The sequence below is a fragment of the Oryx dammah genome, unplaced genomic scaffold (genome assembly GCF_014754425.2).
Source record: "Oryx dammah isolate SB20612 unplaced genomic scaffold, SCBI_Odam_1.1 HiC_scaffold_18, whole genome shotgun sequence".
NCBI lineage: Eukaryota > Metazoa > Chordata > Mammalia > Artiodactyla > Bovidae > Oryx > Oryx dammah.
The window spans coordinates 112,017,958-112,132,387 of record NW_024070202.1 but is presented as its reverse complement, the minus strand read 5'-3'; the positions used below and the strand labels follow the sequence as shown (position 1 = coordinate 112,132,387).

General features: G+C 49.7%; 3 protein-coding genes and 8 non-coding genes across 17 annotated transcripts in view; 3 read left to right on the top strand and 8 right to left on the bottom strand.

The window, feature by feature from the left end:
• The first annotated feature begins 1,820 nt into the window (after nt 1-1,820).
• ZNF467 (zinc finger protein 467) lies at nt 1,821-8,833 on the top strand. Of its 3 annotated transcripts, XM_040260355.1 has the most exons (4): nt 1,821-2,160; nt 2,972-3,088; nt 4,082-4,195; nt 6,954-8,833. In XM_040260355.1, the coding sequence occupies exons 1-4, from the start codon at nt 2,127-2,129 to the stop codon at nt 8,459-8,461; spliced, it is 1,773 nt and encodes a 590-aa protein (XP_040116289.1). In that variant the 5' UTR covers nt 1,821-2,126; the 3' UTR covers nt 8,462-8,833. The 3 variants fall into 3 exon arrangements, with proteins under 3 accessions (XP_040116289.1, XP_040116290.1, XP_040116292.1); XM_040260356.1 differs by lacking the exon at nt 4,082-4,195; XM_040260358.1 differs by lacking the exon at nt 1,821-2,160 and having other exon boundaries at nt 2,999-3,088; nt 4,053-4,195.
• A 29,896-nt stretch (nt 8,834-38,729) lies between these two features.
• On the bottom strand, nt 38,730-59,807 carry KRBA1 (KRAB-A domain containing 1). 5 transcript variants are annotated; one of them, XM_040260309.1, is made up of 18 exons: nt 59,596-59,807; nt 55,249-55,375; nt 54,137-54,256; nt 53,324-53,461; nt 52,582-52,731; nt 51,530-51,664; nt 51,190-51,375; nt 50,204-50,359; nt 49,390-49,611; nt 48,567-48,740; nt 47,941-48,114; nt 45,979-46,131; nt 45,357-45,539; nt 44,338-44,532; nt 44,122-44,253; nt 43,348-43,452; nt 42,666-42,911; nt 38,730-41,004 (listed from the first exon to the last, which is right to left on the bottom strand). In XM_040260309.1, exons 1-18 carry the CDS (start codon nt 59,605-59,607, stop codon nt 40,112-40,114), a joined length of 3,501 nt encoding a protein of 1,166 aa, XP_040116243.1. In that variant the 5' UTR covers nt 59,608-59,807; the 3' UTR covers nt 38,730-40,111. The 5 variants fall into 5 exon arrangements, with proteins under 5 accessions (XP_040116243.1, XP_040116244.1, XP_040116247.1 ...); XM_040260310.1 differs by having other exon boundaries at nt 43,348-43,449; XM_040260313.1 differs by having other exon boundaries at nt 52,582-52,680.
• A 5,507-nt stretch (nt 59,808-65,314) lies between these two features.
• Nucleotides 65,315-65,386, bottom strand: TRNAC-GCA. The gene has a single exon. It is a non-coding gene; the product is annotated as a tRNA-Cys (tRNA).
• Nucleotides 65,387-69,748: 4,362 nt separating this feature from the next.
• On the top strand, nt 69,749-69,820 carry TRNAC-GCA. Its single transcript has one exon. It is a non-coding gene; the product is annotated as a tRNA-Cys (tRNA).
• Nucleotides 69,821-74,623: 4,803 nt separating this feature from the next.
• TRNAC-GCA lies at nt 74,624-74,695 on the top strand. Its single transcript has one exon. It is a non-coding gene; the product is annotated as a tRNA-Cys (tRNA).
• A 12,773-nt stretch (nt 74,696-87,468) lies between these two features.
• TRNAC-GCA lies at nt 87,469-87,540 on the bottom strand. The gene has a single exon. It is a non-coding gene; the product is annotated as a tRNA-Cys (tRNA).
• A 4,041-nt stretch (nt 87,541-91,581) lies between these two features.
• TRNAC-GCA lies at nt 91,582-91,653 on the bottom strand. Its single transcript has one exon. It is a non-coding gene; the product is annotated as a tRNA-Cys (tRNA).
• An 8,595-nt stretch (nt 91,654-100,248) lies between these two features.
• Nucleotides 100,249-100,320, bottom strand: TRNAC-GCA. The gene has a single exon. It is a non-coding gene; the product is annotated as a tRNA-Cys (tRNA).
• A 2,516-nt stretch (nt 100,321-102,836) lies between these two features.
• On the bottom strand, nt 102,837-102,908 carry TRNAC-GCA. The gene has a single exon. It is a non-coding gene; the product is annotated as a tRNA-Cys (tRNA).
• A 1,870-nt stretch (nt 102,909-104,778) lies between these two features.
• Nucleotides 104,779-104,850, bottom strand: TRNAC-GCA. The gene has a single exon. It is a non-coding gene; the product is annotated as a tRNA-Cys (tRNA).
• An 8,825-nt stretch (nt 104,851-113,675) lies between these two features.
• The window catches only part of LOC120877589 (extensin-like), a 1,187-nt gene continuing 432 nt past the window's right edge, over nt 113,676-114,430 (bottom strand). The window contains exon 2 of the mRNA XM_040259924.1: nt 113,676-114,408. Within this exon, the coding sequence (XP_040115858.1) occupies nt 113,676-114,408 (733 nt within the window). The remainder of the gene's footprint in view (nt 114,409-114,430) is intronic.

Genomic DNA, 114,430 nt, shown 5'->3' with positions numbered 1-114,430 from the left:
GCGTCTTCTCCTCTCCCCCTCCCCGCGAAGTTTCGGGGCTGTCAGTCTGTCAAGTCTCCGGAGCCGTCCGCACCCGAGCTGCAGAGCCCGCGAGAGGGAGCAGGAGAACCGGGCACCCGGGTCGGGGCCGCGTCGGGGCCGGTTCCCGCCGCACCCACAGCCGCCGCCCGCGCCGCACAGGTGACAGCCCCCGGGGTGCGGGCGCCGAGAGCGCGGGGTGGGGGGGCGGCTGGGAAAGCGGGGTCCCGAAGGCACAGGAGGGGAGCGGGCTGGAGGAGAGCTGGGTGTTGGGACGGGGAGGAGGAGGGCCTGGCTGGGGTCGGGGGATCAGGGTTCCGGGGAGAGCGGAGAGACCGACCCGGAGGGCTGGGCTGGCGCAGGGGACCAGGGGCCGCGTGTGGGTCCAGAGTGGCGGACGGGTGGGAGGCCCTCGAGGAGAGGAGGGGGAAGGCTCAGGGGAGGGGGCCCGGGGGAAGGCGAGGAAGGGGAGGCGCGGGGACCCGGTGTTCGGGAGGGGCGCGAGAAGGGCGCTGACAGGTGAGCCCGGGAGCCCGGAGCGGCGGGAGCGAGGGCCGGGGCGGGGGGCCACACGGGGGCGGGGAGGTGGGAGGGATCCCTGTACTGGGGTGGGGGGGAGCTTGAGACGTCGGCAGCGAGAAAAAAAATGGGGCGGGGGGCCACCGAGTGGGAGGGGAGGGGACGCGGAGGTGGGCTGGGAGGCCGGGCCGGGGAGGGGGCGCAGGGCCGGGCACAGGGGCCAGAGAGAGCGGCCCAGCCGCAGACCCCGAGGTTTGGGTGGGGGGCGGCTAGAGAAGGAGGGGGGGCGCTCGGGGAGCGGACGGGGAGGGGGCGGGGGCCGTTCTGGGGAGTGGGGCTCCGGAGGGAAGAGAATCGAGAGGCTGCCGGGGAGGCGGAGGGGGAAGGGAGACGGGGCCTCGGAGGAGGAGGGAACCGAGGTGAAGAGAGGAGAGGAGAAGGAAGGGAAGCCGGGGTGGGGGAGGAGAGGGCCGGGGAGGGGAGGAAGGAAAAGAGGAGGGGGAAGGAAGGGAGGGAGTGTGCGATCGGGAGGGGTGAGGAGGCGGGGGACAGGCAGGGAGAGCCCGGAGCGGCGGGGAAGGCGGCCCCGGCCCCGGGGAGGGGGAGGGGAGCGCCGCCGCGGAGGCTGCCCCGGCGGAGGGTCAGGGGGGCGGTGGCCGCGGAGCGCAGACCCGAGCCCGGCCGGGAGGGGTGGAGCCGGCGGGCTGAGGGCAGGGGCGGGGCCGGGGGCGGAGCTGGGGAGCCAGCCAGCTCCCGTGGGGAGAGAGGGCGGAAGGCGGAGGGCGAGGGAGAGGGGAGGGGTGCAGGGACGGCTGCCAGGGAGGCTGTCGGGGATGGGGTGGAGGTGGGGAGGGGAGTCTGCTGGGGGATGGGCAGGGGAGCCGCAGGAGCCGGAGCCGCCGTGGAGGCTTTGAGGGTCGGGTGTCCGGGCCTCGGAAAGCCCCGCGGGGGAGGGACGATGGTCTTGAGGTCGGGTTCTGGGCTAATGCTGTCAAGAGCTCTTTCCTGCCTCCGGGGAGGACCCTCCTCCAAGGGCCTCCCCAGCTCGTGGCCCCAAGCAGTGATACCTCCGGCCCGCCCCCTACCCCCACCCCAGGCTGGCTCCTGTTTCACCAGCTCCTGCGATGACAGCTGGAGGCCAAGGAGACGAAGTTCCCTGCTCCCCACCGCAGGTCTCCCACCCTCCACCCTCTCCCCAGAGAGTCGGTTGATTCCTGACACCCCCAGGCAAGGGCCCTGGGGAGGAGGGGGTGGTGGGGGGGATCGCTGATGGGCTGGTGCTGGACCCCAGTGACCTGCAGGTGGGGGTGAGAAGCTGATTTCCAGAGCTGACCCCGAGCTTAGCTTGTAGAAATGGCTTCAGCGCTTCTCCTCACCTTCAAAGGCATCTGCTTTCTGAAATGCACGGTCCCTCAACTCCCTCACCGTCCCTGAGGACATCCCCTTCGGAGCCCCTGGGGCTAGCTGATGGGAAGAGGTTGGGCAGAGCCAGGGCCCAGGTGGAAGCTGCAGAGGAGAATCTGAACAAGGATGTATGTTCTCCTTAGGGTCGGTGGCCGGATCCCCAGGAGAAGTCACCCTGGGTTGCCATGAGAGAGACCTTGGAGGCCCTCAGCTCCCTGGGTGAGCTGGCAGAACTGGAGGAGCTTGGGTGGGGGGCAGGGGAGTAGGAGGCTTCAAGGGCATACCATGCCTGTTGTTGTTCAGTCGCCCAGTCGGATCTGACTCTGTGACCCCATGAACTGCAGCATACCAGGCCTCCCTGTTCCTCACCATCTCCCGGAAGTTTGCCTAAGTTCATGTCCATTGCATCAGAGATGGCCCTTCACGGATCACTGCCTTGTCGTGGCAAAGGGGCTTGCATAACACAATGAAGCTATTAGCCATGCCCTGCAGGGCCACCCAAGACGGGTGGGTCATAATGGAGAGTTCTGACAAAACATGATCCACTGGAGGAGGAAATGGCAAACCACCCCAGTATACTCGCCATGAGAACCTCATGAACTGTATAAAAAAGTTACCAGGCCTGCTGCTTCCCTAATTCAGACTGGAGAGCATCCCCAGGAGGCTGCGACCCTGATTACGGGCTCTGGGGGGCTTTAGGGCAGCATCCTTTCTGGTTTCATCACAAAGAATGCCTGCCTGGTCCATGCTGGAGGTTGTGCTAGTACTAACAGAACACCAGGACAGTTAAATCTATTCTCTCTCTAAATCTATTCATCTCTGTCCTTGATTCGATGTAAAGCAGCTAAGGCTGATATTTGGTGAGGCTGCTGGGGAAGCTGGTTGTCCCTTGTCCGTGATGGTTAGAGACCTCACTTTCCTTAACCCCCAGGGAAAACTCTTTTAGGCTGGGAAGGGGAAAAGCCACCGTCTTGGATCACCTCTTCTGTATGACATGCTTGACTTGCACCCATCCTTTTGTTTTTAACAGGACTCTCTGTGGGACAGCCAGAGATGACCCCTCAAAGTGAGCCTGGGGAACAGTCCCATGATGCCCAGGAGCGGATGTCTCCTCCCCGGGAAGAGAGAGTGCTGGGTACATGCTCAGGTAAGTGGGGACCACGGAAGCTGGCTCAGCATGGAGTCTTCTTCCTGTGTTCGTCAAATATTTATTGAGCACCTACAAAGTGTCCCACGCTATTCTAGATACTGAGATACCTCAGTGACCAAGGAGAGAAGAGATACCTGCCTTCTAGGAGCTTAATCCTAGTGAGGGCAGAGGACTGCTAGTGCTGCTGCTGCTAAGTCACTTCAGTCGTGTCCGACTCTGTGCGACCCCATAGACGGCAGCCCACCAGGCTCCCCTGTCCCTGGGATTCTCCAGGCAAGAACACTGGAGTGGGTTGCCATTTCCTTCTCCAATGCATAAAAATGAAAAGTGAAAGTGAAGTCGCTCAGTCGTGTCTGACTCTTCGAGACCCCACGGACCGCAGCCTACCAGGCTCCTCCATCCATGGGATTTTCCAGGCAAGAGGACTGGAGTGGGGTGCCATTGCAGAGGACTAGCAGAAAACAAATGTAGGGATAAATGCACTTATAACTGGGGTTGAAAGAGGCTCTGTGGGTGGGGCAGGCGGGAGGATTGAATAGAGGGGTGAGAGTTGGCCTCATCAGAAAAGTAAGATTGAAAGAGGTGGCTAAGCAGATACAGGGAGAAGAAGCCTAAAGCAGGTGTGGACCTGGCCTTCTGACATCCCCATCTTCTCCAGTGATTTGCCTGGAAACCAGATGACCCACCCATCTGGTAGCTAGGAAGTTCCCCATCTCTCCTCCTAGGGCCTCTTGGAAGCCTCAAGACAGGGACCATTCTTGCTTCCACTCTCTTACACACACGTTTCAGAAGCCCCTCACACCTGTGGCTCTTGCAACCTGCACAGCCTGGGGCAGCTGGGAATTCAGCCCCTGCAGGTTTGATATGGGACCACTCCTGCCTATGGGGCCGGGGCCAGAGTTTCAGAAGCCCCTGCCTCCTGGCACCAGAGGGGACCTCTCTCCATCTCTGGTGTCTGCAGCATCCTTGAGGTAGCCTGTTCTCTGCCAGGGCGCGAAGCCCCCAGACCGGAGAAAGGTGCCTCCACGGAACAAGCTGAAGCTCCCTGCAGAGGAGGCCAGGTGTGTGCACCACGCAAGCCTGAGCCCACAGGCTCCTGCCCAGGTGAGTCTTCCCAGCAGTCCATCCCACCAGGGGGCCAGGTAGAGGGAACAGGGGGGTGCAGGCATCGTGTAAAAAGAAAGCCACTCCAGGGCCTTCCAACCCAAGATGAATCAGGCCCTGCCACCTTTCTGCTGTAGAGCTTCAGCACCCAGCAGGAATTCTGCATCCACAGACAACAGGAATCAGAGAGGCTAGTCACCAAAGAGAAATACACTCTCACTTCCACGTCTTCCGGAAGTCTTTCTTTCCCATTCTCTCCCCCCAGTCGATGTTCACACCTGTTGACAGCTTGAATCACCGATTTCCACGAAGACACGTGGTGTCGGTGTCGATCAACCTTTTCATTGTCCCCAGACCTGCTCCCTCCCCCAAGTCTCCACTGACCTTGGTGCTCAGAAGAACGGTTGTATCTGATGCATCTTCCCCATATCCACAGTGATCAAACAGTTGGTTCTCTCTCCACAACCCTACCCATCACTTCCTTCCACCACCACCAGCCTTATCACCTCTTGCCTGAGTGATGTCACCTATTCCACAAGGGCTTATTTGGTGCCCATTCAGGCTAGGCTGTTTCAGGTGGAGCAGAAAGAGATGGGCTGTAGAGTGATGTGGTCCTGGGTTCGAATTCCTGCTCCACGTTTTTATAGCTGATCTTGGATAGGCTACAGGAGCCTCAGTTTGTTCACAAGGAAGAAGGGTAACTTCTGCTCAGGGGTTTGGGTGAAGGTTTGTGAGAGTGTACACACAGTGCCTTATCTCCAGTTGGCTCTCAGTACATGGTGGGAATCCTCAAGCTGTCTGCCCTCCAGAGACTGAAATCTGACACAAATATGAGCTAGAAGAAAGAATGAAAAGAACAAATAATGACAAAGTCATGTCACAAGGAAGTGTAGAAGAGTCAACCGTGTTTATATGAGACCCTCACGCACTGGATTTGTCAAAGCTTTTGTTGGTTTGTGCACCATGTTGAGAGAGGTGTAGACTTCAACTCGGATGAGGCTGGAGGATGGGAAGACATCCTTGGCTGACTTAGAAGTAGGCAAGTTGACATATTAATAACTGGGGTTATAGGAGACCAGCTTGCCTGAAGTGAGGGGTTTATGCCTGGGAGTATTAAGAGAGTTGGACTGGGTTGGGGTGAGTCTCAGATGCAGCTAGAGCAGACTTTGTACTCTAAATAATGGGGAGCTATTGATGGTTCTTTGGTAGCAAAGTTGCACAAAGAAAATGAAAGTGATAGCACAGTATGATAAAGAGCTGTTTGAAAAGGATGGATCAGTAAAAGAAACTGGAAGGAAATCTAATTGGGATAGTTTAAGCCCCAGGCTATTACAGACTTTTAGAGCCAGACAGGAAGGAAGTCCAATCAGCTGGTTCCAAGGCTCTCAAACAAGAGTCACTTTGGGAGCTTGAAAGAAAGGGAACAGATTCATAGGCCTGGGTTCCCTAGATGCACTTAAAAATTTCCCCAGGAGATTATGACATGGCACCAGATTTAGGCAACATGAACTGGTCCATTGCTTACGCCAAGGCAAGCTAACAAACTCAACTCAAAGAAAACTCAATTCAAAGAGATTAAGTGACTCAACCGTGGTCACACTGCTGCTTAGTGGCAAAGAAAAACCCAAATGGACCCTCCCAGTTTGGGTCCTGAACTCCTTCCTCTTGGCTGGGTCATCTCAGTGCTCAAGAAGGGCAGAGCGCCAGGGGAACCTGTATCAAACCTGCTTCCCCCAGAGGGCCCTCCCTGCGTCTCCAGAGGCTGGCACCATCCATTGGTTCCCCACATCCTATAAGCTCAATCGTCTTCTTAAACCGGGATTTCCCACCTGGCCCTAGCAGTGAAGGGAGTAGGAGCAGGTGGGGGGAGCCTTTGAGAAACCACAGGAAGGGATGCAAAGGCCTCTGGTCACTGGCAAGGAGTTGGAAGACCCCCTGGAGAAGGGAATGGCAACCCAGTATAGTAATCTTGTCTGGAGAATCCCACGGACAGAGGGGCCTGGCGGACTGTACAGTCTCCGGGGTCGCAAAGAGTTGGACACAACTGAGTGAATAACACAGAAACAAGGTGAGTGTCGAGGCCAGCCCACAGGAGGAGGCTGTATACCTTCTACTGAGGGCAGCGGAGTAGATCCAGGAAGGTGGGGTGTTTGCCGATAAGCCTGCCGAGCTGCAGTCGATTCACTGGGCACAAAGGGGAGTTGCTCGTCTGCAGATGGGAGACTGTGGTTCCAGAAAGGACTGGGCTGGACAGCAAGATGGGGGTGCCCCCCCTTCCCAGGGGCCTCTGAGCCCTCAGAGTGAAAGCTGAAGACTGAACCCTGAGTGAGGGTAAGGGGTGCCCACCATAGAGGCAGGGTCTCCTTAAGGAGGCAGGCAAGCCAAGGAGAAAGCACCCCCCTGGCTTGGAGAGACTGGGAGGAGGACTTGGGTGATCCTCCGATTTGGACATTCCCAGGAACTTTCCAGTGGAAGGAGCAGGAGCTAGGCTTAGGGACTTCAGGAAGTGGTGGTCCTATTGGCAAACAAAAGGATCAGGTGAAAGTCAGTCAGTCCACTCTTTGTGACCCCCATGGACTGTACAGTCCGTGGAATTCTCCAGGCTAGAATACTGGAGTGGGTAGCCTTTCCCTTCTCCAGGGGATCTTCCCAACCCAGGGATTGAACCCAGGTGTCCTGCATTGCGGACGGGCTCATTCTTTACCAGCTGAGCCACAAACGTGGGGTTTAACAGACTCGCCTTGTTTTGCCCTTTCAGGGGATGAGTGGATGATTCGGAAGGTGAAGGTAGAGGAGGAGGAGGATCGGGAGGCCCACGAGGAGGCGGAATGGCCCCAGCATCTGGCATTACGCCCCAGCCCGTTTCCCCCGTCTGACCTGGGGTCTCTGCCCGCCGCGTATAAGCTGGAGCCGGGGGCCCCAGGAACACTGGGTGGGCTCGCGCTGACCGGCTGGGGCCCGACCGCCTCGGAGAAGCCCTATGGCTGCGGGGAGTGTGAGCGCCGGTTCCGGGACCAGCTGACCCTGCGGCTACACCAGCGGCTGCACCGCGGCGAGGGCCCGTGCGCCTGCCCCGACTGCGGCCGCAGCTTCACGCAGCGCGCGCACCTGCTGCTGCACCAACGCAGCCACCGCGGCGAGCGGCCCTTCCCCTGCTCCGAGTGCGACAAGCGCTTCAGCAAGAAGGCACACCTGACCCGCCACCTGCGCACGCACACGGGCGAGCGGCCCTACCCGTGTGCCGAGTGCGGCAAGCGCTTCAGCCAGAAGATCCACCTGGGCTCGCACCAGAAGACGCACACCGGCGAGCGGCCCTTCCCCTGCCCCGAGTGCGAGAAGTGCTTTCGCAAAAAGACGCACCTGATCCGCCACCAGCGCATCCACACGGGCGAGAGGCCCTACCAGTGCGCGCAGTGCGCCCGCAGTTTCACGCACAAGCAGCACTTGGTGCGGCACCAGAGGGTGCACGCAGCGGCCGGCCGCACCCCGCCCTCTCCCGACGCGCCGGCCTCGCCCACGTCCCCTGCCCCGTCCCCCACCGCCTCCTCTCCCGGACCCAAGCCTTTCTCCTGCTCCCACTGCGGCCTGAGCTTCGGCTGGAAGAAGAACCTCGCCACGCACCAGCGCCTGCACAGCGGCGAGGAGCGCCCTTTCGGGTGCGACGAGTGCGCGCTGGGCGCCCCTGTGGACCCCGCGGCCCCCGAGCCCTTGGCCTGCGCGCCCCGAGGCACTCCGGCGCTCCCGGGCATTCCGGCCGGCGAGCGGTCCTTCCTCTGCCCCGAGTGCGGGCGCAGCTTCGCCCACGGGCAGCACCTGGCGCGACACCGGAGGGTGCACACGGGCGAGCGGCCCTTCGCCTGCGCGCAGTGTGGCCGCTGCTTCGGCTCGCGGCCCAACCTGGTGGCCCACTCCAGAGCCCACAGCGGCGCCAGGCCTTTTGCTTGCGCGCAGTGCGGCCGCCGCTTCAGCCGCAAGTCGCACCTGGGTCGCCACCAGGCGGTGCACACGGGCAGTCGGCCCCACGCCTGCGCCGTGTGCGCCCGCAGCTTCAGTTCCAAGACCAACCTGGTCCGCCACCAGGCGGTGCACACCGGCTCCCGTCCCTTTCCCTGCCCGCAGTGCGGCAAGAGCTTCAGCCGCAAGACTCACTTGGTGCGACACCAGCGCATCCATGCAGGAGCCACCCACCCGGCCTCCGGATCTGACCTCTCGAGCCCAGCCTGGCCCACGCCCACCGACGTGACCGCACCCGCGCTCTTCTTCTGAGCTTCGTTCTAGACCGGACCCGGCCTTTCCCTTCTTTTGCTCCCTGGTTCCAGAGACCCATGCCGGACATCTCCTGGGCACCGTGGCCTGGATTGCTCGTGGCCATTTTCCTCTCTTCTCCATCCTGCTGGGGAAAAGTCTGGAAAGGATACCTGGCTTTGACCTGTGTCAGAGAAAGGGCTAAGAGTAAACCCTTGATGGGAACAGTTTAGGCCTGAGTCCTTGGAAATCTCCCACTAAGAGACCCCATGGGAAAGATGATGTTTCCTGGACGACTCCTGACCAACGACTGAGTCAGGAACCTCTACAGGGGCAGGGAAAGAATGGTGATCTGTGTACTGAAAGTTTCATTAAAATTACAATCCGAAGGTTCTGGGGCTGTGGAATGAGTTGGGGATGGAACCCCTGACTTTTCTCACCCACCCTTGTCTACCTTAGTCCACACACAGACACTCCTTCCCATCCTATCTGGGTGAGTTCAATTTAGCCAGCTGCCAATAATGGGCTTTCTCAAATCAAAATATGATACAGCTAATTGCTGAATCACTCTCTTGCTCCCTGACCTTAGCTCAAATCTGACAAGGAAGAAGCATCGGTATACATTTCTCATCCCAGGGGTTGAAGGCTAAACCGTAGGGAAGACAAAAAGAGGAAGCAGGGTGCCCCTGGCCATTCCCATGGAGACAGGGTGCCACCGAAGTCTCTGGAGCTCCAGGGCTCTGCCTGGGTTTGCAGCTTTCCCAAGGGGATCTCAGAACAGCAGCCCCACCTGCCACTCTGCCTGGCAGCAGGGGGAAGGATGTAAGTGACAGATGAAGGTTCCTGTAAGTTCTCTTTATGATGGTGGCTTGATCCAGACATCTCTAGCTGAGCTGCCCCAGCCGAGGCCAACAGGAGAGTTGAGTGACCCGGAGGGGTAGGATGATGGGGCAACGTGTTGAACTTGGAGTGAGAAGTCTTACACTTGACCTTTCCTTAGTCTCTTTAGGACTTGGAGCAGAGCCCTTCATTTTCCTGGGTCTCTGCTTTCTCATTATAATAAGATTGTTGATGTTGATGAGGGCTGAGGCTCTTTTCCAATTCTAATGTCACGATCAGCAAGGTAGCACTAGTGGTAAAGAATCTGCCTGCCAATGCAGGAGACATGAAACATGGGTTCGATTCTTGCCTAGGGAAGATTCCCCTGGAGGAGGAAATGGCAACCCACTCCAGTATTCTTGCCTGGAGAATCCCATGGAAAGAGGGGTCTGGTGGGCTACAGTCTATAGGGTCACAAAGAAGCAACTTAGCACAAAGGTTTCAGAATAACCCTAGCAAATATTTACTGGGTGCCAACATTGTGCTAGAGGATGAGATGGTTGGATGGCATCACCAACTTGGTGGATGTGAGTTTGAGCAAGCTCTGGGAGTTGGGGATGGACAGAGAAGCCTGGCATGCTGCAGTCCATGGGGTCGCAAAGAGTCAGACACGACTGAAGTGAACTACTTTGTGCCAGGTCCTGCACTAGGCATGGGCAACAATAGTAAGCAAGACAGACAGGCCCCTGCCCTCAGAGCTTACAGGAAACACGAGGACTGTGAGGCTAGGGCCGGCTCAGAGGGCTTTGCAAATGGTGCCGAAAATCTAGGAAAAGTCAAGGGAGGTTCACAGGTTGAAGACACCTCTAGAGGGAGCCCTGAGGATGGGCGCACAACTTTTCCTCCCGGTCCTTTTCTAGGGTTCCCACCTCCTTCCTATCCTGGTCTTGTAACTCCAGTTGTTTTATTATTATTTTTTAACTTTACAATATTGTATTGGTTTTGCCATACATCAACATGAATTTGCCACGGTATACATGTGTTCCCCATCCTGAACCCCCCTCCCACCTCCCTCCCCATACCATCCCTCTGGGTCATCCCAGTGCACCAACCCCAAGCATCCTGTATCATGCATCAAACCTGGACTGGCGACTCGTTTCATATATGATATTATACATGTTTCAATGCCATTCTCCCAAATCATCCCACCCTCTCCCTCTCCCACAGAGTCCAAAAGACTGTTGTATACATCTGTGTCTCTTTTGCTGTCTCGCATACAGGGTTATCATTACCATCTTTCTAAATTCCATATATATGCGTTAGTATACTGTATTGGTGTTTTTCTTTCTGGCTTACTTCACTGTGTATAATAGGCTTCAGTTTCATCTACCTCATTAGAACTGATTCAAATGTATTCTTTTTGATGGCTGAGTAATACTCCATTGTGTATATGTACCACAGCTTTCTTATCCATTCATCTGCTCATGGACATCTAGGTTGCTTCCATGTCCTGGCTATTATAAACAGTGCTGTGATGAACACTGGGGTACACGTGTCTCTTTCAATTCTGGTTTCCTCAGTGTGTATGCCCAGCAGTGGGATTGCTGGGTCATAAGGCAGTTCTATTTCCAGTTTTTTAAGGAATCTCCACACTGTTCTCCATAGTGGCTGTACTAATTTGCATTCCCACCAACAGTGTAAGAGGGTTCCCTTTTTTCCACACCCTCTCCAGCATTTATTGCTTGTAGACTTTTGGATAGCAGCCATTCTGACTGGTGTGAAATGGTACCTCATTGTGGTTTTGATTTGCATTTCTCTGATAATGAGTGATGTTGAGCATCTTTTCATGTGTTTGTTAGCCATCTGTACATCTTCCTTGGAGAAATGTCTGTTTAGTTCTTTGGCCCATTTTTTGATTGGGTCATTTATTTTTCTGGAGTTGAGCTACAGGAGTTGCTTGTATATTTTTGAGATTAGTTGTTTGTCAGTTGCTTCATTTGCTATTATTTTCTCCCATTCTGAAGGCTGTCTTTTCACCTTGCTTAGAGTTTCCTTTGTTGTGCAGAAGCTTTTAATTTTATTTAGGCCCCATTTGTTTATTTTTGCTTTTATTGCCAATATTCTGGGAGGTCGGTCATAGAGGATCTGGCTGTGATTTATGTTGGAGAGTGTTTTGCCTATGTTCTCCTCTAGGAGTTTTATAGTTTCTGGTCTTACATTTAGATCTTTAATCCATTTTGAGTTTATTTTTGTGTATGGTGTTAGAAAGTGTTCTAGTTTCATTCTTTTACAAGTGGTTGACCAGTTTTCCCAGCACCACTTGTTAAAGAGATTGTCTTTTCTCCATTGTATATTCTTGCCTCCTTTGTCAAAGATAAGGTGTCGATAGGTGCATGGATTTATCTCTGGGCTTTCTATTTTGTTCCATTGACCTATATTTCTGTCTTTGTGCCAGTACCATACTGTCTTGCTGACTGTGGCTTTGTAGTAGAGCCTGAAGTCAGGCAGGTTGATTCCTCCAGTTCCATTCTTCTTTCTCAAGATTGCTTTGGCTATTCAAGGTTTTTTGTATTTCCATACAAATTGTGAAATTATTTGTTCTAGCTCTATGAAAAATACCATTGGTAGCTTGATAGTGATTGCATTGAATCCATAGATTGCTTTGGGTAGTATATTCATTTTCACTATATTGATTCTTCTGATCCATGAACATGGTATATTTCTCTATCTATTAGTGTCCTCTTTGATTTCTTTCACCAGTGTTTTATAGTTTTCTATATATAGATCTTTAGTTTCTTTAGGTAGAATTATTCCTAAGTATTTTATTCTTTTCATTGCAATGGTGAATGGAATTGTTTCCCTAATTTCTCTTTCTGTTTTCTCATTATTAGTGTATAGGAATGCAAGGGATTTCTGTGTGTTGATTTTATATCCTGCAACTTTACTATATTCATTGATTAGCTCTAGTAATTTTCTGGTGGAGTCTTTAGGGTTTTCTATGTAGAGGATCATGTCATCTGCAAACATTGAGAGTTTTACTTCTTCTTTTCCAATTTGGATTCCTTTTATTTCTTGTTCTGCTCTGATTGCTGTGGCCAAAACTTCCAAAACTATGTTGAATAGTAGTGGTGAAAGTGGGCACCCTTGTCTTGTTCCTGACTTTAGGGGAAATGCTTTCAATTTTTCACCATTGAGGATAATGTTTGCTGTGGGTTTATCATATATAGCTTTTATTATGTTGAGGTATGTTCCTTCTATTCCTGCTTTCTGGAGAGTTTTTATCATAAATGGATGTTGAATTTTGTCAAAGGCTTTCTCTGCATCTATTAAGATAATCATATGGCTTTTATTTTTCAATTTGTTAATGTGGTGTATTACATTGATTAATTTGCAGATATTGAAGAATCCTTGCATCCCTGGGATAAAGCCCACTTGGTCATGGTGTATGATCTTTTTAATGTGTTGTTGGATTCTGAATGCTAGAATTTTGTTAAGGATTTTTGCATCTATGTTCATCAGTGATATTGGTCTGTAGTTTTCTTTTTTTGTGGCATCTTTGTCAGGTTTTGGTATTAAGGTGATGGTGGCCTCACAAGAGACCCACCTCAAAACAGGGGACACATACAGACTGAAAGTGAAGGGCTGGAAAAAGATATTCCACTCAAATAGAGACCAAAAGAAAGCAGGAGTAGCAAGACTCATATCAGATAAAATAGACTTTAAAACAAAGGCTGTGAAAAGAGACAAAGAAGGACACTACATAATGATCAAAGGATCAATCCAAGAAGAAGATATAACAATTATAAATATATATGCACCCAACATAAGACCACCACAATATGTAAGACAAATGCTAAGAAGTATGAAAGGGGAAATTAACAATAACACAATAATAGTGGGAGACTTTAATACCCCACTCACACCTATGGATAGATCAACTGAACAGAAAATTAACAAGGAAACACAAACTTTAAATGATACAATAGACCAGTTAGACCTAATTGATATGTATAGGACATTTCACCCCAAAACAATGAATTTCACCTTTTTCTCAAGTGCACACAGAAACTTCTCCAGGATAGATCACATCCTGGGCCATAAATCTAGCTTTAGTAAATTCAAAAAACATTGAAATCATTCCAAGCATCTTTTCTGACCACAATGCAGTAAGATTAGATCTCAATTACAGGAGAAAAACTATTAAAAATTCCAACATATGGAGGCTGAACAACACGCTGCTGAAAAACCAACAAATCACAGAAGAAGTAAAAGAAGAAATCAAAATATGCATAGAAGTGAATGAAAATGAAAACACAACAACCCAAAACCTGTGGGACACTGTAAAAGCAGTGCTAAGGGGAAAGTTCATAGCAATACAGGCATACCTCAAGAAACAAGAAAGAAGTCAAATAAATAACCTAACTCTACACCTAAAGCAACTAGAAAAGGAAGAAATGAAGAACCCCAGGGTTAGTAGAAGGAAAGAAATCTTAAGAATTAGGGAAGAAATAAATGCAAAAGAAACAAAAGATACCATAGCAAAAATCAACAAAGCAAAAAGCTGGTTCTTTGAAAGGATAAATAAAATTGACAAACCATTAGCCAGACTCATCAAGAAACAAAGGGAGAAAAATCAAATCAATAAAATTAGAAATGAAAATGAAGAGATCACAACAGACAACACAGAAATACAAGGGATCATAAGAGACTACTATCAGCAATTATATGCCAATAAAATGGACAATGTGGAAGAAATGGACAAATTCTTAGAAAAGTACAACTTTCCCAAACTGAATCAGGAAGAAATAGAAAATCTTAACAGACCCATCACAAGCACAGAAATTGAAACTGTAATCAGAAATCTTCCAGCAAACAAAAGCCAATGTCCAGATGGGTTCACAGCTGAATTCTACCAAAAATTTAGAGAAGAGCTAACACCTATCCTACTCAAACTCTTCCAGAAAATTGCAGAGGAAGGGAAACTTCCAGTTGTTTTAAATATGCAAGACCTGGGAGACCTTAGGTGGACGCTAGCCGCACAGACATTGATGACTGTTGTGCTGGGGAAGGTGGAGAAAGGTGAAGAGCCAGGCTGCCCTCCCGAGTCAGAGCACAGTGGTGAACAGAGCACAGCTCCTCATACCAGCCTGGGGCTTTGAGACCATCTCTATGGCTTAGCAGGCTCCTTCAAGCATCCACACCAGTGAAGAGGCATCCACCATTCCTAACTTGTTGCCTTCCCACTTTGGTCAGCGAAGGAGCCAACCTGCTGTGCTTTAAATATAGTTTCCTCCAGTATCTGAAAGTAGACCATTCCTATGAAATACAGCCAAAATTCACAATCACTACCACTATTATCTCCATTTTATAGATGTGGAAACTGAGTACAGAGCAATTAGGTCATTCGAACAAGGTCATTCCTTCCTTCGTTCATTCAGCAAACATGCATTGAGTACCTGCTTGTGTGTCCAGCATTGTGAGATGATGGGAATAGAAATACTCGTTATAAACTAAAATGTGTTTAATTCTTACTCTTTGCTAAGTACTCTCAAGTGTACTTAGTACACTCAGTAAAGCCCTAAGTGAATCAAGGGCTTTACAAGTGTTGGCCTGTTTTTCTTTCCACCACCCTGTGAGTGGGCATCCTTGTCCTTGGTCAAGGTTTTCTCATGAGGTAAAAGAAGCTCAGAAAGTCCAAGTAACTTGCACAAGCGACACAGAGTATGCGATGAAAGCAATGCAGTGGTTTGCTTTGAGAGCCTGTGCTTTAAAAAAAAAAAAAATTGCGGTGACTTCCCTGGTGGTCCAGGTGGCTCAGGAGGTAAAGAAAGAAAAAAATCTGCTTGCAGTGTGGGAACCCGAGGTTCGATCCCTGGATTGGGAAGATCCCCTGGAGAGGAAATGGCTACCCACTCCAGCATTCTTGCCTGGAGAAGCCCATGGGAGAGGAGCTTGGTGGGCTACAGTCCATGGGGGCAAAGAGACGGACATGAATGAATGACTAACACTGGTGGTCCAGTGGTTAAGACTTTGCCTTCCAGTGCAGGAGGTGTGGGTTTAATCCCTCTGGTCAGGGAGCTAAGCTCCCACATGCTTCAGGACCAAAAAAAAAATAAAAATAAAATAAATAGATAACATAAAATAGAAGTAATATTGTATTAATAACAAATTCGATAAAGACTTTAAAATGATCCACATTTTAAAAAGCTTTATAAAAAAGCAAATTTTATGCTCCCATCAACAGTGTATAAGGGCTCCAATTGTTCCTAGCCAACACTGACTGTTTTTTGCCATTCTAGCAAGTATGCAGTGACCTCTCAGTGGGGTTTTGACTTTCATTCCCGTATGTGTGTGTGTGTGTGTGTGTGTGTGTGATTTAGTTGCTAAGTCATGTCTGACTCTTGTGACTCCATGGACTGCAACCTGCCAGGCTCCTCTGTTCATGGGATTTTCCAGGCAAGAATACTGGAGTGGGTTGCCATTTCCTTCTCCAGAAGATCTTCCCATCCCAGGGATGGAACCTGGGTCTTCTGTGTTGCAAGCAGACACTTTACCAACTGAGCGACGAGGAAAGCCCTTCATTCCCCTAGAGCCTGTATTTTCCAGCACTAGACTCGGTCTCCTTGCAGAGAGGTCCCTCATGTTCCTGGTCTTCAGGGCGCTCAGTGGATGGGTCTGGTGATCAGCATGCAGGGGACTTTTACACGAAGGACCATGGGATGAAGGTGAAGAGCGACGAAGTACATGTGGAGGGTCAGGAGGGGTCTCTGCAAGGGGGGGCGGTGACTCGCTGAGACCTCACCTGCTTGGACCAGGCTCTCGGTGCCATAGTCACCTTCACCCCCCACAATAATGGGTGTTTGTCTCCTGGGAGAGGAGAAGGGGCTTCTGCCCAAGGCAGCAAACCACTTTCAGGGGCAAAGCCCTGCAAAAAAGCAGGAAGCAACTGAAAGCAAGCTCATGTATCAGTTGCAAAATGTCCCCTTTCCAGAAGTGATGGTGAATTATAGAGTACCCCTACGTGGGGATATGAAGGTCTGTTTAGAAGGGTGGCTGTCCGCTAGAACTGACTTGCAATTGGGACAAAAGCCTGTATCACACGGGCTTTAGTGACACCACCCAGCACAGCCCATCTCCCAGCCCGGGATCTGAGAACCGCCTGACAGTGGCCTGCTTGCTGCACACACAGAGGGGAACTTAAAAGCCAAGTCTGCGCTAGGGACTCCTTCACCAAAGACACTCTGTTTGTTTCCTGGGTCTCCTGGAACCAAGCCCCACACACTGAAGGATGGAAAACATTCCTCCTCTCAGCTCTGGAGGCCAAAGTCCACAGCCAAGGTGTGGGCAGGGCCCTGTTCCCTCCAAAGGTTCTGGGGTGGGTCTGTTCCAGGCCTCCCTCCAAGCTTCTGGAGTTGCTGGCAAGCCTCATTCTCCCTCGACTTGTGGCAGCATCTGTCCAGCCACCGCCTCCTGTTCTCACATGGCCTTCTTCCTCTCTGTCTGTGTGTCTGTGTGTGTGTCTCTTCTCCTCAGGACCTAGTCCTAGTGATTAGGGTCGCCCAACATCCTCACCTGAACTCAATCGCATCTGCAGAGACCCAGTTTCCAGATAAGGTCACGGTTACAGGCCCTAGGGGCAAGGGCTTCAGCCTCTCTCTAAGGGACACATTTCTGCCCATCGCAGGAACCTTCACACAGATACTGTGCCAACTGTGGAGGAGGCGAAACTGACACACAGGCTGGGAGGGGCTGGGCTGGCTCCACCGAGGCGGGAGGAGGGCAAGCACTGCATAGTTCAGATCAAACTCGACTGGTCCCCAGAGCTCTTGCCTCCGGGTGACAGGCTGGGGAACGAGCTTTGGGGACGTGCAGTGGAGCGTTCAAACAGGCTAAACAATGATAACAAAGATGTCACTTCGAGTTCCTTGACTCTACAAGTGATTTTTAAAATTTATATTTTCTTACTTTTCTAGCAGTAAAACAGCTTGACATGACTGTAAACGAAGAAAAAGCACAGTTGACTTTTAGGAGACTGCAGGAGGAGCTGAGATATGAGCGATCTTCCATCAAACGTGACTGTTTTGTTCAGTGTTTCTGTAAACTCTGTGTGTGTGTGCGGTGTATGTGTGCGTGTGGTGTGTGTGCGGTGTGTGTGCACGTGTGCATTCGCATGCATGCGCCTGTTCTACAGTTTATGTGTGGGGAGATATAAGATAGAGGAGTCCAATGGGGAGATGCCGCCTTGAGGGGTAAGTGGGTTTGAAGGCTAGGGGTGCAGGTCAGACAGATGGGCTGAGATGGGAAGGTGCTTCTGGACAGCATTTTGAGAGACAGAGGATGGGCAGACTGAAGTGGGATGACTGGTCTCCCACAGTGAACATTTTTTTCTGCCCCCTGAGAGTCAAGAACCCTCCTGGGAGCTGTGGTGGGGTGTGGCCTTTGGTCCCAGCATGGCAAACACTCTCCAGGAGGGAAGTGGTTCCCAAAGGCTGGTGGAGACCTTCACGCTGCCTCATAGTAGGGGAGACAGGTTGCTTTGCCTGAAGGGTATTTCCTTAACCAGAGACACATCTACATTCCACTATGCAAGACATCCTGTCCTTTCCTGGGGGTAGTAATTTGGGGAAATTTGTCGGCAGAGTGATGTACTATGGCCTCAGGCAGAGGAGAAGCAGGGCTCTCAGAGGAAGGGACCCTGGGTTCCTCACAACAAGGCATTGCCGTCAGAGGGGGCTTGACTGTAGGCTTTTAGGAAACACTTTCCCAACTGCTTGACAGAGAATAGACCTGTAGGCTAGGATGAGTGCAGCCTCCTAGCAGGGACGCTCTTGGTCAAGACCAGGAATTGCATTGACGTCATAGACTGACGACCCGCTCCAGTGTTCTCGCCTGGAGAATCCCAGGGACGGTGGAGCCTGATGGGCTGCCGTCTATGGGGTTGCACAGAGTTGAACACGACTGAAGCGACTTAGCAGCAGCAGCATAGACTGACGTAACGTACGTCCTTACGTAATGTCCTTGGGGCATCGCAGTCAGGCTCTCCAGATGCCTGACCTCACGGCCCTACAGCCCAGCCACGCAGTTCTGCGTAGCTCAGAGACCCTTTACCCTCGCTGGTCTTTCTCCACTCGCGGTTTCCCTGGACGGTTTTCAGGGCCCCCCAGAGATTGCCTTGTGGCCCAGCTTCCTCCCAGAAGGGCTGTATTTTGGTGGACAAGGCCAACTATCTCAGTAGCCGGCTCTGGGATCCTCTCCTCTGGGACACAGGCCCACGCATCCTGACATACTTGCGCTCCCCACGCCAACTGGTCCTCCTGCACATTTGCCCAAGCCCAGGCCACCCCCAAGCCCAGGCTTGCCGACCACCTGGACTACTGATTTGTCCACCCATCCGGTCTGGCCTCCAGCTATAGGCGAAGGTCTATCTAGTCAAAGTTATGGTTTTTCCAGTAGTCATGTATGGATGTGAATTGATGCTTTTGAATTGTAGAGCTGGGGAGGACTCTTGAAAGTCTTCTTGGACAGCAAGGAGATCGAACTAGTCAATCCTAAAGGAAATCAGTCCTGAATATTCATTGGAAGGATTGATGCTGAAGCTGAAGCTCCAGTACTTTGGCCACCTGATAGGAAGAACCGACTCACTGGAAAAGACCCTGGTGCTGGGAAAGACTGAAGGCAGGAGGAGAAGAGGGTGGCAGAGGATGAGATGGTTGGATGGCATCACCGACTCAATGGGCAGGAATTTGAGCAAGCTCCAGGAGACAGTGGAGGGCAGGGAGCCTGGTGTGCTGCTGTCCATGTGGTTGCAAAGAGTCAGACAAGACTGAGCTACTGAACAACAAAATGTTCTGAGTGCTTATTGTGACCTAGGCTCTTAGTTAATTCTCCAAAGTCCCCTTGGCTTATCCCCATCCCACAGGTAAGGAAACAGAGGTTTATCATGCTTGAGCATTTAGGGATGTGAGGCCTTGTCTCCCCAGAACAGCTGGGGCAGCTCCAGGGCAGGCCATCTTGTTTACTATCTGGATTCCCGGACCCACCTCACTGGGGGCTTGTTGAGCTGTGGAAGAGGAGCACACCCATCTGTTCTCTCCTGGGAGCTTTGGTGCCTAGAATCCACCTTATCAGTCAGAGCTTCGACTAAGTCAGGGTAACGGCCAAAGCACAGATCCCGGAGAGAGAATGAATATTCAGCGATCCATTTTTCCCTTGGCTGCCAGAATGCCTAAAGCTAAATTTACTGCTCAGGTGCCACTCTCGGAGTCAGATGTCTGGTGTAGCTCACATACTTTACGTTTTACTAGCCATATGGTAACGTATGGCCTTTGTTTATTGTTCCTCCAGATGCTCTATACCTGCGCTAGCGGATACAAAGACAGGCACACAGACGCAGCGGAGGAAAGAGCCTCACTTGGCAGAGGGGACCAGAAGGGAAAGTAAGAACGCTGGTGTTGGAGGAGCCTGGGAATAGACCAGTGGTCCTTAAACTTCTGTGGACCACCAAGCAGGTGGGTAAGATATTTGAAAACTCTCCCCAGAAAAATGTGCATAAAAACAGCAGACTGGAGACTCCCCTGGTGGTCCAGTGGCTAAGACTCTGAGCTCCCAATGCAGGGGGCCCAGTTTCGATCCTTGGTCAGGGAAGTAGATCCCACATGCTGCAGCTAAGAGTTCATATGCCACAACTAAGACATGGCACTGTCAAATAAGTAAATATTTAAAACAAACAAAACCAAGAATTTGCATGTAATTTCAGAAGGCACATGGATCCTCCCACCCCGACCCAAGCCCACTCATCACCTTCAGAGTCTCTGAGGCTCTGAAATTTTAACCCCTCATCCTTCACATATAAGAACAAGTCAAGTCAAGCTGCTCAGTTGTGTCTGACTCTTTGCGACCCCGTGGACTGTAGCCCACCAGCCTCCTGTGTCCATGGGATTCTCCAGGCAAGAATACTGGAGTGGGTTTCTATTTCCTTCTCCAGGGGATCTTCCTGACCCAGGGATCGAACCCAGGTCTCCCACATTGCAGGCAGAAGCTTTAACCTCTGAGCCACCAGGAGAGGGGCCCCTGGGGCTGAGGGCGGGAGGGAAGGAAAGATGGAATCCGCAGTTTTGCCAGGGCAGGCCCTACTGGCAGGTGTCCGGTTCTCCTTGTGACCCTGGGCCTGGGAGCACCCACCACAGGAGGGGGGAAACTGTGGGGCCAAAGTAAACAACTCCCCAGCTCTGCAACCCTCTTCTTGTTCAGCAGGCTTGAGAGAGTGGGGTATGCAAGCCTACAGCTAAGTGGGCTGAGACTGGGACCAGATCGGGAGTCTCCATTAGCCAGAGGACCCTGAGACCTCACCTCTGGGCCCAGACTGAAGGCTCCCCCTACCTGGCTGGGTGTGGAGGCTGGAAGTACAGCCTGGGAGGTCCTGCCTGGGTCGGAACCAGGAAGCCCAGGGCCTGCCTGCCCGTGAGTTACCCCTTCCTCGTGAACAGTCTGATGAGGGCTTTTCATTTCGCAGCTGCAGCAGCTGCCGGCTCCACCCGCTCCATCTCATCTGGCTCTGTTGTGCTTTGTTTCAGGAAGAAGAGAAAGCAGTGATTGCTCGCCCCCATTTCTATTCTCAGTCAAGGTCACAGGCTTCTCCTCTCCTCCTGAGGTCAGTGCTAGTCATCTCTTATCAGGGTTTCGAGAACAGTCTTCTGAGCTTTCCACAGCTCTGTGAAAGCAGTTGTTTGGGGACCCATCGCTGTGGGGTCAGGGAGATGCTCGGGAACTCTCGTCTGTCTGAGTTCAGGTAGGCACTTGAGAGAACCTGGGGGAAATCAAGGACTTATCTACTGTCACCATGGGGACCTGCCTTTTGCAAATGTATCTGGTTTATCAAATGAGCTGGACCAGGTGGGTGGCAAGCAAGAGGCAACTTTATTTTTTTTTCCATCATCATGTTCAACCCCCTTCTGTCAGACCCACCTTCTTTACTATACCAGATTTCCACTGCTGCCTGATTATCACCGACACCGAGTGACTGAAAACAACCACCTCTCACGTGCACACAGTCCTGCGGATTAGCAACTTGAGACAGGCCCCGAAGGACAGCTTCTCGGCTGGTGCCACCTGGGGTCCTTCATGCTGTTGTTGCCGTCTTGTGGTTTTGAGGCTCGATGGAGCCGGGACGGATCCAGATGGCCGGTTCACGTGTCTGGTGGTTGGTGCTAGCTCAGCTAGGCCCCCTCCTGCCCCAGCTTTCCTGCTGCTTCATTCAAGTGGGCATGAATGTTTTCAAGGTCCTGCTGCCACCACTGGGGCTTCTGGCTGCAATGCAGGAGATGCAAGAGATGCGGGTTCGATCCCCAGGTGGGGAAGATCCCCTGGAGGAGGGCTTGGCAACCCACTCCAGTACTCTCGTCTGGAGAATCCCACGGACAGAGGAGCCTGGCAGGCTACAATCCATGGGGTCACAAAGAGTCGGACGTGACTAAAGCGACTGAGTGTCCACACACACTGCCACCATCAATCAGACGACTGACTGGCTTTCTCAGTTCCAGATTCCTAGAGGAGAACATGGGACAGGCTAAGTTCAAGTCAAGTTTATTCAGGTTTGATCAGCCATGACCGGGTGGATGCAGTCTCGTGGTTGTTATACGAGTGTCATGTTCTGCTCTGTTTATGGCAGAAATGGAAATTCCCAGGGAGACACGTGGCCATGGGCTCCCGGGATGGACAGACAAGCCCAAGAAGCATGTGCTCCAGTGGGCACTGCGACCAGAACCAGCCCCGAGCTGACCACTCATGATAACAGCTCCCACAAGCCCATCAGGCTGATTAATTCCGAAATCATTGGTGGTTACTTAGAAAGCTGCTTCAGCAAAGTGGTGGGAGCAAAAAGCAGATTACGAGTGGCTGAAGGTAAGTTGGAGCGAGGAAGTGGAGGCAACATTTACAGACTGCTTGAATTCATAGAGTCAGAAAGTTCACTGGTAGATGCTGGGGGCTGGTGGGGGCGGGGAGGAGCAGCGATGGGTACTTAGTGGTTAATGGGATAGAATTTCAGTTTCAGAAGGTGAAGAATTCAGGAGGTGGGTGATGGTGAGAGATGTACAACAATGTGAATGTACTTAGCGCCACCGAACTGTGCAGTCAAAAATGATTGAAAGAGTATGTTTTAGACTTTTGTTGCTGTTCAGTCGCTCAGTCGTGTCCGACTCTGAGACCCCGTGAATGGCAGCACGCCAGGCTTCCCTGTCCTTCACCGTCTCCCAGAGTTTGCTCAGACTCATGTCCACTGAGTCGGTGATGCCATCCACCCATCTCATCCTCTGTCACCCCCTTCTCCTTTTGCCTTCAATCTCTCCCAGCATCAGGATCTTTTCCAGTGAGTCAGCTCTTCACATCATGAGGCCAAAGGATTGAAGTGTCCTCCTCAGCATCAGTCCTTCCAATGAATATTCAGAGTAGATTTCCTTTGCAGGATATTTCCTTTTCAGGGTTTGATAGTCTTGCAGTCCAACGGACTCTCAAGAGTTCTTCTCCACCACAATTTGAAAGCAACAATTCGTGAGCGCTCAGCCTTCTTTATGGTCCAACATCTGTACACGACTACTGGAAAAACCATAGCTTTGACTGTGCACACCTTTGTTGGCAAAGTGATCTCTCTGTTTTTTAATACACTGTCTAGATTGTCATAGCTTTTGTTCAAGGGAGAAAGTGTCTTTTAATTTCATGGCTGTAGTGACTATCCAGAGTGATTTTGGAGCGCAAGAATGTGACTTTTACCACAGTAAAAAACATTACCAAAAAAAAAAAGATGTTCAGACTGCTCAGAATAGACATCTTTCACTCATCCAGCACATCTGTCCTTCTGGGGAGAGCTTCGCCATTATTCCTCCTGCTTCACCGACATGGCCGGGTGGAGCTGCCACGTACTCACATGGTCCTTCTCCCCGTACCAGTTGGGTGAGGCCTCCCCAACTCCAGCTGGGCCCGTTGGAGCCCTTCGGCAGGGCACAGGACTTTGCACCATGAGTGGGGGAGCAGAGGCCGTACTTGTCAAACTCGGAAGCTTCTATAGGACGTTTTTTTCTTATCATGTGGACAAGATCGGTCTTCAGTGAAGGACCATGGAGCTGACCACAGAGAGGAACGGGACTGAGAGATGGAGAGAAACTTGGCATCCAGTGAACCATAGGTTCCGGACATTTCTGAGGCCACATTGCATTCAGGGCTTTCTGTGGCAGCTATGAGATGCACCTCGTGGGTTTCCCTCCCACACCAAGGCCATTCCACATGGGTGAGTTCGGCCCGGTCAGCCTGCTGCTACCAGTGTCTCCAGAGTCCCCTTCAGCTTGTGAGCTGAGACTCAGCTCTCCCCAGGAAGTCCCTGCCAACTGGAGGGTGGCGGTCGCTTGGGCCTGACCTTTCCTGCCCATGTGGACTCAGGCATTGCCATCTGAGGTCCCACCTGCACGATTCCGTTCCCCCACTTTCCTTTCCGAGGTGTCAGAGCCACATTGTGCCTGAGACTGTTTGCTCCCTTTTAAAAAGACCTTCCAAAGGAATTGGGCTTCCCTGATAACTCAGTTGGTAAAGAATCCACCTGCAATGCAGGAAACCCTAGTTGGACTCCTGGGTCGGGAAGATCCCCTGGAGAAGGGATAGGCTGCCCACCCCAGTATTCTTGGGCTTCCTTTGTGGCTCAGCTGGTAATGAATCTGCCTGCAATGCGGGAGACCTGGGTTTGATCCTTGGGATGGGAAGATCCCCTGGAGAAGGGAAACGCTACCCACTCCAGTATTCTGGCCTGGAGAATTCCATGGACTGTATAGTCCATGGGGTCCCAAAGAGTCAGACATGACTGAGCAACTTCCACTTTCACTTTCAAAGGAACTACTTTCCAATGTATCTCTTACCCCCGCCTCCGCTTGCTTTCAGAAGGGCCTATCTGACACCCCTTCCTGTGAATTCAATGAGCCAATATAGTTCCCTTTTCATCTTGGCTAGTTGAGTTGGGCTTCTGAGCTTGCAATCAAAAGAACCCTGACATTCTCTTCTTGGCTTACGCAAGCAGAATTAAAAACATGTGAAGTGGATTCCCCAGCCTCTTGCCCAGGACTCCTGCCCTTCCTGGAATCTCCTCCCACCACCAAAGGACCCAGCTGGCCTGGTTTCCCATTCAAAGAATAGCCCTCCTGACCCCTGGCTTGTTCCTACTGCCTGGAGTCCAGAGCTCTGCTCCATCAGCAGAGGGTCCATTCCTGAGATATTCATTGGAAGATAGGAACACAGATTCGTGGAAAAACCCACTCCCCTCTCCTCCTAGCCACTGATTCTCAGAAGACGGAAGCTCGCCCCTTCTTCCTCCAGGTAAAACAGCAGTGGATTGGCTCAAGAGCCCTACTCAATGGGAGCCCAGTTATGTGCAGGCCTCTAAGCGGGTGGCAGAGTCCGACACTTGCAAGCTTCCAGCTAGGGTCAAGGTTATTAACACCACTGTGCCCAACATCCAGGCAGTAACCATCCCTGGTGATGCCACTATTGGAAACGTCACTGCATGCCTGGCTGCTAAAGGAAAAGAGGGCTTCCCCGGTGGCTCAGCAGATAAAGAATGCCCTTGTAATTCAGGAGCCACAGGAGACGTGGGTTCAATCCCTGGGTCAGGAAGATCCCCTGGAGAAGGAAATGGCAACCCAGTCCAGTATTCTTGCCTAGAGCATTCCATGGACAGAAGGCCCTGGCAGAAAAAGAAGGTGGCAGCAACGGGCCCCGTAAGTTCTGTCAACTTAAAAACAAAGAAACAAACAAACAAAAAACCCAGCCACAACCTAAGAGTGGAGAGTTATGTTTTATTTGGTGGAAATTTTTAGGATTTCAAGCTCAGGAGACAGCATCTCCGGTGACCCTGAGAAAATTGCTCTGAGGAGGCGAGTGGAGGAGCCAGGTTATATAAAAGTTTTACAACAAAGGGCAGGTAGGCTGAACATCAAGCGATTATTGTTCATTAAAGGAAATAAGATATCCCAAGTTAAGGAGTGTAGCACTTTTCTATGTATGGGAAGTTGCAAGAGTCTGGGCTCACCGAAATCATTCCTTTCATATTATCTTAGCAATCTGAGGCCAGTACATCCTGAGTTCCTCAGTGCTCACCGTTAGGAGTGGCTTCAGCCTGGTGGCTGCTGGATCTCAGGTATTGTTCTCGTTCCTGGGTGTCTTCAGGACTCACAGATTCATCTTTGGATGGCTGGAATCGATGATGACTGTGGCATCCTTGTTCACGATACAGCAGACGGTAAAGAATCTGCCTGCAATGCAGGAGACCTTGTTTCAATCTCTGGGTCGGGAAGATCCTTTGGAGAAGGGAATGGTAACCCACTCCAGTATTCTTGCCTGGAGAATTCCATGGACAGAGGAGCCTGGCGGGCTACGGTTCATGGGGTCACAAAGAGTTGGATGCAACTGAGCAACTACATTTTCACTTTTCACTTCATTTCTCAGTTGCTTTTCATCAGCCTGCCTTCCAGAACCATTGTTGTTGTTCAGTTGCTTAATCGTGTCCAACTCTTTGCAACCCCATGGACTGCAGCACACCAGGCTTCCCAGTCCTTCACCCTCACCTGGAGTTTGCTCAAACTCATGTCCATTTAGTCCATGATGCCATCCAACCATCTCATCTTCTGTCACCCTCTTCTCCTGCCCTCAATCTTTCCCAGCTTCAGGGTCTTTTCCAATGAGTTGGCTTTTCCCATCAGGTGGCCAAAGTATTGGAGCTTCAGCATCAGTCCTTCCAATGAATATTCAGGGTTGATTTCCTTTGGTTTGATCTCTTGCTGTCCAAGGGACTCTCAAGAGTCTTCTCCAGCACCACAATTCAGAAGCATCAATTCCAGAACCATCCTCCAAATCAAACCAGCATGGTACCACAAGGACAGAAATGAGAACTGAGGCCCTCAGGCCAGGGCCTGCAGCCAGGGATACATCCTTTCCTGGACCACCTGGAGCCATTTCCAGGCAAACATGGGAGAGCCTGCGGGTGAGGCAGCCCTCCCTCTTGACTGGAAAGACTGGCCTCCGGCAGCCTCAAGCAAGAAATGGAAGAGAAGGAAAACCTTCCCTGGAGTGGGGCCTGTGAAGGAAGAGGAGACCCCTGGCAGGCCTGTGCGACAAGAAGGAGAGCTCTCCACTCTTACAGGATGTGATTCAATGTGCCCCCAGCGTGACCGGGAAGAGAGGACCCAGGGAGAGCGTATCTGACACCAACTCAGCCCTTCCCCTCACCCTAGCTGAGCAGGTGACTTAACGAAGCCTCTCCTTCCTCTTGGCAAAATGAGGACAAAGTGAGGCTTCACTGGAGGAAATGGAAGAGTGCATCACTGATGGAGCACAGGGCCTGGTGCATTCTGGGTCTGAAACTATCTAATGTTAATTTAAAAGCACATTAATTCTTATTTTATAAAACTCATTTGGGGCAGGACTATTCTCAAATCTTTCCAACCTAAGTCCTCCTGGTTGTGAGCTGCTTCCCTTGTGGCTCAGCTGGTAAAGAATTCGCCTGCAATGCGGGAGACCTGGGTTCGATCCCTGGGTTGGGAAGATCCCCTGGAGAAGGGAAAGGCTACCCACTCTAGTACTTTGGCCTGGAGAATTCCATGGGGTCGCAAAGAGTCAGACACGGCTGAGTGGTTTTCACTTTTCACCTTCAGTGAATGGTAGCCAGTGATGGTTTTGTTCATTTTGTTTTCTCCCCGGAGACAGGAGGTTTTATTGATGCTGATGGGGTAGGAAGGGCCCCAGGAGCCTGGAGCAGGTGGTGGGGCTGAGTCAGTCAGCAGATGCATAAAGCCTGGGCACGTGGGGGTGGGTTAGGGCACATCCATCTGTTTAGGAGTCTTCTTTTCAGGGGTCTTCATGGTGGCGTGTGAGATCTTTGGTTGTGGCATTTGGGATCTAGTTCCCTGACCCGGGATTGAACCCGGGCCCCTGCACTGGGATTGCAGAGTCTTAGCCACTGGACCCCCAGGGAAGTCCCCAGCTTTTCAGGATTCTTTGGCTCCTTCTTTGGGGAGGGGAGGGAGCACCTTGATGGGGAGCAATTTGCAGAGTGGCGAGCAGGAAGGTGGGGATGACTGAGAGCTCCTGACCTGAGAGAAGTCCCCGCAGCAGGCAGGAACATCTGTGGACGGCTGGTTTAGCTGGTCAGTAGGGGAAAGGGAGGGGGTACTGGGTTGGCACAGGCCAGTTCTCTGTGAGTAACAAGTGTGTGCTGCGGCTGAAGGTCAGGCCAGGGTCAGAGGCACATTCGTTGAATGTGTCCTGATAGAGGGCTTCACAAACAGAGGTCACGGCCAGGGTGGAGAGGCCCTAAGTGAAGAGCCGTGGTGATGGGAGAGTAAAGAAAACAGGATGGATTTTAGGAGAGAAGTTGCCGGTTAGAAACGTTCGTAGGTTTGGGGGCGTGTAGTTCATGCGAGGGTCATCAGCAGTAGGTCACACAGCCCAAGGTCCAAGTTCACGTACCAGCCAAGTACTCTGACACTGCGGTGTCCCTCTTGGTGGAGGCATCTCTCCGTCTCTCTCTCCCCACGCCCTCCCTCATAGCATCAGACAAAAGTCTGATCCCCACAGCAGACCAGCTTTCATCAGTACGTGCTGGACAAGTGCCAGCCACGGGTAAACAGTAGGCCACCTAACATGCACGTGGGATGGGGTGGGGCTGGAGGTGGCAGCTGAGGCTCCCTCCTGCCCTTGTGCCCGCAGCCGGCACACAGGCTGCCACTCGCCTGGCTAGCCCCACACAGCCAAGGAGGCTGGCAGGGCCAGGGGGTTGAGCAGCACGAGGGCCAGTAGCCACCCCCCGCCCCAGCTCCACAGTGGTCCACGCCACTAGGCAGCCCCCACACCGGGCTGCACCCTCTCTCTCTCTCTCCCTTTCCTGGGGGCAGGGACTTGGACAAAGGCTCAGGACCCCTCCCCAGCCCCTCTGCTTGGATCCGCATCCTTTCCCCAGGCTCAGGGAGGAGACTGTACGTCTGACGTGCCCCCCCCGCCCCGCCTCCATGAGCCAGGGGCGCTCTGCTGGTTGGAAATCGTGGTTCTCAGCAGAAGCCTCTCCTCTCCCCAACTTCTTCCCTTCACCTGGAGACCCTGAACAGCCTGATATAAAACAATGGAGGGCACTCAGCAGCCCCTGGACTGGATGAGAGTCTTGAACACAAGATCAGTCATGAAGAAATAATGAGCCAAATTCAGATAATGGGATGTTGTACAAGACAATGTGCTGACCCATGAAGAATTGTCAACGTCCTTAAAAAACAGAAATAGAGTTACCATGTGATCCAGCACTCCCATGCCTGGGCATGTATCTGGAGATATCTCCAAATATACAGGCATATATCTGGAGAAAACTCTAATTCAAAAAGATAAATGTACTCCAGTGTTTATAGTAGGACTGCTTATAATAGCCACGACATGGAAGCAACCTAAATGTCCATTGACAGAAAATGGATAAAGAAGATGTGATATACATGACGGGATACTACTCGGCCATAGAAAAGAATGAAACAAAGTCATTTGCAGCAACATCAATGGGCCGAGAGATTATCATACCTAAGTAAGTCAGACAGACAAAGACACATATCACTTATTTGTGAAATCTCTAAAAAATAGTAGAAATGAGCTTAGTTAGTTACAAAACAGACTCACCTAGAAAACAAACATGGTTACCAAAGGGGAAGTTGGGGGAGGGATACATTAGGAGTTTAGGATTAGCAGATACTGCTGCTGCTGCTGCTGCTGCTGCTGCTGCTGCTGCTAAGTCGCTTCAGTCATGTCCAACTCTGTGCAACCCCATAGACAGCAGCCCACCAGGCTCCCCTGTCCCTGGGATTCTCAAGGCAAGAACACTGGAGTGGGTTGCCATTGCCTTGTCCAATGCATGAAAGTGAAAAGTGAAAGTGAAGTCGCTCAGTTGTGTCCGACTCTTTGCGATCCCATGGACTGCAGCCTACCTGGCTCCTCTGTCCATAGGATTTTCCAGGCAAGAGTCCTGGAGTAGGGTACAATTGCCTTCTCCGCAGATACTACTATCTATAAAATAGATGAGCAACAAGGACCTCCTGTATAGCACAGGAAACTACATTCAGTATCTTATAATAACCTATAATGGGAAAGAATCTGAAATATATATATATATTGATATATGCTCTATATGTATATATATATATATATAACTGAATCACTCTGCTATACACCTAAAACTAACACAACATTGTAAACCAATTGTATACTTCACTGAAAAGAGAAAAAAGAATTGTCAATGTCATGGAATAAAAAAGTTCAGAAGAGGTTCTACATGAAAGAAGACAAGGGATGGGCCAACCAAATGCAATGCATGACACTCAGTTGAACGTGGGACAAAGGTAAATTGTAAGTCATTATCAGGACCACTGGGAAAATCTGAATATAGACTGCATTATACAATGATATGTCAAAGTTAAATTTGGGGGGTTGTAGTAGTAGTATTATGATTATGGAGAAGTTTCTCCTTAGGGTATTAGTCCAGCCCCCCATTAGTCACTCAGTCATGTCTAACTCTTTGTGACCCCATGGACTGTAGCCCGCCAGGCTCCTCTGTCCATGGGATTCTCCAGGTAAGAATACTGGAGTACAAGAGTGGGTTGCCATGCCCTCCTCCAGGGATTCTTAGGGTATACATGATGAAATATTTCAGAGAGAAATACTATGATGAATGTATTCCATGATGAATAAAATACCATGATACTATGTTTATGAATGATTCAGCAGAAAAAAAAAATATATATATATGGAGAGAGAGATGTAAAGCAATTGTGGCTAAGTTTTTTCTTTTTTAAAATTTATTTGGCTGCACCAAATCTTAATTGTGGCATGTGTGATTTTGCTGCGGCATGTGGGATCTAGTTCCCCCAGCAGGGATTGAACCGAGGCTCCCTGCATTGGGAGCACAGAATCTTAGCCACTGGATCACCAGGGAAGTCCCACAGTTCAGTCACTCAGTCGTGTCTGACTCTTCGCGACCCCATGGACTGCAGCATGCCAGGCCACCCTGTCCATCACCAACCCCCGGAGTTCACTCAGACTCACGTCCATCGAGTCAGTGATGCCATCCAGCCATCTCATCCTCTGTCGTCCCCTTCTCCTCCTGCCCCCAATCCCTCCCAGCATCAGAGTCTTTTCCAATGAGTCAACTCTTCACATGAGGTGGCCAAAGTACTGGAGTTTCAGCTTTAGCATCATTCCTTCCAAAGAACACCCAGGGCTGATCTCCTTCAGAATGGACTGGTTGGATCTCCTTGCACTCTAAGGGACTCTCAAGAGTCTTCTCCAACACCACAGTTCAAAAGCATCAATTCTTCCTGTGCTCAGCTTTCTTCACAGTCCAACTCTCACATCCATACATGACCACAGGAAAAACCATAGCCTTGACTAGATGGACCTTTGTTGGCAAAGTAATGTCTCTGCTTTTCAATATGCTATCTAGGTTGGTCATAACTTTCCTTCCAAGGAGTAAGCGTCTTTTAATTTCATGGCCACAGTCACCATCTGCAGTGACTTTGGAGCCCCCAAAATAAAGTCTGACACTGTTTCCACTGTTTCCCCATCTATTTCCCATGAAGTGATGGGACCAGATGCCATGATCTTCATTTTCTGAATCCTGAGCTTTAAGCCAACTTTTTCACTCTCCACTTTCACTTTCATCAAGAGGCTTCTTAGTTCCTCTTCACTTTCTGCCATAAGGGTGGTGTCATCTGCATATCTGAGGTTATTGATATTTCTCCCGGCAATCCTGATTCCAGCTTGTGCTTCTTCCAGCCCAGCGTTTCTCATGTCCTCTGCATACAAGTTAAATAAGCAGGGTGACAATATCTGTAGCTAAATAACAACTGATGAATCCTAGGTGAAGCATGCTTGGATTTCATAATACCATTCTCTCACATTTTCTGTAGGTTTGAAATTAAAGGTGAAGATATCAATTCCACTGTACTACACGATATATTTTGTGGAATTGATATGTTTTGCTAGTGCTGAATGTCTTTCAGAAAACACTTGACTTCCCCTGTCCAGAGCCCTCAGATTCATATTCAGTGATTCTATTTCAGGGGACTTCAAAGCAGGAAAAAAGCCGTAGGCACTGCAAGCCAAACACCAATAGTAGAAACATGTTTACACAAATGATGGTGCCTCAGTTGCATGGAATATTGTCCAGTGATTAGAACTGTAATGTGAAATGGTTCACACAGTCACATTAAACACTCAGGATAGACTCACTTCTGGCTGCAGGAATCATACTGGAGGGCTTTATAAGAACTTTGAGATTTATTAATACTAATGTTGTTCCTTAGTCGCTGACTTGTGTCCGGCTTTTTTGTGACCCCATGGATTATAGCCCACCAGGCTCCTCTGTCCACGGGATTTCCCAGGCAAGAATACTGGAGAGGGCTGCCTTTCCCTTCTCCAGGGGATCTTGCCAACCCAGGGTTAGAACCAGTGTCTCCTGCATTGGGAGGCAGATTCTTCACCATCTGGGCCACTAGGGAAGCCCCTTGCTAATACAATGGACTTTGTAAAATAAAATGTGAAAATTGAGGAAGGATATTTTTGGCAGGAGGAACAGCAAGGAAAACAGTGAATGCATGGGCTCAGGTATGCGGAAGGAGCCGGGCTGAAGTGCCGGTTCTGGGGAGAAGTGAGTGCGCGATAAGATTATTCAGCTGTCTGTGGATACCAGCGGGAGGCGGGAGGCGTAGGACTTGATTCCGCCCTCCAGGCGGAGTCTCGGAAGGATGCTGACCCCGCCCCCCATCCCCAACCTCCGTTCCCCCCAACCGCAACTTCTGCCAGCAGCAAGGTGGCAGCAGTATCCAGCCCTGCTTTAGGGAGAGAAACCTGGCAACAGTAAGACGTGGACTCTCCCCACATCCAGGAAGTACACACAGGATGACCTCATGTGTGGGCAGCGGAAGCTTTGAGGGTGTCCTTCAACTTGTTCGGAAATAGGAGGGGCTGAGGTCAAGGCTTCTCAGCCTTCCCTTCAGCCCTAGGACCACACTGGTTGCAGCTTTGATCTGTAATTTCTTACCCTTCCCTGCAGGTGGCGCCGAGGCCCTGGGACGGACGCCCCTTCTACCAGATGCCAGCCATTGCCTCCTAAACTGGAATTCCAGAAACGCAGCCACTCTGCCTCGGTTTGACAGAGCAGGTGGTTCCCATGCAAAGTGATGGACGGTGAGAGGCACCCCAGACTAAGGAGAGCCTCCGTTTCTGCTCACCACTGCCTACGAGGCAAGGGGTGATAAGAGTGATAGACAAACCCCAATGCCAAGTCCACTCCAGACCAATGGAATCTGTGTGCCCAGGGATGAGGGCCGCTGTCTAGGGTCTTGTCCTTCGTCACCTTAAAGTCCAGATCACCGCCAAGCCAGAAACATTTACAACCTTTAGAGCGGAGAGGATGGAGTGTCAGGTCCCATGCTGGGAGGACACAGATGCTCCAGGACCAGAAAACAAAGTTCCTAACTTGTTTCCTGTCATAATGTGTGGCCAGCCTGTTAACAGGTGGTGCAGTGGTAAAGAACACCCCTGCCAGTGCAGGAGACACAGGTTCAATCCCTGGGTCGGGAAGATCCCCTGGAGAAGGAAATAGCACCCCACTCCAGTATCCTTGCCTGGAAAATTCCATGGACAGAGGAGCCTGGTGGGCTACAGTCCATGGGGTCGCAAAAGCGTTGGACACGACTGAGCGACTAAGCACACACAAGCTGTTAAGGGGAAGCAGAAACACAGCGCTGAACCCCAAGTGTTGATGGTACAAGCTCACAGTTTCAGGTAGAATCGGGAGGTTTTATAAACCCTTGGGAAATTTCAATGAATTCATATCAATACCCTTGTTCTCTGGTGTCTCAAATCCAAATAAGAACATTATCCAGGCTTTCAGTACATGTTGATTGAAGCCCTACTATGTCCCTGACCCATTGTTGGTACAGAGATATGATATATATCCACCTTCATAGAGCTTACAGTTGGGGATGGGGAGCAGACGGTCAACAAATAATGTACAAATAAATATTCAAGTTAGTAGTTGTAAAAATCTTTTCTCTTCCTCCCTGAATTGCCTCAAACGTGATGGTACAGCTTTCAACATGCCCTTGCTCTGGATGTTTTAGGGTTAACTTTGCTCCGAAGCCAGATTACCCAAGCTCCCAGCACAGCTTCATCCCCTGGTGGCTGTGTGACCTTGAGCAAGTTTATTAACCTCTCTGTGCTTCAGTTTCCTCATTTATAAAATATGAATGAGATAATAATAGTATTTACAGCTATCTAAACTGTTGTGAGGAATGAAGCAACTCATAAAAAGTGCTCAGCAGTTTTCACCATATAAATGTTTGATGGATTTATTCCTAGATATTTGAATTTTTTACTAAAGTTAAAAATTGTTTTCTAAATGCCAGCTGTTGGTATATGCAAATACAACATTTCCTGTACTGGTCTTTAGCCAGTTACCTTATAAACTCTCTCATTAATTTTAATAGGTTATCTATAGATTCTTTTTCAACTGTCTATGTGTAGAGTCTCGTCACTTGTGAGAAACGACTCCTGTTTGTTTTCTGTGTCTCCAAACTTCGTCTTTACTCGCTGTCCTGCCTGGGACATCCACTGCAGTGCTGAGTTACAGTGTGAAAGCCAGCCTTCTTTTCTTGTTCAATACGTCATCATTATGTATTATGTTTGCTGTAAGATCCCCCCCCTTTTTGGGAGGTAGGTAATCTTTATCAAATAAAGCAATGTCCTTTCGAAAGGACATCATGTTATTACAGGAAAGAAGTTAGAAACCTTCTTTCCTCATCCTGGAGCATCTGTGTCCACCCGGCATGGACCCAGCACTCCATCTTCTCTGCTCTAAATGTTGTCCATTCTCACTTAGCACGAGTCATGTCCATGACTAAGTGTTTCAATTGTGTCTGACTCTCCGCCACCCCAAGGCCCAGGACCCTGTCCATGGGATTCTGCAGGCAAGAATATTGGAGTATTGCCATGTCTTCCTCTCTTCCTGACCCAGGGCTTGAACCCACTTCCCTTAAGTCTCCTGAGTTGGCAGGCAGGTTCTTTACCACTAGCACCACCTGGGAAGCCCAATGTGGTTAGCGTATTTATGGATGTAGGCTCTTATCAAATGATCTTTATGCAGCTATTGATCATGTGACCTTTCTTCTTTATTATGACGAAGGGTTATGACTAGTGCTTTCCAAATGTTAAAACCATCTGTGAATCTCTGCAATAAACCCAACTCAATCATGATGTTTTTTCCTTTTTATAAACTGCTGATTGTTGGATAATACTCTGAGATTTTTGCGTCTTTGAACATTTTTGGAAACTAGCCTGTGACTTTCTTCTCTTGTACTGTTCTCAAGTTCTGGCTTCAAGATTATGCTAGTTTTACAAAATGAATCCAAGTATTCTATATTTTTCTATTTCTTGGAATACTTTACATATTACTGAAATAACCCCCTTAAATGAAGCAGAAGTTACCAGTGAAGCCTTCTAGGTCTATCATTTTGGGGAAGGTGTTTGATCATCAGTGCAATTTTTCTAATGGCTTGAAACTAGCCAGGTTTGCTATGTCTTCCTGAGTCTCTCTTGGTAAGTTGTATTCCTGTGGGAGTTGTTTGAGTTTTCAAATTTTTGGCAAAGTTTGCAATACCTTTATCTTCATATAGCCTATACAAGAATCTGCAGTGACTTCAACTCTTTCATTCTTGAGATGGGTGATTTCTGCCTTTTTTTTTTTTTTTCAGTGATGAATCACACCACAAACTGGTCAATCTTCTTAGTTTTGTTAAAACCAAAATTTCTGGCTTCTTTAATTATATCTATTTGTGTTGTTCAGTTCCAGCTCTGCGACCCCATGGACTGCAGCATACCGGCTGTCCTTCACTATGTCCCGGAGTTTGCTCAAACTCCTGTCCATTGAGTTGGTGATGCCATCCAACCATCTCACCCTCTGTCATCCCCTTCTCCTCCTGCCCTCAATCTTTCCCAGCATCAAGGTCTTTTCCAGTGAGCTGGCTCTTTGCATCAGGTAGCCAAAGTATTGGAGCTTCAGTTTCAGCATCAGTCCTTCCAGGAATATTTAGGAACTGATTTCCTTTAGGATGGACTGGTTGGATTTCCTTGCAGTCCAAGGGACTCTCAAGAGTCCTCTCCAACACCACAGTATGAAAGCATCAATTGTTTGACACTCAGCCTTCTTGATGGTCCAACTGTCATATCCATATGTGACTACTGGAAAAACCATAGCCTTGACTATACAGACCTTTGTCAGCAAAATCATGTCTTTGCTTTTGAATATGCTGTCTAGGGAAGCCTCTATATATATTTATGTTTATGCTATTTCAGTAATTTCTGCTGTTTTAAAAAATTAATTTAATTGGAGGATAATTACTTCACAATATTGTGATGGTTTTTGCCATACATCAACATGAATCAGCCATGGGTGCACCTGTATCTCCCCAAATTTCTCTTACGTTTACATCTCCTTAACCTTTAGGGGATTTCCTTTATTGTCCTGTTTGTAAATTCTCAGCCTTACCTTTTTTTGTCCTCAACTTAGGCCTACCCATTTTCAAGTATTAATTTAGCTTAATCCTACAAGTTTTGATATGTGGTACTGAGGCAACAATTAGAAATGGACATGGAACAACAGACTAGTTCCAAATAGGACAAGGAATACGTCAAGGCTGTATATTGTCACCCTGCTTATTTAACTTATATGCAGAGTACATCATGAGAAACGCTGGACTGGAAGAAACACAAGCTGGAATCAAGATTGCCGGGAGAAAGATCAATAACCTCAGATATGCAGATGACACCACCCTTATGGCAGAAAGTGAAGAGGAACTAAAAAGCCTCTTGATGAAAGTGAAAGTGGAGAGTGAAAAAGTTGGCTTAAAGCTCAGGATTCAGAAAATGAAGATCATGGCATCCGGTCCCATCACTTCATGGGAAATAGATGGGGAAACAGTGGAAACAGTGTCAGACTTTATTTTGGGGGCTCCAAAGTCACTGCAGATGGTGACTGTGGCCATGAAATTAAAAGACGCTTACTCCTTGGAAGGAAAGTTATGACCAACCTAGATAGTATATTCAAAAGCAGAGACATTACTTTGCCAACAAAGGTCCATCTAGTCAAGGCTATGGTTTTTCCTGTGGTCATGTATGGATGTGAGAGTTGGACTGTGAAGAACGCTGAGCACAGAAGAATTTATGCTTTTGAACTGTGGTGTTGGAGAAGACTCTTGAGAGTCCCTCGGACTGCAAGGAGATCCAACCAGTCCATCCTAAAGGAGATCAGCCCTGGGTGTTCTTTGGAAGGAATGATGCTAAAGCTGAAACTCCAGTACTTTGGCCACCTCATGTGAAGAGTTGACTCATTGGAAAAGACTCTGATGCTGGGAGGGGTTGGGGGCAGGAGGAGAAGGGGACGACAGAGGATGAGATGGCTGGATGGCATCACTGACTCGATGGACATGAGTCTGAGTGAACTCCGGGAGTTGGTGACAGACAGGGAGGCCTGGCGTGCTGCAATTCATGGGGTCACAGAGTCGAACACGACTGAGCGACTGAACTGAACTGAACTTATAGTTCAGTTTAAAATATTTCTTATGAATTCCTCATTGACACACAGATTATTCAGAATAATTCTTTTCTAATATATAAGAATTTTTCATTTTTTGTTATTTGCTTCTAGCTTAAAGCTAGAGTATGGCCAGAAAACATACTCTGTATAATTTTAATACTTTTAAATTTGTTTAAATTTGGGCTTAGTATAATGTCAATTTTTGTAACTGTTTTACATATGCTTGAAAAGAAGGAATTTCTGCAGTCCTGTGGTGCAATGTTCTAACTATTCATCAATCGAGCCAGTTTTGTTAACTGGCTTGCTCAAATCTTCCATATCCTTCCTGCTTTGTCCAATCAGTTTCTAAAAAAGAAAAACTATGCTAAAACTTCCCAAATACGATTGTAAATTTGAATGTTTCCCCTTGTAGTTCTTTAAATGTTGAGGCTCATCAAGGGGGGAAAGAATGACTGAAAACCCACAACACTGTCAGTAGGAAAGAAGCCCCCTGCCCGAAACGAATGAGACAAAAACACCAGCAAAAATAAGATGGTATATTCAAATCTCAATATATCAACAATAATATTACACAGAAGTGGATTAAGGGCTCCGACTAAAGAATAAAATTTGTCAAGTTGGATTAAAAGACAAACTCCAACAGGAGGCTGTTTACAGAAGCCACATATGAAACACAAGGACACAAGAGGGTGGAGAGCAAGCCTGGTCCGCCTGCCTGACGAGCTCCTTCCAGAGAGTGGTGACATCGTGGGGTGTCTCCGACAGGGGGCTAAGGCCCCCCATCCTATCAGACCCTTGGAGGGCCATCTGGAGGCTGTGGGGCCCTGCCCTGACCCGCCCAGCTGGGCCCTTCCCGCTTTCCTGCCTCACGGGGCCTCGGGCTGACAGGCGGTGGTCGGGACACAGGGAACCCTCGTGTGTGCGAGCGCCCGGGGAGGGAAGGTTCTCTGCCCCCCACCTCTGACCCCAGGAATTCCTGAGTTCACAACAGTCTGTGGTTTCTCCTACCAAAGTGACCACACTTCCTCACTAAGTAGATGGAGACGGACACAGGACCAAACTCCTAAACTGCCAACGGGTTTTTCTGCCAGATCGGTGGTTCTAGAAGGCTTTTCAATTCATGCCTTGGGAGGAGTGTTGTCCACGGGGCAGTGGGCCTTGGGGACGAACACAGCTGCAGCTCACAGAACCTCCCACCGTTCACTTCATGGCTGACTTTCCACATTCTTAAACAAGGATCTGAACTTCCCACAGGGTCCAGCTGGACTGGGAGCCCCCCGGCCTGGGTGGCATCAGGGCACGCACTGTCCTAACTCGGCCGGGGGAAGGCTGTGCATCCCCGAGCAAGCCCCTCGCCCTCTCTGAGCCTGTGTACTCCACGCCTGCGGCACAGGGTGGTGCAAAGGCTGGTAATTGCAAAGCCCACAAAACCGAGCCTTAAAATGCCACACGGGCATGTATGGCAGGCCACCCCCCGACTCCTGCTACGGAGGATGAGCAGAGGGCCAGACAAGCCCTCCTCCTTCCAGCCCGAGCCCCTGGTCCACAGCGCTGACTCCATCAGACCCTTCCAATGGCTCTGAAACAGCCCAGCGTCACTCCCTACACAGCCTGGAAACAGCTGGACTCATCTTTCTAGGCAGAAGGCCTAGACCTCTTCTGTTTCTTATTCTTCAAGTTATGGCTAGCTGTGAAGGCTGCATGTTTAAACAACCTACTTACATAAACTCATACACCTAGCTTCTGAGATGGTCATCGAGGGACTTGCTCCAGTCCTGGAAATGTTCTAACACCCACTTTTGATGGTCTGTTTAGCCAGCACCTGGCTCTCCCGCCGTTGGCATCAGTGTCTGCTCCCTCCACAGGGACCATGAGCAGCACAAGCCAGGCCCTGAGTGTCCCCCAAAACCCGATTTTAGGGGCACACTGGGCAAACCAGCCAATGGGCCCCCCTTGAGCACTCACTGCAGCTACAGTCCCTCTGGGTCCCAAGCCGGCTTGGGCCTCAGTGCTGTGCCCGGTTCCCTGACAGCACAGCCAGGCAGGGCCTTCCCGGAGTGCATGGACTGATCTGAACTCGGTGGGGAAAGATCGGGAAAAAAGATCGGAACTGCAGTGATGACAGGCAGGTCACTCCTGATGCCCCAAGTGAGGGGTGGGCCCCAGGGCAGCCTGGTGGCCCCAGGAAAACAGGCTTAGTGACCCTGGTGATGCTCCCTCCTCCCACCAGGACCAAGACAAGCTCGGTCCCTCATGTGTGGTCGGGGTTGGACTGTGCACTCCCGTCCCCAGATTCACACACTGGAACCCTAACAGCCCCAGGACCACGAACGAGACCTGAGTTAGAGATGAGGTCTTTACAGAAGCGATCGTGTTAGAGGGAGGGCATGAGGATGGTGCCCTTAGACAAAAGGGACACCGAGGGGCAGGAGCAAAGGGAGAGCACTGGGAAAGCAAGGACAGTCAGCAACCAGCCCCGCCGAGGGCCCCAGGGCGGACCGGGAGGGAGCCGGCTCTGCTGACCCCCGTGTCCTGGCCTTCTGGCCTCCGAACTGGGAGGATGTAGATGTGTGTTGTTGGAGGCTCCTGGGCTGTGGACTGTCGCTGCGGGCCCAGGAAGCCAACATGTGCGCCACTCTCTCCCTGGGGGTCGGTGGGATTCTTCCCCTAACATCAGGCAGGCTGCCAGATTCTCTGGAGGAGGCGGGAAGGCAGGAGCCAGCTTGTCCCCGGTGCTGGTGACGACCACACGGCCACACTCTGCTGCGGCCCCTCGGTGTGCCTTTCTTCCCCTTGGCAACCACCTTCAGTAACTCAGAATGCACACAGGCACACCCAGCCTCGGCCAGGGCGCGGGGGCAATCTGCCTCAGAGGGAAGCTTCCCGTGGACCGGAAAGATGGGCACTGTGCTCCCCAACACTGAGGTCAGGATGGCAAGTGCTGAGACGAGGTGATCTCGTGGCCCCTCTGCAGCGGCTCAGGGCACCCTGGGCACACGTGGCGTGCCCGCACATGGCACACACACACATGTGGTCGCACACCACCCTCCTGCCCGCCTTGGCGGTTCTGGTGGGAAAGGCCAGAGGGGGAAGCAACATTTAAATGAACCTGAGTCAAGAAAGCCAGACGCATGGTTGGGGAACGCAACCCCCCCAAACCCCCTGAGCAATGGTCACCCTGGAGTCAGGGGGCCTCTTCACGGCCTCAACGTGGGGAAGGTTCTGCTGGAGGGGGGTGAGGTGTCCAGAGGTGGGGCACCCTCCGTGGGGCTGAGTCCACGAAGGTGGCAGCTAGGGGGTCCCCCCGCTGGGCCCCTGTGCTCTCCACCCCACTGTTCACCCTCGAGGGCTCTCTGGAGACCCACCAACACACCGTCTGGATCCTTGGGCCACCTCGGGGTCCTGGGTGGGGCAGCCACCACACCCCGCGGTTCCGCCTCTGCAGTGCCCACTGGAGGAGCCACCTGGGGGGGCGGGGCAGCTAACAGTGAAAGGGGAGGGGGGCTCTGGTGGGCCTCGGGGTGCCCGAGGGGGTGACGTACAGTCTGCACAGCAGGGCCGCTGCAGGCTAAGGAGTGAGGCTGCCAGGGAGGGCTGGAGCCGGGCCCAGGGGCCTCCGCTGAGGGGGTGTCCGGAGGCACCCGACGGAGCCTCCCATTGGACAGGCCCGATGACAGGTCCCCAGCCCTGCAACCTTCGGCCGGGCCCCCCCGCAGGATCTTTGGTCTTGGCCTGAGGGGGCCCTTGTGCCTCCAGTAGGGTGGGTGTCTGTGGGCAGGGCCGCTGGCCAAGCGAGGGCCCCGGGGGAGGCCCTTGGGCCCCGCGCCCCGTGGGCGCCGCCCTAGTCGATCCACCTGGGTCCTCATGGTAGCCACCTCCTGAGCCAGGCCGGCCAGGGCCCCAGCCAGCCGGTCCAGCTTCTCCGAAAGGGCGGTGCCCAGGCTGTGGAGCTCCTGCTGCAGGGTAGCCCCACAGGGGCACGGCGGCCGCGGGGAGGCACCAGGGGAGGCACCAGGCGAGGCCCCAGGGATGGCGGCTGCAGGCGCTGGCTGGGGCACACCCCCAGGAAGGGGCCCCCCGTCGGTCCCGGCTAAAACCAGAGCGGGATACGGTGAGTGTGATCAGCTGCCGAGACCTTCCCTCCCCTGAGGCCCTCCAGCTGGTGTTTCTGTCACCCTGCCCACTAAGGGAAGGAAGGGTCCTGGTGACTCAGGCTGGGCAATGTGGAAGGCTGCCCCCCTAATTCACGGGCAAGATAGATCACAGGCTGGGTCTCCACAGAAACCAAGCTGGCTTAGGACAGTGGCCTCCCCACTTCCTAGGAAAAGGACTGGTGTGTTCCTGTGCCACCTCTGGGCCCTACTGCCGCTTCAGAGCAGCTAATTCTGCCTCTAGAGGGTCGGCGGGCAGGGCCCAGAGAAGCTGCCATGAGGCAGGGCCGTGGGCAGTGTCTAGAGAGGGCCCAGGTGTTTCTAGTGAAGAGGCAAAGGGGGCCGCATCAGCACCTAATGCTATTTGCCCTTCAGTCACTAAGTTGTGTCCAACTCTCTGTAACCCCCCATGGACCGCAGCACACCAGGCTTCCCTGTCCTTCACCATCTCCTGAGTATCTCAAACTCATGTCCACTGAGTCAGTGATTCCATCCAACCATCTCATCCTCTGTCGTCCCCTTCTCCTGATTTCAATCTTTCCCAGCATCAAGGTCTTAGTCATAAGCAAACCACAGGGGTCCCCACCCCCTCCTGACCTTTACCCTCCCTAATCAAATTACAGACATAGGACTCAAGTTACTTAAAAAAAAAAATAAGTCACCTACTCCTTCACCCAAACTTCTCCCGGACCTGGTCTTCACCCGAGGCCAGCCTCATAAGGAAGCCCCATTACCACCTGGAACCGCAGGACAGACCTGGTTTCCCGCCATGTCTGAGTCCCTAGACCGGCTCCGGCCTCAATCTCCCAGGACCCCCAGGGCTTCAAACCACAAAAGTGGAGACTGGAGCCCAAGGACTCAAACGTTGCCCGGCCACGTTCTTTAGGAAGGATCTCGGCTAAGGGTCAGCAACGGTGCTGGTGTCCCGGGTGTCTTTCTACCCAAGCTGAGGCAGTGAGTCCATGGGCCTCGGGCCAGCTCAGCACTCCTAACAAACAGCTGCACCTCCAGGGAGGCCAGGCCCATGACACGCCGGAGCCCCCACCACAGGCTTCAAGAGTGAGGATCTGGGTGCACGGCCCAGAGTGGACCAGGCACCGAGCCCCGCCCGCCCACCTCTGCCGTGGTCTGGAAGACCTTCCCAGGGTCAGGGTACCGAATGCATCTCTGGGGACCTCTCCACCTTGTCACTCACTACTGACCCTCATTGTCCCTTCCTGGTCTCTAAAATCCCCTCAAACCCCAAACTTTGATCCTGGATGCATATTCAGTGTTTGTTTTGCCTCTAAGAAGTGTCTGCGTACTTTCATACAATAGCCAGCTATTCCTATAGGAAAACCCTGAAATGAAATAAGTCAGCTGAAGTGGACTTGACGTGAGGCTCTTCCTACTTATGACCCAAAGGAGCCTGGAAGGCTGTTCAGAGAAAGCCTACCCCCGGCTGTAACCCCAGGGGTTCTCACCAGCCCACCCCCCCAAAAGGAGCTGAGCAGCGGGGAAGGAGGGAAGGGTGACCGTGCAGACGCTGAGCCCCAGCCACCCCCAACCCCATGCCTGTGGGACTCCCGATACTTGGGGGGCCGGGAGAGCCCCAGCTCACCTGTCACAGCTGGTCTTCCGTCCCTAGGCCCCAGGCCCCTGGACTCTTCACCAGCCGTCAGTTTCCAGGATTGGCACCCATGGGCTGAACCAGGAGGCTGGCAGGGCCCAGGCCCTGGCCTTCTTCCCAGCTGAGTGGCAGGGCAGGGATGCCCAGTGGACTGCGCAGGAAGAGCACAGAGCATTTCCGGTGTGGCCACACATGGCTCCGCCACGGCCACACTGACAGGGGATACTCGGACACGGCCTAAAACAAGACAAAACTTTCAACTTTCAAGCACTGGTGAAATGAGACGCAAGAGGGTTACACTGGGCTCGCCAGGAAGCCCATCTCTGGTCGAATGGCTGGCTGGGGCCCACGGGGCTGAGTGAGGGTGGACATTGTTTCCAGAATCTTCTGTGGCTCCAGCACGAGGCCTCTGGCTCTCCCAGGAGGCTGGAGAGAGCAGGTGGAGAGGGCCATGCCCACAGGTCCAGCCTCCGGTGAGGCTCCTCCAGGGACGTGCTGGGGGCCCCGTGGGTCCATGCCCAGCCCACTCTGCTGTCTCCTGTCAGGCCCACGGGCAGGAAGGAAGGTGGGAACCAGCCAGGGCCTATTCAGAGGCCACGGACTGGGCGGAGTCACTGGCCTGAGCGCAGCAGGGGGCCCCCCTTCCCGGACCTGGCAACCCATCCACCCCTACCTCCTCTGGCACTGCCTAGGGGGCCAGACGGTCGCAGGGTCTCCAAGCACACCTCTCTCCAGGGAGAGTGGGACCTGCCTCCCACCTTCTCTTCTGCTTTTCCTGCTGGGAATGATCACTGGGTCAGGACTGGACTGAGAAGCAAGGAGGCGTTGATGCATATATATATATATATGCATGCATGCATGCTAAATCGCTTCAGTCGTGTCCGACTCTTTGTGACACTATGGACTATAGCCCGCCAGGCTCCTCTGTTCATGGGATTCTCCAGGCAAGAGTCCTGGAGCGGGCTGCCATTTCCTTCTCCTATATATATATCAAGTTTACTGTGCTTCCCTGGTGGCTCAGACAGTAAAGAATCTGCCTGCAATGCACAACACTCGAGTTCGATCCCTGGGTCAGGAAGATCCCCTAGAGGAGGACATGGCAACCCACTCCAGCATTCTTTCCTGGAGAGTCCCATGGACAGAGGAGCCTGGCGGGCTACAGTCCATGAGGTTGCAAAGAGTCAGATACGACTGAGCGATGGATACTTCGACTTTCCAAGCTGATTACCAGGTCTTTAAACACACTTGTTTGACACCCCTGGGGCCCCAGGGGCCTCAACATCTCCACCTTCTTTTCTTGGACACGGTTCATCCTATGGGGAACTCAAGTGTGACAAAGGCAGACAGCCTTCTGGCAAGAGTCAGGCCAAGTGATGAGTGGGACGGTCCCTGCACCCATGGCCATCCTGGGGGACACGCCCCCCTCCTCCGGAGACCCCGGGCTCACCTGCACTGAAATCGCAGCGGTGCCCAGGCTCAAGTCTCCTCGAGCCTTCCCCAGAGCTGCAGCCAGCACGGGGGCCACCACGTTGTGGGGACAGGGTGCCAAGGCCCTTGCCGCTGGGAGGGTGGTCCCTCTCTGGCAGAAACAGAGCCAGGGTCAGGGTGGCGCTCACACACTGAGGCCGAGCTCCCAGTCCCCCTCTTGCCCCGACAAGCTCACCCTGCAGGAGAGGCTGCCAGAGCTCAGGTTCCGGCCTCGGGTCTTCTCCTTCTGAGCTGCTGATGCTTGAGCTGGAGCTGGAGCGTGGGCTGGGGCCCAGGCCGGCCAGGCAGCCAAAGCGCAAGGGCCCCTCGGGCAAGATCCCCTTCAGAGAGTTCTCCAGGCAGTGGAGCGGGGAAGGCTTGGTGGCTGGCCCTGGGCAAACGGCAACCAAACAGCCCTCTTTCCGTGAGCCCAAGGACAGGCCAGAGGGCCTCGGCCTCCGTGGGCAGGCACGCAGAGCTGGTCCCCCTCCAGCTCAGCCCCACACTAGCCCTGGGGGAGCCTGAACAGCATCCCGTGGCCACGGGAAGCAGAAGGAAGCAAAGCCAGACGCTGGTCTGGCCCCCAGCCACTCTGGAAGGCCGCAGCAGAAACTTCCAGAAGCCTCAAGACCCTGGAGGTCACTAATAGTCTGGTTCCAGCCAGGCTCCGGGTCTTATAAGCCAGGCGGCCCTTTCTACTTGTGTTCACACAGGACCAGCAGCCTGCGGAGAGGCTCAGTCAAGTCCACCGGAGGCCCCCTGAATAGCACTCGCCTGGAGGGAGTATGACAAATATCTGCACTTTCTCAATTAGGTCAGGCCTGATCCATCCACTTCAGCAAATCTAGGCAAGGATTCTGCTGTAAGTTCAACTGAACTGCAGCAGCAAGAGGAGGAGCCCCCTCCCCTCCCACCCGGACCTCCATCCCCAGGCAACGAGAATTAAGGAAACAACTGGTGCTTCACCCAGAGAAACCCAGTCTCTGGATGAGAGCAGTGCTTTCCCCACTTGCTTTCAGCACACCTCAGAGCGCTCCAGCCAGCAGGCTTTCGGAGATGCATGCACACACCCTCCAGCCAGCAGTCCAGGAATGGCTGAGACAGTGAAGGAGTGGAGGAATAGGAGGGGAAAGGGGAAGTCTATTCTCTCATCAGAGATTTTACGTAGAGGGGAGGAGACATGCGAGTGAGTCCCTGGGCAAGAGTCCCGCTCACCGTCTCGAAGCCATCTCCACTGTCCTGGCCTGGCCACCACGAGGTCTCTGGGGCCTTGTGGGGAGCAGGTGGGCAGGGCACCAGAGGCAAGGGCCAGTGGGCTAGCCAGTCGGAGGCTCCTGGCAGGCACGTCACCCCCACGCTGTCCCAGGTGGGCTGGTTCACAGGCCTCGCCCCTCAGTCCTGTTTCAATGAGAAGCCAAGAGGCCCATCAGCTGGGAGCCCTGAGTTAGCTCGCAGGCCAGGGAGGCGCTGTTCAGAAGACAAACTCCGGTCCAGGATGTTGGATGACGCTACCGAAGTGGGACACACCCCAGCCCTGCAGATGTTCCCGGGGCCACCCTCACCCTCCAGAATCTCATTATTCCTGGACCCAGCTACCCAGCCCCCACAGCTCAGCACCGTGCCAGAGACCAAGGCCAGGATCAGACACCCTGCTGCCAAAGCCCCAGCTCAGGCCTGGACTTGGAGCAGCACTGGGGGGTTGGGTATCCAGGCCCGCCGCACCCCTCAGCCCAGGACAGCAGTGCTATTGGCCTTGTGGCCTCCCACAAGCCTCTGGCCAGGCTGCTTCCAGAAGGTCATCTCATCTCAGGCCGGGACGTGGGCCCGCCCACATTACCTTCAGTGCCTGCCGTCCAGTTCCTGGGCTCCGCTCGCCGTGGCCCTCCGTCTCCAGCCGAGGAGCAGGGCCAGGCAGGCTGCAGCCGGGGCGCAGGTATCTCTCTGAGACAGTTCTCCAGGCCCTGGAGCGGGGAGCTTCCCATGGGGCTTCCTGTGAAAACCCAACACTCGTGGTCCTGGCTGACCAGAGCTCAGTCCTGCGAACCCCAGGAGCCTTGCCCGTGCCCCAGGTCCACTGCAGCTGGGGCCCGGGGCCTGGCATGCCAGCTCAAGGCACCCAGAGGCAGACCTGGCCCCAGATCCGTGTCAGCCCTGCCTCTGGGTGGCCCTGGGAGAGGCCCCTCATCTTGACCGCCTACACAGAGAAGCCAGTCAGCAGGCCACCGGGCCAGTGACGGGGGAGACGGGCCCCGGGGTGGAATGTCGTCAGCTATTCACTATTCACGTGACTAGTCAAAGAGGGGAAAGGGTACAGATGCAGCAGGTGAAGGAGAACGTGAATGCATTTCAACTCGAGGATAAAAACACACTGCAGAAATCCTATTTCTAGTGACAGCACTGGAGAAGCTATAGCCACTACATGAACTGAAATTCTAGATAAAAGAAAAGCCCTCCACTTCCACATCTCAGCCATGCTCTTCCCTAAAAAGCATCTTTGCTGATGTGGGCGTCAGGCAGAGAGAGGGAGAAGAGCGAAGCTGCCAGAGGTCCGGGCGTCGTGGGGCTGGGACCTCAGTGTCTCGAGAGGAACCCTGCACGTGGCTTCCCATGGACGCTGCAGGGTTCCGGGGCAGCGCTGGGAGAGCTAGGGGGCCGAGCTGGATGCGTCCACAAGGCGGCGTGAAGTCGCCTGCTGTTTGGGTGACTCAGAAAACCAGGTCTGCCAATAGAGAACCCTCGAGAAGGAACCACAGACACTGAGCAGCTGCAGGAGAGAGGGGAGGGGGCCCACGCAGCGCCGAGGACCCTAAGCCCAAAGGGAAGTGGGAAGACGGGAGCTCGGTGCAGAAGCCATGAGAGGGATGCTCGCCCACGCAGCGTCCCTGGAAGTGCAAGAACTGGCAGCAGCGATGGCTCAGGGTACGGGGGTGCTGGAGGGCGGGGGAGGGAGGCAGATGCCACCGACCCTCTGCAACCTAACCGCAGCTTTTCAGCAAGACTAAACGAGCACAGTACCTACTAAAAATTAAAAAGCAAAGTCAGCTGCCTGTTGGGAGCTAAAAGCTCCCCTACCCGAGGGGCTGAGCTGTGGTGGGCGCAGGAACTCGGGCCCCAAGCCCATCCGATGGCCCCGGAGGGCCCAGCACAGAGCCCCAGGGGGACTTCAGGCCTTTCCACAGACAGCGTGAGGCCAGGACACAGAGGTGAGCCCCGGGGAACCGGGTGTCCATGAACAAGGCAGATGGGGAGCCCTGGGATTATTCAAGTGGAGAAAAGGGTTGAGGTCCTGCAAGGTCCCTGCAAGGTCCCCTCACGGAGGGACCCGGGGGAGCACGCACCGAACACACCCTCTAAGATGGTGTTACCTGTTTTCTCTAAGTTGGAGAGTCAGTCAGATGTTACAGACACTGACTTCTTTGAGGCTGGGATAAGGAAGTATTTGATGCTTCTAGTGAAGTGAAGTGAAGTCGCTCAATCGAGTCTGACTCTGCGACACCATGGATTGTAGCCTACCAGGCTCCTCCCTCCATGGGATTCTCCAGGCAAGAGTACTGGAGTGGGTTGCCATTGCTTTCCGCATCAAATGCTTTCTAGAGATCTTTGTTGTCCTGCCTCTTCTGAGCCAAGCCACTCAAACAGACCCCCGCCCCCTAAAACAGGTGTGTCTGTTCTCTGTGGCCGCACTGAGCACGGAGGCCTGGCTCGGACACTGGTCGGGTTGGACCCGTGGTGGTGGGCAAGGCTGTGCCCCCCCACCCTTCCCCAGGACCCACTCCCAGCCTCAGGATGGCCAGCTCACCTTTTCCGGGCCGATGCCCCTGGCTGCACTCAGGGCTCTGGAAATCCAGGTCCCCGTCAGAGCTGCTGGACGACGAGAAGCTGCTGGGGGTGCCTTGGGAGCCCAGGGGCAGGGCCGGGCTGTCTCTCATGCAGCCCTGCAGGCCCAGAGCCGGGAGAGGCCCCACGACCACCTCTGTGGGGAAACGGCACGGCTGGCATCGAGGGGAAACCATGGGCCAAGAGGTCCCCTGGGCCTCTTGCGAACGGGCGCCGGGCTGCGAATAGGCGCCCAGCCCTGCCCCAACACCTCTCCCGTGCGATCTCCCCTGAGGTTAGGGTGCTCATGGCCCTGATTAAAATCCAGTAGCTTGTTAACCCACATAAACCCAACTGCTGGCCTCAGGAGCCTAGAGGGTCAGTGAAGCTCTCAGAGGTGGCAGGGGGCAGAGTTTAACTGGCTTCCACCAAACGCAGGGATTGTTGGGGGGCAGGCATGAGAAGGAGCTGGGAGACAGGGGCATGTGTGCCCCCCGCTTTGGCCTGGGATAAGGAGGGGGGACCTAATGGCATCCTCAACATTCCCCCCCACCAACCCCGTTCCGTGCACAAGGACAAACGCCACCCTGAGCCCACGGCACAGGCTACCTTTGCTGTGTGGTCCAAGGCGCGGCAGCTTGGGCCTCTGAGACCTGGGGTCTCCTGGCTGGGGGCTCCGGGACCAAGAGCTGGCTGGCGGCTGGGGAGGTAACGACCCACTCAGGGGAATGCCCCTCAGACAGGCCTCCAGGGCTTCCAGGGGTGAGCTCGAGGCGCTGCCGGCTGGGACGGGGAGATGGCCCGTCACCATCTCTGGCCCGTCTTCCCCTCCGGCCCAGCCCTGGCTGACTGCCCAGCCTGCCTGCCTTACGCAGGGGTGGTGAGTCCCACACCAGGCGTGGGGCCTGCCAGGCAGGACGCCCTTCCCTCAGTGCTGGCTCCCATCAGCTCTCTGCTCCCCCAGTGTGGGGGAGCGATGCCAGCCAGCTGTACCCAGGCCCAAGGGTGGGTGGAGAGAGAGCCACACGCAGTGGGCAGCTTCCTGACACTTGGGGATTCTCTGTAAAACCAAGGCCCTTCTAATGGAAGGCTCCCTGGGCAAGGGCCTGGGTTAAGGAGGATGGAGATTAAAGGATAGGATTAACCGCTTGGGACCCCGGAGAAGGAAGTGGCAACCCACTCCAATATTTTTGCCTGGAAAACCCCATGGAGAGAGGAGCCTGGTGGGCTACAGTTCATGGGGTCACAAAAGTCAGACACGACTTAGTGACTAAACCATCACCACCACTACCGCTTGGGAAGGATGCCCAGGTGGACACCTCTGTCCAGGCATGAGACATCCAGATGCCCCTTCCCTGTGGGCTGGCAGAACCCTGTTGGGGGCCTGAGAACCCCACCCGGGAGGACTTGAGCTGACGAGCCCAGGCCTCACCTTGAGCTGCAGGGCCCCAGCTGGGCACCCGGACCTGGGCAGGGGCCGTGTCTCTGACATTCCTGGGGCTGCTGGCGGCAGAGGGGCCGTGGGGCCGCTTGCTGAGCTGACAGGATGTGGGCTCTGGGGATCCCTGGGGCCAGCTGTCCTCCACCTTCACTGCAGAGAGCATGCTGCCAGCTCCAGGCCCAGGCCCCGGAGGAGTCTGGAGGGGTCGGAGTCCTGTGGGAAGTCACTCATGAGGTCTCTACAGGGTCAGGATGGGGTTTCCACAGCCCCCAGCTTCCTCAGCCATCTCAGCTTCGACAGTCACTGCCCAACCACCAGCAGATGGACTAAATCCCACCTCCACATCTAGAGGTTTCTACAGAGGGGTGATGCCAAGCCAGCCCACCCCAGGAGCACTGAGTCAGGGTCCTGCTTCCGAGGCCAGCAGCCAAATGACTCTCAAGAGCTCTGAACACCGACGACCCACAGTGAACCCAAACGATCACAAGAACCCCCACATCAGAATGAGCACCAGCATGTGCACTGCCCGGAGCTCTGCCTCCTGCTTTTTGTCTCTCCCTCCCAGCCATTCCCTCCTTCCTTCTGGAACCCTCAGCTCCTACTATAAGAGCCAATCTAGAACGTTTTCACATTGGTGCACCTCCCACACGCCCAGCTCCTTCTATAGCGTGAGCCCCCACGTCTGGCCACTCCAGCTGACACACTGACGTGTGGGCCCGAGTGACTGGTGGTGGAAGGTCTGCTTGGAGCAGAGAAAGGAAACAAGCGATGCCCAGGGGCTCCCCGCCCAGCTGGCAGCCTTTACCTCCAGAATTCCTTTTCCAGGTCCCTGGGTCCTCCCGCAGCCGTGGGTCACTGGCTCCTGAGGGGCTGGGATGCCTGTCCTGAGCCTCGGGGATCTCCTTCAGACAGTTCAGCAGGCCCTGGAGGGGACAATCTCCCGAGGCTGCCTCTGTCTTCACTACAGGAAAAAAGGAACACGCATCCCCCTGAACCCAGTGACCTGTCTTGGTGACAACAACCGAAAGAGGGATTGATTAAAGGTCCAAGGCCAGAAACCCGAGGATGCGGGTCTTCGTGCAACTCACTCAGCCTTGCCTGGGGCCAGTCTTCTTAGCGCTTGGTTTAAAAATGCCTGGCTACACCTCCCAGAGCTGCCTGGGTAAAAGGAAGATGAGGTTCTGCTCTGAGAACAAATGAAGGAAGTAGGTGGCCTGGCTCACTACTTGGAGACGGTTCTCTTGGTCTTGGACAGAACTTAATTTGAGGATGCCCAAGCGTTTTACAAACACTTACACACACATCATTAGTGTGCCTGAGCCTCAGGACAGTCCTCTAAGGTGAGAACAGTTACCCCTTTTACAGATGGGAAACTGAGGCTCGAAGCCTCAAGGAGCTTTTCACATTCTGCCCGGCTACCAAGCTTCAGAGTTCAGGGCTGGGGCTCTAGCCCCCACCATATCACTCCCATCCTCAAAGCCCATCCCAAGGATCCTGCTTAGTGTCAACAAGATTCTCAGATGTCCCACCTTAGGATGAGTCAAGAACCCGTAAGAATCCAGGGCAGAATCTATTTCTGATTTTCTATGAGCTGATGATGCTGACCATGCTGTTCCCTTAACACAGCCATCTGGCTCCAGAAATGCGACACTCCAGATACTGGAGCAGCCAAGCTGGCAAGGATCCTTAGGGAAGACGTCATATTTACAGAGAAGTATCTACGGAGAGCAACTGGAGCTCTCCACGGGCTCAGAAACCTTGGCCCAAGGAGACAGGTCTGCAGGGACTCACCAGTCCAGGGCGGGCCCCCAGGCCCCAGCTCTGCCGTGGTCAGCTGGGAGGCACCCAGGCTGGGGGCGGGTGGTGGTGGCAAGCTCCGTGGTCCCTCGGGGCCCTGGGGCCCGGGCTCAAGGATCTCTTTCAGGCAGTTGATGAGGCCTTGCAAGGGGCTGTGCCCAGGAGAGATGCCCACAGCTCCTGCAAGGCCAGCCGCGGTCAGGTTTCCCACCCATGACCACAGGGATGCCGTCTGCCAGGTGGGACCATCAGGAGGCCCCAGGTGGGGGCCACATGATGCCTCCCCACCTGCCCCCCATCCTCAGCCCCACCCTCAGGAAAGCCGGCCCCTCACCTGCCCCCAGGGTCCCTCTCTCCGGATTCCTGCGGCTCTTGCTACTGCCCTGACTGCAGGTGGCAGCAGGGCTGGGCCTCCGGCCAGGGGCTCCTGGGCTCCCCTCCTCCACAGGCCTTGGCTTGTCGGCAGTTTCTGTTGCAGCAGAGACAGGCAGGCCTTTCCAGCTCAGGCTCCAGAGCCTGAGAAATGGCCCCTCCCCAACACACACACAGAGGATGGGCCTTCCCAACTTCTAACTGCTCCCCGAGGGACAGCTGAGTCCTGGGAACTTGGTGGCTCAGCCAGCTACGACGGGCTTGTTCCCAGAGTCCACCCTAAGGGTGGCAGGGTCCTTCCCCATTTCCTTCCGGCGTGAATGTAAACACAAGACTGCTCACCCCGGGGACCCTCCCATGAGGGCAGCCTCTGATTGCCTCCACAAGTCAGGCCCCTGCCTCTCACTCAATGTTTCTCAAAGCTGGACACGTGGGACCCCAGAGCAAAGGTGCCAGCTGACGCCTGAAACTACGGGCTAAATGGGGCATGCTTTTCTTTTTTTCTGGTGGCCACCGGCATGTGGAATCTTAGTTCCCTGACCAGGGATTGAACCCACGCCCTCTCCGTTGGAAAAATGGAGTCTTAACCACTGGACCACCAGGGTTAAGCCCCTAAACAAGGTATTTTTTTAAGCACTGGCTATTTTATGCCATATTAATTTAAAATAGTTTAGATAAAAATAGACATTTAGACAAATGTAAAATCCGCAAGCATTTAAAAAATAAACTGGGACCCAGAGAAATTCCAAAGGCCAGCCTTGTCTTCCCCCACTGTTAGGGCTGCCCTGATGAGAGGTCTGAGAGTCAGGTCCGCAGACACGCTGCACACAGCACTCTACAAGTGAGGCTAAGCATCCTGAATCCTCGCTGGTCCCCAGACAGAGGCCAGCGCCAGGCCTGCTCCGCACCTCCCCCAACTCTGCCCCCTCGAGGAGCTGAACCCAGTTATAAAGGAAACCGAGTCCTGGAAAAAAATCAAGAGGGTGTGGGCCCCCTGCACTGGGTCCTACTCACTGACGGGGAGGGGGCTCCCCGGCCCCCCGGCTCTGGGGGTGCTGCTGGACGAGCTGCCGCTGGGTGTGGTGGCCAGGCCAAGCAGGCCCATGGGTGTATCTGGAAGGCAGTGGAGCAGGTCTCGAAGAGGGCACATGTCCTTCATCACAGCTGCTGGGGGCGGTGGCAGGAGGACACTAGAATTAAGCCTGACAGGAGGTACAATGCCCCAACACTGCCCCATGCTGGCCCTTCCTTGCCATGTTCCACTAACAACAACCAGGATGTCAGTAACCTCTGCCTTGCCATCCCTGGGCTCCGAGATGTAGATTCAGGCTGTGGCCTTGTTCTGGTAAGATCATCCCCAGCTGACCATCAGCTGAGGGGATGCAAAGAAACCCTGCAGGCTTGGGGCTGGGGGGAGAAACTTCTGGGGAGGTGGGAGAGCCTTGCGAGCTTGGGAGAGGAGGAAGTCTGGTAAGACAGGGAGAGCACAGGCTGTGGGGGACTCGGCCGCTGAGCACTCATCTACACAACAGGGATGGCCTCCCCCGCCACCGTAGGGCAGGATGCAACAGGGGCCCCAAGGGCATAGATGAAGCCAGGTCGAAACCACTAGAGAAAATCAGAGGCCGCAGTCTCTCCCCCATCAGGGGACCAGCCTGCGGCCAGACATTCACATTAACGGGTAACTCCACCCAGGGTCCAGGCCGGCAGCTTGAACTTGTCTGTGGGACGCAGCGGGGCCCGCCGTCAGACTCACCCTGGGGGCTCGCAGCCACCCCATCCAGGCTGGCTCCCCCACTACTCTCGGGGCTGCCTTCCCCAAACAGGAACTCGGGGATCTCCTGCACGAGCTGCACCAGGGCGCTGAGGTGCAGGCTGTGCTGGGGGGCTCCTCCTGCCAAGAGACCACAGTGAACTCCCGGCCCCCCCAACATCAGTCAACACGTGCTGAGTCTCACGTAATCCTCCCACCACGGGAGGGGCCGCAAAGGAGACACCAATGTCTGCAAACAAAGAGGACCTGGGTTCAGGGCAGGTGCCCCGTGCATGGGCACAGCAGGACCAAGATGCTGGGGGCTGCGGGTAACAGAGCTCCTCTCTGCTCTGTCCCTCGGTTCCTGTTGGGCCATGGAGGGGTCGCCAAGGAGGGCTACCTCCCCATCTCCGGCCACCATCCAGACTCCTGTCTCTCCCGCCAACCCCTGGACTGCATCCACCCCCGCCCCTGCCCCGAGCTCTCTGGACCTTCAAGGGCTGCAACTGGCTCTGCTCGGGTGGCAGGGGAAGGGGCCTGAGGGACAAGGACTCCCGGGTGAGCCCAGGTTGCTTCTGAGCGCTTCACACAATGAGCAACAGTATAGCAGGCTCCTGGTCCAGAGGGGTCGGGGGTGAAAGGTCAGGGAGGGGTGGGTGTGGCGAGGTGGGGAGTGCTAAGGTCAGTGTCCTGTACCAAATGAAGCCAGGGAACGAGGACCACACGGTGGAAGGGACGTGAGTGAGTCCCCCAGGGCCCAGGCGACCCAGGGGGTCCAGGACCCCCGAGGGGCTCTCATCTGCACAGATTACTCACCCAGGGGACCTCCTCCTTGGGGCAGCTCCTGCCCGTCTCCAGCACAGCTCCGGGCCCCCACAGCTCCTCCAGGCTCTGAGGGAGACAGGAAGGCCGAGAGGGGGAGCAGCTCCGCTGTCCCTGGGAAAGAAAAGAGGGACTGTCCCCGGGAGTGGAAGCCAGCCTCTGCCCTTCTACATCATCACACCAGAGGCCCAGGCACCCAGACATCCAGGCACCTATGTACATACCTGTCTGTGTGACCACCCAAACCCCTTGTACAGGTGTACATGCCTGTCTGTGTGACCACCCAAACCCCATGAACATGCATGTACGTCTGTCCATGTGACCTCCCAAACCCCATGTAATGTGTGTACACGTCTATCCATGTGACCACTCAGACTCCATGTATATTTGTGTACATGTGACCACCCAAACCCCATGTACATGTGTGTACACGTCTATCCATGTGACCACTCAGACTCCATGTGCATGTGTGTATATGTGACCACCCAAAAACCCTGTGTACATCTATACATGTCTATCCACGTGACCCCCCAAACCCCATGTAATGTGTGTACACGTCTACCCATTGACCACCCAAACTCCATGTACATGTGTGTACATGTGACCACCCAAACCCTGTGTACATGTGTACACACATGTCTGTGTGACCACCCAAACCCCATGAACATGCATGTACACGTCTATCCATGTGACCACCCAAACTCCACGTACACGTGTACCTGACCACCCAATCCCTGTGTGTGTGTGTACACGAGTGTGCTCGTATGACCATCACAAACCCGTGTACATGTGTGTACATATGTGTGTCTCTGTGACCACTCAAACCCCAGGGACCGTCAGAACCTCCAAGACCAGTGCCATTGTGTCAGCTCTTTGGCACCCCCGCCAAATCGCACCCAGACCCTTGGTACAGTCCACAGTAACAATGGCATTAAAGACCCAAGGGACTCCCCCCCCCCCACCCCCACAACGCCCCAGCTCAGTGCCGGCTCTCGGACGCCACCTTGCTGTGTGAACGAAGACTGAGGCCCTACGAGCCACCTGAGCTCCCAGGCAACTCTGGGCCCTTGAGGTGCTGCACCGGCGCCCTCCCGCCCGCTCCTCACCCAGGGAGGCCAGCGTGTCGTAGTTCTCCCGCATCACGTCCAGGTAGAGCGCCCTCTGGCCCTCCCCCAGCAGCCGCCACTCGTCCTTGGAGAACCGCACGGCCAGGTCCTGGAAGGCGATCGACACCTGTGGGTACAACCTCAGGGCAGTTGGCTCGTTCCCTCCCAGCAAGGCCGCCCACGAGTGGTCCTAAGCATGCTGACCCAGCCCGTGTCCCCTGGTGGACACAGCGTGGGCACCTGGCTCATGGGAATGGGCAAAGGGGCAACGGGACAAGAGATGTGTCCCCAAAAAGGCACGCTGATGTCTTCACCCTGGTACCCGAGAATGTGGCCTTATTCAAAACTAGGGTCGCTATAGATGAAATTAGTTAAGCTAAGGTCATAATGGAATAAGGTAGATCTTTAATTCAATATCTGGAGAAGGAAATGGCAACCCACTCCAGTACTCTTGCCTGGAAAATTCCTTTGGACAGAGGAGCCTGGTAGGCTACAGTCCATAGAGTCGCAAAGAGTCAGACACGACTGAACAACTTCACTTTCACTTTCTTTCACTTTAATCCGGTATGACTGGTGTTCTTATAAGAAGAGGAGCAGAGACAGACCCACAGGGAGGAAAAGTCCACGTGACCAGGGAGGCAGGAGTGATGGGGCCACAAGTCAAGGAATGCCAGGGCCACCAGATGCTGGAAGAGGAAGGCATGATCCTCTCATAGAGTCTTCAGAGAGGGCACGGGCTCGCCAACATTCTGATTTTGGACTTCTCCCCTCTTGCACTGTGAGAGATTAAATTTGCTGTTTAAGCCCCCACCCCCGCTTTGTGAAAGTACTTTCATGGCAATCCAGGGAAGCTAATACAGAGAGTCTCGTGGCCTGCAGCTCAGGCCCAAGAAAACGTTGACTCCAGCATGGGAACTCCAGCCAGCCCTGAATTCACCATGCTATAACAGGTTTTTTAAGATGGTGATGGAGGAGACAGGATGGCTCTTGAGTACAAATAAATGATAAATAAATACAAATAAATGTGTGTGTGTGTGTTAGTTGCTCAGTCGTGTCCAACTCTTTATGACTCCATGGACTGAAGCCCACCAGGCTCCTCTGGCCGTGGAATTCTCCAGGCAAGAATATTGAAGTGGGTTGTCATTTTCTTCTCCAGGGGATCTTTCCAATCCCTGAATATTCACTGAAAGGACTGAAGCTGAAGTTGAAGCTCCAATACTTTGGCCACCTGATGTCAAGAGTCACTCATTAGAAAAGACCCCGATGTAGAGAAAGATTGAGGGCAGGAGAAGAAGAGGGCAACAGAGAATGAGATGGTTGGATGGCATCACCGACTCATTGGACACGAGTTTGAGCAAATTCTGGGAGACAGTGAAGGACAGGGCAGCCTAGTGTGCTGCAGCCCATGGGGTTGCAGAGTTGGACACGACTTAGCAACTGAACAACAGCTCCTGCATTGCAGGCAGATTCTTTACCATCTGAACCACCGAGGAAGTCACTGCTAAATGGCTGAGTTTAACAGCACAGCCGTGGCTGTAGCAGCAGGTGGGGAACCCAGCAGAACTGAGTGGCGATTCTGTTGACCAGCTAGTTCACGCCAACAGATAGCTTCTCTATTTAGCAAACCAGGTGAAAAATACTCTGCGTCCTTATCTTCTCCCATCAGAGTTTACTACCTAACAACTGAAAACACAAAAGAGCCTTTAGGTTCAAATAAGGTTCACAGTTCCCTTTATTGAGGACTGAATTTCTCACCTGATCTTAGATCGACTAAATCACAATTGTGTTCAGTGCTTTCAGAACCCAGAAGCTGACATCTTCAAGCTTCCCAGATGATTCTGACACATTCTAAGTTTAGAATCAGAGGGCTGGGGAAGAGATGCTGTCCAGTTACTGGCTGGAGACTGGGCAGAACCTGCCTGGGCGGCCAGAAATGAAAACTACTCCGGTAAACAGGACCCTCTCCTCCCCCCAGGGGCGAGCTGTCCACTGTAGCATGTCCGTGAACTAGAACTCACCGACATCTGCAAAATACCTGTAAGGGGCAGTGAACATGTAGTGCCAACTTCTAGGCTCACACAGTAAAGAAGCTGTCTGCAATGCAGGAGCCGCAGGGAGATGTGGGTTCTATCCCTGGGTCGGGAATATCCCCCAGGGAAGGGAATGGCCGCCCGCTCCAGTATTCTTGCCTGGAGAATCCCACGGACAGAGGAGCCTGTTAGGCTACGATCTACAGGGTTGCAAAGGGTTGGATACCACTGATTGACTAACTCATTTTTTTTTTTCCCATTTACGATAGGGGGCTCTTCAATTTCTACTTGAATACCCATAGCAACCGTGGGGGCTCACCACAGTGCTATGGCTGGCCTAATCTGGCGTTAAGAAGTTCTGGGACACAAACAGGCAGAGTATGGAGGTTTGAGCTTGACCCCAGGAGCCAGGTGGCTGGAATTCCAATCGCTGCTTTGCTTCACATTTAGCTCTGGGCCCAGTAAACTCATCTATGAAAGGAGGATCATAAGAACCTCTCTAACAGGGATGTTGTGAAGAGTAAATGAATGACTGTAAGAAAAGTGCCCAGAACAAATGCTGGGATGTGGTTAAGTGCTATGATTCCTGCTCCTGCAGCCAAACCTGTCTGCCTCACATTCACTGGCAGGTCACAGTCAGCCACCTCACACACCACTCCTGACCCCAAATGCCTCTTTGTCTCCTGGCTAAATATACCAGCTCTTTTAGACATCCGGAAGAGATGGTTTCCAGGCCACTCGCCACCTCAGCCAGAAGATAAACTCTTGTCCAACAAAGCTGGGAACAGGAACTGACTGTGGCCAGGGTAAGTGGGTCCATCGGTAGCCACCCGCACCCAGAAAAAACAGAGGAGTATGTACGTGTGTGTGTATGCACGTGCACAAAAAAGGTAGGGAGCGCACACAATGTGCAAACCCTCAGGTCACAGACAGCCTACGGGTCCTTCCCAGGGCAAACCCACTCTCCTGGTGTGTTTCAGGCTCAGCCCCGAGCCTCCAGATCAGACCCTGGGCATTTGGGAGTCACATTAGACAGGAAGACAGGAGGCGCACCTTGTTCCTCTCCCTCTGACTGTCACCTACCAGCCGCCAAGGCCATGGCCAAGCACTTTTTCCATGAAGACACACAGTGTAAGGACACACCCCAGGACATCGGGTCTGAACGATCAGTGATCCAACCCCTCGCTGTATAGAAAAGGAAACTGTGGTCTGAGGAGGCCTGAGCATGGTGCCCGTGGGCACATCTGAGCAGAGATGGGGGTGATGGTGGAGGGTGTCCTTCAGCTTCCTAACTTTCCAGCTAGATCTGAAGAGGAGACTGCCCCTGCTCCCACAGCAGCCAATCTGCCTGTTGTTCAGTCGCTCAGTCATGTTTGACTCTTTGCAACCCTATGGACTGCAGCACACCAGGCTTCTCTGTCCTTCGCCATTTCCCGGAGTTTGCTCACACTCACGTCCACTGAGTCAATGATGCCATCCAACCATCTCATCCTCTGTCGCCCCCTCATCTACCTGGCTTCTCGCTTTTCCCCGGGAGCTTATGGGGCATTAACGCCATCAAGGTCTTGGCACAGTGATGCTCTGCCTGGCCACAGACTGCCCCAGCCCCTCATCACCACCGGCTCCTGGGCCCTCAAACTGTGGAGTCGGCAGTTGCCAGAGGTTGGCCCCAGCTCATGAGCCACAGTTACAGAGCTGGCTCCAGGGGCCCCCCAAAAGGACATCCAGCAACTCCCCATTGGTATCATCAGGTTTCCTGGCACCTTCACTGCCCTGCACACAACTTGCACCCAACAAACTGGCCCCAGGCTATGACAGATAGGGCTCCCCCAGTAGCTCTCGGACCTACACATCTCACCTAATGGCTAAAAACCTGGGACCCTGTTCATGCCCTCCCCCAGCCGGGACCCCAGGATCCTACCAAGAAGGAAAGTGCCCAGATTTACTCTTTCTCCTTGGGCCTCCATGCCCATCGCTCCCAGGATAATTTATAATTAAAAGCCACGCCAAGAGAGGGTGAGGCTTAACCCAAAGGAGTTTCCAAAGATGGAGCTGCGGCTCCAAGTCCGCTTACACGGCGGGGACCGGGAGAAGGGAAGAGGGGGCGTCCCAGATCCTGGACTTCCCTGCACCAAATCCTGCGCACCCCAAGCCCCCACGCACCGCGCCCGGCCAAAGTTGGCCCGTCCCAGGCTCGCCCCTCGCCCTCGAGGCCTGCACAGCGCCGCACGGGGCAGGCCCGGCCGAGGCGATCGTCTGCCGTCCCCGGCTGCCAGCGGGGTCCCGGCTCGCGCGGCGCGGTCCGGGCTCGCCTTACCTGGCCCGCCATCCCAGACTCAGTCTCCGCTCCCGATTTCCGGCACGGCGAGGGGAGCACTCGCTCCGTCAGCGATCTAGGTCGGCGTTGGAGGAAATCGGGCGCCGGGGAGCAGGCCGCAGGGGAGGGGGCAGGGTGGGGTGGGCGTCCGGAGCAGCCCAACGCCACGCATCCCAGGAGAGGGGGACCAGCCCCCGCGGCCCTCCGGGCGCAGGCGCGAACTACATTTCCCAGAAGGCGCCGCCTAGCCGGCCGAGGAAGGCAGGGGGCGAGGGGAGGGCGGGGCGAGCCTGGGGGCGCCCCCTCCCCGCTGGTTCTGCCTAGACCCGGTGAAGCTTGCCAGGGGAGGGGCTTGGCGCCGGGATCTGCCTTGTGGCCAGCTCGCAGTGTGCTTGCCGGACTAAACCCGTGCATCCACACATTCATCCATCCATCCATCCTTTCTTGCATCCAACTTTTACTGAGCGACTCCTATCCGCCAGGTGGGGATGCTCGGATTAAACGGGACCCGTCTCTGCCAAAGGACGTATCCCGCCAGCCTACCGTGACTAGGGAAGGGGTGGGGGAAGCGGACCCCGAGAGGGGCGGAGCGGGCTGCAGGCTGGACCCCTTGACTTGGGTGGTGGATGGGCCAGAGTGGCCGCCAGACACCGGCGCGCTCTCAGGTCTGTCCCCCCGCTCCCGCGCTCACCCTCGCCTTGACCCGGGAGCCACTGTACCTGTGTGACTATTTGCTGCTCTGTTTTGTTGATTTGTAGACGTTCCTGGCACGGAGTAGGCCCTCAGATAAATGTGTTGAATGACTGAAGCGCGAGCCCACCATTCTACAGGTCAGAAAGGACGCAGAGGGGCTGGGGGAGAGTTGTGGACTCGGTGCGAGGGAGACGGTCCCCAGCTGGGCCTCATCCCCGGTCTGGTGAACCCTTGTTAGAACAGCTTAGAGAAGGCGGGCTCGTGGGGCTAAACCTGCGGTTTGCAGGGGCCGAGGAAGCCGGGGCCCAATAGGAGGCGACGCCTGCGGCCCGGAGAGCCCTTCCCCACCCCTGCGCCCCGACAGTTCTCTTCCTCTGGACTCTTAGAGAAAGGGAATTTCTTGCCCAGAAATCCCAGTGTTGGTCCCTGTGGGTCTAACCTCTGTGCGTCTCAGCTGGCCTTGCTGCGGGTCACCTCCCAGAACTTTGGGGTACAATGCTGACCACCTTGGCCTGGCCTCCAAGGAAAGACCGCGTGGGTAGGATACCCCCAGGGACTGTCCAGCCCCTTCCCTGGACAAAGCCCCCTTCTCCACACCCAGGGAATCACTGACACAGGACCCATGTCTGTGAAGCCCACGGTCCTGGGTGGAAAAAGGTAGGTTCAAGTTCAACATCTGCTCTCAGGATTCCTCAAGGCCACAGCGCCCCTTGGTAAGTACCTTACCTGTGCTTGGTGCCTAGGGCCCTTCTTGCTGAGGTCAGCTTCCTCCTGGTAGGTATCCCTTCTCTCAGCTCATCCCACATGCCACTCTTAGTTTCAGAATCCGTAAACTTCAAAATCCCTTCACTTAAAAAAAAAAAAAAAGTAATATCTGTACCCAAGAAAGATATGTTTCCTTTAGCATGTACAGGCTTGGTACCTCTTTGATTCAACCTCCCCCTTACCTGACCAGGCTGGGGCCCCAACAATTGCTTGAAACAATTCACCAACATCCTATGTGCTGAATGATCCGGTTGCCAAAAATCAGTTTGCAAATGGCCAGTTCTCCCAGTGCCTGAGAAACCTCTTTCCTACCTTTAAATTTTAGTCATACCTCCCACCCCATGCCGGCATCCACCTTGGCTTCTGTAACTGCCTTGTGAAATGATTGTGGAGAACGGTCCTGAATTTATTTTTTTTTTTTTTTCGGTCCTGAATTTAGATCAGTGTTTATTTGGCAGTTCTGCACACAAACAAAGGGATGAATGCAAATGGAACACACTTTTTAAAGATTTTCAATAATTCAGATTGGTTTTTCAGCAGCTCAATGTTCAGTGGTTTAACTTTCATACATTTTGCTTTTGGCTCTCTGGGCAATTGGTGAACTAGCCAGCTACAGTTTTCCCAAATAATTTAGCTAGCTTCCTGTAGAGATGCTATCTACTTCTCCTTGTGAAAACAGCCACAATCAATTTGAGTATTTAAATATTTTCTGATTTTTGTTATTTCCTTTTCTATCTATTAAAGTACTTTTTAGTTTCCAAATGTATGTCTTTAACGATGTTATATTTTTGTAACTGAGTTTTGCCTTGCATTAAAAAAATGTAGTATGTGGTGCTCATATTTTTAAGGATTTTCTGATACACACTTTGTGTTCAAGTTATGCAATAAATGTTTCAAAGTGTTCTATGTTTGCTTTAAAAAAGTACATATATTTGTGTGTGTGTGTATGTATGTATGTAGGGATCAAGTTAGTTCTATTACATCAAGCTTGGGTTGTGTTATTTATGTCTTCTATATCATTTTTTTTTAACTTTTGATCTATCAGTTACTGAGAAAGATGTGTTAAAACCTCCTATAAATCTTGTGCATTTGTCAATTTGTTCCTGTATTTCTGACAATTTTTGCTTTACATATTTCGAGACTGTGTTTACAAGTTTAGAATTGTATTTTCCTGGGAAAGTGTTTATTTTATTATTATGAATTCATTCTCTTTATCCTTAATAATACTTTTAACCTATACTCCATTTTGCCTGACTTAGTATTGCTACATTAACTTTATTTTTGATAGTATTTGTTTAATATATCTTTTCCCATCCTACTTTCAAATTTTCTGGATATATATATTTTAGTTGTGTGTTTTATAAGAGCATGTAGCTACATTTTGTTGTTGTTGTATAATCCAATATGACAATCTCTATCTTAATTGGCAAATAGTCTATTTACCTTTATTGTGTTTAGTAATATGTTTTACTTCATTTCTACCATTTTATTTCTTGCTTTCTATTGATAATGATTTTTTCTGTGCCTTTTCTCCATTCTTTCCGTCTATTGGATTGGTTAGTTTTTCTTTACTCACCTTTTTTATTCTACTGATTTGAAATGCATGCCTTCCTTTTCTATGCTTTTAGAAGTTAATCTTTATATTTTTTATACACATATTTGTTTTGCTGCTGCTGCTGCTAAGTTTTGTTTTAATATAGTCTAACTATATTTTACAGTTCACTCTCCTTCTAAACAATAGAAGGACTTTAGTATATTAATTTGTATAATCTATGCTGTTTAGATTTACCAACATGTTTGCTAATATCTTCATTCACTATTTTTCTCTTCTTCTGGGTTCTATGTTTTTCTTTCTGAAGAACAACTTTTCAAAGTTCTTATAGCAAAGATAGATATGTTAGAAGTAAATGATTTCAGTTAAATACCTTATTATTCTCTCACTCTTGAATATTTGAGCTAAGTAGAGAATTCTAAGTTAGTTATTCTTGTTCTGCTTAGTCTTTGCCACCCCATGGACTGTAATCCACCAGGCTCCTGTGTCCATGGGATTTTCCAGGCAAGAATACTGGAGTGGGTTGCATTTCCTCCTCCAGAGGATCTTCCTAACCCAGGGACTGAGCCCATGTCTCCTGTGTCTCCCGCACTGGCAGGCAGATGCTTTGCCACTGAGCCTCTTGGGAAGCTCCAGTTACTTTTACACACTTAATATTTTATTTCATTGTCTTCCAACTTTCATTGCTTCTGTTGAAAAGTCTGCTGTCAGTCTAATTGTTATTCCTTCTCACAAGAATTGTCTTCTCTGACTGCTTTTAAAATCATCCTTTGTCTGTGGTATTATGAAGTTTCTCTGCAATGTACCTAGGTATGGATTTATTTTTATTTATCTTTCTTGGAACTCATGGTTCCTAAATCTGAGGCATTGTATTTTTGTACAAGTCTGGAAAATCTCAAACATTATATCTTTTAATAGTGCCTCTCCTCCATTATTTTTTCTGTTTTTAGAATTCATATGTGATATTTGTTAGAACTTTCAATTTTATTCTCCACCTTTCTTAGCCACTCCTTTATGTTTTGCATTCTTTTAGACCTCTGTGCTTTGTTCTTGGTAATTTTTTCTAAGATTTCTATCCCATTTCATTCCCAGATTTCTCTTTTCTCTCTCTCTCTGTCTAAACTGCCCTAAACTATTAATTTCAATTATTGTATTTTTTATTTTAAATGAATGTTCTTCATCTCATTAGAAATCATCTATTCTCATTTATTCAATTCCTTATATCTCCAATAACATTAACCATACTTAATTTATAATACCTGTTTGATAATTCTGCTATCTGACATTCTTTATTTGTCTAATGGTTTTCATTCATGGTAGATGGATTCCTCATATATTTTACTATTTTGAACTGTGAACTCATCTTAATCCAGGTTTCATCAGTAGAGTTCTGTGGGGCCTCTTGAAGTCATGCCCCTAAGAGTTTGTGTTTGCTTCTTCTGGGTACTCCAGAATCATTGTTAGCCTGAGTGCACTTTTTATGTTAACTTTCAGCTTGGGAACTTTCTGAGCCATGCAGATACTGTAAATTCAAAGCCATAACATATGTGGGAGTAAATCCCTGGCTGTGAATTCTCAGGGGAGATGCCTTCTTCCTCCTGAAGAGAGAAAGGCCCCCTGTCTTCTTGTGCTGGTATTTTCCTAGTCCACCCTTTCACTAATGGTGTGGCTGCTGCTGCTGCTGCTGCTGCTAAGTCACTTCAGTCATGTCCTACTCTGTGTGATTCCAGAGAGGATTAAAACCTAATTTCCTGAACTGAAATGGCTATTAAGACTCAGGCAAGTAGGTTATATCACCACAACCATCACAGTCCTTCTTGGAGGGTTTTAGTTCACCCTCCACCCCCATTTCTAAAAGATCTTTACTGCTGTGAGAGCTCAGCAAGGCCTACGAATGGATATTTGCTCTCTTTTACTTTACATTTCTGGACATTCTGAAGTAGGAGGAGTTTTAGAAGATCAAGTTTAGCATATTGCTGGTTACAGAAATCCTTTTCTTTTATTTTTTTCCTTTTTTTCCCTTTTCTTTTAAATTAGCACTCTATTCTTTTATCTAGTTATCCTTCATTCATTTGACCATTTCTTCATTTGATTCCCTTGCTCACCACAGACAGTTCCTGCTGAGCTCTGTCTCTCCTGTGTCTGGCATCAAGTAGAACACAAATATGTCTTGAGTAAATGGATGATTCTGTGATAGCCATTGCTCTTATTTGTGTAAGCTTTGTGAGGATAGTGTGGGGGTCAAAGAGCCCATGCCACTATAGGGAAGATGGGTCAGGAGCAGTGGTGTGCTTGAGCCCACTTGCTCCAGGGAGTCACCTGTCAGCATGTCTTCCCAACACCATGATCAGCGATCTTGTGTTGGTGGCTTGACACTGGACTTGGTGAGATTATTTATACCGTGAAGTTGGAAAACACTGCAAATCAATGCTTCCCCTCCCCTCAAGAGCTGGTTGTTAAACACTTACCAACACAGCACTGACTTAGGGCAATGAAAACATGTAGAAACAAGCCTGTGTAGAACAAGACCAGTGGTAAGTGAAATAAAAAGCCGTTGTTGGAGGAACGTATCACTCTAGAGTTGCGGTGTTCAGAGACAGGGTTTTCAGTTACCTCAGAGTTGAGAGGACTTGGTATCCTGAGGCCCTGGATAAGGGAAAGGAGCTGAATCTTCAATACCAGCTCCAGCTAGCAAAAGTGAAGGACAGCAGGGGGCACCTGGATTTGAACCAGGGACCTCTTGATCTGCAGTCAAATGCTCTACCCCTGAGCTATACCCCCTGATGTAAGTAGAGGCCTTAGTACTACCTTTTACCTGTGTCGCCATGCCCAACATTCCTATAAATTTTTGCCACAAGATGTTCACCAGGCTGGGCCTGCTCAAAGCTGCCAAACCAGCCTCACTATAATTTTACTCCCTTGATGCAGAACAAGCAACAGGTTCCCCCTCCCTATAACCACCTCGCTGCTCTTTCTGGAAAAGCACAGACACTGGTATTCATGGCAGGAGAGGCCTTCAGGGTCTCTGGTCGATGCCCTTCACAATGGGCGTCTCAACACGGAGATTCAGGATTTCTGGTCTGCCCAAGCACACACAGCTCTTTACAGATAAACTCAGGACCGGAATCCACTTGTCCTGACTTTGGGTTCAGGACCTTATAACTAAGCCAGTGAGTCTCTTATCTTCCTCTTTTCCCTATGCTCTATCAGTCAAAAAATGTAAAGGCTACAGAAGAGGAGCGTTTTACTAGATTAATGATGAGTTGGGACCATCAGGGGAACTAGAGTGTGGGCTTAGCAGAGCACACAGTGCCATGCAACCGAAGGACCGCAGGGAAAAGCTAACGGGGACACCAGATTTGACCCTGGGCACGCTGCACCCTTCGGGCCAGTCCTCAGATTTCCTGTGCTCAGGAAGCATCTTGGGAGCTTGTCAAACCTGCAGATGTGATGTGGGGTTAGGAACAAGCTTCTTATTGAGGGTCTGGGGGATCCCACTTTGAGAAACACCTGTCACAGATCTATATCGGCTCCCTTGTGCGCCACCTGCAGGAAGCCTTAGGTACTGAACCCCCAGGAAGGGATGGGTTAGGAATTCTAGCACCTGCCCCAGGGTCAGACTGTGCTGGTGGGCAGTTCAGTTCAGTTCAGTTCAGTCGCTCAGTCATGTCCAACTCTTTGCGACACCATGAATTGCAGCACGCCAGGCCTCCCTGTCCATCACCATCTCCCAGAGTTCATTCAAACTCACGTCCATCGAGTCAGTGATGCCATCCAGCCATCTCATCCTCTGTCGTCCCCATCTCCTCCTGCCCCCAATCCCTCCCAGCATCAGGGTCTTTTCCAATGAGTCAACTGTTCGCATGAGGTGGCCAAAGTACTGGAGTTTCAGCTTTAGCATCATTCTTTCCAAAGAACACCCAGGACTGATCTTCAGAATGGACTGGTTGGATCTCCTTGCAGTCCAGGGGACTCGCAAGAGTCTTCTCCAACACCACAGTTCAAAAGCATCAATTCTTCTGTCCTCAGCTTTCTTCACAGTCCAACTCTCACATCCATACATGACCACTGGAAAAACCACAGCCTTGACTAGATGAACCTTTGTTGGCAAAGTAATGTCTCTGCTTTTCAATATGTTGTCTAGGTTGGTCATAACTTTCCTTCCAAGGAGTAAGCATCTTTTAATTTCATGGCTGAAATCACCATCTGCAGTGATTTTGGAGCCCCCCAAAATATAGTCTGACACTGTTTCCACTGTTTCCCCATCTATTTCCCATGAAGTGATGGGACCAGGTGCCATGGTGTTAGTTTTCTGAATGCTGAGCTTTAAGCCAACTTTTTCACTCTCCACTTTCACTTTCATCAAGAGGCTTTTTAGTTCCTCTTCACTTTCTGCCACAAGGGTGGTATCATCTGCATATCTGAGGTTATTGATATTTCTCCTGGCAATCTTGATTCCAGCTTGTGTTTCTTCCAGTCCAGCATTTCTCATGATGTACTCTGCATATAAGTTAAATAAGCAGGGTGACAATATACAGCCTTGACATACTGCAGAGGCAGGATGAAAACCAAGGACCACAATCAGATTGCTTATCCTCTGAACTCTGCTCTAGATCCATGCTTCTTAATTTGGGGGTGCATCAAAATTACTTGGAGGACTTGTTAAAACAGGGATGTCTGGACTTCCCCCTGAAAGTTTCTGATTAACAAATTCTCAGGTACCACTGATGCTGGTAGTCTGGGCCATGCTTTAAGAACCACTGCTATAGATCCACCCATCTGTGACCAGGCCCTTTCACACTCGCAGCCACACCCAGGACACCTGTTCACCCTTCCCTCATCTTGTGTTTACTGAGCACTGGTGCCTCCTCCACTCCATCAAAGATCCATATCCTTAGACCCCCCCACCCTTTTCTCCCATTGCCTGCTGGGAACCCCTGGGAGGGTCTTCTTTGTCATGGATTAGCTCTCTTCCCAGTTTACCATTCAGGAAACTAAATCTAAAAAAGCTTCTGCCAATACGGGAAAACTCATTCAAGGGAGTCAAGGAGATCCAGCTCGTCTGTCCAGAGCAGCCCGATTCAAGTTGAAGATCTCAGTCTGCCTCAGAATAATTCAGCCCAGGGGGTTGCATTGTGACTTCTATATTGCAGAGGAGGAAACAGAGGAGGGGAGAGTATCTTTGGCCCCACAAAGGCAAGTAGCTCAGGAGAGAAGGCAGCTCCAGATATCCCAGGGGAGTCATCCTTCAGCTTTGCATTTCCTTGTTTCTCTCTGGGTTCGTCTCCTTTCTTTCTCCTTGATTCATTGAGGTTCTGATCCAGTTAATGGTCTTAGGTTTGGCACATCTGAAATGTCTTTCTTTTGTCCTCTTGCTTGAATGTCAGTTTACCTGGGTTCAGAATTCTAGATTGAGTCTATAGCCATAGCACCCTGAACACACCCGACCTTGTCAGAAGTCTAGGTTGGAAGTTATTTTTCTTTAGACCTAAAAAATTTATTTTATAATACTATAAAGTATCAGTAAAGACAACTTTATTATTCAATTGCTCTTCTCACCAAAGTATCACATTTAAAAATTTTTTGAAATGCATGCATGGTTCATGGGTCTGGCTACACTGCTATTTAATTTTACTTATTAGTGCCTATATTTTCACTTACACAATTTTTAAAAATAACATTTTCCTAATTATGATAAATAATAATAAAGTGCTGTACTCAGTATATCAGCAAATCTGGGAAACTCAGCAGTGGCCACAAGACTAGAAAAGGTCAGTTTTCATTCCAATCCCAAAGAAAGACAGTGCTGAATAATGCTCAAATGACCATACAATTGTGCTCATTTCACATGAAAGCAAGGTTATGCTCAAAATCCTTCAAACCCGGCTTCAGCAGTACATGAACTGAGAACTTCCAGATGTCAAAGCTGGATTTCGAAAAGGCAGAGGAACCAGAGATCAAATTGCCAACATGCATTGGATCATAGAAAAAGGAAGAGAATTCGAGAAGAACATCTACTTCTGCTTCTTTGACTAGTTTAAAGCCTTTGACTGTGTGGATCACAACAAACTGTGGAAATTCTTAAAGAGATGGGAATACCAGACCACCTTACCTGTCTCCTGAGAAACCTGTAGGCAGGTCAAGAAGCAACAGTTAGGGTGAAAAAACTGGCTTAAAACTCAACATTCAAAAAAAACAGATTTTGGCATCCAGTCCCATCATTTCATGATAAACAGATTGGGGGAAAAGTAGAAACAGTGACAGACTTTATCTCCTTGGGCTCCAAAATCACTGCAGATAGTGACTGTAGCCACAACATTAAAAGACACTTGGTCCTTGGAAGGAAAACTATAACAAACCTAGATAGCATATTAACAAGTATAACATCACTTTGCCAACAAAGGTCTGTATAGCTGAAGCTATGGTTTCTTCAGTAGTCATGTATGGATGTGAGAGTTGGACCATACAGAAGGCTGAGCACCAAAGAATTAATGGTTTTGAATTGTGATTGCTGGAGAAGACTCTTGAGAGTCCCTTGGACTGCAAGGAGATCAAACTAGTGAACCCTAAAGGAAATCAACCCTTAATGTTCATTGAAAGGACTGATGCTGAAGCTGAAGCTCCAATACTTGGCCACCTGATCCAAAGAGCTGACTCACTGGAAAAGACCTTGATGTTGATGAAAGATTGAGGGGAAGAGGAGAAGGGAAAGACAGAGGATGAGATGGTAGGATGGCATCACTGACTCACTAGACATGATTTCAAGCAAACTTGGGGAGATGGTGAAGGACGGGGAAGCCTGGTGTGCTGCAATCCGTGCAGTTGCAAAGAGTCAGACACAGCTTAGCGACTGAACAACAACTATAATAAAGCAATAAAAAGGTATAAACCCCCAGGACAAAAAGTATATGGATGAGATAATTAGTTTCACATGGAAGAAAAAACAAAACAGCTGACATAGTCTGTAGAGAAATCATCCAAGAAGTATTCTGTGGGAGGTGCAGGGGAGGTTGGAGACCAGAGGGCGTTACTGAGGGATGCCGTTCTACAGGTTCCCACTGGCTCTCGGAGAGTGGATGGTAACTGCATACCTGGGTGTTATGACATAGTGAATTGGTGCTAGTTCAGAACCTAGAATGGCCTGGGGGTGTAGCTCAGGGGTAGAGCATTTGACTGCAGATCAAGAGGTCCCCGGTTCAAATCCGGGTGCCCCCTGCTGATTTTCTTTCCATCTGGAGACCACATACGTGGTCACTGTAGGTTAGATCTCAGTACCACCAACCTTCACCTCCACCCCCAACCCCGCTTGTTGGGAGGCTTTTTAAATTAGGCTACTTTCCTCCAGGGGGGCTTAGCAAACTGAACATGGAGGGAGTAAGGAGAGGAGAGGAAAGGTAAGAAAGGTCATCTTCTGACTCAGGAAATGGTTGGAAGTTTTCCTCATCCAGCGTTAGAGGCTTTGTCTTGACCCTAAGAGCTGTGTGTGTTTGGTCAGCTCTTCCAATTGCTATTTATATTATTATTTCTCTTTTCAAGTGAGTTAGGAAGGTCCAAGGAGCCAACTGAATTAGCAGCTGTGCCCCCGCAGACGCTGGGGACAAATCCGAATACTTTTATTTGAAAAACAACACATTCTCTGCTCTTCCTACGCGACCAGCACTATCTGCCCGATCAGACACATTTGGGGAGAGATGACACTGGATGAGTCTCAAGCGCATTTTGCCTGAACATGGGCTTCCCAGGCGGCGCAAGTGATAAAAGAACCTGCCTGCAGATGCAGGAGACTAAGAGATGAAGGTTCAATCCCTGGGATGGAAAGATCTCCTGGAGGAGGGCATGGCAACCCACTCCAGGGTTCTTGCTTGGAGAATCCCATGGACAGAGGGGCCTGGAGGGCTACAGTCCATGGGGTCGCAAAGAGTCAGACACGACTGAAGCGACTTAGCATGCACATATAATTATCAAAGCCAGTGCCCTCGACAGGGCCAGGAGCAAGGAGGGAGAGGGTGGACCTAGTGAGAAAGTCGTGCTTCTGCCGGGTTCTGGAAGCCACAAACACCTGGGTGACTGGCTGTGCTACAGTTCAGGATAGCACTGTGGGTGGAAAGATGCTTTTTAGACAATAATGGCTCACAGTTAGATCATTTAAACACAGATCACAAGGTCTCTGATTCATAATCCAAGTAACCCTACTGCTGTCACTTTAAAAAATTAATAGACTTTATTTTTCAGAGTAGTTTTAATTTTATAGAAAAACTGAGCAGAAAGTACAGAGAGCTCCCCTCCATCCCCTCACCTCAGTGCCCCCTCCCAGGTGCCCCATTCTTAAATTTTATATCAGTGTGGTTGTTGTCCAGTTGTCCAGTCATGCCTGACTCTTTGTGACCCCATGGGCTACAGCACGCCAGGCTTCCCCGTCCATCACCATCTCCCGGAACTTGCTCAAACTCATGTCCATTGAGTTGGTGATGCCATCTAAACATCTTATCCTCTGTGGTCCTCTCCTCCTCCTGCCTTCAGTCTTTCCCAGCACCAGGGTCTTTTCCAATGAGTCGGCTTTTCACATCAGGTGGCCAAAGTATTGTAGCTTCAGCTTTACCATCAGTCCTTCCAATGAATGTTCTGGACTGATTTCCTTTAGAATTGACTGGTTTGATCTCCTTGCAGTCCAGGGGACTCTCAAGAGTCTTCTCCAGCATCACAGTTCAAAAGCATCAATTCTTCCGTGCTCAGCCTTCTTTATGGTCCAACTCTTACATCCATACATGACCAGTGGAAAAACCACAGCCTTGACTAGATGGACCTTGGTTGGCGAAGTAATGTCTCTTCTTCTTAATGTGCTGTCTAGGTTGGTCATAGCTTTTCTTCCAAGGAGCAAGAGTCTTTTAATTTCATGACTTCAGTCACCACCTGCAGTGATTTTGGAGCCCAATGAAATAAAGTCTGTCACTGTTTCCATTGTTTCCCCATCTATTTGCCATGAAGTGATAGGACTGGATGCCAAGATCTTAGTTTTTTGAAAGTTGAGTTTTAAGCCACTTCTTCACTCTTCTCTTTCACCCTCATCAAGAGGCTCTTTAGTTCCTCTTCACTTTATGCCATATGGGTGGTGTCATCTGTGTATCTGAGGTTATTGATATTTCTCCCAGCAATCTTGATTTCAGCTTGTACCTCATCCTGCCTGGCATTTCACATGATGTACTCTGCATAAAAGTCAAATAAGCAGGGTGACAATATACAGCCTTGACATACACCTTTCTCAATTTGGAACCAGTCCATTGTTCCATATGTGGTTCTAACTGTTGCTTTTTTACCTGCATACAGGTTTCTCAGAAGACAGGTAAGGTGGTCTGGTATTCCCATCTCTTTAGGAATTTTCCACAGTTTGTTGTGAAAAATTAAATGCACACAATTAAATGCTTTAGCGTAGTCAATGAAGCAGAGGTAGATGTTTTTCTGGAATTCTCTTGCTTTTTCTATGATTGCCAACATCCAGCAGATGTTGGTAATTTGACCTCTGGTTCCTCTGTCTTTTCTAAATCCAGCTTGAACATCTGGAAGTTCTTGGTTCATATATTATTGAAGCCTGACTTGGAGAACTTTGAGCATTACTTTGCTAATGTGTGAAAGGAGTGCGATTGTGCAATAGGTTGAACATTCTTTGGCATTGCCTTTTTGGGGATTGGAATGAAAAGTCCTGTGGCCACTGCTGAGTTTTCCAAATTTGCTGGCATATTGAGTGCAGCACTTTCACAGCATCATCTTTTAGGATTTGAAATAGCTGAACTGGAATTCTATCACGTACTCTAGCTTTGTTTCTAGTGATGCTTTCTAAGGCCCATTTGACTTCCCACTCCAGGATGTCTGGCTCTAGGTGAGTGATCACACTATTGTGGTTATCTGGGTCATGAAGATCTTTTTTGTATAGCTCTTCTGTATTCCTGCCACCTCTTCTTAATATCTTCTGTTTCTGTTAAGTCCATACCATTTCTGTCCTTTATTATGCCGATCTTTGCATGAAATGTTCCCTTGGTATCTCTAATTTTCTTGAAGAAATCTCTAGTCTTTCCCATTCTACTGTTTTCCTCTATTTCTTTGCATTGATCACTTAAGAAGGCTTTCTTATCTCTCCTTGCTATTCTTTGGAACTCTGCATTAGATGGATATATCTTTCCTTTTCTCCTTTGCCTTTCACTTCTCTTCTTTTCTCAGATATTTGTAAGCCTTCCTCAGACAACCATTTTGCATTTTTGCATTTCTTTTCCTTGGGGATTGTTTTGATCACAGTCTCCTGTACAATGTTATGAACCTCTGTCCATAGTTTTTCAGGCACTCTTTCTATCATATCTAATTCCTTGAATCTGTTTGTCACTTCCATTTTATAATGGTAAGGGATTTGATTTAGTGTGACCTTTATTAAAAATAGCAAATGAATGTTGATGCATTAATATTAACCAATGTGCATGGTTAACATTAAGGTTCATGCTTGGTATCATATGGATTTGTGGGTTTTGACAAATGCATAATGTCGTGTACCCACAATTACAATATCCTTCAGAATAGTTTCACTGCCCTAAAAATTCCGCTGCTATACCTATTCATCCCACTCTCTTACCCCAAATCCCAGGCAACCACTGATCTGTTTGCTGTCTTCACTGTTTTGCCTTTTCCAGAATGTCATCTAGTCGGAAATGTACACTATATGGCCTTTTTAAACTGGCCTCTTTCATTTAGCAATATGAATGTAACTTTCCTCCATGCCTTTTTGTGGCTTGATAGCTAGTTACTTTTCATCACTGAATAATATTCCTCTGTTTGGACCTGATATGGGGTGTCTGGAGGTCTGCAAGGGAACAGACACACACAGGACCCAGGATCTCCCACCGCAAGCCAGAAGGAAAGAGCTCTGACCACACAGCAGCACCCCTTGGTCCCAGCCTGTGGGCCCCCAAATAACCACCTTTACATCTGGTCATGAAATTGAAAGACGCTTACTTCTTGAAAGAAAAGCTATGACCAACCTAGACAGCATATTTAAAAAGAAGAGACATTACTTTGCCAACAAAGGTCCATCTAGTCAAAGCTATGGTTTTCCCAGTAGTCATGTATGGATGTGAGAGTTGGACCTTAAAAAAGGCTGAGCATCAAAGAATTGATGTTTTTGAACTGTGGTGTCGGAGAAGACACTTGAGAGTCCCTTGAATTGTAAGGAGATCCAACCAGTCAATCATAAAGGAAATCAGTCCTGAACATTCATTGGGAGGACTGATGCTGAAGCTGAGGCTCTGATACTTTGGCTACCTGGTGTGAAGAACTGACTCACTGGAAAAGACCCTGATGCTGGGAAAGATTGAAGGCGTGAGGAGAAGGGGACGACAGATGAGATGGTTGGATGGCATCACTGACTCGATGGACAAGTTTGAGCAACCTCTGGGAGTTGGTGATGGACAGGGAAGCCTGGTGTGCTGCAGTCCATGGGGTCACAAACAGTCGGACACGACTGAGCAACTGAACTGAACTGAACTGAACGCCTGGTCTTAGGTTCCGCGATTGTGCTCCCCAAAGGATCTTGGCGCCACCTCTCCGCGAGTCCCCCCTGGGTTCAGCCCCTAGGACACCGCCTCAGGTGGGGACCAGGCCGGGAATGCTGAGTGTGCCATGGAGGGTCAGGCAAGGAAGGAGGCTGAGGCAAGGAGGCTGGCGCAGAGCAGGGGACGGAGTCAGAGGAGCTGGGGGAGGAGGGAAGGGAGGAAGAACGCAGAGGGGGCGGGGTTCCAACCCTAAAAGCCCTCTTTCTCAAACATGGTGCCTCCCTCTGGAAAGGTACCTCTTAGACAAGGGCGGGGCCTTGGGGGCTGCAAAGGTGAACTCATGGCCTGAGAATGGCCTCCAGTCAGTTTGTGGTGGCTTTGCCAGTTTCAGAGGTGGTGAGGAATGGATAGAATTTACAGTAGCTATGGAATGCTTGGGTGTGGTAACACACTTGAAGTAAGGTATTAAGAAGCTCTTATGGAGCAAGGGGGTATAGCTCAGGGGTAGAGCATTTGACTGCAGATCAAGAGGTCCCCGGTTCAAATCCGGGTGCCCCCTGGTGGCTTCCTTTATTGCCAAATGGCTTCCCTGACAACAGATTTTTCACAACCCCGCCACTGCTCTTCCCCAGAACTAATTGTCTTTCCAAGTGCCTTCTCTCCTGTGTCAGAGTGAAGTGAGGTAGACTGACCTAGTGGCTGTAATTCACCTCTATCCTTTCTACCCCTGTTGTTTTGTGACCTGTCTTTGCTGCAGAAGCCGGTGTGCTCTGCGTCCCTTTGCTCTGGGCTCTGCTGCAGTGATCAGTCTAGGCCAGTCAGGAGACAGAAACTGCACAGTCCTTTAAACAGGGACTTTATTTTATTCTTTAAAATAGAGAATGAAAAAAAAAAAGAAAAAAAAAGAGAATGATTGTGCTAAAGAACGATTGTGCTATGAAGAGGGAATAACTATAAAGGTGCAAAAGTGAAAGAAAGTGAAAGTGAAGTTGCTCAGTTGTGTCCGACCATGGGATTTTCCAGGCAGGTGTCCTGGAGTGGAATGCCATTTCCTTCTCCAGGGGATCTTCCTGACCCAGAGATCAAACCTGGGTCTCCCACATTGAGGGCAGACACTTTACCGTCTGAGCCACCAGGGAAGCCCCATAAAGGTACAAAGAAAACCCTAAAGGTATCCCTGGGGTGAAGGGCCCAGTCAAGGGCGAATTTGGAAGGGGAACCCTTCACCAAAGATAGGATTCAGACCTCATCAAGGAAGGTGGGGTTGCAGCCCGCTTACCACATTGCCCCAGCCAGACAGGCTCATGGTTTCCAAGCAAGCAGGAAGCAGCCTTGGAGCACACAGGTAAGCCTTGTGGAGGTATGAGGCCTGAACTGTGCAGTGTCCACGCTGGGAGGATGTGAAACCAGACTTCTGGGCAGAGGCAAGTCGAGGCTAGCTGGCAGGTGCATGGAGGGGCAGGGCTGGCAGGTACAGGAGTGGCCACCTGCTCAGCTGGGGCTGCAAGGTCACCAAGTGACTCGTCCTTTGGGTGTGTACCTGGGGCAGAGCATCACCCAGTGTCCTTACACACCCACACCACTGCCCACCTTGCAACAGGAGGGCCAGGGGCAAACACCTGCAGCAGGAACTAGGCAGAGGACCGCTTTCTCCTGCAGTGTCCCTCCTGCACCTTCTACTGACAACTGTAATACTGTGCTCACTCAAAGGAGAAACAAAGAACCCAGTCCATTATCCCACAGCAGGTATGGAAGGGTGAATTTGGAGCTGAGAGTCTTGATAACTGGCACACCATGTGTTTTGGCCAACAGGATGTGGGTAGATATGATGCAAGCAGCGCCCCGAGATCTACTTGCAAGGTTGGGTTTGCCCTCTGGCACTTCCGCCCTTACCCTGAGCCAGGCTTACCCTGTAAACTTCTCTCCTTTGGCCGGGCCCCTGAATGAGCACACAAGACCCAACCCTGAGCCCAGCTCACTGAGAGGTGCCAAGGCCAGCTGGCCCAGAGCTTGAAGCCCACTCACCCAGCACAGCCCAGCACAGCCTAGACCAGCTGATTCCTGCAAACCCATGGAGGCGACAGTAAATGCTTATTGTTGTGTCTTACTGGTTGGGGGCGGCTTGTTATGCAACATTTTTCTGAATGAGACCAGCCAGTACTGAAATCGGTGTCTCAAAGGAGGCTCTGGCTGTACCCAAAGGTAGAAGGGCATATGGTGGTTTCTTCTGCATACTCGCATCTGCTTCCTGTCTTGTCCAGTCTGTGAAAGGAAATGTTTATTGCAGGAAGTCTACTGCAGGTGGTCCACTGCTGTAAGTCTGCCGTGTCCTGTCACTGGATTCGGGCTGTGGGAGGGGTGGGTAACACAGATCATGGTGTCCATGTGTAGTCGTTTCAGTCATAGCTTTCCCGGTGCCTCGCTCGGACCTAACGTAGATCCGGAACTCTGTCTGATTGAAGGAGGCTTTGAGGACTGGGGGTAAAGCTGAGTGTATTTCGCATGTGGTACAGCTGTAAATAATTAGGACCAAGAGGGCAGGTCACAGTAGATTAAACTTTCTCCCGCCTTGCTCACTTATTCTGTCTTGTGCCCTTTGCCACAAGGCTTTTCAGATCCTCCCATTAGAAGGAGGTATGTTTCCCTGCCCTTGCTTTAGGGCTTCGTCCTGTGACTTGTTCTAATTGATGGGATGTTAGCACATGTGATACAAGCAGAGGCTTGTGATCTGCTTGCGTTGTCAGACTCGACTTTTTGCATTTTTGTCATTTACAAGAGAAAGCTTCCCCTGCTAGCTACTACTCCTCCAACTGGGACTCTGGAATGAACAGACAGGGAGCAAATCTGAGCCCAGTTCACAGAAACCGAGCACAGACGGATCCACAGCTTGAAGCGGGGCCACCAGGTAAAGTCCAGCTGAGAGCCATCGTTTGGCATCTGTGCTGCTGCCCTGTGAACATGAAAATAAATGCTTATGGTTGCACGAATCAGGATCCTGGGATTATTTGTGTTGAAGCATTACCGTGGGCGTCGCTGACTGATACAACTACAGTTCTTACAGTCTTCTCTTCTCCACTACAGTGCTCACCAGGTTCTGAGTGAGGGGAGAGGATGAGACTTCAGTTTTTGAAGAGATTCGGTTTGTGGCTAGAGGGTGGAAAAGTGTTGATTAGACAAGTGTGGGGTCTCTGGATAACGGAAAAAAGATGAACTCAGACAGAAGTCAGTCTCTACCCAGTTTGTGGTGGGTCCGCCAATGTCCACAGTCTGCTTGGGAATGAACAAAGTTTATAGCACACTATGGAACTGGTTGGTGTGGCAACACAGGTGAAGTAAGCTAAGCAGGACCTTCATTTAGGTAAGGGGGTATAGCTCAGGGGTAGAACTGCAGATCAAGAGGTCCCTGGTTCAAATCCGGGTGCCCCCTGCTGGTAGCTTGCTTTATTAGCAGATGCAGATAAAGGACCCTATCTAGCGTTTTCCACCACCTTCACCATCGTCACCACTCGTCCATGGGCCGTGTCAGCTTCCTCAGGTCCCCCGTGTTCTCTGACACAGATCATGGTGTACCTGTGTAGTCGCTTCAATCATGTCCGACTATTTGCGATCCCATGGACTGCAGCCCACCAGGCTCCTCGTAGTTCTGTCCTTAAGGATCTGTGTGTGTTTCACTTCTTCATGAGTTCCTCTTCTTTAAAATTTACATTATGGAGGACACACTGAATCACAGGTTACCCAGCTTGACTGCACCAGAATTACTTAGGGACATTATTAAAAATACAGAGTAGCAGGAGGATGGGGCAATGTAGGGTAGGGGATTCAGAGGTACAAACTATTTGGTTATAAAATAAGCTACAAAGAGATATTGTACAACACAGGGAATATAACCAATATTTTATAATAACTATAAATGGAGTATGACTTTAAAATTTGTGAATCACTACATTGTACACCTGTAATGTATTGTACAACAACTCTATTTCAATAAAAAATAAAATTAAAAAAATTTGAAATACAGATTAGCCCCAGAAATCCTGACTTAGTAGAACTAATGCAGGGCATGTGAGCTTTGTTTTGAGGAAGGACACACTCCCCTGCTAACCTTGACCCCAAAATCCAGTGATTCTAAGTGGCTAGAAAGTTATTTTGGAACTTGAGTATGCATGCTAAGTCATTCAGTCGTGTCCAACTCTTTGTGACCCTATGTGTAGCCCGCCAGACTCCTCTGTCCCTGGGATTCTCCAGACAAGAATACTGGAGGGGGTTCATGCCCTCCTCCAGGGGATCTTCCTGACCCAGGAATTGAACCCAGGTCTCCTGTGGCTCCTGCATTGCAGTTGGATTTCCGCTGAGCCACCGGGGATGCCCTTTGGAACTTATATCCCTGTATGATGCTAAACAACCTCTGGTGGCAAACCTCAAGGGTCCAGCTGGTGCCTTCGGCCCAGGACTGAGGGAAGACAGGGTGCGGGGCTGCAGGCGTAGACCACGGCCAGGTGTGCAGAGGTGGGAGAATGTGGGACCGGGGAGGAAGGCACAGGCAACGGTAGAGTGGTGACAGGTCATAGCGGCACAGTATTGCCAGGTGGGTGACTGCCCATAAGTAGTAACTCAGCTCCCTTCGCTAAAGTTCAGCATTGAAACAGGCTTATAGACGCCACTGATTGTGTCAGAGATCTGATTGATGACTCAGAGAATCCTTGTTTATAGGTGGATGCTGCGCTTCCTTTCCCATTTGTCCCCAGCCTTTCACCCCTTTTCCATGTTTTGAGGGTTCCCTATTGTATGAGCACGAGCCCTGGTGGAAGAAATGGCTCTGCTAGCAGCTGCAGAAGCCAAAATCAAAGGCTATTTCCTCCCTCTGTCCTCCTGGCATCTCCGACTCACATGATATCCATAGACTGAGTGGCACACATCCCAGGGTTGGCAGGGCCCGAGCACCGTCCAGGAGGGCCCTAACCAGCGTGACTTGCCCAGCAAGCAGGCTGGGTTCCTTCCCTTGGACCTTCCCTGGTTCATGAACCCGTGTCTCCCGCCTTCCTTCGGTGCCATGAACTCTCCAACATCAGACAATGCTTGTCTTACCAGTCTCACTTTCCGTAATGCTGTGCCTAGGGTAATGCAACAGTTGGAGTGGGTTGCAGACAGAAGACTTTAAAGAAAAATAGGGCAGATGTAGGACTGGTTTTCTGTCCTAATTGGGATTGAAGAAAGTGGAAATCCTTTGATTCTTCAGGGCCAAGAAACCAGGAGCCCAGGGCTTCAGTGGCAAAGTAGCTGATCACACAGATGCAGCTCTTCTGGATTCGAGGCTGGTTATTCATCCGGAAGGCACTTAATGGCTATTTATAACTGGCCTCCATTCTGATTGCTCAGTGTCTGTGGTTGCGGTTGAAGGTTTAGAGTATCACTTCTTCTTGGACAAAACTTTTAAAGACCAGCTGTTGTTCTGAGAACGGTGTGAAGGGCCGAGTCCGAAGGCTTTGGGAAGCTCGAAGACATATGGTGGAAAGCTCAAATGTCTGCATCCTCTTCTCTGACTCAGGTGGAGATGGGCAGTCTTCCCAATGACTGCACTGAAAAACTCAGCTCGTGCTGCTCAATGACAGAGACTGCTGGAAAATGAAGGCACAGTTGCCAAATTACAATCCTAGTTGGGTTCATTGTTTTCCCCGTTTCTGGTACCAATTGCCACTTCAGTGACGGCCACTCCCACAAAGTTTCAGAGACTCTCAGGACAACTCCTCACACTTGAAACACAAGTTGCTGCATCTTGCCCTCACCTTAGCTTCTATTGGGAGTGTTTTCTGTTCTTCAGGTAATGGTTAGGATGTTAAAACACTTTGACACAAACACGGTCTCCCTGAGTAGTTGTGTAGAGCCAGTGGTTATTAGTTGCCAAGTTCTACATCTATGTACATGTGTTTTTATATTCGTAGTAATCCCAAATATTTTAAATTAAATTAAATATTTTATTAAGTATTTTTATTTTATTTTATTAAATATTTTAAATTAAATATTTTTTAAAAATATTTAACTCATTCATACACAGGCACACCCATGCACGCACGCACACACACACAAACACACACATTAACTTTGACATCTCCCATCTGAATGTCTGTGGTGGCTTAGACTTTCTGTTTCTCATTCAATAACATCTAATAATAAATTGAACTTTGTAATAAGAGAAGGGCCTCCTAGGTGACTCAGTGGTAAAGAATCTGCCTGCAATGTAAGAGACGTGGGTTCGATCCCTGGGTCGGAAAGATCCCCTGAAGTAGGAAATGGCAACCCACTCCAGTATTCTTGCCTGGGAAATCCTAAAGACAGAGAGTCAGACACGACTTAGCAACTAAACCACAACAGTAAGAGGAAGAGCCTTGGTATTGAGTTCAAAGGGATATTTGGCAGAAGCAAAAAGTACAGACTAGGAAAGCACTGGTCTCCCAATTTCTCTATCCTCTCAGATGTCTGGTTGCAACAACTATTCCTATACTGCGAACACAGTGACTGCTTCACATTTCTTGATGCAAATATCTCAATAATAACTAACATTGTGGATGGAGGGGGAGTACTCTGACTTCTCAATCTCCATTTCCTCGTCCTAATAGCATTCCAGTTTCCACTTGGATCAAGTCTGGTAAGGAATCTCAGACCTTCTATAACTAAGAAGTGGGCATGCCTTGATACTAACTAGGTCATGCAAATGATCCCTCTTTGGAAGAAATCTGAGCCTTGGGCAAGAGACAAAGCACCCAGACTGGCTGGTTCTGGATTCTGCAAATGCATTTCCCTGACTACTCCAGCCTCACAGTGAGATTGCTACTGCAGTATTCGAAGCTGATTTCAGAATCTTGGAGTTGGACTTGGTCCTGCCTTTCACATTGTCGTGGCAATTTTGTGAGGTGTTTCCAATAAATTACTCTCTTAAATTAGGAAAAGAAATTCGCTGAAAAATGGATACAGCTGTCTTCACGCTCTTCTTACTTTCTGGCAACTGGAAGATCCAAGCGGTGATGTGCTTGGACCAGCGGAGGGTGAGGGTCAGAAGCTTTGTAAGAAAAACCTATCTGGTTCTGCAGAAATGCAAAAACTCTCCCAAATAATAAAACCACTGGAGTCACCAAAATGAGGTCAGAGATCCTGAGTCAGGTGTCACTGCGCGATGAGACAGCAGCCTGGGTGCTGCGTCTTCTGTGCAACCCCATCAGGAAGAAAGGTGAAATCTGGGCAGCCAGGACCTGTCTCCGTTAACCCATTTCAATCCTTATTCAAATCAGTTTTTTTTTTTTCAGATGAAAGCATTTCTTAAGTGACACAATTGAAACCATTGCTTTTTTAAAAAGCAAGACTGAATTGTCTGGAAAAAAGCAAATAAGTCATTTCAGAGATAATACATATTTATAATATGTGTATAATTTTCTTACAATTAACTCTTCTTCCTGTTTTATGATGCTTTTTAACAATAGAAGTCTTGATTACTTTTTCATGCCAATTAAAAAAAAAAACCTTTCAGGACACCTTTCATAGTAGCTGCATAGTATTCTATATGGCTGCTGCTACCATTTATTTAGCCAGCCCTTCTTTGTTGGATATCTGTGCAGTCTCTAATTCCACTCCTATACACAGCTCTGCGAAGGGTCCTGTTGAAGATGTGTCTCTGTTTCATCTTACTTTCCTTTATCATAAATTCCTAGACATGGAATTTATGCATATGCATGTTTAAGCCGTTATATTGTGAAATTTTTCTCCAGAAAAGACATATAGACACGTACTGTCAACATCAGAGTCTGAAAGTACCAGCAAATAGATTTTCATTGTGAAATATACATATAGAAAACTTATATGTACTATTTAATACAGTATTTAATAAACACTTATAGATAGCCATGTATCCACTGCCGAGGGAAAAATAAAACATTGCTAGCCACCCCCTTCCCCGGTGGCTCAGCAGCAAGGAATCTGCCTACAGTGCAGGAGACACCGGAGATGCAAGTTGGAGGAATCCAATCCCCTGCAGGACGATCTCCTGCAGGAAGGTCCCCTGAGAATCCTGCAGGCCACCTCAGGGTCCATTTGTGTCCCCTTTACTTATCACACCTTCCCTTGTCACGTGTATCCTGATCTTTGTGAAAATAACCTGTGTGTATCAATTAGGTAACGTTTGTCAGCTCTGTTATGGACCCTCCACACCCCACTGCCAAATTGTTTACCTGTTCTGTAAGTTATTGAGAAAGGTAAAGTCTCCTCAATCCTATGATTGAGGCTTTGTTTATTTCTGTCCATTTTGTTTTATATGTTTTGATACTATGTTATTGGGTACATTTAGATTTAGAATTGTAATATTTCCACCGCCTTCCTTATCATTTTTAGCAGATTAGAAATCATTCCATTTTATTAACATATACCAAGTTCACATGTAGTCTGAATAAAGCCTTTCAAAACTTACTGTGAAATCCTTAATCAAAATACAGATTATGGGAAGAAGTAAAATTATTATTATATGCAGATGACATGATACTCTATATAGAAAACCCTAAAGACTACACAAAGACTACCAGAACTGATAATAAATTCAGCAAAGTAGCAGGATACAAGATTAACATACAGAAATTATTGCATCTCTTTATGCAAACAATGAAATATCAGAAAGAGAAAAAATTCCCATTAAAGATCGCATTTAAAAAACACCTAGGAATAAATCTGAGTGAGAAGGTGAAAGACATATGCTATAAAACATTGACAAAGGAAATTGAAGATGATTCAAAGAAATGGAAAGATATCCCATGCTCTCAGATTAGAAGAATTACTTATTTATCGTGTGTGACTTGCTCATTCAAACAATGATTCCCTTCACTAAAGTCTTATTAGAAGATGCATGGGTGTGTGGAGCATCTGTGTCTTTGAAATACATTTTAGTAGCTGTTCTCTATAGACCGGGATGCTTGCTGGAGATCTTACAGTCGGGAGGGATTCTCTGATTTCAGTGGGGAGGATCCTAGGGTGTCAGAGTTCAAGAAGTGTGACTCTTCACCTCCAGATGCAAGTTGGAGGTTACTGTCTGGTCCGTGCCACACAGAGCGTGGCTGTGCATGACTGGTCCTGAGGTCCTTGGGGCTGACGATGGGAAGCCCACCCCCGTCCTCTCGACTTGTAGCACAAGGAGATTTCTGATCTCTCACTCAGTTCCCAGATCTGAATCAGTTCAGAGGCCTGGCATCCCTTGAAAGGGAAATCTGAATAAACTTGAGTAAAGAATTCTTCCAAAATATCCAACCGTGGGATTTGAACTTACTCCTAGATTTCCCCAAAGCGCCCTTCAGCCGTTTACCTGGAAACTCTTTACTAGGGAAAGACAAATACCCATGTATCTTCCAGATTATTGGTGTCTATTGCCTCTGTGAAACTTCGGAGATCTAATATTTGAGGGAACATCAGCGTATCCCAGGAATGACGACATCCTATACCTCGCCCTGTTGAACCACCACAATCACAGCTAATAGCTTCCCCTGGAGAATCCCATCAAAGCTGAGGACCAGAGGGAGAAAGGACAGCAACAGATGTGAGCTGAAGCCTAGATCTGTCTGGTGGAGCCCAGGAGGAGGTTGTGCGGGAGGCGGGGTCCTGAAGGGGTCAGAATGGATACAGCGCAGGATGGAGGGAGTCTCAGTACCAATTACAAGCCATGGCTTTACAAGCAGTGCCTTCAGCCTGGAATTTGAGATGACTGCAAAGAAGGAATACTTTCTTTCTTCCCACTACCCCCTTCTTCTTTTTACCTCCCAGAACTTAGCCGTGTTACAAGAATAATGAGTCCTGTTTCTAACACACCTTTGCCATGGTCCTCCATGACCCCCTGGGTGGCAGCCATACAATGTTTTAGCTGCTAAGAAGGATCAGTCAGTGACATCGCCAGAGCCTGTCCTTCGGTAGTGGGTGGTCTGTCCTACTGCAGAGCAGGGCTTGGCAAGGAGAGGCCTGTCTCTAGGGCCCCAGAGGGGTCAGCTCTTCAGCCGGGCCAACCTACTGGTTTGGGACCTCCTGCGGAAAGCTGGAGCTGCATTTGGGCCTTGTGGGGAGGCTGCAGGTTTTGTAGCCAAATACCTGCCCTGGTGTCCACCAAGTCTCTGCAGACTCTGCCAACGCCCTGGACTTGGCCACGGATGAGGGAAACACCGAAGAGGAGGAGATGGCCATGGAGACCCAAAGTCCCTCCGTGCTTCTAGAGGGCACGGTGTGAGGCCCCAGGTGGGTGCTGAGAGAGGGGAGCTTCAGGTCAGGGCAGAGGAGTGTCCGGGCCCCATGAGCACAGGAGAACTGAGCTCATGGCCAGAGAAGGGTCAGTTTGCAGTGAGGTCCGTCTGCCAGGTGCCCAGGAACAGACTAGGGATGAACCGGAACGACAATGTGCTGGTGAGGGTGAGGAGCACACACCCCAGGAAAGGGGTATAGCTCAGGGTATAGCTCAGGATAGAGCATTTGACTGCAGATCAAGAGGTCCCTGGTTCAAATCCGGGTGCCCCCTAATGAGCCTGCTTTTATCCGCTGAAACAGCTCTGTCCCCCCAACTTTAGGAAGAGAGAAGGGGGGGTCAGGATCTCATGGTTACAGGTCCTCCTCTGTCACAAAGCCAGAGGGGTTCCAACACCCACCCCTGCTGCACTAGGTCAGTCCCCTTCTCGTGGCTTCAGGCGGACTTTTGTCTTATTATTTGCCAGCCCATCACTGGAACGTTCTTCTATTTTAGCAGAAGAAGTTTCTGAGTGCTCAGATGAGGAGCCTGGAGGAATAAGAGCTTATGGCAAGAAGAGGGTGGCTCAGCCAGGCCATAGAGCTGACCAGGGAGAAACAGAAATGACTGGGGTGCGGAGAGACTTCCCTGGTGGTCCAGTGGCTGGGACTTTGCCTTCCAACGCAGGGGGAGCAGATTCAGTCTCTGATTGGGGGGCGAAGATCCCACATACCTCTAGGCCAGAAAAGCAAAACATAAAACAAACAATATTGTAACAGATTAAAAAGTACAAACTTAAAATACAATGACTGGGAGACTGGAGGACCCTCCCTGGGGAGGCCACAATCATGAAACAGTGTCACATAAGAAAGGGTCAGGAGTGGGCTCCTGGCTCAGGGGAGGGTCCTCTGACTGTAGGTTTAAAGGGTTGGATTTTCAGGCCCCTGCAAGCTTATTTCATTTAGTACCAGACATCAGGTGGAGGGCTTCCCAGGTGACTCAGTGGTAAAGAATCCACCTGGAACGCAGGAGACGTAAGAGACACAGGTTTGATTCCTGGGTCGGGAAGATCCCCTGGAGGAGGGCATGACAACCCACTTCAGTATTCTTGCCTGGGAAATCCCATGGATAGAGGAGCCTGCCAGGCTACAGCCCACAGGGTCGCAAAGAGTCAGACATGACTGAACAACTGAACATACACACACGCACGCGCGTGCGCACGCGTGCATTCACACATCAACTGGAAACCTTTCAGGTCATCTCTGGGGAAGGTCTGTCTCACCCCACCCCGTCAGGGCTCGACCACAAGAATGGGCAGCAGATGAAGGCAGTGGGCAAGGTTGTGCCCTGCCCCGGGGTGTTGGGGGCAGGAAGAGCCTGAGAACCAGCCGTGTGGATCTGGTCCCAACCCTATTATTAATCAGGCGTGTGTGCACAGGCATGTCTCTTAATTATGGCCTCTTTTTGAGCCTATAATATGGAACACAAAACTAAATTGGTGATTCCCAATTCTCCCTTTCTTTGGAGATCTTCTCCAGAGTTTGTTAAAAATAGAATCTTTGGAGACTTTCCTGCTGGTCCAATGGCTAAGACTTTGTGTTCCCAAGGCAGGGGGCCCAAGTTCAATTCCTAGTCGGGGAACTAGATCCCACATGGCACAGCTATGACCTGGTGCAGCCAAATAAATTTTTTTAAAAATTCAAAAGAAATGATCTTGCCAAAAAGTTTATATTTAAAAATACAGAGGACTTCCCTGGTGGTCCAGTGGTTAAGAATCCACCTGCCATCGCAGGGGACCCGGGTTTGATCCCTGGACCAGGAAGATTCCACATGCTGCAGAGCAACTAAGCCCCAGTGTGTCAACTACTGAAGCCCACATGCCCTGGAGCCCATCCTCTGCAACAAGAGAAGCCCCCGCAATGAGAAGCCCACACACTGAAATTAGAGGGTAGTCCCCACTTGCCACAACTAGAGAAAGCCCGTGCAGCAACACAGACCCAGCATAGCCATAAATAAATAATATTTTTTAAAAATGGAGTCCTTTGATTTCATGGCCAACCCTTCTGATTCAGGAAGTCTGACCTGGAGCCTTGAACTTCATGTCCATGAAAGCACATCCTACTTTCCTGCCTTAGAGGCCTGTGTGTGACGGGCAGCCCAGCTGGGGCACTGTGGCCCTAGTTTATAGTCCAGAGGCCCTCCATGACACAGCCATGGACTTCTACTGATGGCTTGGCCTTGGATGGCTGGCCGGGGACAGAGGATGGTGCAGAAGGGGATGACAAGCAGGGATGCCTTCAGGGTGCAATCGAGCAGGGCTCCTGGGCTCACTAGGCACAGGGCATCTCAGTGTCTGGAGGAGTGCTGGCTACAGTCACAGAGGCCAGGGGTCTCCGTTTGGCCAGAACAAAGAGATGAGCTTTTAAGGACAGCTGTGTCTTGCCTGTTCTTATTGTGATCCCTGCTTCCTTTCCCTGGCCAGAGCCGATGATGCGGCACAGAGGAGAGAGAGAAAAGAGGCAAGGAGGGTCAGGCAAGTCCTTCCGCCACCCCTTCACTCCTTGGCTTTAATCCCACAGCCGAGAAGGATCGGCTGATCCTGTTCTTCCGTGGGCCCTGCTCTGTCTGGGTCTGTGAGTCAGAGCAGACCCAGTGGGAGCTTTAGGACCTGGGGACATAGACACTCAGTCCAGGACCTCTGACCTGCAGCCCAGCATGGGGGGCTCAGGAAGCTAATACAGAGGCTTCTGTCAGTTCAGCTACTTCTGTGTCATAACCCACGTGGGGTGTGATGGAGACACACCAGCCCCCTCTATAGAGAACGTGCAGACCTGTGGAAGGTTGAAATCTCTGGCTGGAGCTGAGGCAGAGCCAGAAGAGCTGGAGGAGGCAGGGATCTGTGCCTTGTACACTTCCATTTTCATACAAGTCACGTGAAGGAGCACCTTTAAATTCATATCTGGTCTGTATTTTCCCAGGAGTTGTGAATCAAAGGGTTCGAACGGCTTTGTCTTTCTTCTCCAGATGTCCTGATCTGGGGAAGGGGGATGCGGACAGGTAATGTCAGACCCACTTTGGGATTGAAAAGGAGAAAAAGGAGGGGGCACCTGGATTTGAACCAGGGACCTCTTGATCTGCAGTCAAATGCTCTACCCCTGAGCTATACCCCCTGACCTGGTGGAGTGGTATACTTAACGCCTTTTACTGGGTTGACATACCAGTATTCCATCTTGCTGGTTGAGACGTCCAGTCAGCTCTGCTTTTTTGAACCCTGGCCTCCTAGCTGCCAGGGATCAGCCTTTGTTTCCCCATCACTTCCATGTACATCTGGCTGGGGGCCCCCTGGTAGCCTGGTTGACCTTTACAGGTTGGGAAACATTTCAAATCATCCAGATAATCCTCTTGGGTGCTAACAGTCACTGAGCATCTACTGTGTGTCAGGCATGCTGGGATGACAGTGTAACTGTGACATGGAGACATTGTCTTCTCCCACTTGAAAGAAGTTCACAGCCTATGCCCAAGAGTTATTTAAAGACATAGAATAATCTTTATGAAAGATCATCAAGTGAAAAGGCAGTTACAAAAGTGTGTCTGAGAAGAATTATAGGTGATTTCAACTTTTTGTGTTTTTTCTCTTTCAACTTTTCTATATTGAGCATGTTGCCATTGTAAAAAAAATAAATGTTTCTTAGGAAAAATGATACTCTAAAAGAGTGCCACTTGTAGGAATATACCCTTCAGAAATACTCATGAATGCACAGTGAGTGGTAGAGACCCACGACAACCTTTTTCTGTAGTAGCAGTGAACTGGAAACCACCTCAATATTCATTGACAGGGAGACTGGCTATAAACATTATGGTGCAGTCATAGGAATATGATGCAACAAGAAAAGATAAAACTGGTCCAGAGTGTGTCATGGAAAGATGCTTAACAATACCATTAAGTGAAAAAAACCAAATTGCATGACAAATGCATGTATGCTGTAAGTCCATTTGGGCTTTTTAAAAAGCTACTGTGGGGACTTCCCTGGTGGTCCAGTGGTTGACTCCACACTCCCAATGCAGGAGACACAGGTTCAGGTTCGAGTCCAATCCTTGGTCAGGAAACAGAGCTCCTGCGTCCATTCCCATGTAAGTGTCTGAGAATAATTAGAGGAAAGCTCAACTCTGAGGCTAGTTGAGCCTTGCAATACAGCAAGTCCTCTACATACAAACCTTCAAGTTTTGAACTTTCAAAGATGAGAACATGCATGCCAGCTCCGGAATACCAGCTGCTGTAGTGCCCTACTGTACTTTTCAAGGTACTGTACTATAAAATTAAAGTGTTTCATTTCTTGTTTGTTTTTTATGTACAGATTACATGTGTGAAAAGTATTATAAGCCTATTACAATGTACCACTAGATAGTCGATTGCGTTAGTTGGGTACCCAGGCTAACTTAGCTGGACTCAGGAACAAATTGGATGAACACGCTCTCTGAACGGAACTCATTTGTATGTAGGGGACTTACTATAAATCGAAATGTGGATCGCAGTGTTTTTAAAGGCAGAGAAAGGTTTTTATATTCATTCTTGGAGCAAGGTATTCAAGGAAGGGCCAGGCCCCAGCTAAGTGATGAAATTACATACACAACTGACAAGGCCTCCCCCCAGCCAGAGGGAGACAGCTGGGGGTGGGGTGGGCCCTAGGGAGCCTCCTGAAGGGCAAGAGACAGGCGGATGCAACTGCCTCCCACGCAGAGCCTGCATGCTCAGTCCTGCCAGACTCTGATGGCCTGGTGGTTAAAAAGAAAAATCCTCCTGCCAATGCAGGAGACTCAGGAGACTTGGGTTCAATCCCTGGGTCAAAAGGAAGTAATGGCAATTCGCTCCAGTATTCTTGCCTGGAAGATTCCGTGGGCAAAAGAGCCTGACAGGCTACAGTCCAAGAGGCCACAGACAGAGTCGGACACGACTGAGCACACAGACCGTTACATTATGGGAAAGGTTAAGAAGGAAGGGATCACCTCGGTCAATGGGGCTCCAGACTGATTTCAGGGCTAATGGGTCAGGTTGCAGGACCAAAAGGAGCAAAGAGGAGGCAAGACAGAGGTTGCCATCAGTGAGATAACCTTCACTATCAGGAGGCATCCAGGGAGGGCAGGGACAGGAAAGGGACCAGCAACCAGATTCTAAGCCAAAAGTCCAAGTGCTTATGAACCTGGAATAACAATCGCCACCTCCCTAAGGAAAAAAATACTAATTTAAAAATTCAAGTCTCTTGTTAACAAAATCAATGAGTTTTAATGAAAGAGGAATTAAAGCACAGCCCTGAAAATTAAAGAAGTTTTGTTTTTACAGGTACGTATGCATGTGTTGATAAGATAACTCCTGTTGAACAGAATAGTTACAACACAGGAAGTTAGACAAAGAGCTATTTGCCAACTTATCAAGTTAGACAAAGTCTCAAGGAAAACTAGAGTTGGCCATGTTCTGTCTTAAATGGCTGTTTCTCAATAGAAAGAGATTAAGACTTTCTTGCAAACAGTTTTATTATGAGAGACTATTTTTAGCCCATATAGACTTCTGCTGTTTATATAACCTGAAACATCATGAAATGTATTTCAGGTAGTTGTAAGAAAGGTCATAAAAGATGGTTAGTGTCAGGGATAATAAATTCAAATGATAAAATTCCCATGAACTGTACTTCTGAATTACATGCTAAGCTCTGAACCTACAATGAATTCTCAGATCATCAACCAAAACGTTTGTTCTCCAAGCCAGAAAGTCATGGAGTTCTTTAGTTTTGAGACAGTTGATATAATTTCCTTCTGCAGAAGTTTAACTTGTAAAGCTTGAACGAGACATAGAATTGTCTTTAATAATTACATGACCCAAACTTACACTTTCACATGTGGATTTTTCATCCTCTGTGCACTCTCTGAGCCCCTCTCAGGGAGGGCTCACTCCCTGAGAGCCACGGGTCCTGGTGGTTTGGCTTGGAAATAGATTAGTTCCACCTCGTCCCACAGAGAATGACTGGACTGAGACAGGGAAAAATTAAGGAGACCAAGAAATGCTGAAACAGCAATTGTTCCTGGAGGATGACTGTAAGGTCAGGTGACAAATGATACCCTTCCGAATGCAGGAACGCCAGAACACAAGATGCTGGGCAGGGAAGAAGCCAGTTCTGACTCCATGTTGGAAACTGTTTCTTTGGCTTGTTTTTGGTTGCTTTTGTTATTATGTGTGTGTGTGTGTGCTTGTGTGTGTTAGGACTTCAGTCACGTCCGACTCTGTGACCCTATGAACTGTAGCTCCCCAGGCTCTTCTGTCTGTGGGATTCTCCAGGCAAGAATACTGGAGTGGATTACCATGACCTCCTCCAGGGGAGCTTCCCAACCCAGGAATCGAACCTTTTCTGTCTCCTGCATTGGTGGGGTCTTTATCACTAGCAGCACCTGCAATCATACATAATAGCCTGCCTCAGAGAACCGTGTCCCTCTGCCTGATTGTAAACTAAAGTGCCTTTGCTCAGCTCCTAGAGTGATCATCTGACCCTGACCACCTTGTGAATACTCACAAGAAAAAGAAGAGATTAATGCACCCCTCCAAAGGCTGGCCATTCCCAGAGATGTTTTTGAAGACTGAAAGGCTGAAGACCCTTTCACTTTACTTCTCCACTGCTTCTCTCTCTTTATTCTGCCTTTTGACTTTAGTGCCTCATTGCTTCTCTCCCTCTGACTCTGTAAAAGAACTTGGTATCCAGACCCTAACAAGACAGTTACTCTGAGACATTAGTCTGCCATCTTCTCGGTCAGCTGGCTTTCCAAATAAAATATTCCTTGCCTCAATACCTTGTCTCTTGGATTTACTTGGACTCAGTAACAGACAGAGCTGGATAAGGGAATCACTCTGAGAAGGCTTCTGAAATCTCTGCTAAAGGTGGTTTCAACTTAGCTGCAGACTAGGAGCTTTGGGGAGAGTTTACCATACCTGGGCTCCACCTCAAATACACCGATTTAACTGGTCTGGGGTGGGGCCTGGGAAATGGTACTTTTATAGACTCTTCAAGGGATTCTAACTTATACTCAAAGTCAAGAACTGCCAACTATCATAGTAAAGCTTCACAATTTTCTGGTTCTAAAAGAAACAAAAACAAAAAACTTTACATTGACGTCTAATAAGGAAGAAGTTGAAATGCTGTACCAAAAGGGAAAAGTTAAGAATAAGTAGGGGGCACCCAGATTTGAACTGGGGACCTCTTGATCTGCAGTCAAATGCTCTACCCCTGAGCTATACCCCCTTCTGTGATGGTATGACTTAATTAATGTTGTTGTCTATCCAGCCACACCCAGATTACCTGTGAACCTGTGAGTTGCCACTTCAGGATGGACCTCTCGTGGAAACTACAAAATCTGCTGCTTGAAAACTCATCAACCTGCTACAGAAAAGGCAGCCAGCTCTCTCCTCAAAAACCACACAGCCTGTGTCCCCATCTCACCCACTGCTGCCCCCAGCCTATAGCCCCAGGGTGTGGGCAGCAGCCTGGAGAACCCTAGACATTGACTGCAGAATGGCCTTCAGAGTCAGATAACTGTGCCCATCATGGTGGACACCTGAAGAACAGAAACTGGAGGCAATGGAGGTTATCTGTCCAAATTCACTTCATGAGGGTCTAACCCTCAGGGGCTGACACTCAGTTCAGGGAACTTTCTGGTAAACTCAGTCAAGGACACAAATGACCATACCAACCTCTGTTTCTTCAGTTAATAGAGATGTGACCACGGAGAGTCACCACTCCTAGGAACAGGCAGAAGTAGGTAAAGAAGCCAGTCTGAAAAGGATACATCCTGTATGGTTTCAACTACATGACATTCTGAAAAAGGCAAAGCTATGGAAAGACCTTAATGACCCAGACAACCACGATGGTGTGATCACTCACCTAGAACCAGATATCCTGGAGTGCAAAGTCAATTGGGCCTTAGGAAGCATCGCTACGAACAAAGCTAGAGGAGGTGATGGAATTCCAGCTGAGCTATTTCAAATCCTAAAAGATGATGCTGTGGAAGTGCTGCACTCAATATGCCAGCAAATTTGGAAAACTCAGCAGTGGCCACAGAACTGGAAAAGGTCAGTTTTCATTCCAATCCCAAAGAAAGGCAATGCCAAAGAATGCTCAAACTACCGCACAATTGCACTCATCCCACATGCTAGCAAAGCATTGCTAAAAATTCTCCAAGTTAGGCTTCAACAGTACATGAACCAAGAACTTCCAAAAGTTCAAGCTGGACTTAGAAAAGGCAGAGGAACCAGAGATCAAATTGCCAACATCCCTTGGATCATACCAAAAGCAAGAGAATTCCAGAAAAACATCCACTTGTGCTTCACTGATTATGCTAAAGCCTTTGACTTTGTGGATCACAACAGTTGAGTTCAGTTCAGTCTCTGTCATGTCCAACTCTCTGCAACCCCATGAACTGCAGCACACCAGGCTTCCCTGTCCATCACCAGCAACTGGAGCTTGCTCAAACTCATGTCCATCGACTTGGCAATGCCACCCAACCATCTCATCCTCTGTCGTCCCCTTCTCCTCTTGCCTTCAATCTTTCCCAGCATCAGGGTCTTTTCCACTGAGTCAGTTCTTAGCATCAGGTGGCCAAAGTATTGGAGTTTCAGCTTCAGCATCAGTCCTTCCAATGATTATTCAGGACTGATTTCCTTTAAGATTCACTGGTTTTCTCTCCTTGCAGTCCAAGGGACTGTCAACAATCTTCTCCAACACCACAGTTCAAAAGCATTAATTCTTCACCCTTCAGCTTTGTTTAATGTCCAACTCTCACATCCATACGTGACTACTGGAAAAACCATAGCTTTGACTAGATGGACCTTTTTTGGCAAAGTAATGTCTCTGCTTTTCAATATGCCATCTAGGCTGGTCATAACTTTTCTTCCAAGGAGCAAGTGTCTTTTAATTTCATGGCTGCAGTCACCATCTGCAGTGATTTTGGAGCCCCCCCAAAATAAAGTCGGTCACTGTTTCCATTGTTTCCCCATCTATTTGCCATGAAGTGATGGGACCAGATGCCATGATCTTAGTTTTCTGAATGTTGAGTTTTAAGCCAACTTTTTCACTCTCCTCTTTCACTTTCATCAAGAGGCTCTTTAGTTCTTCACTTTCTGCCATAAGGTTGGTATCATCTGTATATCTGAGGTTATGGATACATCTCTGGCAATCTTGATTCCAGCTTGTGCTTCATCCAGCCTGGCATTTTGCATGATGTCCTCTGAATATAAGTTAAAGAAGCAGGGTGACAATATACAGTCTTGACGTACTCCTTTCCCAATTTGGAACCAGTCTGTTGTTCCATGTCCAGTTCTAACTTTTGCTTCTTGACCTGCATACAGATTTCTCAGGAGACAGGTAAGGTGGTCTGAGAGTCCCATCTCTTAACAATTATCCACAGTTTGCTGTGATCTATACAGTCAAAGGCTTTGGCATAGTCAATAAAGCAGAAGTAGATGTTTTTCCGGAACTCTCTTGCTTTTGCTATGATCCAGTTGTTGTTGGCAATTTGATCTCTGGTTCCTCTGCTTTTTCTAAATCCAGCTTGAACATCTGGAAGTTCACAGTTTCATGTACTGTTGAAGCCTAACTTGGAGAATTTTTAGCAATGCTTTGCTAGCATGTGAGATGAATGCAATTGTGTGGTAGTTTGAACATTCTTTGGGATTGCCTTTCTTTGGGATTGGAATGAAAACTGACCTTTTCCAGTCCTGTGGCCACTGATGAGTTTTCCAAATTTGCAGGCATATTGAGTACAGCACTTTCACAGCATCATCTTTTAGGATTTGAAATAGCTCAATTGGAATTCCATCACCTCCTCTAGCTTTGTTCATAGCGATGCTTCCTAAGTCCACTTGACTTCACATTCCAGGATATCTGGTTCTAGGTGAGTGATCACACCATTGTGGTTATCTGGGTCATGAAGATCTTTTCTGTATAGCTTTTCTGTATATTCTTGCCACCTGTTCTTAACATCTTCTTCTGTTAGGTCCATACCATTTCTGTCATTTATTGTGCCCATCTTTGCATGAAATGTTCCCTTGGTATCTCTAATCTTCTTGAAGAAATCTCTAGTCTTTCCCATTCTATTTTTTCCCTCTCTTTCTTTGCATTGATCACTTAAGAAGGCTTTCTTATCTCTCCTTGGTATTCTTTGGAACTCTACATTCAAATGGGTCTATCTTTCCTTTCCTCCGTTTCGTTTCACTTTTCTTTTCTCAGCTATTTGTAAAGCCTCTTCAGACAACCATTTTGCCTTTTTGCATTTCTTTTTCTTGGGGATGGTCTTGATTACTGTGTCCTGTACAATGTCATGAACCTCCGTCCATAGTTCTTTAGGCACTCTATCAGATCTAATCCTTTGAATCTATTTGTTACTTCCACTGTATAATCATAAGAAATTTGATTTATGTCTTACCTGAATGGTTTAGTAGTATTCCCTACTTTCTTCAATTTAAGTCTGAATTTTGCAATAAGGAGCTCATGATCTGAGCCACAGTCAGCTCCTGGTCTTATTTTTGCTGACTGTATAGAGCTTCACCATCTTTGACTGCAAAGAATATAATCAATCTGATTTCAGTATTGACCATCTGGTGATGTCCATGTGTAGAGTCTTCTGTTGTATTGTTAGAAGAGAGTGATTTCTATGACCAGTGCATTCTGTTGGCAAAACTCTGTTAGACTTTGCCCTACTTCATTCCATATTCCAAGGCCAAATTTGCCTGTTACTCCAGGTATCTCTTGACTTTCTACTTTTGCATTCCAGTCCTCTATAATGAAAAGAACATCTTTTTTGGGTTTTAGTTGTAGAAGGTCTTGGAGGTCTTCATAGAACCATTCAACTTCAGCTTCTTCAGCATTAATGGTCAGGGCATAGACTTGGATTACTATGATATTGAATGGTTTGCCTTGGAAATGAACAGAGATCATTCTGTCATTTTTGAGATTGCACCTAGGTACTGCATTTTGGACTCTTTTCTTGACTATAAGGGCTACTCCATTTTTTCTAAGGGATTCTTGCCCACAGTAGTAGATATAATGGTCATCTGAGTTAAATTCACCCATTCTAGTCTATTTTAGTTCTCTGATTCCTAAAATGTCTCTGTTCACTCTTGCCATCTCCTGTTTGACCACTTCCATTTTACCTTGATTCATGGACCTAACATTCCAGATTCCTATGCAATATTGTTCTTTACAGCATTGGACTTTACTTCCATCACCAGTCGCATCCACAACTGGCCATTGTTTTTGCTTTGGCTCTGTCTCTTCATTCTTTATGGAGTTATTTCTCTACTCATCTCCAGTAGCATATTGGGTACCTACCAACCTGGGAGTTCATCTTTCAGTGTCCTATATTTTTGCCTTTTCATACTGTTCATGGGGTTCTCAAGGCAAGAATACTGAAATGGTTTGCAAGTGGATCACAACAAACTGTGGAAAATTCTTCAAGAGATAGGAATATCAGACCACCTTACCTGTCTCCTGAGAAATTTATATGCAGGTCAAGAAGCAACAGTTAGAACTGGACATGGAACAACAGACTGGTTCCAAATTGGGAAAGGAGTATGTCAAGGCTGTATATTGTTATCCTGCTTATTTAATTTCTATGCAGAGTACATCATGGAAATGCTGGCCTGGATGAAGCACAAGCTGGAATCAAGATTGCCAGGAGAAATATCAATAAGCTCAGATATTCAGATGACACCATCCTTACGGCAGAAAGCGAAGAACTAAAGAGCCTCTTGATGAAAGTGAAAGAGGAGAGTGAAAAAGTTGGCTTAAAACTCAACATTCAGAAAACTAAGATCATGGCATCTGGTCCCATCACTTCATGGCAAATAGATGGGGAAACAATGGAAACAGTGACCGACTTTATTTTGGGGGGCTCCAAAATCACTGCAGATGGTGACTGCAGCCATGAAATTAAAAGACACTTGCTCCTTGAAAGATAAGCTATGATAAACCTAGACAACATATTGAAAAACAGAGATGTTATTTTGCCAACAAATGTCCATATGGTCAAAACTATAGTTTTTCCAGTAGTCACGTATGGATGTGAGAGTTGAACCATAAAGAAAGCTGAGCACTGAGGAACTGATGCTTTTGAACTGTGGTGTTATTGTAGGAAAGAGGACCCTTTCCAGGGCCCGAAACTGGGCTCTTGTCTAACACTCAGAAATGAATTGTCCGAGGAGACACATGTGCTGACAAAACAAGAGATTTTATTGGGAAAGGGCACCGGGTGGAGAGCAGGAGGGTAGGTGAACCCAGAAGAACAGCTCTGTCAGATGACTTGCCGTCTCAGGTTTTATGATGATGGGATTAGTTTCTGGATTGTCTTTAGCCAATCCTTCTGACTTAGAGTCCTTCCTGGTGGTGCACGCCTTGTTCAGCCAAGATGGATGCCAGAGAGAAGGATTCTGGGAGGTGGTTGGACAGGTGGTGTCTCCTTTTGACCTTTCCCGAACTCTTCTGGTTGGTGGAGGCTTGTTAGTTCCCTGTTCCTTACCAGGACCTCCTGTCATAAAATAACTCATGCAAATGGTTACTGTGGTGCCTGGCCAGGGTGGGTGGTTTCAATCAGTGTGCTTCCCCTAACAGTGTTGGAGAAGACTCTTGAGAGTCTCTTGGACTGCAAGGAGAGAAAACCAGTGAATCTTAAGGGAAATCAGTCCTGAATAATCATTGGAAGGACTAATGCTGAAGCTGAAACTCCAATTCTTTGGCCACCTGATGGGAAGAACCCTGCTGCTGGGAAAGATTGAAGGTAGGAGGAGAAGGGGACGACAGAGGATGAGATGGCTGGATGGCGTCACTTACTCGAAGAACATGAGTTTTAGCAAGCTTGGGGAGTTGGTGGTGATGGACAGGAAGGCCTGGCATGCTGCAGTCCATGGGGTCGCAAAGAGTCAGACACGACTGAGCGACTGAATGTAATGTAATGTAAGGTGGCTGAGTATATTTAGGAATCCCCTAGATCATGAATGGACCTAAGCTAACACAAATCTAAGACCAAGAAATGCTGCTGGAGAAGAACCACATTCTACCAGAGGCTCTGTGATCTGTGGGCAAATGTGTAAGATGAACTCACTTTGATTGGCACTCTCCATCTCCACGCCAAGAAGCAGGTAAACTTTCTTTGCTGCAAACTGTCTCTCCTACCTTTGGAATCTCTCCCTTTCACCTATCAGCTTCCCCCTTGGGGCCTTGACACCCCAGCAGCTACCTCCCCTCCTCTTGAGGTTAGGAGATAGATGGGCTCCATTTTGGACATTTACCATCAGCCAGCCTCCTCTTTGCATTTCCTGAGATAAGAGATAGGTGGGCTTTAGTTGAGGAATTTACGATCAGCCCCCTGTTGACTGGTAAGTAGCCAGTCTTAGTCTCTTGTAAACACTTCAAGGGAATAATTGTGGCAAGAACAAAGAGAAGAAAAAATTCCTGAGTAAAAGATAAGGGGACACTCCACATGCTCAGAGAAACTTGGGGTCAAAAGTCAGAGGATAGTTCCAGGCCAGAATGAGTCTTGCTCCTACCAGAAGCCTTCACTTTGAGATCCGTCTCGGCTAAGGTGTGCACACCCCAGGGGAAGGTCCTGAGACAAATTAACCAGGGAGGAATAAGGCAAGGGGGAATAAGGCATAGGAAGACAAAGTCTCATAGAACTGCCCCCTTATAAAGGATTTAAACTTCCCAAAGGCGTAACTCTCTCTGAGCTAGCCCATCTCCTTTTAGCACGTACTTTTCTTTTCAATAAAATGTTTACTTTAACTTTACTCATTTCCTTCTGCCTCCTTGCCTGAATTCATCTTGACTAGGCAGACGCTACTAGGAACCTTAGCCCTAACTGCTGGCTCCTCTGGTCCAGTTTTAGGACTCCCAGTCTGGGAGACTAAGACCCTGCTTCCAACACTGCCCACAGTGCTTGCTGCAAGCTGCCCCTTATGCTGCACATGTCTGATGCTGGGAAGATTGAAGGCAACAGGAGAAGGGGCGGGCAGAGGATGAGATGGTTAGAGAGCACCACTGACTCAGGGGGCATGAATCTGAGCACACTTTAGGAGATAGTGAAGGACAGGGGAGCCTGGAGTGCTACAGTTCACGGGGTCACAGAGTCGGTTAGTTAGTGACCGAACAACAACAAATATATGTACCATTCTTCTGTCGATGGACATTTAGGTTGCTTCCCTGTCTTACCCATTGTAAACAGTGCTGCAGTGAACAATCACCACTGAGGGGCATCTTTTTAAAAAAACTTTTTATGTTGTATTGGGATATAGCTGATTAACAATGTTGTGATTGCATGTATTGTTCTGGATTAGAGTTTTCTCAGGATACATGCCCAGGAGCAGGATTGCAGGATCCTATTGTAACTCTCTTTTTAGTTTTGATTTACCTTTTTCTAATAATTAGTGACATTGAGTATCTTTCCCTGTGCCTGTTGTCTTCTTTGGAGAAATGTCTATATAGATCTTCACCCATTTTTTTTGATTGAGTTTTTTTTTTTTTAATATTAAGCTGTATGAGTTGTTTGTATACTTTGGAAATTAATCTCTTGTCTATTGCATCTTTTGCAAACATTTTCTCCCATTCTGTGGGTTGTCTTTTCATTTTGTTTATTATGGTTTCCTTTGCTATACAAAAGCTTTTAAGTTTAATTAGGTCTCATTTGTTTTATTTTTGTTTTTATGTCCATTACTCTAGGAGACCAGTCCAAAAAGATATCTCTGCAATTTATGTCAAGCAGTGTTCTGCCTATGTTTTCCTTTAGGAGTTTTATAGTATTTGGTTTTGAGTTTAGGTCTTTAATCCATTTATAGTTTATTTTTGTATGTGGTGTTGGAGAATGTTCTAATTTTACTCTTTTTCATGTAGCTGTCCAGTTTTCCCAGCACCACTTATTGAAGAGACTGTCTTTTCCCCATTGTATACTCTTGCCTCCTTTGTTGTAGAGTAATTGACTGTAGACACCTGAGTTGATTTCTGGGTTCTCTATCCTGTTGCACTGACCTACCTTTGTGCCTTTGTTGACCGCCTTTGTGCCAGTCCCAGAACCAGGGACCTCTTGATCTGCAGTCAAATGCTCTACCCCCAAGCTATCCCCCAGGAACACCAGCACAGTCTAATGAATACCTTTCATCCGTGTGGTGACACTAAACTCTGCAAAATTAAGTTATAGATCTTCTCCAGGACTGACTTTCTGGAAGCTGCCAGACCTGGCTCCTAGTAAGACATCTTCCATCCAGTCTACAACTTTCCAGCCCTCAGTTGGTGTGTTGGATCATCAACAAGGAGAAAGGGAGAGAAGTTGCCTGATGAACCCCCAACCCACTTCTGAGCGCCTTGCTTTAGCCCAAGAGCTGCCCAAAGGTCTCCATAACTGCCCACACACCCCTCCCTGGGCTCCTGGCCCTTTGTTCCCATAGGTCTGACCCCACCCCCACCCCCACTCTGCTGTGCCAAACTGCTTTGGATGAGGGTTGTAATTTAGGGTTACCATTTATTGTCTGTTCCTGGGAAGTCAGCTGTATCTACAACTTTCTAGCCTGCCCTAAAAACACCCATCAGTCTGTACTGGGGGCCCTGCCTTCTCTTTGAGGACCCAACAGAGCTGGAGAAATGAGAAACACACAGAAGAAGAAAATGCAGATGCCACAAGGAGGCGGGATACCTGGAGGGTTAGTGCAGGAAGACACGGGAAGGGGTGTCCACCCAGGCTGCTCCTGTACTAGCGCTGAGCTGGAGCTTCCTGTTTCAAGGAGGATCCAAATTGGTGGAAAAATAAAGGGAAATGGAACAAGTAACAGTTTCCATGAATGAAAAATCCAATAAGGCAGGGGGCACCTGGATTTGAACCAGGGACCTCTTGATCTGCAGTCAAATGCTCTACCCCTGAGCTATACCCCCTTACTTATTATAGGTGTCTAATAACCACCTTTCACCTTCATAGTCACACCCAGGACTCCTGTAACATACTGGAAGTTTCTATTGGTTTCTAGGAAGCTAGTAAGACCAGCAACTCATTCCTCCACAAGCTCAGCCCATAGAGGTCTCCCTCCAGGCCCTGGAGTGCCACAACCTTACCCCTTCACATGCCTGCATCTCCCCCTTCTCCTCCGGGTGTGGTGACAGCAGCAGCCTGGAGAAGCATGGACCTCTATTGCTGGAAGGGCCTTTAGAATTTGTCTTTCTCTTATTCTGCACTACTAAACAGCAAGTTGAAGAGATCCTGCCAGTCTCTTGGGAGATACATGCAGTACCTACCCCAGAACGTGTCTCTTCAGCCTGCGTATCTGTGCATTAAACCTGGGGCTGCTGGTGGGGACGCTGGGGAGGTTGGTGAACTTCTTAGTCCCCACTGTGGATCTTTTTTATCTTCCTAAAGTTAGTGGTAACCTCATGTCTCTTAGGCAATATTTTATATAACTAAGCAACTTGCAGCTACAATTATCTTACCGTTAGTTGCTCAGTTGTCTCTGACTCTTTGGAACCTCATGAACTCTAGCCCTCCAGGCTCCTCTGACCGTGGGATTCTCCAGGGAAGAATATTGGAGTGGGCTGCCATGCCCTCTTCCAGGGGATCTTCATGACCCAGGGATCAAACCCAGGTCTCCTTCATTGCAGGTGGATTCTTTACCATCTGAGCCACAGGGAAGCCCACAATTATGTTATTAGTGGTTATTATTATTCCCTCACTTTGGAAGAGAAAACCTGTCAGACAGTATGATTTTCACTTTTAACTATTGTGCTGCAGTCCATGGGGTCGCAAAGAGTCGGACACAACTGAGCAACTGAACAACAAATTGTTGACGAAGAAATGGAGAGGAAGAGCGGAGTGAGAGGACCAGGAATTTCAAGTGGAATAAACAGGGCAGTAAAGTCTGTGATGTTCAAGCTGGTTTTAGAAAAGGCAGAGGAACCAGAGATCAAATTGCCAACATCTGCTGGATCATGGAAAAAGCAAGAGAGTTCCAGAAAAACATCTGTTCTGCTTTATTGACTGTGCCAAAGCCTTTGACTGTGTGGATCACGATAAACTGTGGAAAATTCTGAAAGAGATGGGAATACCAGACCACCTGACCTGCCTCTTGAGAAACCTATATGCAGGTGAGGAAGCAACAGTTAGAACTGGACATGGAACAACAGACTGGCTCCAAATAGGAAAAGGAGTCTGTCAAGGCTATTTATTGTCCCCCTGCTTATTTAACTTCTATGCAGAGTACATCATGAGAAACGCTGGACTGGAAGAAACATAAGCTGGAATCAAGATTGCCGGGAGAAATATCAATAACCTCAGATATGCAGATGACACCACCCTTATGGCAGAAAGTGAAGAGGAACTAAAAAGCCTCTTGATGAAAGTGAAAGGGGAGAGTGAAAAAGTTGGCTGAAAGCTCAACATTCAGAAAACGAAGATCATGGCATCTGGTCCCATCACTTCATGGGAAATAGATGAGGAAACAGTGGAAACAGTGTCAGACTTTATTTTTGGGGGCTCCAAAATCACTGCAGATGGTGACTGCAGCCATGAAATTAAAAGACGCTTACTCCTTGGAAGAAAAGTTATGACCAACCTAGATAGCATATTGAAAAGCAGAGACATTACTTTGCCAACAAAGGTCCATCTAGTCAAGGCTGTGGTTTTTCCAGTGGTCATGTATGGATGTGAGAGTTGGACTGTGAAGAAGGCTGAGCGCCGAAGAATTGATGCTTTTGAACTGTGGTGTTGGAGAAGACTCTTGCGAGTCCCTTGGACTGCAGGGAGATCCAACCAGTCCATTCTGAAGGAGATCAGCCCTGGGATTTCTTTGGAAGGAATGATGCTAAAGCTGAAACTCCAGTACTTTGGCCACCTCATGTGAAGAGTTGACTCATTGGAAAAGACTCTGATGCTGGGAGGGGTTGGAGGCAGGAGGAGAAGGGGACGACAGAGGATGAGATGGCTGGATGGCATCACTGACTCGATGGACGTGAGTTTGAGTGAACTCCGGGAGTTGGTGATGGACAGGGAGGCCTGGCGTGCTGCGATTCATGGGGTCGCAAAAGGTCGGACATGACTGAGCGACTGAACTGAACTGAAAGTCTGTGAACTAGCTAGATGCGCCCCCATGTGGTCATGATGTGAGTTTATTGACCTGAAATAACAGGAAGATCCCCTGGAGGAGGGCATGGCAACCAACTCCAGTATTCTTGCCTGGAGAATCCCATGGACAGAGGAGCCTGGTGGGCTACAGTCCACAGGGTCACAAAAGTCAGACATGACTGAAGAAACTTAGCGTGCATGCATGCAAGAGCTTCCTCGGGAGACAACTGGCCCGCCGTGTACAAGCTGCCACTGTGAATAACAGCATCCATTAGAACAGAATGGAAACCACTGCATTTTCCAGCTTTCCACCAATATTCCATAAAAAGTCCAGAGCAGTAGGGGGCACCCGGATTTGAACCGGGGACCTCTTGATCTGCAGTCAAATGCTCTACCCCTGAGCTATACCCCCTTACTTATTATTGGTGTCTAATAACCACCTTTCATGCTTCCCCAGTGGCTCAGCAGTAAAGAATCCACCTGCAAGGCAGGGGACACGGGTTTGATCGCTGGGTTGGGAAGATCCCCTGAAGGAGAGCATGGCAACCCACTCCAGTATTCTTGCCTGGAGAATCCCATGGACAGAGGAGCCTGGCAGGCTACAGTCCACAGGGTCACACGACTGAAGCAACTTATCATGCACACAACCACCTTTCACCTTCATGGTCTCACCCAGGACTCCTGTAACGCACTAAAAGTTTCTACTTATTTCTGGAGATCTGGTAAGACCAGCAACCTATTCCTAAACAAACTCAAAACTGAAGCAGTCACCTAGATCATCTTCCTGAAAAAACATGTTGGAGCCCACTCACCGTCCCCCACCCATGGGCCCTGTGAGTCTTTGCTGCTCCGGCCAAAAGCTGACACCCACAGTACATTTCCAGGGTCCCTGTTCCAGGCAGGTGACTGAGGTTCCGGCGGAAATGTAGCCCGGGGCGCAGCACTGGGTCGCATGACTGAAAGTGGATTGCAGCCCCTGCTGTGTAGCCGCCAGTCACCGTCCGCGTGCTCCCCTAACACTGCCCATCACCGCCACCACTGCCCTTTCTTTAGTCTCTGCTCTGTGCAGACCCTGCTGAAGCAGCTCAGGGTGGAGCGACTGGAGACCCGAGAGCCTCCTGTAAGCACCTCACTGTGCTTGGTTACAGGGGGAGCATAGGAGAGGCATCAAAACTCCCAGGTCCCCCCCACGGCGGTGCGTGTGCGTGGTGAAGGGGTGATGAACCCGCAGGAAAGGGGACGTCTGCAAGGCTCTAAGATAAGTGTTAATGGGCATGGGCGTCCAGTCAGCCCTGGAGAAGTTCACCTGGGGCTGCAAGAGTGGCACCCTGCGCTGCTGATGGGGTACCAGGGGAATTATAGGGGCCAAAGCTAAAGACAACCTGACCACTACGGGAGGAAGACATCCACACCCATGGGAACCAGGGTTTTGTCCTCCCCCGTGGGGATCTCATGACCAGTAACCACTGGATCAGCAAAAGGCACTCTTCCACGGTTTATCTCAGATGGAGGCAAGGGTAAAAGCTGATGGAGAATTTATTTGTCTTGGACACATTCCTTATAAGTGGGCTAAAGGAGGAGAGGGGATAAGACTGCCGGCCTGAGATGGAGCTGAGAAAATGGGATCCCTGTGGTTCAACCCCACAGGCCCTTCCCTTGTTATAACTGTAATCTCAGCAGCACCTTTCTTTTTACTTTCTGTCCGCCCATGAGGACAACTCCACTGTGATTCCCTCTCCTTCCCCCGAGCCTGGACCCCCTCCCACCTGGCGGCCCTGAAGTTTTTCCCCACCCTTCAATTCATGTCCTTCAATCCAAGTCCTCTAAAGCGACTGCCATTCTCCAAGAAGGGCTTTCAGGATGATCCAGTATAGGAGCTGCTAAATGTGGCTCCAGAAAAAAAAAAAAAAATCATCTCATGTTTCTGTGATGTGAGTGGATGAAAGGAAGTTTCAGGATGGAACATCAGTGGATGTTTTACTGTTGAAAACAGCCAAACAAAACCCGAATCTCTGGAGACAGGCCCAGGGAAGGATGTATATGTTTATATATTTCTGGGTAGTTCTAGTGCTCAGATGAGCCTGGAGTCCCCATGGTCTAGGATAGAACCATCTTGCTGGTTCTGGGACTTTCCATTGCCCCACCCCAGGAGCTGAGCTTGACAGCTTCCTTTCTACTTTACCAATTCCTTTGCCATCATCTCCTTTACCAACTGTTAAAACCCCTCAATCTGCCCACCTGAAGGTGTAATTTGGTGTAGGTACTAAAACAAGACTTACTTGAGGGAGCACCTGGATTTGAACCAGGGACATCTTGATCTGCAGTCAAATGCTCTACCCCTGAGCTATACCCCCTTGCTTATAAGTGGTAGCTAATAAATACTTTCTCACCTGTGTTGAAATGCCCACACCCACTGTGCACTGAAATTTCTACTGATTCTCAGAAAGTTCTGAAGATATGGAAATTTTGCCTTACAGAAAATTCGCACTTTTTGGCCCTCCTCTTCCCCATAGATCTCCCTCCCAGTTTTAGCCCCTAGAAACCTCTGTTCACAATCTTGCAGTCTCATTTTTCTTGGTACCACCATGAAGGCACCAGCTGGAATAATAACTGCTAAGCGCTGGACCTCCTTTGCCTTCCTCCTTTTCCTCAGTAGCTCCATCTACCACCTTGCCCCCAGCTCGATTTTCATCTTCCCAACCTTCACCCCAGTCCTGAGGGGTAGACTGGGGGGCTCTGTTGCCCTTCTCAGCCTTTCCACTCTTCTTTCCGCTCATTGCAGCTACGTCTTGACTTTTGGCAGGATCTTGACTGTTCTTTGATCCTCCAACTCCCTCTTCTGGACTTTTACTTCAGGATAAATTGTGTAAGGCTCTATAATTCCCTTGTTCAATAATACTTCGGGTGATTTTGCTTCTCGGATGAATATTGACTGGCACATCTCATTGGTTTTTTTTTCACTTTTTCATTCGTGTGTAAAATGTACAGAAAATGCATAAATCATAGGCGTTCCACTTTATGAATAATAATAAAAAATACACCCGTGTAATCTCACATCCAGATCAAGAAATAGAACATGACTCAGAGAGAATTGAAATGAGATGTAAGGGCTAGAGTAAAGAATTGGTCCTTCCTGAGTGTACACTTTTGGAGAAGGCAATGGCAACCCACTCCAGTACTCCAGCCTGGAAAATCCCATGGACGAAGCCTGGTAGGCTGCAGTCCATGGGGTCACTAAGAGTCAGGCACGACTGAGCGACTTCACTTTCACTTTTCACTTTCATGCATTGGAGAAGGAAATGGCAACCCACTCCAGTATTCTTGCCTGGAGAATCCCAGGGACAGAGGACTCTAATGGGCTGCCGTCTATGGGGTCGCACAGAGATGGACACGACTGAAGCGACTTAGCAGCAGCAGCAGAGCGTACACTTTTATATAGACTCAAATTTGAATCATTTTAATGTTTTATTACATTTCCCAAAAAACAACTAAATTATGGAAAGACTAACCTGAAAATATAAACAAAACCAAGAAACCCGATGGTATGTTACACTGATAATTTGACCACAAAGAAGAAAGTACATTCAGTGGTATATATACTAAGGGGAAAAGGAGATACTGAACTTTACTTAGAAGTAAAGTTGTTTTACTTTACTTGATGTGAGAGTTGGACTATAAAGAAAGCTGAGTGCTGAAGAATGAATGCTTTTGACTGTAGTGTTGGAGAAGACTCTTGAGAGTCCCTTGGACTGCAAGGAGATAAAACCAGTCCATCCTAAAGGAAATCAGTCCTGAATATTCATTGGAAGGATGCTGAAGCTGAAACTCCAATACTTTGGCCACCTGATGTGAAGAACTGACTTATTGGAAAAGACGCTGATGCTGGGAAAGATTGAAGGCAGGAGGAGAAGGGGACGACAGAGGATGAGATGGTTGGATGGCATCACTGACTTGATGGACACAGTTTGAGCAAGTTTCAGAAGTTGGTGAGGGACAGGGAAGCCTGGCGTGCTGCAGTCTGTGGGGTCACAAAGAGTCGGACACGGCTGAGTGACTGAACTAAAAATTGTTTGGTACAACTTACAGAACCTATGTTTTTGAGCAAATGAATAAATTTTTGATATTTGGGGGAACCAGGGTTCTAATCCTGAGATAGGAGATATGAATATGGAATGGAGACAGGCAAGGAAGAACTGTGGAGCTGGACTGGAATTGTAAGTAGCTATGTGAATACACGTGCACCAGTGCACACATACACTTCCTAACTCTGCTCTCTGAAGAGCACTAGAAACATCTCCGCTGCAGTGAGCGCTCCTGATGCCCATATTGTAGTTATTAAATACCGTTAAAAAGAGCCAGAAACTTGGAGATCTGGCTGATGCCAGGGCTGCGCAAAAATCCTAAGAGGTGAACTATGGAACATTTCGTGCTAGGAAGTAGGAAAGTGCCCCAAAACTTATGGGGACATGTCAAGAGAGCACAGGGCCAGCTTGAAGAGGCTCACCACTAGCTAAATTTGGGACAAATTGAGCATCAAAACAAATAAAGGAATGTGTTATAGCTCACTGGGGCTTTCCAGCTGTTGCTAGTGGTGAAGAACCTGTCTGCCAGTGCAGGAGACATAAGAGATGTGGGTTTGAACCCTGGGTTGGGAAGATCCCCTGAGGAGGGCATGGTGACCCACTCCAGTATTTTTGCCTGGAGAATCCCATGGACAGAAGAGCCTGGCAGGTAAGGGTCCACAGGGTTGCAAAGAGTCGGGCACAACTGTAGCAACTTAGCACACACACACAAACATTGTAACTCATTACAGAATCCATAAATCCATGTTACTAAGGTTTCTTAAATTTTTTAGGTAGAGAAAGGAAAGCTTTACAAAAATCTTTACCAACAATCAATTAATAAAGGTAAAAAGAAGGATTGAAATATAAAATCATCAATTTATGACCATCATTGTAAAAACTTAGATAAGAATCATTAACAGATGCTTAATTTGTTAGATGAAAAGTATCAGGGAACAGGATACAGAAAAATCTGCCAAACACCACTTCAATTCATTATCCAAATTCAACTTCATCAATAATGTAACAAACTAACATCATTTCCTTTTTTTTTAATTTTTAATTTTTTTTTCATCATTTCCTTTTGACGTGAGGCACAAAAGACATAATATCACTTGTGTGGTCATTTTGCTGATACTGAACTTTAAATAATGAGGGGACTTCCTTGCTGGTCCAGTGGTTAAGAATCCACCGGCCAATGCAGGGGACAGAGGTTCAATCCCTGGTCCAGGAAGATCCCACACGTCTTGGAGCAACTAAGCCAGTGCTCCATGTCTACTGAGCTTGCGCACATAAAACCCGTGCTCTGCAACAAGAGAAGCCAGTGCAATGGGAAGCCCATGCACCACCATGAAGAGTAGCCCCCACTGGCTGCAACTAGAGAAAGCCTGTCCCCAGCAATGGAGACCCAGTGCAGCCAAAAATAAATTAAAAAATTTAAGTCCATCTAAGTATGACTGGAGGTGTAACACACAAATTTTACATCTGTTCTATGTTTATCATCATTCATTTCAAAGTATTTTCTAATTTCTGTGAGTTCTTGAGAAGAGTGTCATAATCCACCATTTCTCATGCTTCAGACTTTCTGATTCCTGTCTGGAATGTCCCTTGCCCCCAACCCTTTGTCTGCTTAGCAAATTCCTACTGACCCTGTATGCTCTAAGAAACCACCCTGCACTCGCAGGAAGGACCTACCACACCTCCTGCGCGAGACGGAATGTTGTTTCCACGTCCGTCGTGGAGCTTCAGCCTGAGCAGTGTCAGTGGGGCAAACCGCCTTGTGTGCCTATTTTTGGGAACAATCATCATTTCAGATATTCTCTTTTATGCAGATGAATCCATGAATTGTCCCAGGTTTTTCTCCTTTGAGGGTCCAAATTACATTACCCAGATGATCTCTTGGCACCAGAAAGTGACATAAAAATTCTTTGTTATACTGAAAACCTGGGAGTTTTGTTTACAAAATGTGGTCACCTTGATTATATACTCTCCAGGCTGAGGACCTGCAGGTACTCAGTATGGGCTTGTTGACTAAGTGGTACTGAGTAAGTTTTGTCCCTCGCCAAGCTAGAAAGGACTCAGTGTCCCTATAAAATACTCCTAATTTCATCTGACTAGCCTTTGAGGTGACAGGCTTCACCTTCAAAGCCAGAGGAGGCATTATTCCCATTACAAGGTCATCAAAAATGGCTGATTCAAGGGTCAGCCTTATAAAACTTCAACGTCTTTTGTAAATATGAGTCATAATCTGAGTAATAAGCTTGTTTCTCTTATAATTAATAATGTCATTGCTGGGGTAGGCCATGATCTGCACAGGAAGTGTTCCTGAATGTACATGATAAGAAATGTTGGGGTTTGTTTTTTTTTAACTGAAACACTATTCCCTAAAGCTGTGGGGAATTTAGTTATGGGGAAATTCAATAACCTTAGTCATTCTTTATCGGAGAAGGCGATGGCACCCCACTCCAGGACTCTTGCCTGGAAAATCCCATGGACAGAGGAGCCTGGTAGGCTGCAGTCCATGGGGTCACGAAGAGTCGGACACAACTGAGCAACTTCCCTTTCACTTTCATGCATTGGAGAAGGAAATGGCAACCCACTCCAGTGTTCTTGCCTGGAGAATCCCAGGGATGGGGGAGCCTGGTGGGCTGCCATCTATGGGGTCACACAGAGTCGGACACGACTGAAGTGACTTAGCAGCAGCAGCAGCAGCAGTCATTCTTTAAAATAAACTTAAAAACAAACTCTGATGCTTGTATGAAAATATGTCTGAATTTTTCCATATCTGGGGTTTGCTTAAAGTAAGACCCACCTAAGGGTTGTCTTTGGTGGCTCGGTGGTAAAGAATCCATGTGCAAGATGCAGGAGATGAGGGTTCGATCCCTGGGTTGGAAGGATCCCCTGGAGGAGGGCATGGCAACCCACTCCAGGATTCTTGCCTGGAGAATCCCAAGCACAGAGGAGCCTGGCGGCTACAGTCCATGGCGTCTCAAAAGAGCTGGAACCACCTGAGCACACACGCAATACCCACTGAAACTCTTTTGCTGTTCGTCTCACCTTTACTGGCTCAAGGTGACCTTACTTCTGCTCAGGGGCTGATCCAGACCTAGAGGCTTTGCCTCTGCTGAGGGAGCCTGGAATCCCCTGGGGTTCGATTCTTCATTCTTGAGGCTCATAGCTCTGATCCCAGGGAAGACGCAGGAGCCCTGGGACGAGTCAGTGTCTAAGCTGTCGTCAGGCACTGACATCTTCAGTGTAGGCAAGCTGACACCTGCGTATCGAAATAACTGAGGCCATGAAAGGTTCTAGAAAGCATGAGGGGCAATCACGGATGCCAGGACACTGAAGCATCCCTATACATCTGCCGCATGCCCACCTTGCCCCCGGCTCTCTAAAGCCACACCAGGAACTCCCTCCAGGTTGGCTGAGGGTGATGCCATCACGGGGGAAACTGAGCCTCCGTGGAGCTGTGCTGAGCAGACTGAGGCAAGGGGGTAGTCCCAGAGTGAAGGTGGGGAGGAGCAAGGGAGGCCACGGGAAGCCTCGAATCACCAACCTTCTTCAATGGTTCATATGGCAAACAATGTTTAAAAATGCAAACAATCATAGGAGTGTTACAGAGTGACAACAAGATTTATCAGTTCAGTTCAGTCGCTCAGTTGTGTCCAACTTTTTGTGACCCCATGGACTGCAGCACGCCAGGCCTCCCTATCCATCACCAACTCCCAGAGCCTACTCAAATTCATGTCCCTTGCGTCGGTGATGCCATCCAACCATCTCATCCTCTGTCATCCTTTCCCAGCATCAGGGTATTTTCCAGTGAGTCAGTTCTTCGCATCAGGTGGCCAAACGATTGGAGCTTCAGCTTCAGCATCAGTCCTTCCAATGAATATTCAGGACTGATTTCCTTTAGGATGGACTGGTTGGATCTCCTCGCAGTCCAAGGGGCTCTCAAGAGTCTTCTCTAACACCACAGTTCAAGAGCATCATTCTTGAGTACTTGACTTTCTTTATAGTCCAACTCTCACATCCATACATGACTGCTGGAAAAACCATAGCCTTAATGTTTGTTGGCAAAGTAACATCTCTGCTTTTTAACATGCTGTCTAGGCTGGATCATTAAAGCATGGCCACTCAATACAACTTCCGGTTTGCTGAGGGCTTTTCAGGCAGTGCCCAGACCCATAGGACACACACAGTCTTGTGTCTGGCCTTGAGCACCATGGTGTCAAACATTTGTGAAGTGCTGGTCTCCAGCCTATCCATTCATTTGTATCCCACTCCTGCTACGTTTGGTCAGAACTCACCTCACCTCACGCTTGGACTCTTGCAGTAGCAGCCGCCTGACCAATGTTACATCCCTCTCGACCCCTCCTGCCCATCACCTTCAGGGACATCTCTGTGTCAGCACCGTGACTGGCTTATTCCCTGCTTGACCTTAGTTATCCGACCCAGCACCCCCCACCCCCAGAATAAAGTCTGTAAAGCTTGTTATAATACGACTCAGTCTATTTTCCTTTGTGACTCAAAGTCCTAACTGATCACGTTCCTTCCCTGAAACGTGCTTTGTACCCTCTGGCCCCCCTTTTTTCTATGCTGTTCCCCAGCTCACATCTCTGCTACCATCCTCTGGTCTGGAATGCTCTCTGATTATTAACATCCTTCAAGATCCAGTTCAAACATTATCTACTTTACAAGGTTGACTCCGAAGAAAAAAGAAAAAAAAAATATATATATATATTTAGTATACGTGTGTGCATGCATGCATGCATACATGCACACACACGTACACTATCTTACCAGTTGTGTGCAAGGCTGTCTACCCGTCTTGGGGATTACAAAGAGGAGCAAGTCACTGTCCTTGCCCAGAGATGTACCCAGTGCAAAGGGCCAGAGTAGGAGACGAGGACTGACATTGGACGAGGCTCACAAACTCTATAGGCTTTTCATGCCCACAACTCCCTTTGGAGGAAGGTAATCCCTGGTAGATCTCTCTACATAAAGCTGCTGGCTATTTTGCCAAGTACAAAATGTTAGCCTAGCAGTGCTCTTCTGCCCTCCAACCAGCTTTGGGGGCCTCAGCTTAAAAGGGGCACCACCTATTAGATGAAAGAACCAACCCAATCAGATCCTCTCTCCTGGGAAGAATTCACACAGATAGTCACTGAAGGCAGGCTGTTCTCCTCCTCCATGAGGCAGGTGATGGGTCCCATAATAGAAGCACCATCACCATAGAGGTAACACCTCTGTTTCCTTGAGAATGAAGAAGCCCCTTCTCCAAGGTAATCCAGGAGCTGATTGACACATGGTGTCATGAGAACATAAGCAAGCTAGTACGTGTGTGTTAAGTCACTTCAGTTGTGTCCAGCTCTTGCACTCTGTGGACGGTAGTCTGCCAAGTTCCTCTATCCATGGGATTCTCCGGGCAGGAATACTGGAGTGGATTGCCCTGCCCTCCTCCAGGGGATCTTCCCAACCCAGGGACCAAATCTGAGTCTCTTATGTCTCCTGCACTGGTAGGCGGTTCTTTACCCATAATGCCACCTTGGAAGCCCAAGCTAGTACATGAGTCACCACCAGACAGGCCACAGTGAGAGGAGTGGACCCAGTAGTGTTCAGCTGGGCCCAGTGTCAAAGCAGATGAGTGCAAAAGAAAGGCCAGACCCAGGAAGGTTTGCAGAATAGCCTGATGTAATCTGGGTCTACATGTGAGCAAGGAGAGCCCTGGAGAGGCTGGCAGATGGGCCCAAGTAAATAATAGAACCAGTAAATAATAGAACTTTCACGTCCTAGAACCTGAGTTCTCCCCACAGTAACCCCATTGCACAAGGCCCAACCTAGACAAGACTTGGCTAGTTTCTGATGGCCTTTGTTTTAAAATCAAGGACTTTTCTGTGAAGCTAAGGAAGCTTCAGACAGCATCCCTTGTGTCACCTGTGTACGGACTTTTTAAAACTTGGAATTTTGTGAAGATTTTTTTTTCATATTCCCCAATTATACAAGCTTCAGGGATGCACCCTTGGTACAGGGGATGGGTTATTTGGGAAGGAAAGATGATATGGAAGAAAAGCTAAAAAGAAAAGAAAAAAAAAAAAAAGGTAAAGGAGCCCAGGGCAGATTCCAGAACATTCTCCTGCAGTGAGTGGGTCGACTTTTCCTGCTCACGAATTTCCTCCAAAAGGCCAAAGGGTGCAGGGGCTCCAATTAGGAATCCCCTATCGCCGTCACACTCCCACATTTGAGAGGCAGGGTCGGAGGGTGGGGCGCACATCAGAAACCAGCTGGGCTAGCTAGCTAGCATCAGTGAGAAAAAGAAAGTCAGGCACCGGAAAAGACCTCCCGCAAAGGCAACACTGTGAGTTGTGTCGCCTCCTCCACCCCCTCTCCTCCTGGGGAGATTCTACGTTCATACACAAAGTACGCATGCGGGATGACCCCCTGGAGTATGTTCAGCTCCAGGCGATGGTGAGAAAACAAAGGGCACCTTAAGGCCCGGGGTTGCCAGAGCCGCAGCCCTGCGGAGTACCGAGCACGTGGTGCGCAGGTCCCTCTCCGCCCAGGAGTCCGGTTTAGAAGAAATGCTGGGCGGCAATGCATCTGCACAGCCACACGGGGGCGTCAGTCAAAGTCGCTTTCTGTCCGCCAGCTCCGGTTCGCCTTTAGAGGAGTTTTGCGACTTATTTTTCTCTCCTCGTTTAAAAAATACTACTCTTGCTATTACAAAATATTTTTAAAACATTACTGTCGTTACTGCAAAACGTAAAGCATCTAAGTTAGAAAATGCATAAAAATGCTTGTGATTGATTGTTAGAGAACTACTTAGACCATATGCTTCCAAACCTTCCAATGATTATCTATGTAATCATGATAAACCTAATATATATTATATACATAATATATAAAATCATATAACCATCCTTGACAGACTTCTCTTAAAGTGTCATGAACATCTTCCCTTACCAACTTTTTGAGCGAAATAATTTCAGGTATTGGTGTTGTGTTCCGTTGTCCACTGCATTAAAAAACATTTTTATAGGTCACTCACACGTTAGAGAAAGTTGCAAGTGCTGACTACCGGGATATAGTGAACTATATTCTTATTGCTGGAAGGACGTTTTTCATTTCAACTCGAAGGTGAACAGGAGGGACGTCTGGCCAAGGAAGTGAACACACAGAAGCCCCGAGCGCGGGGGCCGGGACCCAAAGCCGCAGAGGCGACGTGGCTGCGGCCCCTGGGGAGACGGCGCGGGCCTCCCGGGGCTGGCATGGCCGGGGGGGGGGGGGGCGGGGGGGGGTGAGGCGCGGCCCGGCTGGTCCCTGCAGCGGGGAGATTTCCTCGGGCCCGGGGGGACCGAAGCCCGAGACGCTCGCGGCCCCGCGGGCAGGTCGGACGCTGAGTCCAAGCGGCGAGTCTGCGCGCGCGCCCGGCCGCGGCCGGTGGGTCCGGGCGTCGGGGAACCTGGGGATCGGGGTGTCGGCGGGGTGGCGGGCCAGTTGGCCGGTAGATCGAGGGAGCCGGAGAATCGGCGGGCCGGTGGATCGGGCGGCCGGTTAGTCGGTGGGTTGGCGGGGGCCGGGAGTTGGGGTGAGGGGGAGTGTGGGCAAGTCGGCTGGGCAGGGGTTGGGGGAGTCGGGGGCTTGCTGGGCCGGCGGGCAGGGCAGCGTCCGGGGGCTCGGCGGGCAGGCGGGCCGTGGGGCGGGGCGGGGCGGGGCGGGCGCCGCGCCTGCCGTTCGCCTCTCCGGGCTGCAGGTGGGGCTGTGCGGCCGCGCTGCCTCCAGGAAGCCTCACGGGCCTGCGCCGGCTCCCAGGATGCAGTGTGGACCGGCCGGGCGCTGACGGCGGCGGCGCGTCTGCGGGCGGAGCGGCGCGGGC

What these genes read in the sequence shown, in the direction of transcription:
- KRBA1 (XM_040260309.1), bottom strand. An exon ending in CGACACGCTGGCCTCCCTGG is followed by an intron (nt 54,257 to 55,248) that starts GTGAGGAGCGGG and finishes TTTCTTTCCCAG; the next exon opens with GGACAGCGGAGCTGCTCCCC. An exon ending in GTGGAGATGGCTTCGAGACG is followed by an intron (nt 44,533 to 45,356) that starts GTGAGCGGGACT and finishes CCGTTTGCCCAG; the next exon opens with GGCCAGCCACCAAGCCTTCC.
- ZNF467 (XM_040260355.1), top strand. Translation starts at nt 2,127, where the DNA reads ATGAGAGAGACCTTGGAGGCCCTCAGCTCCCTGG. An exon ending in GGAGGCCCTCAGCTCCCTGG is followed by an intron (nt 2,161 to 2,971) that starts GTGAGCTGGCAG and finishes TGTTTTTAACAG; the next exon opens with GACTCTCTGTGGGACAGCCA. An exon ending in AGTGCTGGGTACATGCTCAG is followed by an intron (nt 3,089 to 4,081) that starts GTAAGTGGGGAC and finishes GTTCTCTGCCAG; the next exon opens with GGCGCGAAGCCCCCAGACCG.